This window comes from Xenopus laevis, chromosome 3S (assembly GCF_017654675.1).
Source record: "Xenopus laevis strain J_2021 chromosome 3S, Xenopus_laevis_v10.1, whole genome shotgun sequence".
Classification (NCBI taxonomy): Eukaryota; Metazoa; Chordata; class Amphibia; order Anura; family Pipidae; genus Xenopus; species Xenopus laevis.
In genome coordinates this window covers 62,792,148-62,936,326 of record NC_054376.1, presented here as the reverse complement: position 1 = coordinate 62,936,326, position 144,179 = coordinate 62,792,148, and the positions used below count along the sequence as shown (strand labels likewise).

The following is a 144,179-nucleotide window of genomic DNA, read 5'->3' as shown; positions in this document are numbered from 1 at the left end:
AATCTCCAAATTCCTCTTGTCGCACCACCAAAGAAGAGATCTTTTGAAAGGGCATGAGAGACTGATAGGTTGATCCCAATCTTCCCTCAATCTGTCCCACTGCTGCAGAAACATCCATTGCGTCTGTCTTTTTGTGGAGGCAGAGACACTATTTCCTGAACAGTCTAGAATCAAGCTCCCAGATAGACCAGGGACTGAGAGAGGATTAACTGACTTTTCTCCCTGTTGATGAGCCAACCATGTGCCTCTTGGTACTCCACTGCCCTGTCCTGATGCTTGATTAACAAGCCCGGGTCTCTTGCTGTTATCAGGACATTGTCCAAGTAATGCCAAATTGCCATTCCCTCCTTCCTGAGTTCCGCCACTAAGGCAATCAGGATCTTGGAGAAGGTCCTTGGGGCAGTGGAGAGTCCAAAAGGAAAGCACCTGTATTGAAAATGTCTTCCTGCCACTGTAAATCTTAGAAAACGCTCTAAGCTGGTTACTGGTTGTTACCAGTAACTGCCACTAGATGTCGTATGTGGTAAAAAAAAAACATCAGAAAGTACTAGTTAGGAATCTTCCATCTAAGTGGCAAAGAACAAAGAGTAAAAGTATGTATGCATGTATATTTTTATTTGTATAGCGCTCCTTCAGGGCAAAGCACTGTACAGCAAAACAATAAATTAGAAGTAACAAAAAAGGGGTCATCGAAATTAAAAATAACTAAGTGCATTAATAAAAAATACAATTCACGTAAATATAAGATATAATTACAATACAGATTACGTGCTCAGTGTCAAGGAGACAAAAGGCTGGAGGACCCTACCCCGTAGGGCTTACAGTCTAAATGGGAGGGTAACAGACAGACACAATTTGAAGGGGTATTAAAGTGATGTAGGTTATAGTTTGTTACACTGTCAAATAAGTGCCAGTTCCCAGTTCAAGTGTTATCCAGGTGCTCCCAGAGGTGGCTACAAACACAGCATTGTTAACATTACACCATGTTTTTGGATCATTTCTGTTACTTATAGAGATGGTCTAGTTAATTTAAATATAATTGTATAAAACACAAGAGTCCCTAGGGATGTCATTGCTTAGAATCAGTGCTTAGTGATATCATTTGTGTCACGTTCACTGGAATATGTATATAATAATTACAAATATATCCTTTTGTAAAATATGAGGATTTTAGGTGTCACCTCACAGTTCAATGATCTGTACAAAAGCAGAAATTCTTTGGCTTCATGTTATTATTTTATTTTACAGTAAGAAGAACATTATTCCCTATATATATTTCCTTGCAGTATACAGGGTCGTCTTTACCTTCTTTGTTGCTCATTATATGTATTTAAACACAAAAAATAAAACCCACAATTGCACCTTGCCACTAGTCCTTTCAACCGCTATGCTTTTAACGATTACATTGTACTTAATATAGTGGGAAGGTGTAATTGTGGGTTCTCATTCTCTGCCCTTATTTGGTTTTGTGTTTGTTATTCATAAATTACCCTGCACAGCACTAAATTTAATTTTACCATTAGAGTATGTGGCAGTGCATTCACTGCAACATCTTACCTTTCATTAACCAGAACAGATTTTTGTGCCTCTTCTATTGGGTGTGATTATGCTGAAATTCTGAAAGAATGTTGCATTGAGTTAAAAGAAAATTGTATTTAGAAAACAGCTACCTTCCAGGGATTACTTGTCAGTAGGGATGCACCGAATCCAGGATTTGGTTCGGGATTCGGCCAGGATTCGGCCTTTTTCAGCAGGATTCGGATTCGGCCGAATCTTTGTGCCTGGCCGAACCGAATCCAAATCCTAATTTGCATATGCAAATTAGGGGTATGGAGGGAAATCATGTGACTTTTTGTCACAAAACAAGGAAGTAAAAAATGTTTTCCCCTTCCCACCCCTAATTTGCATATGCAAATTAGGATTCGGATTCGGTATTCAAAAAGCATCAAACGCTGGCGTCTTTTCCTTTTTTCAGAGTGATAGCCTGCAAATTTAACTGGTTCCCCCATATATTTTCTAACATATGGAACATTAACTATACATTGGGCTCATGTGTAGGCATGATATTAACTCTAATGTCTTTATTAAGGTTCCCTGGACATGTGTAATTAACAGTGGAAATGTAATGTATTTGCTGCAACATATTACATAAAGACGTCCATTCAACTTTAAATTTCCCGCCGTATGCAAATTAAACTGAGAGCAAGACCTCTAGCGAATTTGCGCTAGACAGAAATGAACGCTAGCGCATCTTTCGCTTTGAATTGCCTGCATTGCCGATGCAACGCTAGCTAAAAGTCACCAGTGTTCGGCGCCCACAACAAAACTCCACATTTTAGTGAATTAGCGATGTCTGAGCAAATTTTTGCCTGGTGAAGTGTAGCGATGGGTGCGATCAGTCACCGGTTAGGGAATCTTAGTGAAGTTAGTTGGTAATCACTAGATCTAGAAGACACTGTCAACAAACAGGTTGACTAAATTACCCTCCTGTTTCATTCTTTTCATTCAGATATTTGTATTAAAAGTTTACATAAAGATGAACCACCCCTTGCTTAAAATTTGCACAAAAGTGCATAAAGCTCTGAATACAGAAATGTTTCAGAAGCAGCTAAAATTTAAAATGTATATAAATGGCTGAAGTGCTCAGGGATAGAAATTTTGTTTTGCAGGCGTCCATTTCTGATTTCCACGAGTTTTTTGTGAAAATGTTCGAATTGCTCTATTTTAGTGAAAATGTTTGAATTGCTTGATTTTATCGTGAAAACGTGCAAATTGCTCGATTTTTAAGTTAAAACGTTTGAATTTCACGATTTTTTTGTGAAAACATTAGAATCTCCCTATTTTTTTATTAAATTCGCCCATCACTACTCAGGGAAGCTCCCTAGCCATTTTCTGACTTTATATCCTCTGTAAAGAACATATACTGTGTGTGTCCCTGAATTAGCACTAGAAGAACTATAATCATCCTTTATTTACTGTTGAGAGCTCTACTGAGTGGGGCACATTAGGAGGTACGATATTAATCCCCCGAAGTATTTGGGCTGGAATGGGCGTGTCTGAATTATTTGGGTGTGGTCGACAATGCCCGGGTATTGTATATTTAATTGTAAAGCTGTATGCATATGTCACCATGGGGTGTCTTGTCAGTAACGGGCAAAAGAATGTTTGAGTAGACGGGAAACGACTGAAGTAAACACACAAAGTAATGTTCTTGGTACTTTGATAGGAATAAAACGTTACTAGCTGCTACTTTCACACGCCTCTCTCCAGCTGTTAAACGCGGCGCCGCCCCTTAACCGGTAGCCCCGCCCTTTGGCTGAACAGTACCTGTCCAGTTTGCCGACACAGTCAGTGAAGGAGCTGAATTTGGCAAAGTCAGAGTGTGACATTTCTCGCTGTGCTCCGTGGGGAGAGAGTCAGGCTCCATTTCTGCGCTCCGCACACACACCTGCTCCTGTCTCCGGAACCTGCATTGAAGTGTAGCCAAGCTCCGCGGATAAGGGTAAGAAACACATGCTGCATCTTAATTGTATTGGCACAAGTTGTGCCCCGTGTGGAATTATTCAGAGCGGAGCAATCCCTGTTGCTGCCTGTTTCCTTCCCTGTATTTAGTTATACTGCATTTTCCTCTTTGTGCTGCAGAGAAAGAACAAATTAGTGAAATGAGAGAAGGTCATCCTAGTGTTCCAACTAGGCAGTATAATTAGGTGGATGGCACTGGGCATACTGTGAGGTAAGGAGGTAGGAGCAGTTACAGGGGCAGCTTAGCCAACAGTTGACTGTCTGTAATAAAACTTCTGCAAAGTGAAATGACAGTGCAATAAGTTATATCACAGAATACAAAGGTGTCCTATTTTGTATCTATAGTGGGAAAATACTGTATCTATAGTGGGAAAATACTGGCAGACCAAGAGATGTGATAGAACATATATGTGGATAATCCTCTGGAAAATTGTATATTCATTCAATTACTTATGTTTATAATTATATATATCTGTGTAATGATACATGTTGCTTGCTATCCATTACAGTGAGCCACCCTGCTGACACTGCAAGACTGCACATTTGGCACAGCCTCAGGTTCCTGCAATTACATTTATTGCTACTTTCTGTGTCCCCTGCCATTCGCTGCCAGCTCCATCTCTTGCAATGAGGTCTTATATTGCAATGTCACTGAGTTATATCGGCCTCTTGTGTGTTCAGCATCTGCCAGGCTCTGCGCCTCTGCCCTCTGCTCACCTGCTGCTGCTTCCCGCGCCCAGGTAGGTTTTCTAACTCTGTAATTAGCAGTATTGTATACACATTCATTGAACTAGATCTATCATAAGCGACATGTACAGGATATAAACACACAAGGGTATGTATGCAAGTGAGGTTATAATGTTTGTGTCATGCTTTGGGAAAATGTTTTAAGGAACAGTAACACCAAAAAATTAAAGTGTTTTAAAGTAATGAAAATATCAAGCACTGTTGCCCTGCACTGGTAAAACTGTGCTGTTTGCTTCAGAATCACTTCTATAGTTCATATAAAAAAGCTGCTGAGTAGCAATGGCGGAAATTGAAAAAAGGCATATATGGCACAGGATAAATAATGGATAACAGACAACATTATGTTCTACAGAGCTTATCTGCTATCTGCTGTGTAACTTGAGCCTTTTCTCTTTTGAATAGCTGCCCCCATGGCTACACAGTGGCTTATTTATATAAACAATTAGGGATGAACCGAATCCGGATCCTAATTTGCATATGCAAATTAGGGGCAGTGAGGGAAATCGCATTACTTTTTGACACAAAACAAGGGAGTAAAATGTCTTTCCCTTCCCATCCCTAATTTGCATATGCAAATTATACGGTATTCAACCAAATTTTTCACGAAGGATTGGGGGGTTCGGCCGAATCCAAAATTTGGTGCATCCCTACAAACAATAGTAGTGTTTCTGAAGCAAATACAGCAGTTTTACTAGTGCAGGGCAACATTGCATTATATTTTTATTACTTTATAACAATTTAATTTTTTTGATGTTACCGGCCCTTTAACTCTAAACTAAACTAAACTGCTTTTAGAGGTTTATATAATAAAAAACGCTAAGTTTGCCCAGGAGCACTAACCCATAGCTATGGTTTACTACTACTGGGCAAACTTAGTGCCTTTAATTACATATGGGGGTTATTGTCTTATAAATGCACTATAGGGACTATATGCTCTATATGGACTATTATTACTAGAACAATATTTGTGTAATATGAGCCTCTGTTAGTGATGTCCATCTTTATCGTCATATTCTGCTCCTTTTGTAGCCAAAACCTGATGCAATAGTGATAGAAGAGTAAATCTTCAGTCTTACATGGCAGATTTAGTCAAACAGCATGGTCGATTGATAACGGTTAAACTTTCAGCTCAAGATTTCCTAAACAGCTTGTAACATGATAACCAAACAGGTGAGGTGCCTGCTATGTACTGCTTTATTCACAATGTCCAAGAATTTTATTCAGAGGTTGTAACTGAAGCAATTTTTTAAATCTGTCAGCATTAGTCAAAGTTAACTGGAGTCGAGTCAGCTCCACACCCACAAATTATAAGGACCAGCATGGATGCCACTCACATAAATTCTGTATGCAAACACTAGATGTAAGTGGTGTTCTATTAATGACTAATGAGAATGGGTGGAGGAATGGGTGGAGGGGTTAAAATCATATTTTTTATGTGTATGGTTTCAATTAAAAAATTTTTGTTAGAGCATGTTAGTTTGTCTTCCGCTAATTCATATTAGAAGACACAGTTTAAAGTCAGAGGCATTTAAGAGGGTGTTTTTCCGCCAGCGTACTTCTATGCATGACACTATTAAAGGCTTAAATCACTGTATGGAGGGCACCAATGAGAGTCATTTTTGGCTAGATGATTAAATATATTTTTCTGGATACTCCTAAACTATATACAGTATTAGCAAAGGTGGCTGCATTGTTACTTTGTTAGCCAGGACCTGTGACATTAGATTACCACCGGCAGAGACTCCTGTGTAAACCCCTACCTGTCTGAACCCCTATCCCCACTCTTTGTGTCATAACTGCTGGGGCTTGCTAGTACAGAGAGCAATTTTACACTCTCATATACAAAAAGAGCCATGAACTGACATGAAGTGAAGCTGGTGTCATTTTTCAATCCAAAATGAAACTGTACGTTTTAAGTGACATTAACATTTCCTTCTCTAAGATATATGTTAACATACATACATATACATACATAGAATGCCTTATGTCCAAACAGTGGGGCAAATTCACTAAGAATCGAAGTTGCGACAGGCGCAACTTCGCCGCTCTTCGCCGCTCTTCGCCGCTCTTCGCCGCACTTCGCCGCACTTCGCCAGGCGAATTTTCGCCAGCGCTCCGCAAATTCACTAAAATGTGAAGTTGCGCACAGGGGTAGCGTAAGTTTGCGAAGTTGCGCTAGCGTTGTTTCGCTATATAAAGCGAAGTTGCACTAGCGAAGGCTAATTTGCATACGGCGCGAAATTCAAATTTCAATGGAGGAACACGTATCTGCACTACAAATGCCTAGAAAACCTTCAAATCAGCCAATAAAAATTTTATTTTGCCCTACACATGTGCCCACTGTCTAGGTAAGTTGCCATGAGTCAGGAAATGTAGGGGGGAGGAAGGGGAGCCCCAAAAATTTTTCGATCTTTTTCAGCCTATCACCCGTCATGTAGAAAACACGCCAGCGTTTTTTGGGACTTAGAAAATTTTTTGACTTTTTTTGAAACAATCCCTATCTACTCTATTGCGCTTCGCCAGGTCTGAGGTGGCGAAGGAAGTCTAGCGTAAAAGGTAGCGTTCGCTACACTGCGCAAGTTAGTGAATTTGCGTAGTTTTGTCGCTAGCGAAAATTCGCCTGGGGTAAGGTTGCGAAGTAACACTAGCGAAACTACGCCAGCGTTCGTTAGTGAATTTGCGCAGTAGCGAAAATGCCGAACGCTAGCGAAAAAACGCTAGCGTTCGGCGCTTCTCACCTTTGTGAATTTGCCCCAGGGTGTTTTCTACCCCTTGCCAAAGAGCAGACTTATCACGTCAGATTTAAGGTAGCTGGCAGTTACTAACTGTTTTCTATCACTTCATATAAAAATATTATTTATTATCAAACTCTTTTCAAGCAAGTTAAAATAATGGAATGTTTATTGCAGCAAGTTCTTCACTGGCTTCTATGACTGGGTTTTGGCCATGCACATAAAGAAGTAGACCAGTCAGGGATATCTGGCCTGTGGCTATGTACATTTCAGTGAACCGTAAAGCTCCCCATAGACGCGACGATTCTTCTTGCCGAACGACCGATTTTAGGGAAGCCCGACCAATTATCGTGTGGTTAGTGGTATTCAAACGATCGTACATCTTACGATTTTTCGGCCGACATCTGTCGGGAAATTGATCGGCCAGGTCAAAAAATCTTTGTCGGTCCCAGTGCAATCTCTCTATGTTTGCAGGGCCAAGCAGGCAGCTCCCCTTTGTTTTCCTGGTAAATTGGTCTTTTTAGTTGATGGTAAATTCGTACGATCGTACGATCGTTCTGAGAAGATCGTGGTCTCGCGATCAGGATCTGATCTTTTAAAAATCTCAACATCTATGGCCAGCTTAAGAGTGTTAGAAGGATTGTATCAGTGCACAACCATGTATTTCATAAGCAGCCATTCACATTGCAATGTGCGATAAGTGAGGAGTAATGATATGAAGGTGCAGTATTTGGACTCATTAAGGTTTGATACCATATGCAAGTACCATGGTCACATTATATCACCATGTTGCAGGAAACAAATGCCATACAGGACAATAATTGTGCAATGTTTCATATTACAAATGTAAACAAAAAAAGGAGGAAGCCAATTGGAAGTGGGTTACAAGAGCTACAGGAGATAACTGTGGAAGAGAATAAATTTGCTACATTTTGGGCCAGACAGCTTATTTAGCAAAAAGTTAACTTGAGAGCTACAAATAACTTTTTAGTGTAAAATAGTGCTTGAAATCTTACCACTTTGTTGTCCTATTATATATCCTCCCAATGGATGCTATGACACCATTTAAATAAAACAAACTAAAGTATGCTGCGACATGGATTCATGTCGTGCCCATAACAAGTGGTAGATACATTTTTGGTGTTATAGACAATATCATACACAACGTGGATGCTAAAATATTAGAAACCCTCTGTTCCAAATTTCCTACTGTCAACCAAATTGCTTCCACTGACACCTTATTTTCATATTGTTTGGGTCTTCTGCATATTGTCCATTTGCTTCTCCCTACCATCCCTTTGTGTCCTGAGTGAGACTGCTATCTTCTGACTATGCTGCAAATGTTTTCCACCATCAGTTCTACATGGAGTCCCTTATTACCATTATACCTGTAGTGTACTATGTTTGGCCTATGAGTATGATTGGCCTAAACATCTAGGGGTTGAATCCATCATGTTGAACAGTTCTAAGCTTTGATGCTCTTTAATTTTCTCACACCAACAGCATTTAGTTCCTCCCACCCTGTATTGTGAGGGCAACTGAAGCTGGCTGTCCAATTTCCTTGGAAACAGAATATCTTATTCCAAGGTCCATATACTATTAACTAGTAATTCCCTGTTGCCAGATCTTCAGTTCTGTTATATTGCCATTGATATTGGCCAGAATGTGGTTTCAACAAAATTTATTTCACATGCCCATAATGAAGCTAGCTGATTCTGATCTATTTTCTATAACTAATCATTTACCAAATCCTATATTTAAAATGATTATGATGATGAAGTAGAGATGATTTTCAACTTGGTAGGTTTGCTGAAGCTCAATATAAAGTCTTACTCTGCTCTGCAAACAATTATGCTGGTGATATTTCCAATAGATTTGATTCATTGTTTACCTTGGCTGACTTTCCTGGTACTAAGCACATGCTGACATTAAACAGATAAATGATGAAATATGTTTTAAAATAATTTATTTAAAGTATTACTTTTTGATTCATAAAACTACAGCACATTTAACATCCTCAAATTCATATATATGTGCATAAAGTATACTTCAAGGGTTCATTAACCAACTCAAGTGCAACTGCAAATTACTAAAATTAACCAGTAGACCTTTAGATCAGTAGATCGCAAGGCAGCCAAAAAACAGCTTGTCTAAATCACCCTCCTATTTTATGCTTTTCATTCAGATATTTATAATGTTAAGGTCACATAAGAAATAGTCTTTTGTTAAAATATAGCAATATAAATTCTCTCATGAATCATTATAATATTTAATTAGTATTTTCCATGGAACAGAATGCTCACAATACTTTTGTGGATGTAGATCATAATGGGACATCATCACTAAAAGTAGACCTCGCATTAGTAAAGTATGGGCACTCCTGGCCTAAGGGGTCATGTACCTCCTATTGGGTACATTTTGGTGCTTTTTCACTCAAAGAAACAGCATTTTTTTAAATGTTCTGATACTAGTGTACAAATCTAAGCTTCTATATGCAAATGCTCTAATTCAGTTATATTTATATTTTATTAATTTTTGCTTGGCTTTTATAAACAAATAGTCATTATACATGTTTGCCTTCCTTATTTATAGTGGCTTATTGACAAAAAAAATCCTTATCTCTTATCTCAAAACAAAATGTACAACATTTCTGCCCTACTTCTTTAGTTAAGCTTTAGTTCTCCTTTAAACCACATTTTAACGAATACCCATTTGCTTCTACTTTACATTATTGTTGCTGAGTGAGAGAGTCTACTTCACAATAAGGGCAGAGACACATGTGGAGATCCAGGGAGATTTAGTTGCCCGGTGACAAATCGCCTCTTTGTCGGGCGACTAATCTCCCCAAACTGCCTTCTCGCCAGCTAGAATCTAAATAGCTGGCGGGATGGCACTCAGAGAGCTTCATTTTCCGAAGTTTCATCTTGAGACCCCCTAAAAAAAAGGTGATTTGTAGCCGGGCGACTAATCTCCTCGAATCTCCACGTGTGTCTCTGCCCTAAGGTAATAAAATTATGCGGCGGCATGCCGCCCAGCCGCTTTAAAATCAGATGCGCATGAGCATTTACGCATATTCAAGTTATGCGCATATATGCGAACACACAAGGTGAGGGGAGAGACACACGGAGGGGAAAGCAGAAGGGGAGGCGGACGGGGAGGGGATGGGGAGAGAGACGAGGATGCGGAGGGGGAAGCAGAAGGGGGGGAAGATGCGGACGGGGAGGGGAGAGACACGCGGATGCGGAGGGGGAAGCAGACGCTGAGGGGGAAGCAGAAGGGGACAGGGGGAGATGAACAGAGACCGCCTAGGGGCACCCTGTTTGTAAATCCAGGCCTGATTGCTGCTACAGAACTGAGAAAAGGATGTTAAGTGGCCAGAGATGGCGACCACCAACCCTACTGTGCTACTCCAATTTTATTATCAAGAAGAGGCAAATGGGTCAGTATTGGGGAATCCTAGTTTTGCAGGTCTCACTAACTGCAGGCAGTAAGGACAGGATTGTTCTGCGCCCAGCAATTCTGCGTTTGTCCCCACCCAAGCTGGATTTATTATTTGACACTTGGGATACAGAGAGCAGACCCAGTGTAGAGGTGGTGTATACATGAGCATTAAGGGGTGCACTCTTGCACACTGGTGTGGGGTGTTAGTTAATGATCCCTATGATTTCCCGAATAGTAGTTTGTGCATTATAATAAAGAAAAATATATACTAATATAACAGGCCAAAATATTGCAAGTGTTACAGATCATTTTCACATTCCAATATGTTTTATTAGCAAAACAATGTGTACATATACTAAAAAAGGAAATCTGCAATATTTTCCCACTATTCCACGTGAAAGCAGATACATACAGCTTGTGATTCCATTGAGAGTCTGGTACATGAATCACTTGCCTCACTGCAGGTAGTACGTGTGAAACTGCAGGCAGCCTCCCCTCCTCCACAGCCTTTTACTCTGCTGTAATCCTGTCCCTTTCATCTTTTACTTATCCCTCCACCTCCTTTCCCACCCCATTTCCCCTCTCCTTTTCAGTACATGCCTTTTGCCAATTCTTCCTATCAAGCACACATGCTTTTACAAGAAAGTGGATTAAAGGACAAGGAAAATCAGTTTGTTAGACACACAACACTGAATAACATCTCCTAAGTTGGCCATACACCTATGTGCGTGACAAGGTTGACAAACAAACAGATATTTGCCCACTCACACACTGGGCCAAACCAGAGTGATTCGATTTTTGGCCTGCGAACAAAAATCAGATCATACCACAGGCCTACAGAGACCTGCCAGTTAGGGCAGATCTGGGAGTAAAAAGCAGCCCTAGTAAAAAAAAATCAAAGCCCACATATAGAAGTGTGAAAGCAGCCAGTCCCCACAAGTTAAAAAATTTTTGGTGGGCCCCTACAAGTTGAAAAAGAAATGGTGGTCTGGGCCCCCCGTAAAAGAAACAACAAACACTGGTGGTCGTGGAGCCCCCCAGTGGCGGAACTACCGGGGGAGCAGGGGGTGCGAGCGGGACAGGGCCCGCACCCCTCAGGTCCCTCCCGGCAGCCCGCACGCCATTGAAAATGTGGGCAAATGTGGGCCGTACGGAGGGGGGCGGGGCCCGGCTGCGCGTCACGCACCAGGACCCGCCCCCTCTAGGATCGCTACTGGAGGCCCCCCCCACAAGTTAAAAAAAATTGGTGGACAGGGCCCCCCATAAAAGTAAAAAAAGCATTGGTGGTCTGGGCCCCCACACTGTTAAAAAAATGGTGGCCAGGGCCTCCGCCACACAAGTTGGCTAGGGTCCACCCATAAAAGTAAAAAAAATGGTAGTTGCCCCCCCCCATAAAAGGGGGAGCTTCTCTTTGGCTCCCTTCAGTGGCTTTGCTTTGCTTCCCTCAGCAGTAGTGATGTGCGGGCTGGGCCGAAACCCGCGGGTTCGGGGCGGCTCCTACACAAAATCTTCGGGTCGAACCTAGCACTGCCGTCTTCTGGCACCTAATTTTATAGACTCACACCCACCCTGTCCTTTTTGTGACATCACTGTGGGCCAGGGCTGGCGTGCGTCTATAAATAGAGGGGGAGCGCCAGGCCGGGTATGGGTGCCGGATGCAGGTTGAGAATTTCTTGACCCACACACCACTATTCAGCAGCTTCCCGATCGGCCCACTTAAAGGTCACAAATCACCCAAAAAAATATTCAAAATCATATTTTATCATATTAGTAACTTTAATTACATGATATCAAGGCATAGAGGAGGGGCAGATAATATTTGATTGACAGTTAGGATTTTTAAATGAGCTTAAAACAGCTATGAATGCTTTAATAAAAAATACAAATTGGATTTCATGTTTAATTTGAAAAGGACTTTTATTATACAGATTTTTGTATCTGGGTGACAGGTCCACTTTAAGATTCTTTAGAGCTGCCCATTGGGCATTTGTCTGAACGGACAGATTGCAAGTCCAGCCCTGCTGCCAGGCAAAGACCGTATCAGTGCACAGTTGTGATCCTGGTTTGACAGGATTTTGAAACCTGCCCAGTAGATAGCTGATTTCCGTCTTGGGTTCTTTCTATCAGAGCTCCCTGCAATCACTTGTTCTACCAATGATCCCCTGTGCCACCCAGTAGTGTTGCATCAAGCCTTATCCAATCTGACCCTGGCTCAACCACCCCCTTATATATTTCTAACCTTAGGGCAGGGCTACCATCAGAAATGTTGGGGCCCTGTCCAAGTTATTTATATAGTCCATGAACACAAGCATTTAGTACCAGCCCGCACCCCCTGTGTGTGTGTACACAAATGATCATCAAGATGGGACAAAAGGTTGAACTTGATGAATGTATTTTCTTTCAACTACAGCTACTATCGACTCAATTATGTGGAGCGCTCACCTCCCCAAATCACACTTTTGTAGTGTCAGGTGCTGTACTGTGAGACCCACTCCTGTCACTGGGTCAAATCAATATCCAGAAAAAAAGCCAGCAGCACACCGAATCTGGTTGTAGTTGTGTTCAAAGATGAAAATTTATTTAGCCCATATGCAAAAAGGCAACGTTTCGAGCCTACCAGGCCCTTTATCCTTTTTCAACTACTGTTACAGCTACTGTGAAACAAACTTAATAAATAATCAATAAATAATTTTACTGAAAAGCAGGGGTGTAATTATAGAGGCCTAATTATAGAGGCCCTGTAACTGGTCAATACAACCACAGTGGCATGGCATTAGTGTCTTGGGTTTATATAGGGCAAATAAAAAACAGACTTCTTTCTTTTGTTTGACCTTATGCATAGAGCTAATATAATGCTTCCCATGGACAACAGCCCTGTAAGAGAAATGCTCAGACCATTAACTCAACAATGTTTTTCAGGAATCATCAGAGTTTTTACATCTTGTGGAGTGAAGTTAAGTTGTGCGGGGACATGGGATGGCTAGAATGAGGTATGATCTGAGTAAAATGGGACAAAGTCTAGGAATAAGAGGGCCTGGCCAAAAATCACCCAGTTTTATGTCCAGGGAGGTTGATGCCCATTGAAATTCTAAGTGGCACTACTGCATGCAGCACAATGATCAAGGACAAAAACCATGGACATTACAATTAAAGGTGTTTGAAAGGTGTATGAAAGCCAGAATGTGAGCCCCAAATCTAGCAGTGCCACAGTTGACAACCACATTTGTTTCTTTTTGGAGCTACTGCCATTGGGTGTCCTTTAAATTTATTGTGCTCATATTTACTTATCAGTACTTTTGTTTATCACATTGGTATTCTGGTCCGTATGGTAAGAGATAAATATACGTAAGCCAGCTAACGACCTGAAGAAGAACTGACTGCTGGCAACATTCTTTGTAAAGTCAGAACCAGAGAACAAACATGGTTAAACATATACTTTATTTGCTGATACAGGTACCATCAGGACCGCCGTCAGAAATCACAGGGCCCCATACGAATAATCTCCTGGGCCCCCTGGGCTACGCCCACCGCAAGCCCCACCTACATGTCCGCCCTCCCCACCCCACAGGTCCGCCCCCCACCACACAGTAAAAAAACAAAAAAAATATTGGTGGCTAGGGTTCCCACATGTTAATAAAAAATAAAAAGATATTGGTGGTCAGGGCCCCCCATAAAAAAAACATTTGTGGCCAGGGCCCCCCATTAAAAAAATATTGGTGGCTAGGACCATGAGAAAAACAAATTGGTGGCAAAAATTGGTGGCCAGGGCCCCCACCCCCACATTATAAGAAAATTGGTGGCCAGGGCCCCTTAAACGTCCATACCTTCCCGAAGTCAGCAGCTCTCAGAAAGATGGGGGTCCGGCTAATCAAGTAAGTGTGGCGTGGCAGGGCCCCCCTTACCCTCAGGGCCCCCTACAACTCTCCCCCCTGTCACCCCCTGATGGCTGCCCTGGGTACCATGTGTAGCCATTGAACATGTTTAATTAATGTAAAGGTGCTAAGAATTATATTTTACTCACATTTTTGGGTGGTTCGTATAGCCTGCATTTGGGGAGGTGTAGCATGCTCTGGAACTTTCTGTTCTTCCAGGATAAATTGCGTGCCAGTTACTAACATTTACTGGCTCAAGGACTATGGAGTAGTGCTGGGATGTGCTCCTACCCACCTAGTGACCTATAATATCACTGATAGTCACTTAATTTGTTCAGCAGTTGAATATTAGGCCCTATATTTAACTTAAATAAATGTATAAAAGTATGTTAGATCCCTAGAAGTTTATTGGAATCTTCTCTCTAGGGTTTTCCTTCCCTGAAATAAAATGTAACTTTATAAGTTCACAGGTCAGACTTTGATACTTCTAATTGAGGTTAATTCTTTGATGCAAAGATTCGATTGTTTGAATCCTCGATTCGATTGTTGGAATCCTCGAACGTCCCCATCTCCCAACCTGCCACTAACCATTCCAATCAAATAAAGTAGAAAAGAACAGATCAACCGATGTTCTGCCCCTGACAGCAATCGTACGAAAGTTATGTCCAACAAAAGCTAGTGACAGTCTCCCACTGAAAATCGTACGATCAGCAATACACGCATAGATATTACCCGCAGCCGACAGAAATCTTTTAACCTGTCCGATCGACCAAACGACCAATCTCCACTGGACGAAAAATGTCGGGACTCTCCATACACGGTCCGAAAATCGTACGAATACTCGATTCGTACGATCTGATCTTTGCGTCTATGGGCAGCTTTAAAGTAGATGTCCCATTTGCAGATTAGTGCTCATTCTCTACGTGCAATATTGCTGCTCCACAGTGAACTGCCATGGGTCTTCATTCAAACACAGCAAACAAATGAACGTTTGTTTTGAGTCCTCCTTTATTAAACAAGTACACATGGTTATAAAGGCCTTTTGAATGTTATATCAAATTACATAGTTTTTTCTCTCCTTCTCCCCTATTCCAGTTTCTCTCTTCTGCACCATGCTCTTTGCCTCTTTTACTCCTTTACTAATTTGCTGTTCCTGAAGTGTAAAACTGCACGTCCTCCACTAAATGAGGCAAATGTCTTACATTTTTAGAAATTTAACTCTATGGGGTTATTTATTAAGCTCCTAATTTTTCTAGTCAGACTTTTAAAGGGGAAAATACAACTCAATTTTTTTCGGGAATGTCTTAAAAGGCTGATGAAAAAAGTACTCCCACTCATACCTGCTGAGAACATGTAAAAGTCAATGGCACATGTCCCGTTAACAATTTAAAGATTTTCTAGGTTGCGCTGAGTTTCCAAAAAAATAGTAGCTTTCAGGCTATGAAATCGTAGGATTCAGGTGCAAAATCCGAAAAAATCGTAGGATTCTGATTTTTTACGATTTTTTTTTGCGACTTTTTACGCACAAGAAAAATTTGTGAAAATAAATAGATAAATGGGGGGGGGTCTGTGTGGATTTGGTGGGAGCAATTTTCAGAAAATAGTCAGAACTTTTTGGGCTTTGATAAATAACCCCCTGAAAGTTACCATGGACAGCTTTTTTTGAGTAAGCACTTATGTGGATCAGTATATTTTTGATAAGGGACATTTGGTTTTCCATCCAGTTGGGGAATTTCACATTATCCAATTGACTTGGTCATGGGCAGATAAGAAAGACAATCAAAAAAATTTATAAGGAGCAAGGCCCGCTCTGTGTACCCAGCTAACCACACAGAAAAGGATTAAAATTACAATGTGAACCGGGTTCTATGTAGGTGGCTAGCTGCTGCAAATAGAACATATGATACAATTTTTGTGCTGATTTGTAAGTCAGGAGCTGGCTGCAAAGGGGAAGAAATTGTTACTCCCCCTAAATAAATGAATGAGCCTCACTTTTTGTGTTACTTTAGTGAATGAACCAATTGATTTACAGACTCAGCTTTGTAATGTCTATGATTTATGATGGGATTGTAAAGAAGGATTGTGTGCAATGTTCTGTTCAAAAACGTTTCAGTAAGTGGATCAGGGCCAGAGAGTGCAGAGGAGTGTATGAAATGGGAAATTGGAGGAATACGGTTTGGCTTGAGTTGTGCTCCTAAGGGGGGAAGGCTTGGCTGCCATAGTGAGTACGTGTGAGCTTGCACATTATCCCGTGTGCTGCAGGCATGAAAACTGTGACATTCAAATCTAAACATTGTTGGTTTTTTTTCACTTAAATTGTTTTTCTCTTACGAGCACGTCTGTATGAACAGTTTCGTACAAAAACCCACTGTTTCTGCTCAAATATCCAGTTTGTGGTCTGTCTCATTTCTGACACTCCCTGTCTCTTTACATAAAGAAAGTCATACACATCAGATTTCCAATTCATTGAAAATATTCTGCCCTTTGCTGTTCAATGGGATGTTAAAGTTACTGCCTTTAATATTTCAGGAATCCTTCAGCATAGAAATCAGATTGGGCCCCTCCTGCATCATGTAATTGTACTTTCATTCATTTATATTCAACTGAAAAGGAAGAAAGGAATGTTGAAAGTGCAAATCTGAATCAAATTAGTTGCCGTGAGTCCAAACAGAAACAGGAGTTCGTTATTCTGTGACAACTGTAAATATTGTTACAACATTCTGTAACATTGCTGGGCCTTGTAAATCAGACTGTAACTGATAGCACAATTCTGTTCCCGGTGAGCCTCAGTTCTCTAATAGAACTAAAGGCATTTGCATTAACCTATACAGAGGAGGGTGCCCTAACACTGCCTGGAACTTTCATTGTGAATTTCTGAGTAGTGATGCAAGAAGTACACATATTTAACACAAGAGTAGTGAGAAATTGGCCTGATTTCTGAAGAAATCAGTTATCAACTTGTTTTTTCTATTTTATATAAAAGATCTGTCAAATGGCAGTGAAACCAGTGATTTGTTCTGACTGCACACATTTGGGTGGGGTAAGGGTGGTGGAACCTGATGATGAACAGCAGAAGTTAAAAAAAAAAGTAATTAAAAAAGTATCTTCAGTTTCAGCAAACATAGGTCTGTGGGGGGGGGGAGAGTGAGCTTACTATAAAAGACAACTATGAATATATGTTACATGTTTGAATTTGAAGAGCCAATTAAAATATATTTAAATATAAAACAGGATTATTTGTGCATTGTAGAGTAAATGTAATGGTTTTGTTTTCTGTTATTTTACGTATGAAATGTGTAAATGGTTTACATCTTCTGAGTTCAGGTACCTTTAGTGTATTCTCAAAGTAGAACAACTAGGGAAAGGTTGTTGGCCACTGTGCATGCATTGCTGGACTTTTAAAGTTAAATATGAAAAGTCAAAAAGAGATTTATTTTACAATTTTATTGTGACTTTTTACGCACAAGAAAAATTTGTGAAAATGAATAGATAAATGGGGAGGGGAAGTCTGTGTGGATTTGGTGGGAGTAATTTTCAGAAAATAGTCATAACTTTTTTGGCTTTGATAAATAACCCCCTTAAAGTTACCAAGGACAGCTTTTTTTGAATCCGCACTTATTGAGGTCAGTATATTTTTGATTAGGGACATTTGGCTTTCCATCCAGTGGGTGAATTTCACAATATCCAATCAACTTGGTCATGGGCAGATAAGAAACCTTTGGCTGACAATGATGAGAGTCATAGGTTTAGATCCAGTGGGAAGAAGGTTTAACATCTCTGAGGATAGTTATGAGATATTCTAGATATACACTGGCAATGGAGCACCCATGTCAGTGTCAGTTACCCATTATCTTAAAGGTTTACTTACAATTTCTGCACTTAAGACCTATCACAGATTTAACAAGGAGAGAGGAAGAAATAAGAAAGTCTTGGCAGAGACAGGACAAAATAGAAACAAATCAATTGTATCCAACCCTATAATATAACATAAAACAACACAGCACTATTTAAACTAAAATATAAATGGAAACTGTATATAGAAGATGTCATACAAGGAAGCAGGAAGGGTTATTAAATTGAGAAATATAGTTGATTGGTGTCTATTAAGCAATTTCGGTGTTCTAGGTTGGAGTAGGTAGCCGGAAATTGGCTGAAATGCGTCCTACTTACTGTGTGGATGAGCAGCTCAGTTCTGCTGACTGGATAACATTAGAGATGAACCTTGGACCTGCAGTCATGCGAAAATCAGAAGTGGCTTTTTCTGCTCTCAGTCACACACTTGCTTAATGCTCATCTGCTTACACATACACAGTTTGGCAGGTGAATTTCCTAATAATACATTTGCAGAGACATACATGGGGAAACAAAGGACAGCAGCATAAAATACTTTAATAGAAATGGACAAACATAACTTAAAATATATTTCTACCACTTTTTCTTCTCCAGGGAACCCCCTGACAGGGAAAAACGACCAAAGGAAGGGCCCCTGATAGAGTTGTCACTCTTCACTCCATCTTTAACTGAGACAAAGCTTGATCTTAAGACCCTGAAGAGGAAGAAGAGGCACATTCGTCGTTCTCATGGATCTCGTCTCATGCGTGTGGGCTGTTCCCTGGGGACTTGCCAGGTACAGATCCTTAATCATCGACTTTGGCAGTTGATGGGACAATCAGGAAAAGAGGATTCACCAATTCAACTCAGCAACCCACACAGTTACGGCTAAAGCACCAGATATCACACAATACCTGATACAAGAACATCCAGTGCTTGTTCACCAGATAGTGTGAAAAACTCAGAAGTTATAGTAAATAGACAGCATTAAAATCTCAGTGTCTGTCTCATTCCTCTCCATATTTCTGCATTACTTTAATTCTGCCTTTATAAATTGCCTTTATGTCTATTGTGACTTTTATCCTTGCTGTGTCCTGACTGTTGTTTACCCAATTCTCAACATTTTGCATTAGATACAAAACATTTTGGTTCTGCAGATCATCCTGTTTTACATCTATCATTGCATCTACCCAATGTACACACAATACTGCATCAATATTGGTTAGCTATAGCCACCCTGGATAGCTGCTAAGTTTTCTGGCTAGTTTAGCAGCCTTAGGCCTACTATATTTTATGCATCTTACAATAATGAACCTTGCTTGACAAGCTCACATTGAACTCATGTATTAAACTGCAATTATACTGATCAATGGTCAGGATTACTTGTCGAATTTTTGTCTGGACTTTCCTATTGGGTAAAAAAAATACCCTGTTGTAAGAGAGAGAGTCCCAAGTTGATGTTTGATAAAGTTAAGCATATGTTCTGCTAATTCCATGATGTTTTGGCCACTTTGGGGAGGATGTGTTTCACTGTAAAAAATAATACAGTTCCTTTAGCGTTCACCATAGACACTAATAAGAATTTACAGCGAAGCTTAGTTGATGGACCAAGATATACTGAGACTTTCTAAGGCAACCACACAATTCAGTGAATTGTATCCATGTCTAACAATGCCTACTATTTACAGGAGATGCTTTAATCAAATGTTATTCTATGTCAAATACCTGAATCACAAATGTGCAATTGGTTAAAGTCTTTGAAAAATTCAACCTTTGGCCTATCAGATAAGAAGCAAGGAAGTATACTAAATAGGAACAAGAGCAGATAGAGATTTAATTAGTATAATTTGTAATAATTGTATATCAAAAAAAAAATTACAGAGGCAATGCAGAGACAATTAATGGACTAAATTATTTTCCTATATAACTTAGCAACACATGTACAGTATGGATACTTGGTTGTGGTAGTACACAAACATGGTGTCTGTTTCTGGCACATGACATGGTTCTTTATCATTCTAGACAGAATGGAATAGTTGGTAAAACTAGAAAAAGAAAATGGCACATAAGCATTAACAAATATTAATCATTTCTACACTTTCAACAATTACGCACTATTTCTAGAGAGTACAATATTTTTATTGAAAATACCAATTCTTATAGTGTTTTTTAGGTCCAGTTATTAAATTTGTATACTCTTCTTAGATAGTACACTTGATTCCTAAAAATAGAAGAATTCATTTTTATTTATTATTATTTATTACCTGGTATTTATATAGTTCCTAAATATTTATGCATCACTTTGCAGAGATTATACTTCATTCACCTGACATAACAAACATATTGTAAACAGGACTTCTATGTGAAAGAAAATATTTTTTTATGTAAATTATATTAATAAACAAGTTTGTGAAGCCAAATAACTAATTTTATTTTTGCTGCTGTTGTTTCACTGACATCATCAAATCACCAGAGCAAGATGCAGGATGCCATAAAGGCCATTGATTATAATTTATTTCATACTCTTACACTAATGACATACCAGGCTTGTGTTTTTTTAAGACAGCATCCACCTACCTGTACTCTCAGTGAGAGGTGCTCACCATTGAAGTAAATTGCAGGCAGCACTGGCACTTTATTTCTTTACTGACTTATTTCTGCCTGGTGTGCCATAAGCCTTAAAGGGGTATGGGATTGGTTTTCATTTTTTATTATTTGTGGTTTTTGAGCTTTTTATTTAGCTTTTTATTCAGCAGCTCTCCAGTTTACAAGTCCAGCAATCTGGTAGCTGGGGTTCTTATGCAATGATTTGAATAAAGGATTGGAATATGAATAGGAGAGGGTCTGAATGGAAATAGTAATAAAAAGTAGCAATAACAATACATTGTAGCCTTACAGATCATTTGTAACTTAGACAGGGTCAGTGACCCCATCTGAAAGATGGAAGAGTCAGGAGAAGAAAGCAAATAATTCAAAAATGTTAAAAAGAAACAACTCAAAGCCAATTGAAACGTTGCTTAGTTTCATCCATTCTATAACATACTAAAAGTTAAAGGTGAACCACCCCTTTAAAGAAGAACATAAGGTATAATCGCTGGGGGGTGGTGGCAAAATTGATACCTTGATATCTTGGCCACGGTGGTATGGTTACCATCTGCCCGGTATTTTTCTAGCCTATCCGGTAAAACACCTGCCAAGGCAGGTAAATTTGTTATACCTTTAAGTTGAGCCCCTGCTCCACCCATGATCCAATCCGATCTTACCTTTTTCTTCCATGATTCACTCTGCCTCCTTCCGTCCTTGCATGAGTGTTCCCACTTTTGTACTTGCTCTACTTATTTACATCACTACCCACACTCCCGACATCACAGTCCACCCCCTTCTGTCTTAGCTCAGTAAAATCCCGCACAACTGGCCGCTGTTCCGGACTTCAAAGAGAGGCATATATTTATCTTGAAAAACGGCTTTATTCAAGCACGCTCGGTGGTACACGTATTATACAGTGGGTGCTTCCGGACTTACGCGTTTCTTGCCTAAAGAAATGGCACTTTCTCATACTCCAAGGACTGATCACAAATAGGTTCTTCTTGCTACTGTATACCAAACAATGGGCCAGCAAAATGTCATGTCATGAGCTTCCTTGTGCATTCACCATGCCAAAACACAGCCAAATGTGCATTTGCATGTATGTGCATATATAAAAGTATAGTGCCGCATGGGGCTGCTTCTCTGGCTGAGTATAAATGCAGTGTGACAAATAGGAGTGACATTTACTACATTTTCAGTTAAAATCAGGTCCATTGCTTATGAGAAGCAATCAGGAAAAATTCTACACTTCTGGTGTCAAACAAAATGACAAATTCTAAATTACTTTTTGTTTCTCTACAACAAAGGATTTTAGAGCACTTTGCTGAAGAGCACATTCTTTATACTCTTCTTATTACAGGGAAAAAGTAAATCATTTTTAAACATTTATTATTTGAATTTGAATTATTTGGGGGATGGCCTTCTGGATAATGGGTTTCTGAATAATGAATCCCATACCTGTAACTTTTTTCCATACCCTTCAGCTTAGTTGCACTTCTCTACTATAGTAAAATCCCTATTTACTAGAGAGCCTAATTTCCTAGAGGTTTTTGGTTATGACTCCCTGACTACAGCCAGTTATGCTCCCACCAGGACCCCACCTCTACCTCACCTATTGTATAAATCGAGTGAGCCCTGAAAGACTGATGGGTGTTCAGTCTTAAATGTGATTAATCTAGGAAGAGACACCCACCATCATACAGTCATCATGAATTACAGTATATACCTGTACCTCCCTGACTACTTTTGCTAAATGGCTACTAAACAGTAAACATTTAAGGTCACAGGTGATTAAAGCTACCAGACTGGTTCTTCCAGGCTGGTCATCAGCTTATTGGTCTGTGCATTGGATCCTCAGATGGGCCTGTCCAAACTGTGTATGATACTTGCAACAATATTGAATAAAATGATGATAGAGTTGCCCTTTTATTTACTAAGCAACGAAAATTAGATCAGACAACGCTAACTTACTAAAATGCGCCGAACGCTGGCGAATTTTTGCTAGCGTTACTTTGGCAATCGAAGCGAAGATGCGCTAGCATTCAATTATGCCTATCGCAACTTCGTTAGAGGTCTTCGCTCAGGCTAATTTGCATACTGTGAGAAATTATAAAGTGGAATGGACATATATGTTGCAGCAAATACATTACATTACACAAGTCCAGGGAACGTGATAAAGAAAATAGATTTGTTATAATGCCCTACGCATGAGCCCACTGTATAGTTTATGTGCCATATGTTAGAAAATATGGGGGAACCTGGTTACTCAAAAAAAATGTAGGACTTTTGCAGGCTATCACTCTGAAAAAAGGAAAAGACGTCAGTGTTTTTTGGACTTAGAAGCTTTTTCCACTAAAAAATATGATGTAAGAAAAAGAAGATTGAGGAAGATCTATGCACTCCATCGCCTGGTCTGAGCTGGCGAAGGCAAGTCTGGCGAAAGAGGTAACGTTCAGTAAAATCCGCATTTTAGTAATTTTTGCGGAGTAACGTCCATTCGCCAGAGTCAAAATTGCCTGGCAATAGAGTGTGAATGACTAGTTCGCTAGTGAAGTTGCACCTGCGCCTGTTAGTAAATCTGCAAAGTGCCTGAAATCGGTAACGCTGGCGAATCGTCACCAACGTTACTCACTTTGCCCTTCAGTAAATATGCCCCTTGGAATCACTGGTTTCTTGGGTTTATTGTATCTAACCCGGGTTCTTTCTTTTATGAACTTTGTATATCAATTACAGATGGTGGTATAATGAAAAATAAAGCATAAAAATTAACAGGACTGAAAAATAGCATGGAATGGTTAACCTGTGAGCCACTCAGCAACCTGATATGAAAGACTCAGCAGAAATATTCCTGGTTAAAGGGTGACTTAATGTGCTCTGGCTCTGACCCTTATACAACCTTATTTTCCTATCAGGGGACACTACAGAGCTATTGCACCCTCTGTTCTTTTTCCCAATTTGCTTCTTCATACACTTCTAAGGATGAAGATAATTCAGCTGGTAAGTAGTAACTGTATTTCTTGCCAATTGCTTTCATTTCAAGTTCATCTTTAGTTTTGCTTTTCAAAGCATGCAAATGAAGATTCAACTAATAATACACATACAAATCTTCTGGGAGTCACAGAGATCTCCTTCAAGACTGCACCAGGCACACTGTAATACACTATCATACTAACTTTTATACTGTTTAAAGGGATATAAAAAGATAATTTAGTTTTCATAATACTGCTTCCTTAGAAATACAAATGTCCAGTAGAAATCCATAAAGGTTAATCCTCCAGATAATGGGTTTTCTTTTCTACGTTGAAAAGTTTGTCAAATGTTATGGAAAAAAAAGTGTTAGGCTACCAAAGAAATATTTACATTATATTTTTGTGACGTAAAAAAGTAATCTTATTGGAAAATATTGCATTGCATAAGCAAGATCTACACTGAAAAGCACTGTGTTCAGGGGTGAATTAAAGCACAGGCTATCCTAGGCTGTAGCCTAGTGCCCAGTGTGATCAGGGGCCTAGCTTATTTGTTTTTCAATTATTATTTCTATTTTCTTTTTTTAGGAAATACTGCCCTTCTGTATTTATGTGGGTTTTGGTTTCTGTTGTGCAATCTCTTTTAGGGGTGGTGGAGCCCCAGTGGAAGGCTATGGGAGAGAGAAAGCAGAGGGCTCTAGTACGGGAATATATTTTGACCACGATTTTACAAATGTATACTACAAAATCAAAGCACATTTCCCTATGTTGAATGCAGTGAGCCTAATAAAGTAGTTGAGCCCTGACTTTGAATTAAAAGTAGTAGTTATATTATCACCAATCTGTGTACATGCAAATAGTATTTGTTAGTAGAGACTGGTATATAGTAAGTAGGTTATACAGTGACCAGACATATCCAGATTTGATTAAGCAGTATGGCCGATTTTGATCTTGCTGGCAGATCATATCAAGTATAGCACTGACAGGGGGCAGTTTTCATGGACCATTCACTGATCTGATAGGGCAGTTGGTTTGTCCAAACTAGAAGTTTAAAGGAGAACTAAAGTAAAAAATTTTAACCATTAAAAAAAATCTCTAAATGCCAAAAAAAACAGCTTTGTAAAATCAATCTACTGAAATATTGGCTTTCAGGTACAAGCAAATATTTATGCAATTCTGTATTTTCTCCTTCACTGTGTCTCCTGCTCATGATCCCCTTCCAAGTTAGAGGGACAACCAGCTCTGAAGCATTGGGTCCCTTATTTGGATGCCAAACTTTGTGTGGGAAATTGTCAGATACAGAAATGAGAGGAGCTGCCGTTCTAACTAATTTCCTGCCAGATCTGCTCTGTGAACCACGGGCAAGGGTACAAGGTACAAGGCTATTTAAGTCTCAGTGTATGGCTACATTCACTCCAACAGTATGATGCCCTGCAGCTGCATAGAGCTCAGTCTTGTATCGGTGATTACAAAAGCTGACTCATGCCTTTCTAAATGTTGCTAAAACAGTATTATACTATCTGTCAGATCTTATATACATTTATTATTTTCAAGTAAATATACCAGTATTACTAATCAATACTGAGCAGTATTTACTGTAGAACCCCCATGTTCCATTTTTCAGGAGACCAGGAAAAAATTATGTAAAATCTGGGAAAATGTAAAATTAGGGAAATGTGTTAAAGTACTGAAAGGATTTAAGAACAGGAGTCCGTTTTACTTTGAGATACAATATTTACTGTGTTAATAACAAGGGTTAAGCATTGCAGCATTAATGTTACACTATGGGGGACACGTGCAAGCAGGGCCGGAACTAGGGGTAGGCAGAGTAGGCACGTGCCTAGGGCACAAAGCTGAGGGGGCGCCAGGCACGTACCTGCTCTGTCGCCTACTCCGTGTCCGGTCCCGACTCTCCCCGACTGCCGCTGGTGTCTCTGACGTAAATGCGATTCTGCGCATGCGCACACACATTTCGCACATGCTTGCTGGAGGGAAGTTTTGCGCGTGCGTGCTGGTTCTGTCTATACTACAGAATGCTCACAAGGCGTCTGGCCGAATTGGCCCGGCTCTGCGTGCAAGGTCTCTCTGTCATAGTCACATACTCAACCTAAAGCAATAAGTGGTTGGTGCAGAACTGTATAAGGGGCAGACCAATTGGAATTGACTATTTACAGGCAGAACCATGGCAAAATATACATCTGTTTAGTAATTTAAACCTCTGTATTTCACAAATAATGATATTCATAGAGGAAAAAAAGCAATTTTTGGGCACATCAGGACAAAATTTTTATTAAGAAAATTCACCCATTGAAATGCATTATAAATTGGTGGGACCACAAATAAAAAATGTAATATGCGGGAAAATCAGGGTACTTAAAATCAGGTTTTCACTGTATTAATCATTTCTATGCCTTGTATTTTTAATACATCTCTGCCTTCCTATACATTCACCAGCATTAAAAGATTGCTTCTCTGCCTTTTGGATAAGATCAAGTGTAGTATCTGTTCTTATCAGCTGGTAGGATATCTCTTAGCTAAAGGAGGTGTGGTAGTCCCCATCCACTGGTGAGGCAGAGAACCACTTGGTCCTCTGGCCAAAGGACCGCATATGATTTTGAGCTTGAGTCTTTTACACCTTTTTCATATGCATTTATTCTCTTAAACCCTGGCCTTTAGGCTGAGGCACTTTTATCACTTTTGTAAGCACTTTTATGGATTAGGAGCAATAACTCTGGGTCTGCACTATTTTAGAGGGAGATGTGTGGCCATTAAGCTCCTTTTTCCCCTTAACTCTGGCCCTATGAGAGTCCAATCATGGGACCTATTCAGAGGTTCATTGGTTCTGGACCCCTTGCACATCTTCGGACTGGAAAGGGAAGGATAAAGATAAAGAAGTTCCCCTAGCTTTGTTGCGAAAGGAACCTGAAGACCCTTGCTGATGTCAGGGATAAAGGATCCATCTTAGCCTTCGGGTGGATCTAAAGGACTCTTTTTTTCCCCCTGAGCTTTTTGGCCAGATAATTCATTTTGGGGCACCCAGTCTTTCTTAAGACTTGGTCCTATTACCACCCTCACACTTGTCTGTGCACTCTGTGTGACACTTGTACTTAGGTGACTGAAGTATGACTCGGAATACACAGCCTTGTACTGGGAATACACTGTGGCTTTGGCTAGATAGGTGGTAAAAAGGGAAAACAAAAACACTATAAACAAGAATTACAATAATACTGGACTGTTACACTTCTCTGCAGGATCCATCTCTCACATACCGTCCGGAGCCCGAGAATCACCAGTATCGCAATTATAAGGTGAGTGTGGTAAAAGACAAAGGCTGTGGGGGTTGGACTGTTTACTAAGTGGATGTTTTTTTTATCATGGTAATGAAATTGGTGAAATTGCCATTGCCCCTGAGCAATTTACATTTCCAGCAGTAGTCCCACCATTTTCCATTCAGCTGTAGTTTAAAGGAGCAATATACACCTGTGTCCAACATAAGCCAAAACAATAGGGTTTGTATAAGAAATCTGTTTAGCCTATAAGCAGTTGTGTAACTAACTACAGAGGAAATAGTCTTTTTGTGTAGGGCCTTCAAAGTTATGCCACTGCTTATAATCTTTCATTTTAATAATTCTACATTTCCTTTATTATAAATTGCCAATGGATAAGTGTTTTTTTACCCTTACTACTTCTTCACATCTCCCTCTGTAATCTGTTTAGTTTAAGTACAGAAATGAGTTCTTTCTGAAATTCACAAATATCAAAAAACTCATTATACAAGAGAGTTTAGGGCTTTGGTCTGCTCAGAATTTTGATTGACAGAACTTTCCTCAAAAACAACTCTACTAGCCCAACATCCCTTAGTAAGTGCACTTTCAAGTGCCAATAGTGAGTTTGGGTTCCATGGTGCAACATGTTTTTTGTGTCATAGCTGTTACAGTGAAGGGTAATTTTATTAGACGTCTTCTACTCTGCCTAGCACAGCTTGTCTGAAAAACCATGGACTTGGGAAGTGCAAACTGAAAGTTTCGCTTTCTGCACTATTTTGCTTTTCTGAACTATTGCTAGAAATAAGAGAATAATATATAAATAATTTTTTTAAACCAGAGACAGACTATTCAAAACAAGCTGAATTGATTGAACACAAATAAATATTGCCTCTTTAAAAAATATATTCCTAGTTAGTCTAAGACTACACATTTTTCACATTTCCTCTTCAATAAAGTGGCATGTTCACCAACATAAGAGCTAAGGATCTGTGCAGAATAATGCTGTTTTCTGACAATTTCACATGGAAACGTCCTCCATATGCCAAACAAGTCACACAACTCTTCCTTATTACATTGCCACAAACATACATTACACATATATTATTCAAAAAAATATTGTATTTCCTGCGCATCCCAGTGTTTCTGAACCAATGTGAATATGGTTGGACAGCCTGCCGCCCCCCTAAAATCTTGCCACCCCGGGCCTTGGTGGCCTTTCCACAAATGCGGGCCTGGCTATGGGTTACTGCTCCTGGGCAAACTTAGTGCCTTTTGTTACATATGGGGGTTTGACTGTTAATACAAGTGTCAGTGACCCTCTCTCTGCAGTTCAAGCATACAGTTAATCTCAAATTGCTGACTCTAAGTTGAACCAAATGCTTGGTATTAGCAGTCTGAATCCTAGAGTGCCTGAGAGAGGGTACTAAGAATAGGCTGTAAGCTACATTGTCTAAACCTGAGTCTGTCACAGGATGGCCCTCTACTGGACAGAGTGAAAAACACATACACCTTGATGCACACATATCAGACGGTACAGTTTGTTAAAGAGAAGGTAAGAAAGCGCTGCATGACTTACTGGCACTGTATAAATAAATCTTTACCTTATTATCAGTTTTTGTTTTTTTATGTAGTCTATATATTTATTGTATGCACCAATTTACTGTACAGCACTGTGGAATATGTTAGCCCTTTATAAATACATATTATTATTATCAGCATTATTATTATTAGTAATAATAATAATAATAATAATAAAATTGTACAAGTACAATTATCAATTTTAATCATGTACTACACATTAGAAGATGAAAGCAAAGATCTGGTCAATATCTCCATAGATTAGTAATGTATTCCATTTAAGGTATATGTGACCTTAATATTATGTTCCTCTAATTAAAGTTGTTTGCAAAAAACACCCTGAAAGTATATAGTCCAGCAGAAGCTGATAAACTCTCAGTGGCACAAACTTCTGCAAATGATGATAAAAATTCAGCATTCACTGATGATATTAACATATTGATAATGTTAGGAAATAAGGTAGGCTGAAGCGCCTATAAAGTGGGTATAAAGTGCAATCTCTAATGTTTTTTGCACATCTGCAGTCTGCACTGGGCGTTGCACCTTGAATGGCGGTCTTTGCAATCCTGAATGAAGCACAAAAACTGGGTCCCAAGTTTCTCACCACCCTCTACTTCATACATACATTTAGAACCATATTCTCTCTTTAAAAAAATTGTGCAGAGACAGATGGTTGACGTTGTAGGCATCTCAATTTGTCGATATGGCCATGTGACTTTGAGTTGACTTATAATATCCTTATATTTTTACATTAGGGGTACGTCATTCTCTGTATATTTTATAAACTAGATGACTCCTATACCGTACTGTGTCATAACAGATATTGTCTGTTTTGCTATAGCCAGTATATTTAATAACCTGTAGGTCTTGTTTTTAGCATACACAATGGGGTTCATGCACACACAGGAAGATGAGTGTGATGGAGGCACTTAATTTGCTGGATAATTTGGTTGATGAATCTGATCCTGATGTGGATTTTCCAAACTCTTTCCACGCATATCAAACAGCAGAAGGCATCCGTCGTAGTCATCCAGATAAAGGTATTAAGTAAATTCTGCTGTACTCTCACTAAAGTATCTAGGAATCATCATCATCATATAGTTAGATCTAAGGCACACTAAAATATGAATATATCAATTGTAAAGAAATATATTCATATACCAAATATAAATATATAATCATCTGCACATTCCAGCTGCAACTGACTCTACCACCTAGTTCAGACTAATTCACAGTACTTTCAAATGAGGTTACAATACAAATCTAAAGTGTATATTTGATGACAATGTGCCTGTGCTGATGGGACTCAACAGAATGACCTCCATGGGAAACCTACATGTGGCCAACTGTGAGCTCAGCCTGCACCGTAATCTTGACTTTATGCAAATACCTTCATATTTACCAAAGGCACACATCAATGGGTCTTAAAGTTTACTAAAGGCACACATAATGCACCTTGCTATATGCTTTTCATAAATATTTTAATCATATCTGCCACCACGCAGAGCTGTGCTCAGATAGTTCTTTTAAATATGCCTAAAAACCCCAAAATATTAGTCTTACCGAGGTAGCAGCACACCAACCAGAAGCTGTGGCTTGTTAGATATCCTATATTTACTCCTAGGACTTCAAATATTATGTTGAAAGCTACTTCTTAGCACATAGGCTATCTGATTATGACTAGAGACCTGTGTTACAGATGGAGCCATACTGGCCTGTGATCATGTACTATACTGCCTATTAGTTCCATTACACTGGTAAAAAGATACCAGCTTTAATGTTTTCTTGTTCTCTAGACTGGTTCCAGCTGGTTGGCTTGCTACATGATATTGGAAAAATTATGGCCCTGGATAATGAACCTCAGGTTAGTTTTGCTTTTAAATGTATGAATAGTTTTCAAAGCAATAATTAGGCAACATATATGGATGCCAGTGATGTACTCAGCTGCTTGCAAAACCTATTACCTACTACATCCAGCTGTCTACTGGGAATCTTTGTCTTACCTAAACAGTAGACACGAGGCACAGATGCATAATGTCAGATCTGCACAATGCAGTAATAAAATGTAGCAATATTCTAATAAAAAAAAGAATATACTGTATAACCTTCTGCTCTTGAGATCGTGTAAGGCAGCTTTTGATGTTTTATACATCAAGCAAGGAAAAAGATATAGGGAAATGTAGTTCTATACAAGCTGGAATGCAAATATTACCAATCCAGAAGAAACCCAGCATTAAAGCTTTGATGAATCTTTTTACTAGCTGGGCTTTTAGACCTATGTGCTGAACCCGACATGATTGCTGCTCACATGCTAATCTTTGTGTATTGTATATATTGTGGACTGTTTATATTGGATTGATTGCTTGTTCCATCTAAAAAAATAAAAATAGATGAATGGCAATTACTAAAAAGACTGTTGCTAAAACTATCTTTCTCCTGTGTTATCCCAGGATACACAGTAACTACAAGATGCATCAGACACCTCTGTCTATTAACATTCTGTTATTAATAAGCATTTCTGAATATGTGGTGTTTCTTTCTTTGTTTAATTTAGGTATTATCCATGCCTTATCCTCTGTTTCATGACTATATTTTGCTGATTTAATGCCCCCTCAAGCATGGCATCTCTTATGGTTTGTTTTTATGCAGTGGTCAGTGGTTGGAGACACCTTCCCAGTAGGCTGCAAGTTCCAACAATCCATTGTGTTCAGTGACACCACTTTTAAAGACAATCCAGACACAAAGCACCCAATATACAGGTATGAAGATACACATGTTTATGTAATTCCAACTTGTCTTTAAGATATGTTTAAGAGTTAATATAACCAATACCAATTACTCAATGTGGGGGGAAATACTGACCTAGCATTGTGCTGAGTTGTGTAATATTCTCCAAAGAATTTTGGAGAAAAATTTAAATGAGTATTGATGATTAAAGGAACTGTAACACCAGAAAATGAACATGTTTTAAAGGAATGACACTATAATAATAATATTCCCTGCACTAGGGAAATCTATTGTGTTTGCTTCAGAAACACTACTGTAGTTTATATTAACAAGTCTTCAGTGGTAGCCATGGGGGCAGCCATTCAAGCACAGGATGCACAGTAGATAAGAGATAAGTTCTGAAGAATCCTATTGAATACCACCGAGCTTATCTGTTATCTGCTGTGTATTCTGTGCCTTTTCTCCTTTTCCAGCCTGAATGGCTGCCCCCATATTTACACAATAGCTTGTTTATATAAACTATAGTAGTGTTTCTAAAGCCAACACACCAGTTTTCATATTCATATATATATATATTTCATATATTCATATTTTCATTACTTTAAAACAGTTTTTGGTGTTACTATTCCTTTAAGAATATGCACATTGACATTTTAAAAAATATTTATTATCTCAAGCTTTTCAAGCCTGTTGCAAAGTCAACAGAAAAGGTACATTTCGTAATTAAAAAGTCATTATTTCACATTATTACATTATTCCCCTGAATGAACTCATTAAGTTTGCAAAACTACTGAAAACTTCACAAAAGTGTGGAAAATTTGTGGTGTGCAGTTTTGCAGAAATGCATTGGATTCAATGGGGAGGAACAGTTGTTCCATATTTTTATACTACAAGGAAGGTAATGTCATATGTTGAATATATTTATTGAGTCCAAAGGCACGTCTTTGTAATTATGAAACATATGATAAATAATGAAAAAAAGCAATAGGATAAACAGAAAAATGCTGAGACAGGCTCAGTTGCGTAACTAGATGTTTCTGGGCCCCACAGCAAATGCAATTTAGGGCCCAAAACAGTAGTAAATCAGGTGATTCCAAGAAAACATAATATATTTATTTTTAGTGGGCCTCCTGTGCCCCCCACAACAGCAGCGTCTGCTTCCTCTGTAATTACACCACTGGACAGGCTACTCACCTTACTGCAAACTGACAGCATTAACCCGGTTCATTTTCTCTTGTTCATCTTTTGTACAGCACAAAATATGGAATTTACAAACCCAACTGTGGTCTAGAGAATGTGCTTATGTCATGGGGCCATGATGGTAAGTCAACTTTTATGTAGGAGAAAGGCATGTTTTAGGAGAGCAAATTGTGATTTATTTTCCATTATAACCATATCTAATTGTTTCACTGAATTTACCTACTCCACCCACCTATTCTTATTAGGGATGCAGCAAATCCTCAAAATCCTTATTAGGGATGCACCAAATCCTTGCGGGAACAGGGTGATGACATTGGGAGCGGGGTGGTAACATTGAAGGGATGGTTTAGGGGATGTTGAGGGTGGGGGTATGACATGACACAGTGTGGTATAAAGTAATTTTTCTGGTTTTTAAAACCATAAAAACCTGAACAGGAGGTTTTAAAACCCCAACAGTTATACCACTAATGCAATGTGTAAATGTTATGAATGTAACAATGCAGTTCATATTGTTTGCTAAGGAGGTTACATGGGACTTTAAAGCTTATAATGATGCATCACTTCTTGCAGACTCATATGAGAAATATGCCACTGCTCTGCTCACATCTCTATATTAGAATGTGCACCTGAGTGTGGGATAACAATTCAGCTTGGATTGTTTGATCAGATTCACAGTGTGCTGTGTCTCTGCCAGCAGTGTGATCAGATTTCAGAATTACATATGACCTTATTACGAGTCATTAGTAATGTGCACTGTGTTCATTGAACGTTTGACTGAACCAATATGACAACAGTATAAATATTCAGATCCCAGATGTTCCCCTGTTGGATGCATTTGATTCCCTATTACTTAGTTTGTTTCTGATTTTGCAGAGTACCTGTATAAAGTACTTCAGTTGAATAAGTGTTCCATCCCTGAAGAGGTAAGAGAGTCACCTGGATAACCCTGCTTGATTGATGCCAGTGACTAATTAATGCACTGTTCTGTATTATTAGTCACTGTATTGTTTTAAATGCCTTATAATGTAGTGTTAAAATTGTTTACCCTCATGTTTCTCTTTATACTGTATAACTTGTTACAAATGTATTGGGCCATGAACCTTATGTTCTCCTACATCTTTGTTTTTCAAATGCATTTTCACTTTAAATGCTTTACCTGGCATACACTGACATTTACCTTTGTTTTTATTATTTATATAGGTTCACCATATATTCCAGCACTTTACAGAGTAAATAGATACATATAGAGTTACATGGGTAGTTCACCTTTGCATTAACGTTTAGCAGAACCCGGACAATCATATTCTAAGACAATTTGCATTTGGTCTTCATGCAGTTGTGCATTTCAGCAACTGTCTGGTTACTAGGGTCCAATTTATCTTAGCAACCAGGCATTACCCATCCAGATAATTCATATCATCATACACCACTACAACATCCACACATTCCTCTAGTAGGGGACTTCTGTTATCATATATGCTTGGAGAAAGGCTCTTGTAGCCTGGCACGTCAATTGAATAACTATAAGCAGCAGAGTCTGCATTAGGTGGGCTTCTTTCTGCATTTATATTCTTTGTGTTTTGGGACAGACCCTGAAGAGAGCTGAAGACTAGCACTGTGCTAGACCTCTGTTATCATTAATACTACAAATATAAAGAGCTGTTATACCTAAACTGATTGCATTCCCTATAGATGTGTGTAATTGAAATATGTTATTTTTATTTGCATCCGCTCTGCCTCATCCTAGAGTTTTTGTTGTAGCTGAAAGGCTGGCTATAGACTTCCTTATCACCTATCATAGGCCTCCTATTGTGTTATAATTTCATTAAAAGAGGATAGAAGGGGCATAGCTTAGCAGTTCAAGGCTGTGACATGGACTATGTTATAGATTTTATCATAACCTGGGAAAAATTGCACTGTAAATGGGGATACAGTTTAGTCACTAAGCCAGTTTTGCAAATGAGCACCATGTTGTTATGACTTAACTGATATGTAAATCCTTTAAAGAAATACTTTGCTTTCAGGGTCTTAATATGATTCGGTTCCATTCATTTTACCCATGGCACACAGGGGGAGATTACCAACACCTCTGCAATGAGAAGGACCATAGAATGTTGCACTGGGTGAAGGAATTCAAGTATGTTTTTGGCTTGTTATACATTATTAAGTAGTAATTATGCCCTGTTAAAATACATATAAACACAGAAAGGCATACTTTAACATGGTTGAATGTACATGGGGCAGCCCCTGGAAATTAAGGATAGTTGCCAAATTTCCAAACTACTGCTAGTATAGTCAATTCTACAGAATTGGGGTATTTTCAGCAATATTTGGTGAAGTTTAAGGTCAAATAAATAGTGTGCTTTCATCCATAGTTTTGTTAAACATATAGTTTTGTTTTTTTACTATATTTTTAAACAAAATATTTAAAATATTACATTTTTAAACATTAAAAAATATTTTTAAACATTTTAAAGTACCATATGCATACGGCATCAATTTGCAAACAGAGTAGATGAAAGAAAAGAAAGAGAGAGACAGGAGAATCCTCCAGGGAACAGAAAAAAGAAACAACTGGGGAAATCATGTGTTTAGTATATAATGGCCCATACAGAATGTCCTTAGATCTGGCCATAATGTCATCTCATCCATGGTAATTTACAGCATTTTAGTTAAACAAAGCTGAAAATGAAGGTTGTCCTAAGCCAAAGTGAGTCAAAAGTGGATTTGGGAGCAGAAAAAAACATGTCTGCAAATGATAGCTTAGCACCCTGGAGTCTTTGCTTGCACCAAAAATATTAGTATATCTTTCTGCTAATACATTGCTAGACATAGTTAGCAGTTGGAGAACAAGGGTTGCTTACTATTTTTAGCATCTCTATTGATTTTCTTTGTTTTGGGGCTTATTGAGGATTAAGCTTTACCTGTAACATTTATTTTCATGTAACTTTTTTTTAACAGACCTTCAATGCAGGATTTTGGATTTTAGGGTCCCACCTTTGATCTATCAGCCAATGTAGGGCAATCATTACACGTGCTTTATAGTACAAGGAAAGACAAATCAAGTTAATAAAATTGCTTATGTTCCTCCCTGGCCCACACGTACTGACCTGGGGTTCTTTCTATTAGAGCATTGGGCCACCATTGTAGGGCATGCCAGGGATTATTTTTGACTCCCAGTCCAGACCTGGAACCCTGGGATAACGAGCTGAAATGGTGATACAGGGGTGATTTATTATAGAAGAACAGTGCATGCATGAATCAAATTCACCAATATGATTGCACACTTAATACAGGGCTTTCTTACAAACATTCATTTCTATATAAAGGCAATGGTTTCTTAAACACTAGAATTATCACTTGGCAATTTTTTTAAAATCCCATTCTAGTGAATGTATTCAAGTTCAGTAATTGCAATTTTATGTTTTCCACAGTAAATTTGACTTGTATACAAAAACGGAGGACATCCCAGATGTAAAGCTTCTACAACCATATTACCAGGAATTAATAGACAAGTACTGCCCTGGTGTGCTGAGCTGGTGATTCTCTTCAGGAGCCCAGAGCAACATGAATACATCTATGCACTACAGGACATTTTCCATTCTACCACTTGACTTGCCAGTTCCCCACATAATTCAGAATCTCTGATAGAAAAAGTTAGGATTTCATTTACAGCAATACATGTTTGCTGTTCATTTAAAACTACAAGCTATAATTAATATTACTGGTACGGGTACAGGATCTACTTTTTGAGGTCACCATAAAGCGTTCATCTTCTTTCGCCAACCAGTGTCACTCTACCATCATATAAATCTGTAAATCAGAAAAATTAAAAGTGCAAAACAAGAAATCATCACAAAGCTATGAAATGTAAAAGGGTACATAAACCAAAAATAAGTATATATATATATATATATATATATATATATATATATATATATATATATATATATATATCAACCAATTTCCATCAACACTACAGTATGTAACATTTAGTACTATCTACATATGATTCTTGTGGGAGAGGGCCCTGGATGTGAAGTTCTGAGTGAAAGCCAGATTTCAGCCATTGTCAATGACTCTACTCTCCCACAACCTTCTCACATGGCACAGCCTTTGACACAGAAGGGCAGAGAGCCCCAAGGCTACAAGTAATAAGACAAACATTCCTTCCCCAGTGAAGCAAGGCTCCTAACAGATGAATTAGCAAATGTAGACTAATCTCACTACCAGAAAACAATACACCAACAAGAAAAAAAAACCTCTGTAATTCCTATTGCAAACAAGTCAATGCTTTTGCATATACACCAATACCAATACCATGACAATTAGCCAAGTCTTGCTACATAACTTATAGCAACAAACCCTACACCCAGTTTGAACTACACACCTACAAATGCCGTTTCTATTTTTAGCATTGTTGTACCACTGTATTAAAATGCTACTATTTTTATGGTCTACTATGTTTAATTTATAATTGTAGTCTCATATTACTATTCCTTGCACTGCACACGATTTCCAGTGTACTACAACTAATGGAATCAATGGCAATACGCCTGACATGATACCATGATATGAGCTGGAAAAGGCTAGCTTTATTTTTATAGATTAACGTGTCACAACTAGAGGAATTTGTTTAAAATGTATCTATAATATTTTGAAGAATGTAAACATATTGCTTTAAAAACAAAAAGATACATAGAAACAAGATGTGTTTGTTACACTCCCAGAGGAAAGATGTGCAATTTCCTTTATTTCAAAATATTTTACCTACTTACATGGCACGTCATGGTTGTCTCGTCTCCCCATATCCATTCAGCTTATTTATAGAATTGTTGCTAGCCATAGCTTGCTCACATCCCAATCTCCATGACAGAAATTGGTCTAAACTAATATAAAATATATTTTTGCTTTACCAATATATTCATCCTGACTAAACACTAAACGAATTCCTCCCAAAACAGTTTAAGAAGATTCTACTCAATCACTGGGTTTTTACCGAGAAAGTTAAATCCAGAAGCCACACCCTGCACACTTCTCCCTTATGAGAGTTCTCAGCCGATAACCGAACATAAAATACACTCTAATCTATCCTCTGTTTGCTATATGATTTCAGTAAAAAAGTATAAAAGGAATGAAAATACAATGCACATGGTGTATATTATACTCCAAAGACTAATGAGATAGCTAATATGAAGCACAATTAGGGGCACATTTACAAAGCTCGAGTGAAGGATTCGAATTAAAAAAACTTCGAATTTCGAAGTGTTTTTTTGGCTACTTCGACCATCGAATGGGCTACTTCGACCTTCGACTTCGACTACGAATCGAACGATTCAAACTAAAAATCGTTCGACTATTCGACCATTCGATAATCGAAGTACTGTCTCTTTAAGAAAAACTTCGACCCCCTAGTTCGGCAGCTAAAAGCTACCGAACTCAATGTTAGCCTATGGGGAAGGTCCCCATAGGCTTGCCTGTGTTTTTTTGATCGAAGGATATTCCTTCGATCGTTGGATTTAATCCTTCGATCGTACGATCGTACGATTAGCGCTAAATCGTTCGACTTCGATATTCGAAGTCGAACGATTTTAGTTCCTAGTCGAATATCGTGGGTTAATTAACCCTCGATATTCGACCCTTAGTAAATCTGCCCCTTAATCTTTACACTGGTTTTTCTACCCAGTGTTTATAAATTTTCTCTAGCCATTAACCTCACAGCACTTAAGATCTTACATTGCTCAATTGGCCGAGCCAGCAGGCAATATCTTTAGAGATATGGCTACTTTAGACCACATAACCAAGTTCTGCATCCATGGAAATCCACGGTATAGGTTTTCACAGTATAGGATTTCTTCTTTGTTTTTTTCAGCAAATCTCTAATATCATGGAATTGGCCAATCTCATTGGTAAAATAGGCAAGCTGTAAATGAATTGCAGATTTAAGCTGCTTTGAAAACAGTTTTTTAAATGTTTTGTTTTTTGGCACAAAGTTCTGCTAAGTAGAACTCCAATGGAATGGAGTTGTGCACTCTCATTGGTCAGATAAATAGGCAGTTATACTGAAGGTGGAAGATTAAAAAAACAAAATAAAAATGTGTGTTTAACCTCCTCCTGGATAGTTCACTGGTATCTGAAACATTATGTTGCATTTCTTCATACTCTATAGAATGCAGATATCTGATTGGACCACCGTAGACAGGGGTCCAAGTTACATGGAACCATTGCATGTGGTACACAAATCGAAAGATAATCAACCATTCATACTTGTATATAAAATGAATAGCTTTACACACAATCCATGGTTATATACACAGAATTACAGACTTCAGCAAATCAAATTAATCCTTAGGTTGCATTTTTATTGGTCTATCTGGTCCAAACAACAAAAAAAGTGGTTGCAACTCCTGTCTTTTCACTGTAATTGTTTTGTAATAGACTAAGAATTAGACTTAGAATTTTCTAAGAAGACACTAAGCAATATGTATTTCCAATAAAAGCCCTTTCTTGAACTGTTGTTGAACACAACAATATTGCCCTTATTGATCCTCTGGAAAAAGACTCCCAAATCAGAGATGCAAACAAATATTTATTACAAAATCATTGTATTGAGCGGTGCATAATCTTGTATGTAACCAGAGGCTGTTGCGTGAACAAGCACTGCAGGCATGTGTAATAGTTATTTTAATTTTTAAGAGATGGATAAGATATTAGCCAGTAAATATCTGGCATAGCCCACAAAAGAGCGATAAGGCAACTGTGGATTCAGGCAGGAGGAATACATCTCCAACCCTCTAACAAGGCACATTCTGATAGTCTGCTATAAAGAAGTGGCATAAGCAAGACACAGGACAATTCATAATTAAAAAATGTAAATAAAAAAAAAACCCTTATATAAGACCTTACTTTACAGGGGACAAGCATTTTTCATTTCATTATTAAACATATACATCTTAGCAATACATAGTTCAATGTTTCTTTCATTTAGCCCTAAGTTTATAGTACACAGGGGCTCTGGGATAACTTATTACTTCACCGCAAAAGGGGACCTGCTCTTTCAAAGTGAAGAGACTGAAAGCTTTTAGGGACATGGATTATTAAAACATCAAGTAGGTGATAATTGCAACATATTCAAAACATAATTAAATGTAACCTGCTTCTTATCCCGATGATTTTTGGACGGAGGAAAGGGCTTTAATTTTGTTGTCAAAACATTAACTTTTTTTATTTCTGCGTGCTGTGTCTGTCCCGTGACCCGAAGGTTTTGTAGATGCAGATTCTCCTTTGCCACTGTTTGACTTCTGCTTTTTCCTCTCATTCTGTGGCTTGCTGTGTCTTTGTTTGGCAATGCCTGGGCTTGAGACACAACCAAGCATAGCCTGTAGAAAGTAAATGGTAAAAATCCCAAAAACAAAACTGTGCATCAGCAGAGGAGCAGGTAAAGGATGCAGAAAATCACCAATCAGCCGCAAGGCAGATGGAATTGGAGCATCCAGTGAACGACGAGCTGGGGGCTTGTCCTAGAAAGAGAAGTGTTCACTTTAAGGTAATTGTTCTATCACATTTTTGAAAGATAGAGTTTTAATGTTTATCTACAGCAGGCACATTCTACTTTATGGCAGAGCTCTCAGCCAACCCATTTATATTTAGAACACACTTAGGAATATGAAATTTAGAGTTTCAAAACAGATGCCAGTTAGTCCCTGTGAACCACTTAATATGGCACACAGGTTAATAGGGCAGTATAAAATGTTGGACACAAAGTTAATAGACATGGCCTGTGCTGAAATTACTTTTTGACTGTTTAAATTACAAAATAACAATAGTTTTTGTTTTTTCTGCTATACAGGGAAACTGAAATTCCTGCATCTTTGGTTCTTGCGAGGTAGAAAGTTATATTATACAGAAAAACAGGTGTCCATAAAGCAGGAGAATCATCTGTGTTGTGGTAATCTAATTTTCCCTCTGCCAAGGACATGGATTAGCTTCAATATATGTTTGCCATGTTTAGTGCAAGAAACAACTATTTATTTTGTGAATAAAACTTACGAAAAAGTAAGTTTATCACAAGCCCTGTTCATTGAATGTTAAAAAGGGAGAATATCGCCCTTTTAAATTCAGAACCAGGTTTGGATGAGCACTAATGAGCGTTACCTCGGACAACAGACGTGAGGTGAGGTTACTTTATCCCCCAGGTGGTAAATCCATCTGTGCTAAATACATACAGGTATGGGACCCGTTATCCAGAATGCTCGGGACCTGGGGTTTTCCCAGATAACAGAACTTTGCGTAATTTGGATCTTCATACCTTAAGTCTAGTAGAAAATCATATAATTAAATAAACCAATAGGCTGGTTTTACTTTCATTAAGGATTAATTATATCTTCGTTTGGATCAAGTACAAGGTATTGTTTTATTATTACAGAGAAAGGAAAGGAAAAGTCTTTTTTTTTTAATTTGGATTTTTTGTATAAAATAGAGTCTATGGGAGATGGCCTTGCTTTCTGGACAACGGGTTTCCGGATAACGAATTCCATACCTGTATAAAATTTACTTACTGGTCAAAACTTTGCATGATCAGGACTCACTCTTAATACATAAGATACCATTGTATTGCTTGCACTTAGAACACGCTGCATTTAGGGATGAACTGAATTCTGGATTTGGTTTGGGATTCAGTTTTGCTGTGAGTGAATCCAAGAGCTTCCCAAACTTAATGTGAACCTTATATATTGGAAAAAACTGCTGTTCTGAGTTTGGTGCAACTGAGTTTGGTGCATCCCTATTTGCATTGTAATTTACTATACATATAACATTCAGATACTTAATATCCAATTATACATAGAACAAAAGTGGGCACCAACCTTGAGCCCATGCTGGGATAATAGATTGTCCAGAAAAGGGTCGCCTAGAAACACAGCAGGAAAAAATTCCTCAACATGGTGCCGGCGCCACCAGCTCTTGGGCGTGTGCCTGAAACCAGGTGAAGCAGATGCAAGAATATTTAATAAAAAAAAAACATTAATATACACAACCACAAATGAGAAGTTTCTAGAATACAGCACAAAAGCATCACACAGGGGAGATATTAAGGGAATGCCTCAGAAATGAATAGAAAGCGGTTATTCAACAGAGGCAAAAGTACACAAGAGACAAGGATACATAAGAATAAAAAAAGAAAGCAAGCAAATATAAAAGGTACTTCAGAAACTACAAAAAACCCTCTATGGAGCCCTAGAGTTGGCTGGGTCCATTCAAATTTAAAGGATTAGAACTGGCCTCTAGTTGGACAGCCATGATCTAGATACACAACACACATACAGTACAACATGATGAAAATTTTCCTTTTTAAATTGGCACTCAAACTTACCCTGACTGATCAATCTCAGTGAACTGGTATTTATAAAGCTGGGCTCTGATGTACAATGGTGGGTATGCATGGAAGGGATAGAGAGACTCATCATTTTGCACCAGGTGTATCACTGCAAACAATAGAAAACATCTGTAAATACCAACCAAAAATGTATAGATGTGAACAGTGTGGATGAGAGAATGAGAGAGAGAAAAGAGCAAATCTTAAACAAAGTGTTATTATGGCTTTTGCGGAGCTGTGTTTGACTCTATCATCACTCACATGGCATATCTAACTTAAATTCACTTAGCCAGCAAGCAAGCAAAGTGACTTAAAGGATACCTAAACCATAAAAATAAGTAAATATAAAATTGACAAGGGTGCTATTCTAAGCACGTTTGCAATGTACATTCATTATTTATGTATTTTTAATTCCAAGATATTAAAGGATACATGAACCGTTAACATGAATTCATTTGGTTACAAAAGCGTCACCAACCACCAGGTAGTCAAGGAAGTTGTCAGGAGAATGAAAGAGGCTGCTCTGAAGTTTTTCTGCTTTCTGAAAAAAATTAAGAAACTTTTCTGAAATCTTTCCGAAGCAGTAGAACATAAGAGCAGCCTCTTTCTTTCTCCTGACAACAAGCAGCCATATAATCAGTTTAATATACTTAATATAAGCTACAGACAAAAGCAATTCTCAGTGTAAAAAACATATGGCCATCCATATTCTCGCCAACTTGTTATCTGACCATTTACTCTACAGGCCGTACGACAGAAACACTAATTTCTATTAGTTAAATACAAAGCAAAAAAAGGCGCTTTGGTAATGGCTTTAAAAAAATTTTCTCTTTAAAAAACAGTAACATCTAAAAATCAAAGTGTTTTAAAGAAATGACAATATAATTTACGGTTGTCCTGCACTGGTACAACTAAGCTTTAGAAAGACTACTATAGTTTTTATAAACAAGCTGCTGTGTAACTAAGGGGACAGCCATTCAAATCTTAAAATGTTTCTTTAGGGTACCACAAACTGTATTCGTATAACAAAATTAATTGGGTTTGCTTACCATCCTTATTGCCCTGTAAGAGCCTGTAAACAAAGCTGGCAAACCATGGACTATTGGAATGGTGTGAAAGGGCAGCAAACCACATCTGCCAATCAAGACGGGGCTGATGAGGAATGATAACTGGAGGTGTTGTGCTGATATTTCCAGGCTTATACATAAACTCGATCTCCTATGGTTTTAGGACAGAAAAAAGGAGGATGTTAACAGACAAGAAGATATTTTCTGAATACTTGTTGTAAATAGGGCAATGTCAGATCACCATCATGACCCAATATAACAATACAGGCACTTCCAGATATGGCAGAGTTGTTTTGAGCTGGGAGCAGCTGCTTCCAGCTCAGACACCATTTATTGCAGATTTAAACAAAATCCTCCTAAGAAACACCTAAGGCCTCCACAAAACTACATCTATTTTGCAATAATATAGCTGAAGGTGGATTCCCATTATTTTTTTTTAAATATTATCTCAGCACACCAAATAACTGGACAGCCAAGCAAAGCATGCTTTCGACTTAAAGGGGAAGGAAACCTAGTCGGCGCAAACCCCCCACCCGTTTGTTGCCCACCCTCCCTCCTCCCCCCTGGCCTACCTGTCCCGCTGGGCAAATGCCCCTAACTTGTTACTTACCCTTCTGCGCAGGTCCAGTCCAGGGAGTTCACAGACGACATCTTCTTCCACGCGATCTTCTTCCTGCTTTGAACGGCGCATGCGCAGTAGGATCATTTCGCCGGTACGATCTACTGCGCATGCCTTTTGGCGCATGCGCAGTAGATCCGTACCGGCGAAATGATCCTACTGCGCATGCGCCAAAACGCCGTTCAAAGCAGGAAGAAGAACGCATGGAAGAAGATGTCGTCTGTGAACTCCCTGGACTGGACCTGCGCAGAAGGGTAAGTAACAAGTTAGGGGCATTTGCCCAGCGGAACGGGTAGGCCAGGGGGGAGGAGCGAGGGTGGGCAACAAACGGATGGGGGGTTTGCGCCGACTAGGTTTCCTTCCCCTTTCAACACCTTAAAACCTGAGCCACTGACCCTGCAGTGATCTTTGATACCTAAAGGAGCTGTCATGGAGCATACCTAAGGAACTGAAAACAGCTGAATGAAAAATAAACTACAGATATGCTCAAGAGAGCACACTGTCCCCAGTGTGCCCCTTTTTAGCCTTTCCTATATTTGAATACTTTTAACATTATTTGAGGAGGTCCTATTGGTGATTCATCACATCATTTCCTTAGTGTTCAAGTTCCTCAGAAATTGTGGTTAAAATTTGTCCCTTCTCAATTAATTTCTGTAGCTTCTATTATCACAACTAACCACTTGCTGTTTCTGTTAACCATTGTCCTACATTTCAGGGAGAAATTGTGGCTAAAACAGGTTTAGTTCAACAGTATTTGCAGACTTGGATCAATCAACTCTTGCATTGCTGAGACATGAAAATCATCTGCACATTCAAAAGTAATTTGTATAAAACCTAAAGTAATTGAAAATTACATTGACAGGACTAGCTAAAATAAGGCCTGATTAACATTAGGGGCAATTACTTATTTCTTGCCTGTGCACATTTCATTATCTTCAACTAAAGGTGGCCATACACGGAGAGATCCGCTGGGCAATATCAGGCTGATCCGATAGCGGGCCCTAGGGCCCAACGTTCGGATCCTAACGATGGGTAACGGGCGGTCAGATAGCGGGACCGCATCAACGAACAGATGCGGCCGCGATCAGACAGGATTTTTAGTCCCGTCCGATCGACATCTGGCTGACTTTCAGAGGGCCCCATATATGGGCCAATAAGCTGCCGACTCCGTCTGTCGGCAGCTTTTATCGGCCCGTGTATGGCCACCTTAAAGGGGTTGTTCACCTTTGTAACAAATTGACAAATCTAACAGTTCACATAAATAGAACAAACTTTTCCATAGAAATAGTTAACAGGAAAAGTACAGTTCAAGAGATATTCACCTCAAAAGTGTCCCTGTACTAATCCTTCAGTTCCACACAGACCCTGTGCTGGGAGGGGGTCACTGACCCCCAAAAACACTACAGTGTTCACTTCCTCTTCCTTATATGACATCACACATTGTACTGGCAGCTAACTTAACTCCTATTGGCTATGTCTGCTGTCAGTCTGCCACTGCTTCCTGTGCTGGGGAATTTGAGCAGCATTCAGGTACTGAAGAGAAACTGTTACAAGTTTGTGAGAGGGAGGGGGAGTGTGGGCTGTGTGCTGCAGAGACTTCAACTGTGCAGATGGGGGGATCAAGGTGCTTGGGACCAGGAGTTTTCTGGATAATGGATCTTTCCATAATTTGGATCTTCATACCTTAAGTCTACTAGAAAATCATGTAAACATTAAATAAACCCAATAGGCTGGTTTTGCTTCCAATAAGGATTAATTATATCTTAGTTGGGATCAAGTACAAGGTACAGGTGTGGCATCTGTTATACAGAATGCTTGCGACCTGGGGTCTTCCGGATAGCAGATCTTTCTGTAATTTGGATCTTAGTACTAGAAAATAGTGTAAACACGAAATAAAGCCAATAGGCTGGTTTTGCTTCCAATAAGGATTAATTATAGCTTAGTTGGGATCAAGTACAAGCTACTGTTTTATTATTACACAGGAAAAAGAAATCATTTTTAAAAATTTGAATTATTGGATTATAATGGCTACTATGGGAGATGACACTTGTACTTTCCAGAAATATATATATATTTTTTTTTGGGGGGGGGGGTCCCATGTATTATTTTGTGTATTTACCTCATAAAAAAGGTAAAATATTTTTCTGGTATAGATCCCTATATCATGAAAAATATAACTTTTTAATTTTTTGGTATTTAGAGCTCTAAATCTTGTTCCAGAAGTGGAACACTTAAAAAAGGTATCGTTTTCCTAGGTAAATTACCCCCCCCCCCGGAGAGCGCACAAAATGTTCAAAAAACGTACCTGCCCTCATCACTGCTCTGCCTGTCACTTAGGGCTGCCACCTCACCCTTTTAAAACCAAACACATATGAAATCCACAGCCTGCATGGCTAATTAGCAATTCATTTAGATGCATGATACATGGCTGCACAGAAATCAGTTCAGTCTGCAGCATCTAAATGAGTTGATAATTAGCCATGCAGGCTGTGGATTTCATATGTGTTTGGTTTTAAAAGGGTGAGGTGGCAGCCCTACTGTCCCTGCTAGATGTGTAAGTTACATACGTTTCTAAGCAAGTCAGTGCTGGTTTTGTTGCAATTTTGTAAATAACTGACATTATGCTTAATGCCAAAGGTTGCCAAACAATGTTGCTCCTTCCTTTTCTGCAGTATTTGTCTGCATGGCTGTGTGATTGTTTGTTGCAAGGCAGGTTTGTTTATATGCTGCGTCTGTTAACCTCTGCCATTACAATTGAGTAATCAACCAATGACCATTCAAATTATGTGACTGGTTACAGTTCACAAGCAACCAATAAATTACTAGGAGGAGGGCAGTATCAACATCCAATAGGAAACAAGTAAGGGCAAAGCCTGGGCATGATGATGTCATCATATAGGAAGTTCTTGGTGTGACAGGTTCAAAATAGGCCACTCCCATCACTTCAGAAAACTGGTCAGAGAGACAGGAGAAGGACTGAGTTAATAGGTATAAAAATTAGCTTTTACAATGGCATTTTTTCTTTTCGTTATGGAAAATGGTTTTTCTAACACATTGAGAGCATTGTTAGTGGTTTCATAAGATTTGTACATTGAAGGTGAACAACCCCTTTAAGTCAAATGCAGAAAGGTAGCACAGGTGTTATTTGTGTTTCTCATAGGTTCCATTCTTATACTGCACAGACAGACAAAGATCCAATGAAACTTGATGCCTTAAATCTTTAAACATATTGCAACTATGAAATAGGAGAATACTTTCTGAGCTACTCACAGTCCAGGTTTCTCTGTCAAAACTTCCTTCAATCACAACCTCAGGACGCCCTCCAACTCCAGTCATTCTTCGGAAGAGACCATAAGAATTGACCAACTGGTAGCGATCCACTTTATTAAACATATGGTGTACCTCTGGCCACAGTTCACCATTTGACTCAAAATCAATGTATGTGTAGGGTACCTAACAAACACATAAATGAACAAATGGGACAAAGAGAGACATATTAGACCTGTGACACAAAACAGGGCGAAAAAATCATTTAAATAACAAATATGGCAGCCTACAGTTAGACAGGTCCTGGAAGTGCATTTTATAAATCAGGAATGTTCAACCTAAAATATCTATCTTACCAAAATAACTTATTACACAATATATACTCTTCAACCCTAGAGACATCTCTAATTGTTTGGGCCTCAAAGCAAATACCCCTTTTGTTACGTCCTAAAACATCCATTGAAGTCAAATGGAGAAAGAATAAAAACAGCTGAAGAAGAAGGAAATTAAAAGAATATGATTTTTCTTACCAGACTGACTGTAAACATGGCAGCTGCAGCACAGGAGAAAATCACCCACTGCAAGGTAGACCATAGCTTCCATAAGAAACCTCTCACCGAGACACTTCTAAAAGACAAAGGGGTGTTTTTAAATAACCAAATGCATAATGCATAAATGCATAAATTGGGCAAAGATAAGAAACACGTAGCTGCTGAATTCATTTTTGAGGTTTTTAACAGAAGAATCCTCACCTGTACATGCCTTTAAGAATCTCCCATCCCAATGATGCTGCAGCAATCCAAATAGAGGGAAAAGTGATTGTACGTAGCCAATGTTGAAAGTCATGGTATGTAAATGCTAAAAGAGAGAAAAAAAAAAGTGTCAGGTTAATAGTGGACAGACTAGTGACTATCTTAGGTCTGACCAGGGCACTATTAGCCAGCGTTTTGCAACCTGCGCTTGTTTCAACATGCATTTGTATTTCTCAGCAATACTAACATAAATAATGAAAAATTACCACAAAAATGTCAAATTACTGTTCACTTACCTGTTCTGGATTCTAAAGAATGCTTATCCCAATTGATCTGAAGATCAAAATATTTGACTGTCCAGAAAACAAGCAACCCAAATATAGGTATATCCAGAAGAGAGATGAGAGAGCGTAGGGAGAAAGGCGAGATTACTTTCCCTAAAGACACAGGGATAGTAAATAGTAAAATTACTATTAATGACATAAAGGAAAAAACATGAGCAAAATGTTCTAGAATTAGCATGAGCTACAAAAAAAACAGAACAAAAATTGTTGTTAATGTATTAACACGCAGTACAGGCACAAAAAAAAGTCATATATAGGCACAAGAAAAGGTCATATATAAAGTGAATGTCATATCACCTAAAAATACCCAAAACCAAGTATTAGGATTTTGTCTCCCATTTAGACACAACATTATAGGAGCAGTTAACAGTTACAATAATTATATAGTTTACCACAAATGGTGACTTTTGAAAGTCAAAATGAATATAGTTGTTGGCCATGCTGTTTGCTCAGTCTATTGGGAGCCAAGTTTTTTACGTCACACACACTTAATTAGAATTAACACTAAGAACTGGTTGATGGCAAAAGATAAATCAAAAGATTACCTCCTTTTTGCTGTTTTTTTTTGTTTTGTTGGAAGAATGCAATGTGTTGATCATCAAGCAGAGAACAGCAGAGAACCACAGTCAGTAGATTAAAGAAATTGTAATTTCCTGTGATTATAATAAGGACCTGAAGGAGAACCTAAGGCAAAAATGAACAAGCCTTTGGGTTAATAAGCAAAATGGATGGCACCAAAAAACATATAGGGCAGAGCATAAATTCCAGTCCCTAATTTCATGCAATTCTAAACATTTGCTAGGGCAGATCCTGAGAGCATATTATATACACACATCGCTCCCGAACACGCCAGGCGATGTTGTTCTGTGATCTATTGCAATGAACCATCATCTTAAATCCGGAGTGCCGCCTTTCCTTTGCTCTAGTACGACTTATTACAGTGGGAACGCTGCTGGCAGAGCACCCGGAACTAATACTGGAGATGTATTATGGTGAACATATGAGGGGTGAGTCTGAAGCGGCCTTAATCTCTTATTATATATACACACACTCCAAAGTATGGCAACCCCCAAAAATTATGATTTCTTCAGAAATGTGTGAACATCGACCAAGAGGCTAAATAAAGATAATAAAATGCAACAGAAAAGAAAACAGTAATATATAAGAATGCAATCAAGGATAGATACTATCATACACATAGCTAGAATACTTTCATAAATTCAGGGCCTGCAATTTTTAAATCACTGATGCTTCAAGGAAAATTAGAAGCTTGTGCATTACCTGAGAGTAAAATGAGAAGAGGCGAAGTCTGCGAAAAGGCAAGAAAAAGAGCCATGGAACACCAATTTCAATGAAATACGTAGCTACTACTGAAAACTTCTGGAACCAAACAGGAAGCTGATGAGCATACCACGCAACTGAATTTGGAATGCATTGAGTTTCGTAATGGTATGTGAGAGCTGGTAGAAAACAAAATCCGGAAAGGTACAGGTAGGTATACCAGATATACATGGATGGGATAAAACTGGCAACAGTTGCTGTTTAGACTAAAAACCCAAAAGGGGACATTTTTAGGCTGAAATATGCTTGTAACCGTTCATTTAACACTATGGGTTTTATGCCCTTTGTGCTTTAGATCCAAGTAGCAAAAAAAATGATCCTACTCAACTTACAAAACTTGCCACTCGATTGCAAGTAAAGCACTGCATATTGCAGCAACCACATACTAGTACATCGAAAACATGTGTGTTTTCATTGCCACACCAATGAGCTGTGTTCATTTCAATGAGCTGCCTTCATTTAGGGGAATAGTAATGTACATTCAGTTTCTGAAATTCTTGACATACAGACACACTAAAATAGTATATGCACAGACTTGTTCTTACCTGTGAGCCCCCACCACGTAGGACAACGGCTAGTTAATTTCACAACTCCTGAAGCAAACATTAGCCTGAAAAGGAGCCACCGGGTGAGCCAGAAAGTGACACCATCATGAGAGCTCCAGACTGATGTCTTAAAGCGCAGTGCATGCAGAGGTGCCACCAGAACTGCCAGGAAACCAGTCTCCAGGAGTAGGCTGTCCCTGTGCCAAATGTATTGTCAGTTACTATCAATACTGCAATCTTATTTTAATTCCTAAATCTGCATTCACATACAGAACAGGTTTATTGAAAAGTAAGATATTTCAGATATTTTCAGATTTTTAGCAATGGATTCCATTATCCACAGCTCAGTTACACATGGTAAACATATGACAGGTGCTACACAAGGCATGCCAACCCCACATCCCTAAAGCTACTGCTTTGCAATTGCCATTATCTACAAAATACCTATAAAAGAACTGGGTGGAGTAAAGAAGGTAGACCAAAATGGAAGAACGTGAAAGATAATAATTTGCACAGATATTTAGACACAGTTTATGTTTTTAATGTAAAGGTTACCAATCTATACTACAGGGAAGATGATCTACCAATACATAGACCTTTTATTGGATGTTGCAACGTATGTAATATTACTTTTGGTTGTGTTCATTTGTATCATGTTTTTTACAATATAACAAAAGGATGTCACTATTGTATCAAATGGTAAAACTTAGCAGCCTGACAAAAGGGCATGTGGTTACTGATTTGAAATGTTGCTATTATGTTGTGATATGTGCAACATATAAACTTTAATAACTAATGCAGATTTAACAGATCTGCTGTCTGTTTCTAAACTGGTCTTTCGAACAGCCATCCGTCTATTAAGGCGCTACTAAGGAAATCAGATAAATAATGAAAAAAAGAGGAAGAATGACAAAGAAACTACAGGAAATGGTATGAGCCTGCACACACACATATATAAAATATATTGTCACTCTGTATATATTTTATACACATTACATATATATATATATATATATATATATATATATATATATATATATATATATATATATATATAGTCCCACAGTGCCTGCACTCAATCCAAAGAATGAAGCCAGAGGTGCACGATCCAAAATAGAATAATATATGAACAGAAGATCAGCACTCTCTGATGCTTCTGAAAATCACTCTGAGCTGCTAAGTGTAATATAATCAATAAACTTAATTATATATATTAATCAAGTGTAATAAAACTACATTGGCATGTGTGCTATCTACCATAAACTCCATTGACCTCTGCATAAATATAATTTTCTTATTAATGGAAAATAATCCATCATAAATATACCAAAAGGTATATTTAAAAAGGTAGGTGTTTCTTCAGTGAGGACAGTGAGGTTGTGCAATGTCCTGCTGGATGATGATGTGATGGTGGATTCTGTTAATTGGCTTGGATAATTTATTGGACAAGCATAATATCATAGGTTATTGTGATACTAACATTTATAATTAGTATAGCTATATAGATATATGTTGGTATATGAAGGTTATGTGAGTGTATGGAGGGTCAGTGTGAGTGTGTATATGCATGGTCACTGGGTTTCATTTGGAGGGGTTGAACTTGATGGTCTTTTTTCAACCCAACTTAACTATGAAACTATGAAAATAACTACTAATATCAAGTTAGAAACACAGATACAACCAACACATTTGTATACATGACAAAAATGCATAATTGTACAAATATGTAAAACAAATACACAGTAACAATTTAACATATAAAGATGGTTTAAAGAGGCAGTGTTTGAGTTAACTTTTAGTATTTTATAGAATGACCCATTATTAGCAATTTTTCAATTGGTCTTTGGGTTTTTGTTGCATTTTTATTTAAAATGGGTGTAATTGACTCTGATTCTGTGAGGCTACTGTTGTATTGTTATCTTTTATTATTAATAATCTTTTTGCCACACTATTACTATTTCTCTTCTAACCTTTCAATCAAACCCTTGACTGGTTGCTAGGGTAAACTGAACCCTAGCAACCAGATAGCCTCTGAAATTCCAATGCAATGGGATTCAGAATTACAAGCTAAATAAACAAATATCAATAGCAAATTGTCTTGAAATATTGCTGTCTACATAATACAAAATAATACAAAAACACTAATTTAAAGATGAACATTCCACAATAAAACAAATAACAGTGACTAACAGTGCCACAAACTTAAGACGTGTACAGTCAACACACTCAAGACATGCAAGTACATGTACTAATTAAATCACCCATCTTAGGGTCCACAAAGTAATTCACAGGTCAAGATGTGTAGATAGTGTAGAATGACATAATGACAACATCCATATAAATGCAAGTTCTTACGTCACATGCAAAATGTATCACCACTCCTACAGTTATCAGTCATTCCTGCACCTTTTCTATTGTTGATCAACCTAAGCTCAGAGCCGGGCCAGGCTGGCCAGGTGCCCGAAGCAACCCAGTCGGCTGTGCCATTGCCTACCACCATGTCCGCACTTAAGAGCACGTGCATGCATGCATCAAGCGCACAGGCACACATTCATGCACTTTGATATTGTAAAGCAGGACTTGTCCAGCCAGACTAGGGGTGGGCAGCAGGGAATGTATATTCCTGGTCCTCCCCCCAAGCTTTGCGCCCTAGGCACATGCCTCTTCTGCCTACCCCTAGGCCCTGCCTAAACTGCTATGTCAGCTTTCTATAGGCTGAAGGGATTACATGAAACACCAGAATAATGCTAATTAAACAGAACAGACACTGAATACAAAAGGACTGATTATTTCTTAGCTATATCATTCATGCATAAATGGAAGACCTTACCACTGAAAGTAGAGAAAAACTTGTCCAACCTGCAAATTTTAAAAAAATAGCATTACTGGGCAGTCATTACACCTGTAGCTGTATGTCCTATGCTCAGTATTTTGCCATCTCACTACAATTGAATAGGTCAAAACCACAAAAAGGGTACAATGACTTATCATAACCAAACCATCATTTGGATTTAGCTGTGTCGACAGAAAATACTGGAATTGAGTCAATTCCGACTGAGTTGAAGATATGTAAAAATGAAATGTCTTAATTGTTTCAGAAATACAAATAGTTATAAAATATATTTATCTGTTGGACCCAAAGCAACCAAACAGTAATTAGTTCAGGCATGCCTACTGAGATATAGTCCTGCAAGTGCTAAGCTTCTGTCTTTTGAAAGTTTTCAGGTCACTTGCAGTTGTCTGGGGAAAACAGTATAATTGAAAAAAATAATATATATATATATATATATATATATATATATATATATATATATATATATATATATATATATATATATATATATATATATATATATATATATATATATATATATATATATATGTATTTACTGAGCATGGTGCCAAAAGCTGCAAGGTACCACTAGGAATTCAAAGATGATGGTGTGACACTGGCAGGACTATACATTGGGCCAGTGCGTTTTTCGTTGAAGAGGAGCAAGATCCAAGTTTAGCAATCAGAATAAATGGGGGTGTTTAACTCTCACTAATGCTCTCAGTGTAATAAAAAGGCAACTTTTCAATTGGTCTTGATTTTTTTTAAATTTCTTTATAGTTTTTATATTATATACTTTCATGTTCTGCCTCTTTGCAGCTTTCAGAAAGGGGTCACTAACCCCAGTAGCCAAAAAGCTACTGCTCTGTAAGGGTTCAGTTTTATTGTTACTTTTTACTCATTTTTACTAATCTTTTTATTCAGACCCTCCTCCTTTTTATCTTCAAGTCTTTTATTCACACCACTGCCTAGTTGCTAGGGTAAATTGGACCCCTACAATGAAATAGTTGCTGGAATCCCAAACAGGAGAGCAGCTGAAGAAATGCTTAATTAAAATAACTGTCTATTCTACATGCAGCCTGTGGGCTACTCCCCCATGGCAACCTTTAAGGATGGTGTCAGACGGGGAGATTAGTCGCCCAGCGAAAAATATTCTGTACTTTGGTGTAATCTACTAATTCGCATGTTGAGGCAACTTCAGGCGACTTCGGAAATCCAAAACGATTCATATGCCATTCCGCCAGCAATTTGTATTCTTGCCGGCGAGAAGGTATTTTGGGGAAATTTGTTGCCCGCATAGAGATTTGTTGCTGGGGAACTAATCTCCCTGTCTGCCACCACCCTAACTGGTTTCAAAACTGGCTAAAAATAAGTGTGACTTATTTAACTTATTTAAAAACAGTGTTGCAGTGTGTTCTGTAACATATGTAACATGTAACATGAATTGAGTGCAGAAAAACATCACTAGCTGCCCTTAAATTGTATTAAGAATGTGCATGTACCTGATACAAGGAGAGGTAGAATACCCAGAGTAGCAGGAAGACCAGGCTGTCCCGTAAGCATCTTAAAAGTAGTGCCCCTAGAGACAGAAGGGCCCCAAGCAAGCAGATCAGTTCCATGGTCATTTCTGTATCCAGTCCTAGGCGAGGGCCAAACCAGAGTAATGACGGAGAATCTTTCATCTGTTCCCAAAACCCTTTACCAGTCAACCGCAACATCTTCCTGGCAGGAAGGATGCCTTCACGTCCATACAGACCTAAGAATCAAGAAAAAAAAGGAGCAATATGTTAGGAAACGCCCAGTGACTAGTAACAAAAAAAGTCAGTGATATTTAAATTATTTAAATTATTTAATTACTTGCTTTTTCCGCACTGTTTCAAAATACAGAACCAAAAGTGCAGAAAATAGTTAAGAAATAGAAAGATACTGTTTTACATTGCAACTACATTTACAAATAACTAAGACATAATTAAAAATGTCATTAATGTATATTAGAAGTTTACTTAAATTTGATTTCATTAGGAAAAAAAAAAATTGTGTGTATATATATATATATATATATTTTTTTTTTTAGGTTTAAATAAATATACAAGAAATAATTGTACAAAGTTGGGGATTTTATTTGCTTGATATAACACAGATACCCTGCACTACTGATTAGAGGACACAACTGCAAGCAAAAGAACATTACAAAAGAAAGGGGAGAGTAGGGCCACACATAAAAATAAAACCACATATATACATTGCACCAAGGCTAAGCAACATTCCCCACTGCAGCCTTTCCGGCAGAACTTTCCACTCTTATCTACTTGGGAACGAAAACTTCTGCAGAACTTGGAGGGAATAATGAGAGAAGCGTGTCTGCAGCTCACTGAGAAAGAGAGGACATACTGTATGTGTATACCTGGAATCTGGACATAGAGAGATACAAACGCAAACAGGTAGATTCCACTCAGACCCCACAAAAAGGCGGACCGTGCCAAACGTTGCTCCCCCATTTTTTTTCTTTCCGCCGGTGTGTTGCAGCTGTCTGGATGAGTCACAACGTGGACAGTCCGAGCATGCGCACTAGCATCTGCCTCTCGCTTCTGTCACGGCGCACGCGCGGGTAATGGAATTCATTAACCCTTCACTGCCACAAAAAAAAACAAAGGAAGCGATCGCATGAAATAAATTCGGTCATATGTATGGAAGAACTTGCCCAAAACAAAGATGGCAGCGTGAGCCTCAAACTGTCGCGGAAATAGGACATCTTTCTCCTCTCACACGGCCATGTTCAAGCTCTTACGTATAGACAGCCTACTGCTGCGATTGATTGGAGGAATTCGAAGAGGGCACTGTTCGAGTCACTGACTTCGGCGGGAAAAACAAAAATGGCTCCATAGGTTTCACGGCAAGAGGAAAGGAGACCTCCAAAAAAACCCGGAATATTTTAATCATATATTAAGAAAAGCGATCTATTTTCAGCCGTAAACTCAATACCTACATTCAATAAGGTGAGTCCATCTGGTATTGTTTGCGGGTTCGGGCTGCTCCAGCTACATATACATATACATAGGACGTTTTACCTCAAGTCTCCGCGTTTAGACAAGATGACCTGATAATGGGATCATTACACTTACTTTGAGAATAGGGAAAATCATATCATACTTACCGAGATTTTCCTTTCCTGGACTGGAACATGGCAGTGGGCACTCAAAGGGTTAATCCCCCCTGCCGTGAGGAAGGCACAGGATATGACGAAATAAAAGGACTTCCCCCAAACATGGCGCCCATTCTATCTGACTGAGTGAAAATACCCCTGGGAGGGAAGCCCCTGCCCACTGCCATGTTCCAGTCCAGGAAAGGAAAATCTCGGTAAGTATGATATGATTTTCCCTATTCCTGTTCCTTACACATGGCAGTGGGCACTCAAAGGGACTTAACAAGCTTTCAAAGGGAGGGACAATATGAATAAATACCAATACAACATTTCAATGCAATTATTTAATACTGGTAGCTGCGGTAAGTACTGATTGACCAAAGTTGGCCAAGCTATTGGAGTAAGTATCAAACATGTAATGTTTGGAAAAAGTGCAGAGAGAAGACCACGTGGCCGCTCTGCAAATTTCTTCTGATGACACCTGGGCTCGGTATGCCCAGGATGCTGCAATCCCTCTGGTGGAGTGCGCTTTTATTGTTGGCTCTGGTGCTGACTGTAATGAGTAAGCTGTGTGTATACATTGCTTTATCCATCTTGCGATAGTGCTTTTTGATGCTCTTTTTCCACCATTGTTTCCTATTGTTACCAAAAGGTAATCCGTTTTTCTGAAGGTAGCCACTTTGTTGAGATAAAATTGGAGACATCTTACAACATCCAATCTATGAAGTTTTTCTTCCTCTTTATCTTTTGGATCGGGATAAAAAGTTGGAAGAATCAGTTCTTGACATTGATGAAACCTGGAAGTTGCTTTCGGAAGGAATCCATCCTCCGTTCTGAGGATAACTTTATCTGTGAAAAATGACATTTTAGAAGGTTTAATGGACAAAGCGTGGAGCTCTCCTACACGTCTAGCTGATGTTATAGCTAGTAGGAATACAGTCTTAAGACATAAGTGCTTTAAGGATGCTTCCTCCAGAGGCTCGAAGGGAGGCTCCATTAAGGTTTTCAAAACAAGAGATAAGTCCCAAGGTGGCACTGTAGACCTTACAATCGGGTTTAACTTTTTTAACCCCTGGAAATATTTCCTGATTAGATGACTTGTGGCCCATTGGACACCCGTATGGGACGAAATTGCCGTCACTTGCCCCTTTAAGGTAGATATGTTTAATTTTCGGTCTGCTCCTGTTTGTAGGAATTCGATAACTGAGATGTCTGAAGTTTTGCATGGATCCAGGTGTTTCTCCTTACACCATTTTGAAAAGACTTCCCAAGTTCTTTCGTATTTGATATGGGTCGAAATCTTTTTCGAGGCCAGTACTGTGGTGATAGTAGATTTGGACAATCCCAATTTACCTAGTCTGATCCTTTCACTTTCCATGCCACCAAAGACCAATTTTCTGGGTCTGGGTGTAGTCTGTCCCTCTGATGAAGCATTGTCTGAGAGACCGGAAGATGAAACGGCTCCTCCTGTTTCATCTGCATCAGGAGAGGGAACCAAGGTCTTCTGGGCCACCATGGAGTGACTATCACCACATTTGATTTGTCTGCTCTGATCTTTTTGATCACTTTGGGTATTACTGCCACCGGAGGAAATATATATGCCATCTGGAATTTCCATGGGAACGAAAACGCATCCCAGAATGTTGTCCTTCTGTCTTTCCCCCAAGAACAGAATGTCTGTACTTTTTTGTTTTGGAATGTCGCCATTAGATCTATGGAGAAGGGACCCCATTTGTTGGCAATCAACTCGAAGGTCTTTTGGTCGAGTTCCCATTCTCCCACTGCTGGGAATTTCCTGCTTAAATGATCCGCTAGCGTGTTCTGAACCCCCGGGATGTAACAAGCCGATAGGTCTTCCAAGTTCTTTTCTGCCCATGCAAATATAGTTATGGTCGTGTTTAACAAAGTTCTCGACTTGGTTCCCCCTTGCTTGTTGATGTAGTTGACCACTGTGTTGTTGTCTGATTTTATCTGGACTTGTTTCCCTCTGAGTGCCTGCTGAAATCTCACTAGACTCTGTAAGACTGCATTCAGTTCCCTCCAGTTGGAGCTCCTCCTGCTGTCCTCTCTGGACCACTTGCCTTGGCATGTCAAGTTTCTGTAGTGTGCTCCCCAGCCCAGTTTGCTGGCATCTGTGGTGACAATCTCCCACACTTGTGGCAAAATTGATACTGGATTCTTCAAGTTCTGCTCCTCCAGCCACCATGCTAAAGACAGTAGGGTCTGTTCTGAAATTTTTATTACCTGCAGGTTGTTCGTATGATCTCTGTCCCACTGTTTCAGGAATTCTATCTGGAGCATTCTTGTGTGAATTCTGCTCCATTTCACTGCATCTATTGTAGAAGTGAGTTTCCCCAGGATGCGTTGGCAGTTCTTTGCCGTTGTAATGGGTTTCGAAATTATTTGTCTCACTTGTTTCTGGAGATCTGGGATTTTCTCTTGAGGGAGCATCAGATGACTTTCTTTTGTATTGATGATCGTCCCTAGGAAGGTAATCTCTTGCGTTGGAATCAGGAGAGTTTTGTCCCAATTGATCAGCCATCCCCATTTTTCCAACGTGGTCACCACTATTTGGATATGATTGGAGAGGATTTGCCTGGAGGGAGCTTTGATGAAAAGATCGTCCAGATAACCGAATATTTGGATCCCCTGAACTCTTAGGTGAGCTAATAGTGGTGCCAATATCTTCGTGAATATTCTTGGTCCTGTGGATAGACCGAAGGGGATAGCCCGATACTGGAAATGTCTTCCTAAAATGAAAAACCTGAGGAACTTCTTGTGTTGTTTCCAAATGGGGATATGGAGGTACGCATCGAACAAATCTATTTTTGCCATCCAATCTCCAGGGCAAATGTGCATAGTGTTCTGATAGATTCCATCTTGAAGGTTTGGATATGCAGGTGCTGGTTGAGACTTTTCAAGTTGAGGATTACACGAAGGGTGCCGTTTTGTTTCCTTCTTAGAAATAAATGGGAGTAAATGCCTGCAAACCACTCGCGTTTTGGGACTTCTTCTATTACTTTCTTGTTCAGGAGGTCTGAGAGGATAGAATGAAGAATTTTCCAGTTCTGTCCTGATCTCTGCTTGTCCGAAGACACGAATTTTCTTTTTGGTGTAGATCTTAGTTCTAGTGCGTAACCCCTCGATATTGATCTGATGACCCAGAGGTCTGTAATGTGTTGAGCCCACACTGCCCGAAAGTTCTTCAGTCTCCCACCTACCTGGGCCAGCGGGGCTCGCGCACCTTCATGCTGTTTTCTTTTGTTGTCCTGCAGCTTGTTCATTTTTTGGACGGTTTTGGAATCTAGATCTCCAAGGTTGACGACCAAACGGTTTTCCTGGTTTATATTGTCTGGAGTCTCGAAAGGAAGACCTCTGGTTTTTAAAAGGCTGTACTGCCGTTCTTCTGTCTTTTTTATCTTGAGGGAGAAATGCTGATTTCCCCGCTGATGCTTTTGAAATTATTTGGTCTAATCTTTCGCCAAATAGGAACTTTCCCTTGAAGGGTAGTGAACATAAATTGTGTTTAGACTGTGCATCCGCATGCCAGTGTCTGAGCCAAAGTGCCCTCCTGGCTGTTACCGCTAGTCCCATGGATTTGGCTGCTATTCTGGCACCTTCCAATGAAGCTTCTGCTGTGAAATTATTGGCTGTTTTCATGTCTTGGATCATTTCCAAGATTTTTTCTTTGTCAGCTCCTTCTTCTACTGCTTTTTCTATATCAGAGATCCATATGTTGTTGGCTCTTGCTAGAGAAGTGGTGGCTACTGAAATTTTGCAAGATTTTCCACCTATCAAATACAATTTCTTTAGACTGGCATCCTGTCTCCTCTCCATTGCGTCCTTGAGGGATACCCCTTCATCTACTGGCAATGTAGTACGCCTAGCTACCCTAGTAATGGCGGCGTCCACCTTGGGTACGGAGATCCAATTTTCCACCTCTTTATCATCGAATGGATACATCCTGTTAAATCGCTTGGATTCTCCTATTTTTTTATCTGGAGTTCCCCATTCTGTTTCGATCATATTTGTGATCACTTCGTGTACTGGGAACACTTGGTTTCTCTTAGTTTTTGACCTAAACATTTTATCTTGCTTGGGATGAGGTATGCCTTCGTCTAAGTCCAGTGTGGATCTCATTTGTTTGATTAATGGTTCAATAAACTCGATATTAAATAAAGTGTCTGCATCTTCAATATCTTCTGAATCCGAATCTGGAATCTCTCCTTCTGAATTACTAGAATAAACCCAGTTCTGACATTCTCTAGTTGGTGTGCTTGAACTGGAGCTAGCTCGGTAGGAGAGAGCTTGACTATGCTCCTTCAAATTGTGCATAACTTTTCCAGTAACTTCTTTTACCATGGAGTCCATGGATTGTTTGATAGTTGACTGCATCCAGTCCATCATATTTGTCATTTGATCAGCAGCCGGTTTATCCACATCTGCTAGGCAATCTCTACACAGCCTCTTATCTTTTATGGCCGGTTCTCCACATGCTACACATTCATGCCTGCAGCTTTTGGTACTCTCTGTAGGGGCTCTGAGTTCGGAGCTTCCTCTTGCTCCATGTTCATGTGAAGAGCTCCTGTGATACAAGAAGAAGTAGTTACTTACTTACTTTCTCTTTTCCAATATGCAGATAGTCCCAGCTCTCTTTTCCATGCTTACCCCCTGGAGCCTGAGTGTGATCGTCTGTGATTCATTACAGACAGCCTATAAGACATATACACATAACAGGTTAATCTTTTTAACAACCTGGGCTCAAGCGTATAAAGGATTCCCATAGGCAACTACTTACACCTGGGACCAAGCTGTGCACCTGATCGCACAATTCTGCTTCTTTCTCACAGCAGAGAAGCTGCATACAGCTTTAAAATATCAGCTTTTAAGTTTTTTCGCCTGCGCTTAAATGCGCTTACCCGAATTTTCGCCGCGAAAACACGCATCCGGTTTCGGCGCTACGAAAGGGCGCTTCAGCGTCTTATCGCGCATGCGCCGCCGCGAATGGACGGCATTGCGACTTATCGCACTGGTGGCAACGGATGGCCATAAGCCCGCCGGCTTCTCCTGCAGCACACACAAGATAGGATCTCGGCTCAGGAGCTTCAACAGAGGAGAGCAGTTCTGCTGGTACACAAGGGGGGTATTTCACGACAGGAAGAAAAAGAATGGGCGCCATGTTTGGGGGAAGTCCTTTTATTTCGTCATATCCTGTGCCTTCCTCACGGCAGGGGGGATTAACCCTTTGAGTGCCCACTGCCATGTGTAAGGAACAGGAAAGTGCACTTTCCTGACTGGTCCGTTTTGCTACAAGACGAGAACACGAGGGGTTTCAAGCCACAATACCTTGTCAGGAATGTGCACAGCGATGGACTAAAATATAGCATCATTATATACACCTTTTAAGGAAGGACAAACAAATCTGATTATTCAGATGTTATTAGTAATATAACCAATTGCAATTAATTTTCAATTATGTTAAGAATTATTAGGCAGCGTATGGAAGGACAGTAGAAAAGAGTGTGTATTCTTTAATCTTGTTTTTGTTAAATTTCAGCCTTCTGTGCTGATCATAGATGTCAGGAAGATCATAGATGTCAGGTCTGCGAAACGCCTCACATGCATTAATGTCACTCAGCAGCAACTGTCATGTCACCTTTGGATAACTTTGCATGTCATGTAATATTTTGGTATAACTTTGCACATGTCATAAAAAGGGCTATGTGTGGAAATATGGAATATATTTGTCACTTGGATATATATGGGTAGTATAGATGTACTACTAGTAGTAAAATGCACATGCTATTTGTCACATTCTGATCATATGGATCATATTGTGTAAATATTGAGGTAAAAGAGGCATGGTTGTAACTGACTAATCGTGTAAGGCACGAGTAAGGTTCATGTGACTTGGTTGCTTTTTTAGGTATTTATTAAAGTAAAAGCTTTAGGAGTTAGGAGGGATGGTTTTAGAGAAATGTATCTTGTTTGGCTGGAAGGAATGTTGTAGTGGAACATAATAATGTAAACTCCTTTTTCAAAATAGCGCAGTTTTTATTATGTAATTCTAATTTATTTTATGTCTGCACTTGGGGGGGGCATGGGTGAAATGGAAATTTCAACATACTGTAACAAGTATATTACAAAAAAGGATTTTTATTGATTGACAAAGTATATATGATAAGAGCCAGGGAAGTGCTTTTTGGGATCACTCCACCAAGTGTCAGATCTACAGGGGGTGCGATTGCAACGGGGCCTCCCGGAAGTTTGTGCATGCGCAAATCCACCATGACGTTTGTTGTACCCGGCCCCGCGTCAGTTCTAGTACTGCTCCCACCTTCAGCCACCTAAAACGACAGTTGCAAAAGTGGCGCACCTTTAGGTCTCTGAGGAAGTGCAGTGACACGAAACGCGTCAGACCTTGGACGCTGTTCTTAATACCAAGATTTATCTAATAAAGTAATGTTTTTTAACTAAAGAAAAAACTTTGAATGGAGCGATTCTTGTGAACTTTGAGTGCGCCGCTGCGTGAATAGAGGTGTGCAGTGGCGCACCATTATAACTGCTATGCACAGTTGCAGCAATGTTGGGGAAACTGACAGAAGGTATTCCTTCAGTACATTGTTTTAAGAATAAAATTTGAATTCACCTAGTGCACTAAGGGTACTGTCAGGCAAGGAGATTAGTCTCCTGCAATTAGTCTTCGCTACCACTGGGGAAGATGACTAAAGCAAAGCTAAATGGTGTCTAGTTTTGCTCAGCACAGCTGTAGCCTTGGTTCTGCAGCCTGCCCTCATTCCCTCCCTGAACAAACAGTCAGACAGTCCTGGACCCATAGAATGATTTCGTAGCCAAAGGAGATAATAAAAGAGAAGTAGAAACTGTTTTGCTCAGCCCAGCTGCAGCCTTGGACTTGCAGTCTACCCTCACTTCCTCCAAGACCCAATCAGATGGTCCTGGATCCGTGCAATTCCGATCAAGTCAAGTTCAAGCCAGAACCGCAGCAGGATCCCCCAAGTCAATCTCAAGCATGATCATGGTGCCCGGGACTGGGTCAAGCGATGTGATTGAATACATGATCTATTTGCATTCACACCACAATGAATTTTAACTTCCAGCCAACAAGAGGACTGGGTCCCTAAAACTAGGCAAGTACCTTGCTTACGTGCCCTAAGCACTTGCCTAGTTTTAGGGGCCAGGTCCTCCTTCTGACTGAAAACTTAAAATAAGCATGGTGTGGGTGTGAATGCAATTGGATCATGTATCAGATCACATTGCATGAATCGTATCACCCGGTCCTGGCATCCCAGTCATGAGTGAGATTGACTTGGTGAATCCTGCTGCTGTTCTGGCTTCCCTTTCCTCCACTGATGCAAGCCTTTGCACACGACAAGCACACATGATTGCACTGAAACTGTACAGAGTAGTCTAATCAGGGTGTGCTGTAACATGTACACTTGTACTAAAGTTGTAACACAGTTCAATTTTCACAGCTTACAGTTAGTGTGCCGAAAGCCAATAATTTTGACTGCTTACTTTTAATGATCATTAACTGTAAGCAAAGTAATAGTAGTAATTAAGGATAATTTTAAACCTGCCCTAGGATAATATTGATATTTGCATAACTAAACTGAATACTGCCCTTTCTATCAACCAATACTACTTAACAAAGACTAATGCTGCATTGTAATTTGTTTGACTATGTTTGTACTTTTAGGTAAACGTGAAAAATGGATGATGCAGAGACCCGGTTCACCCACCTCTTGCAACCAGTCAGGGACCTGACGAAGAATTGGGAGGTGGATGTAGCAGCTCAGTTGGGTGAATACTTGGAGGAGGTAGGGGATGTTTGTGAGCTGTCCACAGCCTTTATACAATAAGCAGTTCACCCATACACACAAAAAAAATAAATCTGCAGGACATTTAAATAGATAAATATAAAGGACTACAAGCTGCTTTGAATGAATTGTTTGGAAAATCCATTAGAAAACAGTAGATATGTAAATTTTCATACATTGGTACAGTTTTTATTACTTTGACTGCCCCTATTATCTACTATGTTCTGGCAGTTCTTGCATGAGGTCAGTGGGTTGCATTGGCACCGCAGCATTAATTTAGCATTGTCATTTTGCTCATTCATAGTTTGTTAGAAATACTGCAGCCAAAATTCCAACTATTCAGTGTTTTCAGACCAAAGTAAACATTTGTAAAGTAGTGTGTAGTTTTGGCTGGTGGGGAAAAAGTATTCCTTTACTTATAGAAAACTTTGTGCCACATAACATTATAAACTTGCATGGAGGAATAGTACTCGTATAATAATTCTACCACGCAACATAAGCCCTGTCTTGCTTTATGGCAGGTTTGATTAACAGACCCAGAACTATTCTAGCACAAGATTTATATGAATTTATCGTAGTGTCACATGTAGCATCTTTCATATGGTCTGAAATCCACCCTGTGTGTGCACTGATTCCATGCTTGTTGAAAGCAGCTGAATTCCTTTGCTGGCTACTAATTAGGATACTTATCTGAGGCACAACCATACTAATGTGAGATCTAAAGAAAAAAAGATGGGAGTTATTTTTTGATGACTGTATCCATTTAATTTTCTATGCTGAGTGAACCCATGTTTTTTCCTCATTTTTTATAACTAATAGTTGGACCAAATCTACATTTCCTTTGATGATGGGAAAACTACAATGAACTTTGCAGAAGCTGCTCTTCTCATTCAGGGGTCAGCATGTATTTACAGTAAAAAGGTAAGCGTTAACAACTTGGCAAAAGAGCCTTGCACTGCAGATAGTAGAGAAACAAAGATGGATGGTTGTGCAAATAAGAATAATGCAAGGTCAGAACTGTTGTGAATAACACTAACATAAAGTTGTACATGATGCACAGCTAGAGTTTTTTATACTGCATGCCACTTATGCACATACACAAGGGTAGCGAACTTAATAGAAATGACATGCAAGGAAAGAAATCTGCAAAAACAATTGCCAGATGCCATAGGTGTAATAATCATATTTATCTCGTATAAATATTCTGTTTATCAAATCATCCTCCATTTGCAGTGGATGGCTATTTACAAGTTACAGCATCCACTTGTAGTTGGCATAAGCTGAACATCATTTGCAGGAGAACTTTAGGTTAGGCAATACTGTATCAAAGCAAGCACTGTGGGGTTGCCTAGGCATCTATGCATTTGTGACATGCTGCAGCCTCAGGTTCTTCAATTCTTATTTTGCATGCTGATTTACTTGCGTGACGTTCACCCTATTCCCCTTTTTTGAAAGCCGTCATTGAGAGTCACTTCCGACCTTGAGTTGACTCTGTCTATGCGTTATTGTGCACACTTTTATAAATTAAAAAAATATGCAGAATCTGTACTCTATAAACGATATCCTCATACCTTATCAATAATATATGAATATAAATTATTCTTTAGACTGGATAATTCTAGCTACATTTTATTGTGTTGCCATAACCAAGGTTTGGAACCAGCAGACATGGCATTGCTTCCAAAATTGGTCGGTGTCTGTTATAATGTGATAATGAGTTGTTTTCATCAGGTGGAATACCTCTACTCATTGGTGTACCAGGCACTGGATTTTATTTCCAATAAAAAGTAAGTCTTTTATCCTCCGTTTCAACATTTACAATAGAACACAGGTTTTAGAACAAATGATAGTCTGATTCAGTTTGAAGTTTGTAGTGGAAATGTCAAAAGACTACCATTAGCTAAACTGTTGACCTGTGCCCAAACCCTATCCCACACTTTCCCAGTCCTACCTGCCATGTGACCATGCCTTAATAAAAGAAAGCATCAGGTCCGTGTTAGAGCTGGGCTGGGCAGTGGTATTCATGGTGGTGGAAGGCTCTGGAAAGAATTTTGCCCTTCTGTGATTAGCCGAATGAGAAATTGGTACCCAGGTACTGAGGTTGTCCCGCACACCACTAGAGACTGATGTATATTCATACATAAATTCACTGATGGAAAGTCCTATATTGGTAGCTGCCCTTCCCAAAATTTTTCCTTCTCGTTTGGGCAGTTAAGTGTATTGTAAAAATGTTTTGTAAGAAGTTGGAATATTTTTTAACATGTTCAATAGATGGGTATGTTCTTTTATTTGAGAAAAATGTTGATAAAATGACAAACTTCATTTACAAAGAGGCTTAACTGTATGACACACACAGTTCTATATACAGGGAGTTTAAGTGCTGTGCTAGTTTTTAGAGTTGTACCTTTCCAGTGTTATTCAGTTGGGCCTCTTTGTAAATAAACATTCCCTTTTTTTGTTGTTGGATGTGGCTGATTGGAAAGGGGGTACTTTGATATACTTCCCACTATTGAAATCACTTTTATTTGCGCATACAGTTCATAAGGAAAAAAACATGATTTGACTTAATGTTTTTTTTGTCCCCTGTCTCTTTAATGAAGGTCTCTTCATATAGGCTGTGGATTTATTAAGGTGGGGTATGTTTAGTACCAGGATATGCATACCCGTTAAAGAATTTTTAGTTGATGAAAGAAAACCATGTCAATTTTTATAGTTATACTTTTGATGTAGCTCAATACATGGAATGTTCGCTTTAAACCTGTACTGATGTAGTTGTTTGTATGACTGTTATCACATAAAGCATAGGAAGGCTTCAAGCTGAGAACAGAACTTGTAAAAAAATATTTTACTTTACTATATGTTATCTTGTGCATCTATTGCTCTTTAGGAGGGACCAGCAGCAAGCTTCTGTAGGAGCAGATGGGGTGGATAAGGATGCGACTTTTGCACATCGCAATGATGAAGAGGAAGTAAGTCTTTCTTGTGCTGAAATCCTAATTCATCTAGAAAATGGTAAAAAATTGCTAACTAAAGATATGGCAGGAGTGTCTATACTTTACTAATGCGAGGTCTACTTTTAGTGATGTTGTCCCATTATGATCTACAGCCATAACAGTATTGTTAGCATTCTGTTCCAAAGAAAATATTACTAAAATATTACATTGATTCATGAGAGAATTTATATTGCTATATTTTAACAAACAATTATTTCTTATGTAACCTTAACATAATAAATATCTGAATGAAAAGCATAAAATATGATGATCCCGATCTTCCTTTTGGGCACTCCTGATATATCGGATCTGTTATCCAGGAATCTCCGTATTACTGAAGGGCAATCTCACCTAAACTCCATTTTATCCAAATAATCCAGATTTTTAAAAATTATTTCATTTTTCTCTGTAGAATAGAACGGTGCCTTGTACTTGATCCAAACTAAGATATAATGAATCCTTATTGGAAGCAAAACCAGCCTATTGGGTTAATTTAATGTTTACATGATTTTCTCGTAAACTTATGGTGTGAAGATCCAGATGACGGGTTCCTTAATTACTAGGAATCCTGTCAGATAATATTCCTAAGAAAGTAACACTTTTAATAAAACAATGGTTATGACAAGACAAAAACACACTTTTATAAGCAATAATAATTATGGAACAAGTGAAATAATACTGAATGAAGTGGGAATTTAGCATTGAAACAGCAAAAATAAAGAAAAAGTCAAATCCTGATTTTTTTTTTGCTTGTTTTTTTTATAATTCAGGAATTTCAATAATGGTTTCTTTTCTGATAAAAAATTATACTAACCAGTGTTGATAATCAGATGAATAACATCCCATGTTCATACACATATATATAATTTTTTTATGACACCTGATGATAGGAAACATTGCCAGCAGGGTAACATTAGAATTAAAGGGATAATGCATGTAACCGTCAGCTGCTAATATCTGAATCTTTTTTCGATTCCTTATACATGTATAGGACCTGTTATCCAGAATGCTCGGGACCTGGGGTTTTCCAGATAATGTATTTTTTTCTGTAATTTGGATCTTCATACTTTAATTCTACTTGAAAATTGTTATCAATATTGTATTGATATGTTTTGTTTTTTTAATAGTTTCTAAGTCTAGATGATATAAGAGACCCCAAGAAAACAAATGTGGACATTAAAAAGGAACAAGTCCTCAATGTAAGTCTATACTTGTAGCATGACCTGTTTATTCATATTATGTGTTTAAATTAGCAACTTATTTTCTTGTTGGAAATTCAGTCCCTATTCATGTTTATTTTCTGTCCTCTGCATGTGCCTCGTGGGTTTGTGGCCTTGCTTCTGTTTGGTTTTACACTGGATTTCTGACTTTGCGAATCTATTTAACCATCTTAACTTTTGTTTGGCTCACTTCATCCCCCTAACTGATATTTTTTTAAATGTGATCTTGTTTATTTGTTTACCTTTAAAGGTAGTTAACATTGTTCCACTTACTCCAATGGCACTTGTCCCTCCTGAGGAGTTTGAGAAGAAAAATAACCCTTTGTGTAGGTAAGAGCAGATCTGTGGGTATTGGCTAGAGATTGGCTGAGCCTCTGAATCTTATTCTTTGAGTAAACATTTTTGCATCCTTTCTCGACACTCTGATTAGATGGACTGAAACGCACAGCATTGGTCTGATGCAAGCTCTCAGTTGCTATTATTAATATTGGGTGGACAAAATCATTGTCCTTCTCTTTTATGATAATCACTGCACCAGTGTCTGTTAGTCCGCGTTTCCAAGTGACAATTGGCTGAAAAGTAATTGCACGGGGAAATGCAAAATAAAAACTGGTTTTGTTTTTCTTTAATTTGAATCTATGCCTATTTTTTATATATCAATATATATGTACAAGTTTGCAGGTAGGACCAGCACACACTAGTGAAAAATGTTTATTCACATACCATTTGTGTCCAACATTTTCATTAGGACTTCATTAGAGATACCTAAAACAGAGATCATTCTGTGACTTAAATACACTCTAAAAATTCTCTCCATGTTTGAATTCAAACATTCATTATGGTATTTCTCTGCTCATGTTAAACTGGTTCTGCATTACAGAGTCTAATAGCACTATGGTGCTATTATAAACATTTTCTGTATGGTCTACTCTAGTCTGGAAATTACTTTTTCTCATCTATACAGCCGTAAAGGGGAGGTCTTAGCCAGCAGGAAGGATTTCCGAATGAACACTTGCACGCCTCACCCCAGTGGAGCATTTATGCTGGAACTAGCTGGAAAGTCCCCTATGCAGCTCCTACAACATATCCAACATCAGGGAGAGGTCAGCCTTGCACAAGGTACAAAGTGAAGGCTTTTTGTTTCAGATCAGTAATGTTTGTTGGAATCATGTTGCTTAAGGCAGTGGGGAAATAACTATGAATGTAAACTACCAAAGAAAAGTTTAATTCTTGTATTCTGTAACATTTTTATACTAGGCCAGGGCAATTAGAAAGCTAGAAGGGTGTTTCCTAAAGTGCTGTGCAGAGTCAGAGTATAGCTACATTTTCCCTGATAGCACACTAGTGCTGACCAAAAGCATTTTAACCCTGAAGTCATTTTGCTGCCTTGGCATGCACCCAAGAAGTGAAGCGCAGTCTGCCATAAAGAGCAACTTATATATGTGAGACTTCCCTGGGAAACAATTGATATCACAGTGTATTTTACCTTCAGGTCCAAAGATGCTAGAAAACTGCATGGCTTTAAAGCCCATATTTAATAGCAGATAAGCTAAGCACTAAATCCATTGTAGTCTTTATGCCTTTGTCTAAGTGCTGATGAACAAGGATCACATGCCAGTCATGTTTTAGATTATGCTATGAAGCGAACCCCTTTTGAATTGTTACATAGTTAAATCGGGTTGCAAAAAAATACAACGTCCATCAAGTTCAACCCCTCCAAATGAAACCAGCATCCCTACACAGACCCCTCCACACCTTCACATAACGTATATATATATATATATATATATATATATATACTAACTATAGAGTTTAGTATCACAATAGCCTTTGATAGTATGTCTGTCCAAGAAATCATCCAAGCCATTCTTAAAGGCATTAACAGAATCAGCCATCACAACATCACCCGGCAGTGCATTCCACAACCTCACTGTGTAAAGAACCACCTACGCTGCATCTAATTAAAGTTCTTTTCCTCTAGTCTGAAGTGGTGACCTCTGGTACGGTGATCCTCTTTATGGGTAAAAAGGTCCCCTGCTATTTGTCTATAATGTCCTCTAATGTACTTGTAAAGTGTAATCATGTCCCCTCACAAGCACCTTTTTTCCAGAGAAAACAACCCCCAACCTTGACAGTCTACCCTCATAATTTGTCTCCATCCACAAGTATACACTTAGTCTCTGCACTCTCTCCAGCTCATTTATATCTCTCTTAAGGACTGGAGTAGAAAACTGCACTGCATACTTCAGATGAGGCCTTACCAGGGACCTATAAAGAGGGATTAATTATGTTTTTATCCCTTGAGTTAATGCCCTTTTTTTGCTTTAGTAGCCACCGAATGACACTGCCCAGAATTAGACAACTTGTTATCTACAAAAAACCCTAGATCCTTCTCATTTAAGGAAACTCCCAACATACGGCCATTTAGTGTATAACATGCATTTTTATTATTTTTGCAAAGTTACATAACCTTGCATCTATAGTATCGAACAATTAGAATCTACCTCAAAATTAATCTGTTAATCATTGCTGCCTCTAAGTGTGTCGCATAAACGTAAATGCAAGTGTGGGCATAATTAGTGTGGGTACTATGATATGTGATTTTTGTATCTATCCACATGGAATCTAACTCTCACTTAGGAAGAATTCTTGAGTGGTAAATCTATTGTGAATGAACAAGACACCAGAAATGTGTGAGGCTGAGTATTTTATCAATCTGTGGATTGGTCGAGAACATATAACTCTGTGTGGTGGTTAGCTTGGACGTACTCTTGTAGATTACAAGGAGAATTTCTACAGATGCTCGCTTGTAATAAAGTGAGCTATGAAGGTGAGAGTGTAAGAAGTACACTATAATTATCCTCTGTGTGGTAGTGTTATAAGGAAAGCTCTGTGTCACCTAGGCAATAATTCATTAGTTACTAATATTGTCAATAGAGCTGCGCCAATTATAGCGTTGTCAACAATATAGTATATCACCAGATGTATGCCATCAATACCAGGTTGTTTGTTTGCTGCTATGGGAAGTATGGGTCACTATATACTTACAGAAAATTGATGCTCTATTGGGTGGAAGATTGATGTCCTTTCAGATATGAATATATTTGCCTGAAATTTGTGTTGTAACACTTTATTAAGCTTAACAAATGTCATATTTTTAATTTCAATAATTAAAACGTATAATTATCATAAGTGCTTTTAAAGTCTTAATTTAAGTATGCATATAAATGGCTACTTGTCTAAGCCAGTGCTGTCCAACTGGTGGCCCGCACCCACCATTGTGTGACCCCCCCCCAATTCAAAGACTGGTTGCTGTATAAGAATTAGAAGGTATCCGTACTGAGATTAACTGGCCCCTGCACTGTTTGCATCCCAGACTCAGGCTGTAAAGTCCTGCATTATTTACATCTGTAATCACCCCTACATTGTTTTCACTTAAGACCCTGATAGTTGTTCACACTTCAGACTCAGAATGTGAGTGTCTGCGTTGTTTATCTGTTGTTTATCCCTCTCTATCCTTCCTGCCCTGTGTTGCTTGTGTGTGCCATACTCTGCCTTTCTAATCAGCCTGTGTGTGTGCGATACTCTGCCTGCCCTACTCTGACTGTGTGTGTGCCATACTGTGAGAGATAACCCTGGTGGGGGTTGCTCTTGTGGTCTGTTAGCATTTGGAAGTAGTTATTATTGGGCCCCTAAGGTGTTTAATTATGTGCTGGATGTTGCTGTGCTATTCACAGGGGGGGAACACCACATATAAATTAAAGGGCATGTCTTATTATGATCAACCATTTGTTTTTTTTGGTGTGTTACCACCATTAATATGGATATAGTCTTAAAAGTTCTTGTGATAACATGGTTGTGGTTTAAAAAATGGTAGTGGTCAACACAGGCTTCCATTATTGGCCCTCCACCATGTCGCCCAGAAAAATTCCAGCCCTTAGTACCACAGAAGTTGGACAGCACTGTTCTAAGCAATTTAAGAAATCTGTTTAAGGTTACTGTGATTTTCCTTACTAATGACGTATTTATGAAGGTAGGAATGCAGTTTTGCAGGAGGAGTTGTGTAATATCATTTGACGTAGAATTATGGACTACATTCTTTTCTTAGGCTCTGGGGGAAAAAAGTTGAGGGACTGTACTCCACTTTGCAGTGATTTTCTGAGACAATTTGCAGTTATTCTTCATATTATATTTTCTGAACTATTACATTTTTTGTTTACACCTCTCTCCAGTTTAATATCAGCAGATATCTGGTTGCAAGGGTCCAGTATATCCAAGCAACCAGGCTGTGGTTTGAATAAACAGAATATTCATTTTTGGGCTGTTGGGGGGTAAGTATCCCCCATTTAAATGCCTGACAACATAAAAGAATCACCACATGAAAAGTTGTGATACATAGGAGATTCAAGTAACATTTTAAAACAGTTGCCACATTGCCATTTCAAGCTTTTCCCAATAAATCAGTGGTTATGTCATTTATTCAAAAAACACCTTTAATATTGCAATTTCCCAAGTCACCCATGGCAGACCATTCACCAACATGGGTTAATCCCGCCTATCAGGTCACTGGACAGGAAAGTGTTAACGATCGGTTTAAATACCTTGCTCCTCCCAGCAATCCTCGTCTTTTTTCCTGTCCAGGTCACGACAGGCTGCTACAGACTGCTACAGGCTGCTACAGATGGCTAAAAGGCTGCTAAGCTTACCATACCAGAGTGGGTCTCTCCTCTCTCTCTCTCTCTCTCCCCCTCTGATGCCTCCAAGTGCACCCTATACGGGTTGTGGTGAGAAGAACCCGTTGGGCAGGGTTATGTGCTGGAGCTGCTGTAAGAATTCCCTCCTAAGGGTAGAGAGGAGGACGAAGCAGTCCAGAGGATCAGCCGTTTCAGATAGATTCGAGGCTGGGTAAAGTGTTTTGTTCCATGGAAGAGCACACGCGCCAATACTGACGCGGACGCGCGTCGAGTACGGACGCGGAAGCGCGTGTAAGACGCGCGCCTGAGTTGACGCGAACGGAGTGACGCGTGCCGGAAGTGACGCACGCGGAAGACGCGCGCTCAAAGAAGTCGCGCGCCCGGAAATGGCGCACACGAAAGACGCGCGCCCGGAAGTGACGCGCGACCGGACTGACGCGCGGGAAAACGGCGTCAGGAAGTGACGCAATAAGAAGACGCTGGCAATGTGTGCAAGGCTGGCGTTTTGGCTGGATGTGATAGTACACTTCGCCGGAAGTTGGAGAGCGTTGGTTCACTCGGCTACAGATTGTGAGTGCCTTTCCAGTGGAATCTTGCTTTTGTAATTGAATTTATGCTTATGGAATAATGTATTACAGGTTACTATGGATCAGCCTGGCTCTGGAAAAGGATCTCAGCCCAAAGGTCCTAGGTAAGCTGGCTGTGGATATATGGATGTAATGAGAGAGAACGATAATTAGTGGCTGATGGTTGTCTTTTCCATTTTCAGCCTACATGTGTCAACTGAATTGCAGAAAGGGGAGCCTACTCTCTCAAAGAAAGCGGCTTCAGCTACGGACCCAGTAGCGTCTGCAGACCCTCAGCCTTTAGGAGCCCCACAATTGGATGCTCTGGTCTCCATCATCAAGCAAGCTGTAGTACAAGGCATGCAAGAGGCTACTGCTTCTACCTCTGGGGTACAGAGGAAAGCTAAGAGGGTCAGAGATTTACCATATGAGTCTCTATCGGATGTGTCAGATGAAGAATTGTATTCTCCTGGGGACGCACATTCAGAACTCTCAGAGGAGGGAGAAGTGTTTTCTGAGGAAGAGATTGCATTTGATCCTACAGCGATAGAGAATCTGGTAAAGGCAGTAAGGAAGACGCTGTGTCTTTCGGAAGAGCTACCTAGGACTAGTTCAGCAGATAAATTCTTCCCATCGGTCAGGAAAAGACAGGTGACTTTCCCGGTGCATGATTCAATTAAGGAAATCATCAGCTCTGAATGGAAGAGAACAGAGAAAAAGTTTGTTATCCAGGGGAAGTTTGCAAAAAAGTATCCGGTGGAGGAGTCTCTAAATTGTGGGACAATCCGCCTAAAGTCGACGCTGCGGTGGTAAGGTTGGCAAGAAAGACGACGCTGCCAGTGGATGATGCAGCAGCTTTCCGTGATCCAATGGAGAAACGGATCGAAACCAATCTCAAGAAGACGTTTATAGCGGCAGGAGCAACTTGTAGACCGGCAGTAGCTATGACCTCCACATCAAGAGCTATGAAGGTGTGGTTGAATAACCTGGAAGATGCCATTTCTTCTAATGTCAAAAGGTCTGGGTTACGTGAAATGTTGTCTGAATTGAAGCTAGCGGTGGATTTCATGACAGATACCTCTCTAGATTTGGTACATCTAGCCTCAAGAACTATGGCACTTTCGGTGTCCTCAAGAAGGGCTTTGTGGCTGAAGCCATGGCTGGCGGATTCAGCCTCTAAGGGGAACTTATGTCAGTTACCGTTTGAGGGAGAGATGCTCTTCGGTGAGAAACTCGATTCCATCATTAAGAAGGCTTCCGGGGGCAAGAGTGTATTTTTGCCGCAGGAGAAGAGATTCAGGCGTCAAGGGGGAGGCCTAGTTCCCCCATTAACAGGTCCTTTCGGGGTTCAAGACAGCCTAGATATGGAAGGACTGCCGGAAGACAGACGAATTGGAAGCCCACAAGGGGGGAAAGTAGGCCTCCCAATAGGAGAAGTTCTACTTTCAGCTCAAGCCATACAGAGAAGAAGCAATGAGATCAGGCCGGCTCAGACCAGCAGAGTGGGGGCACGTCTAACATCCTTTTATGCGGTCTGGGCCTCAAAAATCAGAGACCAATGGGTCCTGAGGGTGATTCAGGAAGGATATCAGTTGGAATTCCACAGGGTGCCGTCTCGCAATGTGTTCAAGATGTCTTCAGTCCCGCAGGTACCAGGTTCGGACCAAGTGTTACAGGAGTATGTAGATCAACTCCTGAACTCAGGGGCAGTGGAATGGGTTCCGAAGTCCCAACAGGGCTTAGGGTTCTATTCGAAGCTCTTTCTAGTCCGGAAGGCCTCGGGGGCATTCAGACCGGTACTGGATTTACGCCCTCTGAATCAGTTTGTCAACTGCAGGCGCTTCAAAATGGAATCACTGACGTCCATCCTACAAGCAGTTCCGCCACAGTCATGGCTAATAAATCTGGACTTGAAGGACGCATATTTCCATGTACCAGTGCACAAGACACACCGGAAGTATCTTCGATTTGCTTTCAGAGGTCAACATGTCCAGTTTACCTGCCTTCCCTTTGGCCTCTCAACGTCCCCAAGAACATTTACGAAGGTCCTGGTCACGGTCGTGGCTTTTCTAAGAGTAGAAGGTGTGCCTATATTTCATTACCTGGACGACATTCTGTTGGTGGCTTCATCAAGAGAGGAAGCTCTGAAATTCAGGGACAGAACAATCCTGGTACTCCAACAGTTCGGTTGGGTAATAAACTGGGAGAAGAGCAGCTTACTTCCGTCACAAAGGATGGTCTTCTTGGGTGCACACCTGGATACGCAGGAAGGAATAGTTTCACTTCCTCAAGAAAAGATACAGCATATATTGAGACAAATAAGACAGTTCAAAGAACAACAAAGAGTCTCAGTAAGGTCATGCATGTTGGTCCTAGGTCTCATGGCATCTACGATCCAGATGGTGAAGTGGGCCAGGTGGCACATGAGGCCTCTCCAACAATTCTTCCTGAGGGAGAATGCTTCAAGACAATTGAAACTAAATTCACGAATTGTAGTTTCAGAGGACGCCAAAGACAGTTTAAGTTGGTGGCTGGTTGTAGGAAACTTGACTCAGGGGATGGTCCTTGCAAACCCCCCGTATGTGGTGATCACGACAGACGCTTCAGAGAGAGGCTGGGGTGCAGTACTGGAAGGCCGCAGTGTTCAAGGTCATTGGAACCTGCAGGGTGTCTCCTCAAACATTCTGGAACTACGGGCCGTGAAAGAGGCGTTGCTGGCCTTTTCAGAAAAGATTCTACATGCCTGGGTAAAGATTCAGTCAGACAATGTTACAACTGTGTCTTATGTGCAGAAGCAAGGTGGCACCAGAAGCGCCCGACTGCTAAAAGAACTGGCCCCAATAATGACGTGGGCAGAGGAAAATCTAGAAGGGCTGACAGCCTTAGATATTCCAGGCAGTCAGAATACGGAGGCAGACTTTCTCAGTCGCAACACCTTGCAACCAGGAGAATGGAGTTTATGTCTGCTTACCTTTCAAGGCGTAGTACAAAGGTTCGGAAGGCCAGAAATGGATGAACTCCTCCAGGATTGGAGCAGGATATTTGGTTATGTCTTTCCGCCCTTTCCAATGATTTGGAGGGTGTTGAAAAAGGTGGATGTCGAAAAAGCATTGGTCATAGCCATAATTCCGTATTGGCCGAGACGCCCTTGGTTTCCGCTCCTGCAGAGTTTGGCAGTAGAGCCACCTCTGAGACTGCCTCTTCAGCCGGATTTGTTATTCCAGGGCCCAGTGGTCTACGAGGGAGTGGATTCCCTGTCACTGACGGCATGGAAATTGAAAGGCAGAGGCTAGCAGAATATGGTTTCCAGGACGATCTGGTAAATTTCTTATTGAAGGCTCGGAGGGCTTCTACCTCGGCTCAATATTATAGGGTCTGGAAGTGTTTCGCAGAATTTGCAGTACAACACAAGTTTGACCCAAAAGATCCTACTGTCCAACAGGTGATTCAGTTCTTGTTTGGGGGTTTCCAGAGAAAACTTAGCACAAGCACTCTGCGAGGTCAAGTCTCCGCATTATCTGCATTGTGTGGTCATTCCTGGGCGGAGGAGCCTCTGGTTAACCGGTTCTTCAACGCAATGAGAAGGGTGTGTCCTTTCAAGAAATCCAGAGTTCCACCTTGGGACCTTACGATTGTCTTACGAGCCTTAATGTCTTCACCTTTTGAGCCTTTGCGGAAAGCCTCGGACTGGCATGCGACGTTGAAAGTCCTGTTTCTGGTCGCTATTACCTCAGCTTGCAGGGTTGGAGAGATTTCTGCTTTGTCAGCAAAAGAGCCAGACACAGTTGTCTATCCGGACAAAGTGGTTATGAGACCATCTTTTGAGTTTCTTCCAAAAGTAATTTCCCAATTTCATGCCGATTTGGAAGTTACACTACCTTCCTTCTGCCCATCTCCAAAGTCTAACAAGGAGCGAGAATGGCATACTTTGGACCTGGTGAGGGCCGTTTCGCATTATCTGACGCGAACGAAGGATTGGCGAAAATCTGACAAGTTATTCCTGATTCCGAGGGGCCCTAGAAAGGGTATGGCACCAGCTAAATCTACGATTGGCCGCTGGATTGTCTCCTGCATTGCTCTAGCTTATCGGTTGACAGGCAATGAGATTCCTAAGGACCTGAGGGCTCACTCTACAAGAGCCATGGCTACTTCCTGGGCGGCGGAAGCCAGGGTCCCGCCAGACCTCATCTGCAAGGCTGCTAGGTGGACATCTTCTTGTACCTTCATTCGTCATTACAGACTGAATGTGATGTTGTCTCAAGATGCAAAGTTTGGAAGAAAGATTTTGCAATCTGTTGTTCATGCTAAATAAAGTTTTTTGGTTGATCGATAATGGTCCCTCCCATCTTTAAGCTTGGGGAAATCCCATGTTGGTGAATTGTCTGCCATGGGTGACTTGGGAAATATAGAAATTTTTTCATACTCACCGTAATTTCTATTTCCAAGTCACTTCCATGGCAGCATTCACCAACTTCCCTCCCTTCTTCTGGAGCTTGTTACTAGACGAGGATTGCTGGGAGGAGCAAGGTATTTAAACCGATCGTTAACACTTTCCTGTCCAGTGACCTGATAGGCGGGATTAACCCATGTTGGTGAATGCTGCCATGGAAGTGACTTGGAAATAGAAATTACGGTGAGTATGAAAAAATTTCTATATTTCTTTATGATACATAGCTTAATAAAAGTATTTAGAAGGGATATATTTAAAGTGAAATATTTGTTACTGATTCTTAAACTATCTAAACTGAAACCGCAAGAAAACCACGGAGGCTTCACTCATAAGATGAAGGCAACATAAGTTTGAAAATTCTCATACATTTGCATCATGTTCCTAACACACATACTTTGACTCTTTGTAAATTATTTGTGAAATGAGCCCAAATTTATGTTACCCATTAGGAAGAGGTGTTTTTTTTTTTGTTTTGTTTTTTTCAAATTCTGTTGAAAACTTGATTTCCTGACAGATATCACAGTTACTTTTCTTAGATTTTGAATGAGTCTTTGTTGAACAATTTTCAAAAGGAAGTTTTCCTCTTTTTGAAGTTTGAAAAGGAGGAAGACATTTTTTTGCCAATTAAAGGTTGAATTAATATGTAGAAAAAGATTAATGTGTATGCATTGCAGATGTTGCAAACTAGAATATGGTTTTACATGAAAAACAGGATATTATGTTTTTGTAAAGGTTTTATCTTGTATTAGTTTTGATTATACAGACTATTATTTACGCTCTGAGCTGAAGTAGCCCAGTCTTTTCCGCTCAGTGTTATTAGGTATATTGTCACTTATTTTTTTAGCACCAGCAGTAGAGAATGGCGACGGGGCTGGATTTCTTCCACTTGATGATCACGATGAAGAAATGGAGCATGCAGAGCACTTGGAGCGACAAAAGGTGTGTGGAATTATGTTTATCATTTTCTAAATGATTTTGCTGTGGGTGCAGGTAGCTGTTAATTAAATCTGCTGCTACAATCTGATGTGCAAATTATTCCATCTCCTCATTTAACATCACCAATTTATCATTTAATTTATCTGTCTCTCCACCCCACAAATCAATCTTCTAAAATGAGTGCAGGCTTTCCCTGTACTGCATATTATTTGAAATTCACTTTGCAATACATATATGGAAATATATATATATTTTTGTCAATCCTATCTACCCTATTTTCAAATGGAAAGCCACTTGTTAACGTTAGAGTTGCCACCTCTGGAAAAAAATACCAGCCTTCCTATATATTTATCTTTTTGCCTATTAATAACATTGGGATCAACCATAATTTTTACCGTCCAGGCCAGGAAAATACCAGCCAGTTACCCTAGTTAACGTGCATGCCTAGTTTCCATTGGTAGGTTTAATTACGTGCTTTGTTTATATACATGTACACAGCAAAATACAGAACTTGTTTTTCTTTGTGTTGTTACAATTTAAATAATTTAGTTTAATAAGATGTATTTTATTCTGTGCTTTCCACAGATGCAGACAGAGGAGAGAGGTTACGTTCTTCGGGACAGAGTTGCTGAGCAAAAACCTGCTCCACCAAAGGTACAGCTTTCCCTGTGCTTTTCCTATGCATCGGGATTTATCCTGATTATGGAAATTTAATCTAAACTTCATCTCATGGAAACCTCTCCTCTTATGCAGGAGTCTAACACTTCAGTGGGGGGGATCACATTGCCCCCAGCTCCTGCTTGAAGAGAGAATACAAAGACCGATTGCTTAGAGGGGGAAGTGAAGAGTTACTTAATTATATTTAGAAAGTTTATTTACATGAGATGAAGCTTGTATTCAATTTTGTTTTCACAATAGTTCCCTTTTCAGTATGCAGTGATAGACTTGTGGCATTAATTTGTTGTGCTTCACTGTTATTTTAGAATGAAACTCCTGACCCCTGGTGTGAGCTGGATCCTTTTGAGTCTTGTGAAGAGAAGCCATTTAAGAAAGGTATTCTCATTGAGATTTTCTTACCTGTCTCTCCGGCATTTTAAATGTTATTTGTAGATACTGTGTACCCTGTTTTCTGGCTGCTTTTAACCCCCCTCCCCTTTTTGTCAGGTAAACACTATACACTTCCTAGAGGGATTGCAGAAGACCTCACTTCAAACAAGAGAAAGCGAAAGCTACCTTGCAAGTTGCAGGACTTCATGAAATGGTTCTCTTCTACACGTGAGTTTTTATGTTTTTACGTGTGAGGATGACTAGGAAAAAATGTGGCCCTAACCTTTTTTTTTTTAATCAAAGAAGCTTTATTAAACAATCACATAGAATAACAGAGAAAACAGACTTTCAAGGTCTCAGATACAGTTGCTTTGCTCAAAAGGGCGTACATTCCATTACACTTTAAAGTGACAATGTAATCCAGTACCAACTCAGAATACGTGTATCATAACAGCATATATCAGCCTAAACATTGGGTTCATTACCCTCGGCCCTAACCTTTTCAAGGTTAGCTTATTATCGATAATTTTATATAGGCACCCTTGGGCTAGACTAAGGCTAAGATGCTTGAAAGGAGATGCACAAGTGCCTATAAAGAACATGCCCATCCAGCACTAGGTGACAAACCGTGGCAAGCTTAATATGTCTGTGCCTATTATGCCATACACACAGATGTGGTAATGTTACCTTTTCTAGTATTGGCTAATTTATATACAGTGTATCAAGTGATCATCCCTTGGTTTGCTCAGTTGACTTGTGTGATGTGATAATGAACTGATTTAAAAAAAATTATATATATTTACATGCATTCTGCTGAATCCTTTATGAAAGATTTGTGATTCGGCCAAATCCCTAAATAGTGTATTCAGTACATCCCTTCTTATTGCAGGTTGTAGGCTATTGAATGAATAATCTTAGATCAGGACCAGACTGGGAGCCAGACGGTCTGCTGTTAAGATATGTTAGACAGTCACTATTTAGTGGGATGGTGAGGGGGGGCTGTTTGGGCCTCTGTGCTTAAAATACCAGAGCCTATTTTTTTTTTTTTTTTTTTAAATCCCAGTCTGGACCTGTTTTATCTGAACTATGCTGTTTCATATAACTGTGCCTCCATCTCCTTGGGTCAGAGAATTATTCCACTGATCCCATTCTTATCTTGTGTGTATTTTACAGATTGGGATGGTTCAGAAGCCATAAAATCAAGAAGAAAAGGACCAACATTTGCAGGTAAATAAATGCATATTTGGATTCTATTCCTGTTTTAATGCTCCTGTTAAATTTTTACCCAGAAATTGAATTATGTAGGCATGGAATTTCTTTAACTGGAAACCAGCTATCCAGAATGCTCCAAATTATGGGAAGGTTATCTCCTATATGAGTGTTCTTGATCCTAACTAAGCTTGCTATTGACAGCACTATGACTATAAAGAAACACCTTTTAAATGCCCTCACTATGGCAGGCTTACTGTTACATTGTCACTAGGGATGGGCGAATTTTTTCGCCTCGTTTCGCCGAAAAAATGACGCCCATAGACTTGTATAGAGACGTGCGTCAAAAAAAAAAGACGTGCGACAAAATAATTTCTCTTGCCTAGATTGGGGGACACAGGCACCATGGGGATGACGATCCTGTTGCTTGGAGGATGGACACTAAACAGTTAACGAAGCTCCTCCTCCTGCACTGGGTTTCATCCCCTGCCTACTTCCTGTACCCTCAGTTTTACTTTAGTGTCCTCAGAAGGAGGACGGATACTACTGGCTGGGAGCAGTGGTGCTGATTGATTCTTGTACCATGCCAGCAGTGGGGGCCCTTTCCTGAGCCCCCCCAGCCTAATACAGTGTGCCCTCTATGCCTTCCCGCTCCATGGAGGTCTGCAGGCAGATGCTCCCTCACCACCCCGGGGCTACTGGTTCCCACTCTACGGAGGCTGCACCAGTAACCCTAAACGGGGTATGCACCAACATTGGAGCACGAATGGCTGACAACAAAGGGGTAAGTGATTTAATTCTCCCTTTTCACCTCCTTATCCCCTCTTGATAGTTCAGAGCCCGGGGGATGCCTAAATGTAACCAACCCGCATGTGGGAACTGAGTTCCCACAAGTGTACCTGTTTTCTGTAAGCGCCAGCCTAGGGCCCCAATCTTGGAAGTGGGCGCCTTCCCTCCCTGCGGCGGCCATTTTCTTCTGGGACGTTGCGTCCTAGCTTACCACCTTCGCGTCTCTTCTAGCAGCAAGAGTGGATAGGACCGCACACTCGGTCACTGCAGACTTCACGCTCACTAGTGCGGCCGCCATGTTTAAAGTGGGCGGTTTTCACCTGTAGGGAATAGCGGCGGCCATTTTTCTTTTGGGCCACTTGCGACTATCCTTGCATCACTTCCAGCCGCCATCTTAGAACCACAGTGAGACGCAGCTGCAGCCACTTTTCTGCCTCCCTGTCGTGAGACCCGAAGGAAGCATTTGTCTCAGTGAGTACCTGTTTCCTCCCCTCTACATTAAGCACCCGCATGTGTTAATATGCCTTAAGCATATTCTCTTCTCGCCCACGCAGGTCGCCTCTTAAGGGGAAGTCCCTGTGAGCTTCTTCACATTACTTACCCTGCATTCCCCCCTGCCTACCTGCCTTAAGGGGAAAGACAGTTCTATCACCATGGCTGACAAAACAGAAGGGGTACCCTCCACTAAGCGGCAGAATAAGTCCCGCCCCCCAACCAAAATTTCCTTCCTTGCATGCTCTTCATGCAAAACAAAATTTGACACTGCCTCTGCTGACCCAGTGTATCTTGTAGACCTGGCACTACCCCTGCACCTAGTTTGCAGAGTGAAACCCTACAATCCAGCTCAGTGGTAGCCTCGGCTCCTCAATTGAGTTCGGATTCCGAATTGGTGCGAGCGCTCTCCCTCTCACTAGCAGGACTCCAGAACCTAGCCAGAATTCCTGAAACCTTAGACAAGGTTTTAGAGCATCTTTCCAATCAACCACAAAGGATGAGCGCACAGGCGACTGTTACCAAGCGACCTCACCCCCCATCATCTGAATCCCCAGACAAGGAAGATTCAGGAGAAGAGGGGCAAGTAATGTCAGGCGAAGAGTCAGATCAGGAGCAAGATACTCCTAGATCTCAAAGGGAGGTAGAATCGCTGATTCAGATGGTTCTACAAACCTTAAATATTGAAGACACGGCGGCTACTGCTGAACCAAGTAAAAACATTTTTAAGAAGCAGAAGAAGACTTCATATGTATTCCCAGCCTATGAACACCTTGATGATATAGTTAAGGCACAATGGAAAATTCCAGACCGCAAGGTTCAACTGTCTAAGCGTTTTTCACAGACTTATCCCTTCCCTCAGGAAACTACCGGGGGAATACATGACAGTGATCGACATCAAGGACGCCTATCTTCACGTGCCAATACATCCCAACCACTACAGATTCCTTCGTTTCTATGCCGCAGGAGAGCATTGGCAATTTGTGGCACTTCCCTTCGGGCTATCCTCGGCACCGCAAGTCTTCACGAAGGTCATGGCAGCAGCCTTAGTAGACCTGAGACTCCAAGGCATTGGAGTCATACCATATCTAGACGACCTACTGGTAAAGACTCAGTCCCACTCCTTAACCACGAGCCACCTACAAACAGTAGTAGAAAGACTGACTCAACTGGGTTGGATCATCAACTACCAGAAGTCAACATTCACACCTGCACAGCGGATAGAATACTTAGGTCTTCTAATGGATACATCGCTGGGGAAAGCTTTTCTCCCACCTGCCAAGGTAGCCGCCTTTCACACAAGACTGATGATCATTCAGAAGGAGAAATATATACCGCTACGAGTAGCCATGAGAGTGCTGGGGACAATGGTAGAGTCCATTCCAGCGGTACCGTACGCCCAGTCACATACAAGACCACTACAGAGATTGATCTTATGGCATCAGAGACAGATGCGTACAGAACTAGACCACAAGATACACGTAACAGATCCAGTTCAAGCATCAATAAAATGGTGGCGCCAGCCGTCCACACTACAGTCAGGAAAGCTGTTTCCCAACCATGCATGGACGATAGTAACAACAGATGCCAGCCTACAAGGATGGGGTGGAGTCCTGGAACAGCACACTGTTCAGGGAAAATGGAGTCCGGGGGAAAGGTCTCTTCCCATCAACATACTGGAACGAAGGGCAATTTGGCACTCCTTGTTCCATTGGACCCACATTCTGAAGGGTCGACCGGTGAGAATCCAGTCAGACAACATGACTGCAGTAGCCTACATAAACCACCAGGGAGGCACAAGAAGCCAAACGGCCTTGGCCGAAGCACAAAGGATAATGCTATGGGCAGAAAAGAATGTACCAGCCATCTCAGCAGTGCACATTCCAGGAGTGGACAACTGGGTGGCAGACTTTCTCAGTCTAGAGACTGCGGATCAGGGCGAGTCTTCCAAGAGATAGTAACACGGTGGGATATGCCAGAGGTGGACCTCATGGCGTCAAGATACAACAACAAACTAGCATGCTTTATGGCAAGAAGCAAAGACCCGTTAGCGATAGCAGTAGACACTTTAGTACCACCGTGGCCTTTTCACAGGGTATACGTATTCCCACCTCTCGCCCTGCTTCCAAGAATCATAAGAAGGATAAAGGAAGAAAAAGTGGAGGCAATACTGGTGGCTCCATTCTGGCCTCGCAGACCCTGGTTCGCAGAGATCATGCAGCTAACAGCAGACACTCCATTCCGACTTCCAATCAGGGAAGATCTCCTAACACAAGGACCGATTGTCCGCCCGAATTCTCCACGGCTGGATTTAACGGCGTGGCTCTTGAGGCCTTGATACTTTCCAGATCCGGGGTCCCACGAGAGGCCTTACCTACCTTGTTGAAGGCAAGAAAACCTGTGTCAGCCCGTATCTACCATAGAGTATGGAAAACATTCATAGCATGGTGCGAGGCTAACTCCAAGGATCCACAAATATTGGATGATGCAAACATTCTACGTTTTCTTCAGGAGGGACTGGATAAAGGGCTAGCCCTTAGCTCATTAAAGGTCCAAGTGTCGGCACTATCCATTTTCTTCCAACACCAGTTGGCTCTACGCACAAACATCAAGACATTCATACAGGGTGCTCTTCGACAAGCACCACCATACCGTCAGCCTATTCCTCCATGGGACCTTAACCTAGTACTATCGGCAATCCAGGAACAGCCGTTTGAACCTATCACGGACATTCCCTTCCTTACACTGACGGTTAAGACCGTATTTTTACTAGCCATCACATCAGCTAGAAGAGTGTCTGAGTTGGCAGCCTTATCCTGCAAACCTCCGTTTACAGTTTTCCATATGGACAAGGTGGTACTGAGACCGACACCGGAAATTCCTTCCCAAGGTGGTGTCGGAATTCCACCTTAATCAAGACATTATCGTGCCTTCTTTCTGCCCACATCCCAAGACACAGATGGAGGAAAAGTTTCACACTCTGGATGTGGTCCGCACTCTACGGACATATATTTCGGTTACCAAGAGTATAAGAAGAACTGACAGTCTCTTCATCATTCCGGAGGGACCAAGGAAGGGTCTCAGGGCATCAAAGGCAACAATCTCTACATGGATCAGATCTGCCATCTCAAAGGCTTATGCAGCTAAAGGCAGACCTCCACCCTTCGGGATTCGAGCTCACTCAACCAGGTCACTTAGCACTTCCTGGGCGGTACGCCACCAGGCTTCCGCTGATCAGGTTTGTAGAGCTGCAGTGTGGACGTCTCTACACACTTTTTCCAGGTTCTACAGGATACACACCTTCTCCTCAGCTGAAGCAAGCTTTGGGAGAAAGGTGCTACAGACCGTTGTTAACTGAGCACTTGGGTGCAAGTCCCGCCCTCATGGGTAGCTTTGGGACGTCCCCATGGTGCCTGTGTTCCCCAATCTAGGCAAGAGAAAAATAGATTTTTGTACTTACCGTTAAATCCTTTTCTCTTGTCCTACATTGGGGGACACAGGCCTTCCCTCCCTGATTAAAAATTCTAGTTAAAAAATTCAAGCACAGTTGAAGTGTGACATTATAATGTATATAGTTTATAGGGGGTGAGAGTTCTTCTGTTTGCACTTGGTTTTAGTAGGGTTGTCCTTCCTTCTTCGGCCTGAAAACTGAGGGTACAGGAAGTAGGCAGGGGATGAAACCCAGTGCAGGAGGAGGAGCTTTGTTAACTGTTTAGTGTCCATCCTCCAAGCAACAGGATCTTCATCCCCATGGTGCCTGTGTCCCCCAATGTAGGACAAGAAAAAAGGATTTAACGGTAAGTACAAAAATCTATTTTTCGGCCGCGCGACAATTTTTTTTTTGACGCCCATAGACTTTAATGGGCGTCTGCAACATTTCGCCTGTGTGAATTTTTGACGAAACGGGTCAAATTCGCCCAACCCTGATTGTCACTGTTGGGTGATTGAAAAGTCTGATTAGGTATAGAAATTGTCATTCATAACCATCCTCTTCAAAAGTCTTTCTACTTTTTTCATTGTGTTAAATATGCTTATGAATTATAACTGTAAATATACCCGCTTTTTTTTCTTTCTTTCCAGACATGGAAATGTTGTATTGGAAGCACATAAATGAGCGCATGACTGCACAAAGGCAGCTTCATAGGAAAATGGTAAAGAGGGAGGGGTATTGGGCAGATTTCAGTGAATTGACTTCACCCCTTTGAACTTGATAACTTCCTTATGCTGTTTTGCTGATTCTGTTATGGTGTCCTAACAGAATCAAATATACCACACAAAGGAGCACTATTTTGTACATATCTAAGCTGACTCCCTAGGCTACTTTTGTTGGTTTAAAGCCAAACTCTCTTAGCCCTTCCAACAGGTCATGGCTGTATAATGGGACTAGGTGGTTAGTGCTTGCACCATTCTTCCATATTTTGCTATTTTGCAAGTGCATACATTTCCAAAAAATAGGGTTATTTAGTTACAAGTTGATGATCATGAAGTTGCTGTGTCAACTTGCCTTGTTATTGTGCCACCATATGGTGGTCTTGACTAAATACCTCTGTTTATATTTTGCCTTCTCTTTTCTTGGGCAAAGTGTCTCCTGACCAGAGTATTGGTCACCTGATACTTTCATATAATGAACAGGCCAACCTCATTTTCTGCTTGATAATTTGCAATGACCCCTAAGCTTAACTTCTCAACATCTGGGGTAAAGCTTCTTCTTCTAGTGTCCTACCTACTAGTGCTGGTTTTTGTGTCTGACAGTTGATTAAAGAGAGAGAGATTTAATGGAGAGTAATAAAATCTCCTTTTCAGGGAAATAATACTTCAGTCATGACAAATACTATACAAGGAGCCATAAAAAGTAAATGGGATCTGTGGCCTTTATCTACCGAAGCACCAGACATTGGCCGATAAAGTGTATTGGCAGAATCGATTTTGATAGATGCCTGTCCCTGAGCCTACTAATATCCATATTATCCATATACGGAATTGGCTTTTTTTGTTAATATTTTATCTGTAAATGTATGACCAGCTGTTCACTTGGTTCTGTTGTACTGGAGTCTTTTTTATTTTTTTGAATTTCATGCAGGGTGCACAGTTTGTAAAAGAGGTCACATTGTTGAATGAAGAGGAGGAGATAATTAGTCCATTGGAAGAGCCTCGTGATGCAGACGACTTGGATTATGATGACCCTGCAGGTGGGTATTTTTGTATTGGTCTAAAAAGCGCTTTTATTTAAAGGACAGTAACACCAACAAATGGAAGCATTTAAAGTAATGAGAAGTTAATGTACTGTTGCCCTGCACTGACACACATTGTGTATTTGCTTCAGAACCTCTACTATAGTCTATATAAACAAGCTGCTTTGTAGCCATTGGGGCAGCCATTCAAAGCTGAAAAAAGGAGAAAAGGCACAGGATACACAGCTGATAGCTCTGTAGTTTACAATGGGATCCTTCAGAACTTCTCTTATGTACTGCATATTCTGTGCTTGGATAGCTGCCCCCAATTGTTTATACAAACTATAGTTGTGTTTCTGAAGCAAACACATCATTTTACCAGTGCAGCACAACACTACATTATATTACCTTTCCGTTAAGGCACTTTCATTGTTGTGGTGTAACTGTTCCTTTAATAGATTACAGATCCAAGAAACACACAATGCTTTCCTAATAAAACAGAAGTTTGGAAAGGGTCAGTTTGGGTGTGTTAAAACTTTTTCCTACAGGTTTTTGGGGAAAATGTATATTTTGAAAAGGGAGTATCAAATCAAACTGTAATAGGTAAGAGTTAATAGTAAATAACTGAAATTTGCTGTCTGGTTTTGGGTCACTAACCATTTTAACATTAATGATTATGACTTGGTGCCAGAGAGTTAGCTGCAATGTACATGTGTCTTCACTAGGACTGCTGAAAATGCTTCTCTGCATATACAATAAATTACTATTTTGATTGTAATATTTGTTTAGATGATGCTTCAGACCACAACGATTTGGGAGAGAATATTCCAGCTTGTTTACGTGAGGAGCCAGCCCTTGGGGATATAGGTAGTAAATCCATTCTCTTTGCCTGTTACGAAATCATATTGGGGCTACAGTTGACCAGGTTGTTGTAATGTCATATCAAATTACCAAATATTTTCTATGTGAGATTACCCTGTATCTATATATGTTTAAATTAATATGCAAATGTAGACTTATATATTGGTACCTGTAAATATGCTGTATGACTGTACTGAGTTACTGTATACAGAGCTCCTTTCCTGACCATGACCATGTGTTTGTGTTAGAGCCCATAACTCTCCATGATGAGTTAAGTTACGAGGAGCTGGTGAGAAGAAATGTGGTGAGTAGCATTCTATTTTCTATAACATTAAATTTTCTTTGTTCAATATTTCCCAGTTTGGCTAGGTAAGTCACTTGCCTTTTTTTGCTAAGACTAAGTGAAAATGTGTGAATGATGTATACATATTTTCTCCCATGGGGCTGAAAAGCCTTATACAGCTACCTAGGCAGAAAAAGGCAAATCGAAAGGCCTATCAGTACAGCTTTAAAGGATACGTGAATGTAAAATTGACGAGGGTGCTATTACAATCCATTATTTTTTTAATTTTTTTTGAAATTCCAAGATATTAAAGGATGCATGTACTGTTAACATCAGGTCATTTTCTGACCACCAAGTAGTCAAGGAAGTTGTCAGGAGGAAGAAAAAGGCTGCTTTGATGTTCTTCTGCTCAGGAAAAAAAATAGAAACCGTTCACAAATCCTTCCTAACCAGAAAAACATCAGAGCAGTCCTGACAACTTCCTTGACTACTTGGTGGTCAGACTGGTCAAAAAATATCCAGCAGGTGGCACTGTTGTAACAAAATTTATTGATGTTCACAGTACAGTAACAATATTAAAGGGATTCTGTCATGATTTTTATGATGTGTTTTTCATTTCTAAATTATACTGTTTACACATAAATAAACAAATAATTCACTCTACAATATAAAATTTCATTCCTGAGTTGTAATATTGTTGTTTAGGTAGCTATCTCAGGTCATTTTGCCTGGACATGTACTTTCAGAAAGAGCCAGCACTTTCTGGCAGGCTGTTGTTTCTCCTACTCAATGTAACTGAATGTTCGCAGTGGGACCTTTACTATTGAGTGCTCTTCTTAGATCTACCAGGCAGCTGTTATCTTGTGTTAGGGAGCTGTAATCTGGTTACCTTCCCATTGTTCTGCTGATGGGGAGGAGGGGGGGGGTAGGGGGTGATATCACTCCAACTTGCAGTAAAGAGTGACTTAAGTTTATCAGAGCACAAGTCACATGACTGGGGGCAGCTGGAAAACACAATATGTCTAGCCCCATGTCAGATTTCAAAATTAAATATAAAAAAAAAAATCTGTTTGCTCTTTTGAGAAATGGATTTCAGTGCAGTGCTGGAGCAGCAGTATTAACTGATACATTTTGAAAAAATCATGGCAGTATCCCTTTAATATCTTGGAATTAAAAAAAAAAATTGTACATTGCAAAAGTGCTTAGAATAGCACCCTCATCAATTTTACATTTTTAAGGTTTACTTATCCTTTAATGGTTTACTGGCTTGTATCACAGCCCTTCAAGTAGTTATTCATCATTTATGAAGCACATTGGATTGGCTTCTGCGTTGTTAGATAGTGATATAATCTTTTAGGGTGTTATTTGTTGTGGTGTTTGAGTTATCTTTATTCAGCAGCCCTGTTTGAAATTGTAGCCTTTATCTGGTTGCTATGGTAATTTAACCTACACATCTGGAACTGGTTTGCATGACAGATTGGAAAATTAAAAGGAGAGGGCCTGAACAGAAAGTTAAAGGGATCCTGTCATCGGAAAACATGTTTTTTTCAAAACGCATCAGTTAATAGTGCTACTCCAGCAGAATTCTACACTGAAATCCATTTCTCAAAAGAGCAAACAGATTTTTTTATATTCAATTTTGAAATCTGACATGGGGCTAGACATTTTGTCAATTTCCCAGCTGCCCCTGGTCATGTGACTTGTGCCTGCACTTTAGGAGAGAAATGCTTTCTGGCAGGCTGCTGTTTTTCCTTCTCAATGTAACTGAATGTGTCTCAGTGGGACATGGGTTTTTACTATTGAGTGTTAATTTGAGTAAATTACTTTTAGATCTATCAGGCAGCTGTTATCTTGTGTTAGGGAGCTGCTATCATCTGGTTACCTTTCCATTGTTCTTTTGTTTGGCTGCTGGGGGGAAAAGGGAGGGGGGTGATATGACTCCAACTTGCAGTACAGCAGTAAAGAGTGATTGAAGTTTATCAGAGCACAAGTCACATAACTTGGGGCAGCTGGGAAATTGACAAAATGTCTAGCCCCGTGTCAGATTTCAAAATTGAATATAAAAAAATCTGTTTGCTCTTTTGAGAAACGGATTTCAGTGCAGAATTCTACTGGAGCAGCACTTTTAACTGATGCATTTTGAAAAAAAAAATTTTCCCATGACAGTATCCCTTTAAGTAATTGAAAGTAACAAATCACAATAAAACTGTAACTTCACGGGGCTACAGACAAAAAAAACCTTTATTTTCTGGAAGCTGGATAGAGGCAATATAGGAAGATTACATTAAACTATTAAATTATTGTGTTCAGAATAATAGCTCAAAATCCTTATAATAGATTTTATTTTTATACACACAAATGCATTGAAAACACTGCACATTCTATTCCAAATCTAAACATTTATGAAATTGGTGTTATTCCTTTACAGAAAGTCAATAAAAGGGAATATTAGTCTGTTACAAATATTGCAGTATCTCTATTCTACTTTACAAACTCAACATCACTGAACTAATATTTAGTTGTAAAAGGAGTGTTTCTGAGAACTGCTGCACATCTGTGTTACATGGAGTCCACCAACTTCTGGCACCTGTTACATTCCACAATTCTACTGCATTTCTTGGTTTTGCCTCAGAAACAACATTTTTTTTTTACTCCACAAGTTTTCTATTGGATTAAGGTCTGAGGATTAGGCTGGTCACTTCATAATGTCAATTGTGTTGGTCTGGAACCAAGATGTTGCTCATTTACTGGTTTGTTTGGGGTCATTGTCATGTTGAAACACCCATTTCAAGGGCATTTCCTTTTATTGAAACTGATCCACGATCCCTGGTATGTGATAAATAGACCCAACACCATAGTATGAGAAGCATCCCCATATCATGATGCTTGTGCCACCAGGCTTCACTGTCTTCACACTGTACTGTGGCTTCAATTCAGTTTTTGGGGGTCGTAGACACAAAAATAACAATCTTGCTTTCATCAGTCCACAAAATGTTTAGCCATTTCTCTTTAGGTCAGTCAATGTGTTCTTTGGCAAATTGTAACCTCTTCAGCATGTTTTTTTTTTTTTTTTTTCCAACAATGGGACTTTGTGGGGGCTTCTTGCCGATAGCTTGGCTTCATATAGGCGTCTCCTTATTGTAAAAGTACTCACAGGTAACTTTAGACCTTCTTTGGTTGATTCAATTACACAGAATCATCAGCATACATGTCATGACTGTTGGGTTTCTATTACTTTACTACACCTACTAGAAATTTTTTTGCCATGTAGAAATACAATCCAAAACCAGTGGTTGATCAGGTTAGTGATGTTGGACTGTTATTATTCTAAACACAACTGTGACTAATTTGCTAATAGCAAAAGATTCTGCAACATACTTAAACTGAACATTAAGAAAAACTAACTTTTTAAAAACATGTTTCCCTCCGTTCAGGTGCAGTTTGGGTGCTGTTTGGGGAAAAAAAGCTTTAGTATATTCTTTTTTTTTTTTTTTAATGTACTTATTCAATTCATAATCTTATTTGAATATAACTTTTATTTCAGGAGCTCTTCATTGCAAATTCTCAAAAGTATGCCCAGGAAACTGTACTTTCCTTGCGGGTGCGTGAGTGGGAGGATAAAATGGGCCCACAGTTGCAAGAACAGGTGAGTCAGACTTTCCATTTTGTGAATTTAAAAAAAAAATGTATATATTTTTTACAAGGTATCACATTATGGCATCAGGTTTCCTGGAAGAGTTTTGCAGCTGCAGGCTTGACCGTTGCATAGTTCCCAGCAGCATGATATATAAAAAAAATCTACACTCTTCCTCTCCTGTAGGAAGAACGTGGAGCTTTCGACATCCATGATTATGGTGACCGATTAACTGCGCAATTCAGTCGAGTAGGAGAATGGCGTTCATTTGCCAGTCTTATGTCAGATAAAGATCCCTACGAGGTGTGCAGATACATGCTGGCATCCCTTCAGTTGGTGAGTAGACAGAGTAATATCTTGCATATTTAAGTCATCATTATCTTAAATATTCATCTTTAAGGTACCTTAAATATTCATCATTACCTTGGTTTTGTAAAACGGTTATAGACTGTTAACTGGTGCTGTTTATTAAAATAAAAACAGGTTGGGAAAATACAAAAGTCAATAAATATGCATTCATCTCGATATCTACATTTGGCAACTTAGTAGAGAAAATAAAAATGCAAGCATAGTGGCCCTAAATGAGTCCTCCTGTCCTCCTTCAGTGCTATGAGTGAGCAGGGTGACTCAGGCAGGATGTGATGTCATACCAAGCTAATATGGCAACTGCTATACTACTCAGATATGGTAAAGCATTCTACAGAATAAATATAGTGCTCTAGTTTGCACTATTGTGGCTAATCTATTGGCAATAAACTGCCTCGGTAGCTTTCCTTCTTTAAATTGGTCATAATAATTGTGGCTATTGAAGGAGAGCAAGTAATGTTTCATGAACACATGTAGTTGATCTCCTACCAAATTATTAGACAGTCACTTAAAAGTTTCGGTGCATTCAATGTCCAAATAAATATGTATGTATGTTTGATAAACAGCCTCGTGTTCATCCAGAATTCCTCCTCATTTTATAACATTTGTCTTCTCTACAGGCTAATGATTACACAGTTGAAGTTTTGCAGAAACCCGGCCTACATGATGGATTGGATACTATGACACTGCGTCTATTAAGTCAGCAAAGAGCACACGAGAGGTTCAAAACCTACACGGCGCCGTCCATCTCGCAGCAGTGACGGACTCTTCGTAGCCTTTTGCTTGCTGTGTTAGCTGATAAATTACTCCTGCCCTACACTGCTCAGCTGTAAACAGCCAGAGGACATTGTGTGATCTAGTCATAGTCATGTGGCTGCAGTATTTTTCAAGCACAGGGTTCTGGAAGGCACTGCAGAGTTCTCAGATGTACACAGCCATGCTGTAATCACCAGCCTGTACAGTCCTTCAACTCTTATGGCGATCATGACTGGGAAACACTTTATTGTGCAGAGCGCAACATATTCAGACAATGCATTATGTTGGTATAATTATAATGCTCACCTGCATTCATTTCATTTACTGATTTTCTAAATCCTACTTTACCATTTTAATTTATGCACGTTCACATACAGAGCCCCATTAGCTAACAATTTTTTATTGAATAAAATACTGTACATATGTTATTTTATCCAATATTCTATAGAGCATTCCTGTTTGTCTTTGGGTTTTATGTCTATATAAACCACTTCATTATTATATATCAGTGGATTGAAGATTATTTTTAAAGTGTTTGTCTGTATAAATGTAAGAAAAAAAGAGCAGAAAAAAATCTTCCATATAGAACCCAACGTTTATTATAGTGAGAATGAGGATGGTTGTGTGTACAAAGTGTGTATTCAAGATATAAAAAGTGACAAATGTCTGGATATTGTATTAACCACATTGCATATAATGTGTCACTTTTTATATATAAATTTTGCAAAGTGACACAATTGTATTGCTTGGTGTTGAAAACAACATGCATTTTTTTTTATTATTACAGGGTTTAGCAGGACATAGTAAATGTGATATGAATATAAAGCACGTGCTTGTGAAGGTATGGAGGCAGCAATAGCTGAGTTATTTAAAAAAAATAGAAGAAAAGTCCATAGAACGAAAGATAACCGGTAGCATATCTATTGAAGGTGCAGACCCTATGATCACAGTGGGGCCCAGGGAAGTAAGTGGCCTGGAAGGAGGGGGAAGGAAGAACTATCAAGGCCTGGCAACTTCACTAATCCTGGCAGGAACATGGCAATGTCGTTTTATGGACAATTAAACCATGTAATCAGGTGTGATCCATTTCTCATAGTTAGAAAGGAAGTTTCTTGGCTCTTCGTATCTTGGCAATGTATCTTCGTATTTAAGATAATCGAGCGATATTAGGTAATATCAGCCCTTTTTGTAAAATATCTCCTGTCCTTGTCTTACTTTGGAATTAACAGTTACTGTACTGTTAAAGGGGTTGTTCACCTTCAATCACGTTTTTACGTTCAGTTCAGTTTTAGATTACCAGAAATAAAGAATTTTTCCACTTATTTTCTATTTGTGACTGTTTTTGGAAAAACAGTAAAAAATAAATAGTGGGGGTAAAAAGTCTTTGTTTATGGTGAACAATCTGAAAACAGCTTCACTGAATAAAAGTGTTTGGAAGGTGAACAACCCCTTTAACAGATGCATTAGAACCTGTGAGTTCAAGTCACTGTGAGCCACATTTCAGATTAGAATTTCCTATGATGAGTAATCTGTTCTAAGTGGGTGTTGATCTGCTGTGTCTGATAAACCTAATACTACTGCATGAATACCAGATTTCTTCACAAAGTGAAAATGATTGAACATTTGTTAAACCGGAACAGATTGTGTAATTAAATAAAATCAACTGTAGTGGATGTTTAATATATATGTTTCACAAATGGTTTTGTCCCTCCCTCCCCCCTTACAGTTGTTTATATATTTAGTAATATATTTGAGTCCTTCAACCTAACATTTTGTCCTTGATGCACCTATAATTTATTCATTTTATTACAATTTCTCAAAATCAGAAATTGACCAGGATATTCAGAATTGCAGAATATGAAGGAATCACAAGCCAAGAATTTACACTGGAGAAAAATGGGTGGCATGCATGGGAACAAGGAAGATAAACATGGACTAGGACATAGCCATAAGCCTCAAAGTATCATGTGATTCACCATTGTCAGATGGACTGCCCCCTCCCATATATATTTTTCTCTCACCTAATTGGGGGACACAGGCACCATGGGGGTGAAGATCCTGCAGCTTGGAGAGTGGACACTAAGATGTTAAAGGTGACTCCTCCTCCTGCTCGGGGCTTCATCCCCTGCCTCCTCCTACCATCTCTAGTTTCTTTAGTGTCCTCAGAAGGAGGACCACATGGACCACAAAGTACAGAAGTTCATAGCTAGAATTGTAGACCCTCCAGCATGGGCGGTAGACGCCCTGGTGATTCCATGGGCCTACAAGACTAGTTCCCCCATATAAGTATCTGGTTCCCCCTTGGGACCTCAATTTCATGTCATGTAATCTAGTGTTCAGCTTTCTATTCTCCCTCTTTGTAGAGCTACTCGTTAAGGATAAAGCTCCATATCATGTATTCTTTATGCCACTGTGAGAATGTTAGGAAAGTGGTACACCCAGTTCGTCCATTCTTTATCGTACATAGGCATTTTGTTGTCATGTATTGCTGACATATACTTCATTCTCCGCACCTCTTCCACTTTGTCTTCATATGGTAGGGTCACTGAGAAACTCTCTTCCCAGTATTGCATATAAAACATTCAATATATGGTAAATGTTAGTTATCAATTTTCCTTGTGCGGGGCCAGCTTTAGCAATCTTTTCAAAGGGTTGAAGTATCAAATTATTCTGTCCATTAGTTGGAGATTTGTACATATTGATAATATGGTATTGTTTTAGTTTCTATCTTTTCTTGTAGCTGTGAGATGGTTTTGCCTGTTTCAGGGGTCATAATGTCCGATATATATATATATATATATATAATGTCCGGGTTATGCCTTATGCGGTGAAGAGATAATGATTTCCCTTGTGGGAATTGGGGGTTGCCAGTGATGGATTGGAGCATGCTTGGTTTAGATAGAAGAGGGTATTGTTTAGTAGCTTTCTTCCAGATTGCTATAGTAAACTTAAGAGAATGGAGTGGGCATTCGTTTTGGATCGTTAAGTAGTTTTGACCCCATATCACATTGTTCAGATGCACTGGGTGTACCACTAATGATTCAAGCAATGCCCATTTGCTGTAAGGATTGCAAGTAGTCCAGTACGCTATATGTTGCAGCTGAGCTGCCAAATAATATTTCTTGATGTCTGGTACTGATAGGCCTCCTTGCGTCGCTTTTATCATTAGTATTCCTTTTGCTATTCATGGTTTGTTGTTTGCCCAGATAAACTGGAAAAGTTTGGATTGAATAGAAATGAGAACTTTGTTAGGTACTGGGATAGGTAGTGTTTCAAAGAGATATAATAATCGTGGGAGAATGTTCATTTTTACTGCATTTATTCTGCTGAACCATGACAGGGTGCCTGTAAGGGGCATGAGGTTACCTTTCGGGGACGCCCGCCGCATGGTCCATGAGCCGACGCCATCTTTGATTCTGCGGCGTGACTGCGCGCCCCTTAAAGGCGCAGGCACGTTTTTTGCGCCCGTTTGGCGCGAAATTTGAATCTATATAAGGCCCATTCTGTCTCCCAGCCAGTGCCCGTGATAGAACTTGTTTCTAGTGGTTTCCAGAGCCTTGTGCATCCGATCTGTTCCGTATCTTGTCTGTTTGATTACCCGTGTTTGACCCAGCCTGTTCCTGACTATTCTGCATTCTGTATCCTGACCCTTGCCTGCCGACGACAACTCTTCCTGCTTAACCCCTTGATTGACAACCCGGTTTGACCCTTGCCTGCCTGACGATTCTTGATATCTGCCTGCCTCGACCCAGCCTGTCTGACGATTCTCTTGCCTGCTCCATTTGTACCATGACCTTCGGCCCAAAAGACTCTGTTAACAGCCGAGCCCCTTTGCTAGCCAGAACATCTCACCTTGCACCTCTCGTTAAGTCCAGGTGGCACCCAAGTAAGCTGAGGGCTCCTCCCGAAGCCCAACGGTGGTCACACTACTGGTGAAGCCGAGCCGAGACCAGGGTGCTTGGCATTTGTTCTGGTATCGGGTGCCGGCCGTGACAGTGCCTTGATGTTTCCATTTCAGTACAAATTTTTTGGTATGTTCAGGTAGTTATGTTCATATAGAAGTTTGTATTCTTTTGTTAGTGATATTCCCAAATAACGGATGGAATGTGTTTGCCAGCTATAAGTAAAGTTACGTTTTAGGAGTTTAAGCATATGTGAAGAGATATGTAGTGGGAGTGCTTCTGTTTTGTGGTCATTGATTTTATATCCAGAAAGAAGCCCATATTCTTGTATCACCTTGTGTAGGTTGGGTAAGGAGACTGCAGGTTTGGTCAGGGTCAATAAGACGTTGTCGGCAAATCGTGAAATTTTGAATTCAGTATGGCTACATTTGACTCCTGTAAATATCTACATTGCTACGGATGGCGATAGCCAGTGGTGCATTGCACAATATGTAGAGAAGAGGAGAAAGTGGACATCCTTGGCTGGTGCCGTTGTGTATATGAAAATGTGGAGATAGAGCACCATTATGGCGTACTGCTGCTGTAGGGGAGGAGTATAAGCCTCCGACCGCTTGTAGAAACTGGTCTCAAAATCCCATTAATTCTAGGAGTGCTGACATGTAACTCCAATACAAGCATTCAATGGCCTTTTCTGCGTCTAGGCTCAAGATCAACTCAGGTGTCTTCTTGGCATTAATAAGGTATATCAGGTCTACAGTCCTCCTTGTGTTATCACCTGCTTGCCTAGTGTTTACGAAGCAAACTTGGTCATTGTCTACCAAGGATGGGATAATAGCTGACAGTCTGTCCGCCAGTATCTTACTGAAATATTTTAAATCGGAATTAATCAATGATATTGGCCTATAATTGGCACACTCAAGAGGATCTTTCCCTGGTTTTGGGTTAACTGTGATATGAGACGTGTTCATGTCTCTAGGTACTGGTTCACCCTTCAGAAAGTCATTGAATATTGTCACCAGATGTGGTATGAGCAGGTTGTTGGGAGGTTTTTCAACATCCATTGTATGTCCAGATCTGTTATGTCCTTATTAAGAGCTTCTAGTTGAGAGGTTGTTAGGGTTGGGAGAGTCCCTGGTGGTAGCCACTTATTCAATTTGTTTTTCACTGCATCAATAAGAGCTCTACCCCCTTGTGGAGTTGTATTTGTGTTGTTTAGATTGTATTATGATAGTATTGATGAAAGATGTCCATGATTTTATTTGTTGTGTATTCTGTATGTCCTTGCTTATTTCTGATCGCTGGAATGCTTCTAGCCACTTGTTGGTTCTTAAGCTTTTTGACTAATAGAGTATGTGCTTTATCTCCATATTCAAAGTGTCGTTGTCGTGTCCGTCATTCGTTTTTGAACATGGTATATCACCAGGTCTTTGAGTTGGTTTCTATAGCCTACCACTTTAGCTAGTTGTGTCACCGTCGGTTTTGTATATAGCCGCTTGTTCCAAGTGCCAAGTGCTTGTTCCAAGTCTTTGGACTTTGCTTGGAAGTTTTTTTTCTTGGATGAGGCTATGGAGATAAATTGTCCTCTTATCAACCGTTTTTGTGTGCCTCCCAGAGTGCTATGTTCGAGGGTACTGTATTTACATTCAGTTCGAAATATTATTTGATGGAGTCTCCTATTTGTTTAACTGTGTCAGGTTCCGTAAGTAATGTCTCATTTAATCTCCATGTGTAGAGGGGGGGGGGCAGTGCAGATTGATATTGTTAGTTCTATAGGAGCATGATCTGACCATGTTATTTGGTGTATATTCATTTTTGTAAGGTATGTGAGGGCCAGTTGGTTTACAAAAAAATAGTTGATCCACATGTGTAGTTCATGTACTGGGAAGTAAAAAGTATACCCTCTTTCCGTGGGGTGTTAAATTCTCCAAGTGTCATATATTCTAGTATTTTGCATTAGTTGTCTAAAGGCTCTGGTTAACTGTTCTGGTTGTGCTGATTGGGTTGGCTTCGATCTATCCTTCAAGGTGGACTGCGTCATATTAAAGTCTCCGTCCATTATGATTGGTAGGTGGGTAAATGGCATTAGCTTTGAATGATCTTAGATAGATATGTGATACATTGAGTAACACTACTTCGATTCCATCTAAAATACCTGATGAGTAAAAATCTACCTAGTGGATCTTTAGTAATTGAAATTAGTGAGAATGAGAGAGTCTTGTGGAACATTATAGCTACTCCTGCTTTTCTGGATGGGCCTGTGGCGTAGTATACCGTAGGGTATAGGTGAGATTTAATGACATTGTCCTTTTTGTTACAGAAGTGTGTTTCTTGTATGAAGAGCATCTCTGCCTGCAGTTTTTTAGCTTCTCGGAGTATAATGTATCTCTTTCGGTGGTGTTCAAACCCTTCACATTAAAGGATATTAACTTAGCCATGGGATTTACTATATGTTGTTATTGAGGGGTGTTGTCCCCCATTTGGGTATTGTTATTTTTTGTAAGTAGGCTCTGCATCTCTGTGTAACCATTTCACGAGTACATATATGAATAAACGAATGAAAAGAACAATACCGAGTTTAACAAAAAAACAGATGTAAGCAAAGACTTTAAACAAACCGGTTGTCTTGATCTCTAAGGACTATATGTCCTTAAAAAGAGATCTACTTTGTATTGAAAAATGTAACCAAAGCTTGTCAGGTTATCCTTTTCAGGAAGTGCCCATTTTGTAAATGGTGGTCAGAGTGGGGGGCTATAGATGACATGGCGGTCTAGAGAGGCCTATTTCCCAGGAATATATATATACATTTTTTTTTTTATAAATTTACTTCATTTTTTTATATGTGTTGGTTTAACATCTATAGAAAAAATAGGTGTGGTGGCAGTAGTGATTATAGCAATTTTAGACATGTCTATATTACAATTGTGGCTAATAATCTCCTATAGACTGTCAATAACTCTGAATGCGCTTATGAAAAGCAATAACTCCAGCAGCACTCCGATATATGAATCAAAGGTTATTTATTCATGCCATTAGCAGAGCGACGTTTCGGGCTATTCCAGCCCTTTATCAAGGGTCTGAATGCGCTTATGGTATCGTTTAAACTAGCATTATTAAATTTCAGGCATTTTTGTTATCACAAACATATTACATTCTTCAATAAACTTTGAGTAGAGTTGTATCTATGGTATCCTTTAAACTAGCATTTCTGTAGTTCAAAAACTGTTGTTATCATAATCGCAAGCCAGTCTAAGATACACTTTTAGCAGATCTAGGAGCGGGTATATTAACATTCAAACTAATATTTGTAAATTTCCAAAAACTTTTGTTTTTATAAACATATGGCAATTGCAGAAAAAACGTTTAATTTATATTATCATATTTACGTGTTAGTGTCCATTCTTGGGCAAAGTTGTCCTTCCTGTGGTATTGACATCCTTTGGCCAAGCCTCTTGTATGTGAATCTTGTACTCTACTTTCAGGTAGGTGCTTCAAGTGTTAGTACTTCCAGTCAGTGTTGGCGGTTGTCTACTTCTATTACGGCTAACTTCTTGCTCATGTGGTAGTTGTTCTCTTTGTTGGGGGTCTTGCCAGTCTGGTATTGTCAGTTCCAGGATATCCCAGGTGCATAGAAAGACCCTGAGGTCTCCTAACGATTTTAGCATAGCTGTTTTTCCTTGAGCCTTGGCTATTAACTGGAAAGGGTATCCCCACCGATAGGCTATTTTCCTTTTTTGCAGTTTTTCAAGGAGGGGTTTAAGTATTCGCCTCTTTTGTAAGATTTCGCGGGCTAAGTCTGGATAAAGCTGTTTCTGTGTTCCTTCATATATGATTGGTGCTGTAGATCTCGACTTAATCTCGGCCATAATCTCCTCTTTGATAGCGTAGTCATGGACTCTACATACAGTGGTGTGAAAAACTATTTGCCCCCTTCCTGATTTCTTATTCTTTTGCATGTTTGTCACACAAAATGTTTCTGATCATCAAACACATTTAACTATTAGTCAAAGATAACACAAGTAAACACAAAATGCAGTTTTTAAATGAGGGTTTTTATTATTTAGGGAGAAAAATCCAAACCTGTGTGAAAAAGTAATTGCCCCCTGAACTTATAACTGGTTGGGCCACCCTTAGCAGCAATAACTGCAATCAAGCGTTTGCGATAACTTGCAACGAGTCTTTTACAGCGCTCTGGAGGAATTTTGGCCCACTCGTCTTTGCAGAATTGTTGTAATTCAGCTTTATTTGAGGGTTTTCTAGCATGAACCGCCTTTTTAAGGTCATGCCACACCATCTCAATAGGATTCAGGTCAGGACTTTGACTAGGCCACTCCAAAGTCTTCATTTTGTTTTTCTTCAGCCATTCAGAGGTGGATTTGCTGGTGTGTTTTGGGTCATTGTCCTGCTGCAGCACCCAAGATCGCTTCAGCTTGAGTTGACGAACAGATGGCCGGACATTCTCCTTCAGGATTTTTTGGTAGACAGTAGAATTCATGGTTCCATCTATCACAGCAAGTCTTCCAGGTCCTGAAGCAGCAAAACAACCCCAGACCATCACACTACCACCACCATATTTTACTGTTGGTATGATGTTCTTTTTCTGAAATGCTGTGTTACTTTTACGCCAGATGTAACGGGACGCGCACCTTCCAAAAAGTTCAACTTTTGTCTCGTCGGTCCACAAGGTATTTTCCCAAAAGTCTTGGCAATCATTGAGATGTTTTTTAGCAAAATTGAGACGAGCCTTAATGTTCTTTTTGCTTAAAAGTGGTTTGCTCCTTGGAAATCTGCCATGCAGGCCGTTTTTGCCCAGTCTCTTTCTTATGGTGGAGTCGTGAACACTGACCTTAATTGAGGCAAGTGAGGCCTGCAGTTCTTTAGATGTTGTCCTGGGGTCTTTTGTGGCCTCTCGGATGAGTTGTCTCTGCGCTCTTGGGGTAATTTTGGTCGGCCGGCCACTCCTGGGAAGGTTCACCGCTGTTCCATGTTTTTGCCATTTGTGGATAATGGCTCTCACTGTGGTTCGCTGGAGTCCCAAAGCTTTAGAAATGGCTTTATAACCTTTGAAATTGAACTCAGGTGTGATAAACCACAGTTAAGTTATTTTTTAACAAGGGGGGCAATCACTTTTTCACACAGGCCCATGTAGATTTGGAGTTTTTTTTCTCCCTTAATAACGTAAACCTTCATTTAAAAACTGCATTTTGTGTTCAATTATGTTATCTTTGACTAATAGTTAACGGTTTTTGATGAGCAGAAACATTTAAGTGTGACAAACATGCAAAAGAATAAGAAATCAGGAAGGGGGCAAATAGTTTTTCACACCACTGTATTACATCTCTCGGTATATCGTTGTGTAGATTTTTTGGCTTTAATGCCCTATGTGCCCGATCCAGTTTTATTTGGTTTTCAGGTGTCTTGCTTAGAATGTTGTTAAAAATTGTTTGTAGGAGTACTTTTAGATCTTCCTGCTGTTTAGCTTCAGGGAGGCCTCTTATTCTTATATTGTTACATCTTTGACGGTTCTCTAGGTTTTCCAGATGTGAAGATAAGTCTTGAATTCGTAAATTCTGTTGTATGGTATCTTGTAGATTTTTCACTGCCTCAGTCGTGGTAGCTTCTGTTTCTTCTAGTTCCGTGATTTGTATTGCCATATGCTGTAAATAACCCTTTACTTCTTCAATAGCCATTGTATGGACTTCCTCCATTTTGGCAATCATTTGTTCCAGATCTCTTTTAATAGGGAGAGATCTTATGTGTGCGCGCCAGTCCCATTCTTTGTCAGATACAGGGGAACAGGGTGCTGCGCCATAATGGCTGTGTTCGATGTAATGCGTTCTATCCTGCGTTTCATCGCTTGTCTGGAGCTGTAAACAAGCAGCGTCTTCCCCTGATGCTTCCCTTGGTGGCATTTGTGATGGGTCCCTGTCATCTGAGTATTGTTCTGTCTTCTCGTGAGAGGGGACGAACTCGGGGACCAGGACTCGCCCGCGGTGTCACACTCCGTTCTGGAAGATGCAGGCGCCATTTTGGGCCTCTTCGGTGAGTCTGGGTCAGGTTGGGATTTTTGAAAATACTGGTCTAATGCGCCACAATCTCCAGGAGTCTGTACTGTAGACGAGGGCTTTGTCTTTTTTTTTTTTTGCTTGCCCATGGTAGGTTCTGCGATGTTAATTAATTCTACTGCCGATATTAGTTATTATTCCCGGGAGCTCAGCAGAGTTGCGTCTCTACTCCTCCATGTCCAGGCCACGTCCCCACAATTTCATCTTAACCAAGATATAGTGGTTCCATCTCTCTGCTCTGAGCCAAAGAATCCACTTGAGAACAGCCTCAACAAGTTGGATGTGGTACGTGTAATCAAGGGGTACTTGGAATCTACTAAAATGATCAGGAAGACAAAATCACTATCCTCCCTGAAGGCGGCCAAAGAAGAGGTACAAGAGCCTCTAAGTCTACCATAGCCAAGTGAATTGGGTCCACAGTCATTAGAGCCTATGCAGTGAAAGGTAGACCGCCTCCATTTAGAGTCCAAGCTCACTCTACACGTTCAATCAGTACTTCCTGGCAGTACTACACCAGGCGTCGGCCAAGCAGGTATGTCGAGCCGCAACCTGGTCCTCCCTACACACCTTCACATGCTTCTACAGTCTACACACTCAGGCCTCAGCAGAAGCAATATTTGGGAGGAAGGTGTTACAGACCGTATTAGACTGAGCACCTCTTAAGGGATACAGGTCCCGCCCTCAGGGGTTGCTTTGGGACATCCCCATGGTGCCTGTGTCCCCCAATTAAGTGAGAGAAAGGGATTTAAAGGTAAGTACAAAAATCTCCCTATTTGACTTTTCTATTTCCTTTTCTTGCCTATATTTCACCAATTGCATATATTAAGTTTACAAGAATACCTTATGTATGGGTGCATGTAAAAACACCCATTGTTTTAAATTTGGTGCTAGAATTCAGTTATATGAAAGAAAGACAGATTCTTTAGTTATTAGGAAAGTGAATAGAGTAAGGCCTGTGTGTTGCTAGGGTTGTACATGGTGGAGTGATTGGGCAGATTATTGAAGACCGAACAGTCGTACACATTGGTACCAATGGCAGTTAGTGAAAGTTCTTGAAAATTATTTGAAAATACTAGGAGGACTTCTATGCAACTTATACAGATATTACATGTGCCATATGCTACATTAGGGCAGAGACACAAGCCAAGACTCTTGAGAGGTTTAGTCGCCCGGCGACAAATCATCTCTTCCTTGGGTGACTAATCTCCCTGAAAAGCCTTCTCCCTGGCTAGAATCTAAATTGCTGGCGGGACGGCACTTTGAGTGCTTTGTTTACCGAAGTTGCCTCATGAGGAAACTTCAGAAAAACAAAGTACTCAAAGTGCCGTCCCAACAGCGATTTACATTTTAGCCGGCATGAAGGCTTTTCAGGGAGATCAGTCGCCCGAAGAAGAGGCAATTGGTTTTGTATACTATTGTTTCAGAGATGGCTGCAGAACATTTATCATGGCAATCCCAAATAAACCGTGTGCTTCAGCTGGCTGTACAGTGGTGGATTGTTTGTATAATTTGTTGACTGAAGTAAAAACACCAACAGACTTCAATGTACTCTGCGTGGAGTCACCACGAAAACCATTTCTCAGACCAACTCTCATAAAGTCATTCATCCACTTCCTCACCTTTTCCCAAGAGATTTCTATAGTGGGTGATATACAGATTTTCTGGAAAGCAGAGGGACTTCAAGTCTCAGAATTCCTCTCCTCACAATGGGAATAAGTGAGGTTGGGGTTGAATGACTCTGTGAGCCTAAGGCTAGGGCCACACGGAAAGATTCAGGGAGATTGGTCGCCTGGCGACTAATCTCCCTGAATGGCTCGCTGGTATCTCGCACCCGCTAGCGCTAAAGTCGCCTGCGCCTATTCACGCGCGGCGATACGTTTTTCAAAGTCGATCGTAATTGCCTCACGAGGCAATTTCGATCGACTTTGAAAAACGTATCGCCGCATGCGCGAAATTACACGGAAATTGCCGATCTCCCAGTCAGCTTACCAAGGAGCCAGAAGATGGATGTGTGGAACTCCGCTGGAAGAATCTGCACAGAGGGGTAAGTATGGAGTATGGGGCATTTCCCCAGGGGGTAATTAGCCAGGAGGGAGGGGGGGTCTACCTGGGGTGGGGGGTATGGGTTTTTTTTGCAAAAGGGTTTCCTTTAATGGCTCTCACACACATGGGCGTTTTTTGCTGCGCTCCCCTGTGTTCCGCTTTCTTCCGTTCAGCCACAGGAGTGCAGAAGTAAACACACTTAATTACTGTCTAGGGGGCTGTACTCACACAGACACATGTAAGCGCCAAACGCAGGTGGGACGCAGCATGTTGCATTCCACCTGCGTTTGGCACTTACATGTGTCTGTGTGAGTACAGCCCCCTAGACAGTAATTGTGTTTACTCCTTTACGCCCGTGTGTAAGAGCCCCAATAATTACCTTCTAAACAAGCAGAGCTATGGAGCTACAGAACAAAAAGCTTTAGGTCAGTATCTTTTGGCGCTGTATGGGTTAATATTGCTAGGGAATCAAAGTTTGGTGTGCTAGAGATAGTTCTGTTGGGGTGCATGGAGAACTGTCTGGCTGGAGGCCTTATTGTTGGGGGCTGAGAGAAAAAGCAAAAGAAGTGCGGGGACTGAAAAAATGACATAATGGGAGCTGAGTGTAAAACTGGCCATAGATGCAAAGATCCGATCGGACGAATCATCGTACGATCGGACTTTCCCATCAGATCAGCAATGTTCTGCCCCTGACAGCAATCGTACGATATCTATGTCCAACCAAAGCTAGTGTCAGTCTCCCTCTGAAAATCGTACGATCAGCAATACATGCAGAGATATTATCGGCAGCCGACAGAAATTTTGTAACCTGTCCGATCGACCAAACGACCGATCTCCGCCGGACGAAAAATGTCGGGACTCTCCACACACGGTTTCGAAAATCGTACGAATCCTCGATTCGTACGATCAGATCTTTGCGTCTATGGCAAGCTTTAGGTAGCTGTTGGTATGGAATTCCTCTAACATTAGGTGCTTATTGAGAGGGAGAGCTATAGGGTTGAATGGAGTTGAAAAAACAACAGCTTTAAAGGACCAACATCACTAAAAGATGATTGGGATTTCTGTTACCCTGCACTGCTACAAACAGCATTTTTGCTTTAGTACATTAGAGTTATCAATGTGTGTGTGTGACAACATTTTTTTGGTAAATCTAGGATGTTGACTGTCATTGAAGTCAGATACTTCACACTTTTTTAGCCTCCTCAAAAAAAAAAAAAATCACCATCCACCATGACCAAAATCCATAAATTTAATCAACATTATTTTGTCCGTCATCAAAATCAAAAAAGTGAAAAACTTGTTTTCCAACATGGTAGTCCTGTCTGAATTAGTGGGAGCTGACATTCAAGCCTGATTACATTTCTCTGGCACATCTTCTTTCTTGCATTGGGAAGAGATAATTTCTCTGATGAGTGGCAGAGGAATGAAACAAGGCATCTCTGCAATGCAAATTGCCTCTTGGAGATATTTCCACTGGATCAGCAAATACAGGTATTGGATCTGTTGACCGGAAACCCATTATCCAGAAAGCTCAGAATTATGGAATAGCTGTCTCCCATAGACTCCATTATAATAAAATAATCCAAATTTGTAAAAATGATTTCCCTTTTTCTCTGTAATCATAAAACAGTACCTTGTACTTGATCCAAACTAAGATATAATTAATCCTTATTGGGTACAAAACCAGACTATTTGGTTTAGTCAATGTTACATGATCTCCTAAGGTATGAAGATACAAATTACAGAAGGATCTGTTATCCGGAAAAACCCCAGGTCCCGAGCATTCTGGATAAAGGGTCCCATACCTGTAATGTATATCTGTAAAATAATTTAATAAAATCCTAGACACAATTGCTTTCAGAACAATTAGCCACTTACATGCAAAACCTGCCACGTCATTAAACACAGTGACCCATGGCAACCAATCATATATTTGTTTTCCTTGTTCTACCTGCCAGAAGCTGAAAATGCTAATCACTGATTGGTTATTCTGAATTACTGCCCGGTGCAAATTTGCCTAGCAATGATAAATGAGCCCCAGATTTCTATGGGTCAGTCCACACGAGTAGATTCGGGGAGATTAGTCACCCCAGCGACAAATCGCCTCTTCTTCAGGGCGACAATCTCCCTGAACTGCCTTCCCCCTGCCGTCCGCCGGCTAAAATGAAAATCGCCACGGCAATGCACATGCGGCGCTTCGTTTTTCGAAGTCGCCTAAAGTTTCTTCAGGCGACTTCGGAAAACAAAACGCTGCGTATGCATTGCCGCAGGCGATTTTCATTTTAGCCGGCGGAGGGCAGGGGGAAGGCAGTTCAGGGAGATTGTCGCCCCGAAGAAGAGGCAATTTGTATAGCTGCTGTAATAATAGGAGTTTTTTCAATAATGGCTCATGGTAATACTTTGATTAAATCCAATAGCCAATTGCAATTCTTTGATAAAGAACTATATAAAAATATAACACAAGGAACTGTTCTACTGTTGAGCCCGATGTCGTATACAAGCAGGGTCAGACTGGGGGGCCCACCGGGACGGCTATCTAGGGCCCCCCCTCTGGCCTCCCCGTCCGGCCCCTACTTTGAAGTGCGCCGGCGCACACGCATTCAGACGCGCTCATCGCGCACGCACGATGCAGTACTCGCCACATCGCACATGCGCAGGCTGCGCGGCGCCGTTTTTTTTTTTTCCGATTTCAGAATGGAGAGAGGGGGTCTGGCCCGGCGGGGGCCCACTGGGTTGGGCCAGTCCGACACTGTATACAAGACAGCTTTATAATCAATAATCCTGTATAATGAAGCTTTGTGCAAAAGAAATCTAAATGAGCATATATAAACTGCGGCTCACCATTTGGTCAGTTGAGATCTCGCCTGTGGGGTTTACGCATATAGCCACAGGACCTCCGTGCACCGTTGCTGGTGTGTTTCAATTATTTACAAAGTAGTGGGGGACCTTTTAATGGAGTACAATGAACGCTAAGGCTATGGGCACACAGGTTGTTGGCTCCAGCTGTTGTCGGCCTTAAAGAAATGTATCTTTAAATATATATATATATATATATATATATATGTATATATATAGATATATATATATATATATAGTTCGTACTGTAGAGCTAAACATTATAGGAACACACACCATCTATTATACAAAGTTAATTAAATGTATAGTCTTTCTGTGTATAAAGTGGTTTTATATTATATGAACCCATTGTATGATGCTATATTTGCAATACAACACCCAATTTGGTGATTTGAATGATAAAATAAATATTAAAAAGTGAATTTTAAACAGAAGTCTGTGTTGGTATTGTGAGAAAATGCTGACCCTATTAGTTAAATACAGTAGAACCTCCAATTTTAAATTTTTCAGGGGTCCAGAAAATAATTGTTTAAATTCTGGGAAAATATAAAATCAGGGAACCACAAAAAATGGTGTCAAATGAGAGTATATAATATAAAAGTTTTGCTGTATCCTAACAATGAATGCCAGTTGTCTATTTATAGTTAGATGCCCACTATGCTTACTATGCCAATGTATGTGGCAGCATCTAGAGAAAACCCATATCAAGAGTCACTGTCTGAAAGTGGCAGCTAATAACTAATTACTGAAAAGGTTGACAGCTGAAAAAACGTGGCATCATAAGTATTCCCAATAACAATCAGTGGAGGAACTACCGGGGGAGCAGGGGGTGCGAGCGGGCCAGGGCCCGCACCCCTTCAGGGCCCCCCGGCAGCCCGTGCGCCACTGACAAATGCGGCCGTACAGAGGAGGGCGGGACCCGGCTGCGCGTCACGCACCAGGGCCCGCCCCCTCTAGTGAAGCTACTGATAACAATCCTAAGGTAGTAAATCAGGTCTTAAACATATGGTGCCCTGCTGATCCTGCTACATCTGTCTGATTTAGTTGCAAAAGGTGTTCCAGAATACACAGGGGTAAATTTACTAACCCCGGAAAATTAGCCAGCGTTGGCTTTGCACCCATCGCTACACTTCACCAGGTGAAAATTTGCTCAGACAACGCTAATTGACTAAAATGCAAAGTTGCGTCCAGGGCCCTGAACGCTGGTGATTTTTCACTAGCGTTACTTCGGCAATCAAAGCGAAGATGCGCTATAGTTCAATTATGCCTAGCGAAACTTCGTTAGAGGTCTTCGCTCAGGCTAATTTGCATACGGTGGTAAATTTAAAGTTGAATGGACATATATGTTGCAGCAAATACATTACATTAATAAAGAAAATAAAGTCGTTATAATGCCCTACACATGAGCCTACTGTATAATGTATGTTCCATATGTTAGAAAATGTATGGGGGAACCTGGTTACAAAAATTTTTAAGGACTTTTGCAGGCTATTGTGCGTTTTTTGGGACTTTTTCCACTAACAAAATATGATGAAGTAACAGAAGATTGAGGAAGATCTATGCACTCCAGTGCACTTCGCCTGGTCTGAGCTGGCGAAGGCAAGTCTGGCGAAAGAGGTAATGTTCAGTAAAATCCCCTTTTTAGTGAATTTGGGGAGCAATGTATATTTGCCTGGCGATAGAGTGCGAATGATCGCTAGCATCTGTCTCATTCGCTAGAGAAGTTACGCCTGCGCCCGTTAATTAATCGGCAAAGTGCCTAAAAGTGGTAACGATGGCAAATTGTCGTCAGCGTTAGTCACTTCACCCTTTAGCAGTGGCGTAACAAGATATTACTGGGCCCCACAGCAAATTATTTTTCAGGCCCCCAAAATGTTTTGAGGTTGACTTGTTTCTCCAATATTTATTGAAATTGTATATGAATTAGGGCCTCGTGGGGCCCCTATACCTCCTGGGCCCCCCTGCAGCCGCAGGGTCTGCTTCCTCTATAGTTACGCCCCTGCCCTTTAGTCAATGTGCCCCACAGAGAGCCAACCGCCAGTCAAACAGAAGGCACAGCATCCAGTTATTAAATAGCTGCTCTACGACCATGGTAAAAACAATGCATCAATTTAGCTCAAGAAGTCTCATGCTCCATGCCTCTGGGCAGCAAGCCATGCTGTTACTAAGACAGCAGTTACTGAGCGGCTGGTTGCTAGGGAATACCAAACAAGGCTGCTGAGTAAATCACTGACACAGGGTTTCAGCTGGCAGAGTGACAGTCGCTTTGAAGGAATTAGGAGTGCGGTCGGCTTACACTTTCAGAGGTCAGAAACTCTTATAACCATCTAGACAAATGTGCTGCATATATGTGTAAATGTGTTTGGCTTATTACCGCTTTAACTGTCTTCCCAAAAGTGAGAGGAGTAAGCGATTTATTTTGTTAGTTTGTGTATTTGTGTATTTTGCGACTCTCTCTATTGGGAGCTCTTACTTGGTGATAAGAAGTCAGAAGGGCCGTTGTGTTTGGAGTATAGAGAGAAGCTAGCTCCTGTACACACTGCCAAAGAAAGCAGTCAGCAGCTGAGATTCATCAGTTCCATGGCTACAGTGCAGTCAGTTGTATTGGAAGAACAAGCAGCAGCACACAATACTGTGTCACACTAAAACTTGCTTTAGTACAACTATGGGATCACTTATGCAGAGACCCGTTATCCAGTAAGCTCTGAAGTACAAGAAGCCAGTCTCCCATAGACTCAGTTTTAATCAAATAATTAAGGTTTTTTGTTAAATAAAGTTCCCTTTCTCTGCAATAACAAACCAGTACCTTGTACCTGATCCCAACTAAGATACAGGTATAGGACCTATTATCCAGAATGCTCGAGGCCTGGTGTTCTGGATAACGAATCTTTCCGTAATTTGGATCCTCGTACTGTAAATCTACTAGATTTTTGATCAAGTACAAGGTACAGTTTTATTATTACAGAGAAAAAGGAAATATTTTTTAAAAATCTGGATTATTTGGATAACATGGAGTCTATAATTCAGAGCTTTCTGGATAATGGGTTTCCAGATAACAGATCCCATACTTGTAAAAGGAATCCATATTAGAGGGAAAAAGAATCCTATCAGATTTAGTTAATGTTTCAAATAATTTTAAGTACACTTAATTCATGGAGATCCAAAATACGAAAGATCCCTTATGCAGAAAACCTCCAGGCACTGTAATAAGCACAGCCTCTGTATTTGCCTCAATTAATGAATATGCCTATGGAGGCATCATAATCTGCAAAACCATAAACTGCCATGACTGGTAATTTGCAAGTAAGTACCCCAAGCCATTGTGATTATTATTAACAAACTTAATTTTTGTATTTTAAATTGCCAATGCCTTTTCTGGCCAAAATTAGGGTATTTACCCAACAGCAAATTTATAAATCTAATGCTAGTGCTAGAGACTGGATCCAACATGCAACATTATACATGGAACTGGGTTCCATAGCACTGTAGTTCTTCAGCAAATTCAGAAACCAATTTACTACCAGTTTGTTTATTTTTGCTCCTATTTTCACACTGCTTTTTCATCTTCTGCCACCTAATAATAATCACAGCAACACATTCTTATAATGCTACCAGAGTCCAGGGACATTTATATTAATGTTGACATTAAGTAATTACATTCATTACCACAGACCTCCAATTTTGTTTGTAAACTGTTTTCTAATACACATAGATACATATACCCTCATACATTCTACATAAAGAGATGAAGTCTAGCTCCAATTTTACAGGACAAAGTTTTGGTTGGCTATATAACCTCACTTATAATATACAGGTATGGGATCTGTTATGCAGAAACCCAGTTCTCCCCTACTTAGGACAGAGACACGCTGCGATTCGGGGAGATTAGTCGCCCGGCGACAAATCTCCTCTTCTTTGGGGCGACTAATCTCCCCGACTCCCCTGCCTTCCCTACCGGCTAGAATGGAAATGGATGGCGGGATGGCACTTGGAGCACTTTGTTTTCTGAAGTCGCCTGAAGTTTCCTTGCAAGATAACTTTGGGTGACTTTGGAAAACTAAGCACTCCGAGTGCCATCCCGCCGGGGATTTCCATTCTAGCCAGCGGGGAGGCAGGGGAGGCAGTTCGGGGAGATTAGTTGCCCCAAAGAAGAGGAGATTTGTTGCCAGGCGACTAATCTTCCCGAATCGCAGTGTATGTCTCTGCCCTAAGTAGGGGAGAAAAGTCTCTCCTGTTTTGCTCAACTGCTGTCCTTACAGCCAGTTCTGCCCCATTAGTTGTGTTGGGATGGTGTTGCTATGTATATGGAGCTGTGCTGAAGGCAGTCATGTTGTTCGAATTTTGTTTTAGCAACTACAATATATGGTTACGAAGCATGCAGTGTATCTACTGAAATACTTGAAGCTAGGCCTATGCACTGGCTTTTGCTAGTCAGGGTTTACACATTCTGTAATTATATTAAGTTCATGGACAGCACGACCTTCCATTGAGCTACCTTGTAGCTGTACATACTATGTATTCATAATTTTTTTGACACTACAAGACCCTTGGTGCTGGTGTTCGATATATATATATATATATATATATATACAAAGTCCCAAACTGTTGCACAACGAATACTGCTTGGGTGCCTATTCCAATTATTTCATATTTTTTGCAAACCAATAACCGCACTCACAGGTCTTTCTCAGGGGCACTTCGCCAATGAGGTGAGTTGAGGCTGTTGTCTCAGGCGGCAGCGCCCGACTAGGTACGGGGGGTGGCAAAAATGCCACTCCTGGTACTTTAAGAGCCGAATTTCCAGTTTTCAAACCGGAAATTCGGCTCTTCTAGCGCAGAGAGCGCAGTTAGGATCTCTGTGATATCATACTGGCCCTCTCTGCTGCCCTCGTGGACCCCCCAGGTAAGCACACAGGGGAGGGGGGGCTGCCTTAGGCGGTGGATGGGCCAGGATCGCCCCTGGTCTTTCTCAATGTATGAAAAAAAGGTTATTAGATATATTATATATATAAGGCTCAATAATGTTTGGTAATTTAGATATTTTCTCTTTTTCAGTCCTGTGTATACTCTGACTTGTCAGCAGTAGTTTATCATGGGCACCGATGTGTGGGTTGGAACCTGGAGACCCCACAGACCACGGGGTCCCATTGCAGCTCTCTACAGCAGCCCAGGACCCAAGTATTCACTACCAGGAAATACAGGTGAGTGCACTACTTGATTTATGGGTTTTCTAAAAACTACAGCTTGTTTTTAATTTTCTTATGAGGCCATGGTTAATTTAATTGTGGAAAAATCTAAATTAAGGGGAAAATTAAGAGATTAGGATCCCATTATAATGCAAGAAAATGCTGTGAAACTGTAATTATTTATTTATTTTGAAGTAGATAGTTGTTAGTTTTCATGTCATGTTTATGTTAGGAGGGTGTGGACACAAATTCGTTTACTCTTCGATTTAAATTGCAGTCAGTGCCCTTCAGTGGACTTAGTATTGAAGAGCATAGGTCTGTTCTAAGAAAAATAATTCCTTCATATTCAAAGCATTGCACAGTTAAGTATAAGATCCTGAAGGCTTATATATACAACAGTGGATTTTATTTGTGGCTGAAATATACCAAATGAATTGATGTTCTCTGTAATTTTATGTGAATTACATGTTTTTTTGAATTTAAACATACATAAATCAGAAAATGTTGGGGTCCACCTATGACTAGTGCAACCGGCCCCTTTTTAGTACCACAAGACATTTTTTTTGCCTGGGACAACACCCCCCCCCCCAAAAACAAACAAAACATTTCTCTTAAAACCCTTCAAGGCCTGAAATTCACATGCACTTTTGATTAAGTGCCTTGCAGCACAAAAAGTGTAAGGCTTTTATGGATATGTAGACTTTAATATAAAGATAAACTTTTTACTTTAATTGAACTGTCAACAATGGAATTTTGAGTGCCTGCTTAATTTTTGCTAATATGCTGAAATTTATTAGGCTCCAGTAGTCCCGAATGTGCCCTTTGGTCATGGGTGCTGCTGCCATGAGGCAAGTTGAGAAACTTGCCTCAGGCTGCAGCAGCCCACAAGTTAGCAGCAAAAAAGTGGCTCCTGTTAACTTTAGGAGCCGAAATTCCAATTTGGAAATCAGAATTTCAGCTCTAGTGCAGAGAGTACAATGGCGCTCTCCACACTAGCGATGCACCCCCCCCTCCACACACACACACCTGCTCTGGAAACGGTATGCTCTGGGTGCAAGGTGGGACAGCATCAGTAAAGCCACCTCAGGGCAGCAAGGACCCCCGAAATAGTCTTTGAGTCGTGGTAATCTGTTAATCTTTATTATAGGTTTTGTCAATCATGATTCCAGTCGACATCGTGCTCCGGCTTATAGTATGGGGAATCGCAGTTTTAAGTTTGTTGATGACTGTTCACCAGGACCAGGATATCTGGTGCCATATAATATCACTGTAAAGGGAAAGGATGGAACCCCTGCTTATTCCATCTATGGCAGACCAAAAGACATCTCCTCCTTTAGGACCCCAGGACCAGGTAAGAGAGCTGCATTTGTGTCTCCTATCCAATGGATAATTATTTTCAGTCAGTTACAGAGGCATATACTCAATCTCTGGCATGTTTGTGAACATTATTCAGTGCATTTCTTTTACTTTGACTTTTGTGCCATTGTATTGTACAAATCCTCATCACTTCTGGAAACCTGCCACGGGGGACAAATATAATAAGGATGAATGTATCTGTCCATGTCAAACAGCAAAAAGTCCACTGGTCACAGTTCACTTTGTGTATCTTTAAAGGGGAACTCCACACAAACATAATATAAGCTTTTTGAAAAGTAAACATAATTTCAAGCAACTTTGCAATATACATCAATTAAAAAATATGCAGACTTTTCATGATTTTTAATGGTTTCTGACAATTCCCTAAGCCTAGACTCCAGCTCTCCTGGTAATCTGTTTGACTACTTTGCTGAGCTAGCTGACTACTGTTACTTTGTATCAACAGTCATCTGTCCTCAGCCTACATCCTCCAAACCCCAAAATTCTCTGCACATATGATTTCAACAAGGAATAGGACATCACAGTGCAATGCATTGTGGGTTAAGTAGTTCCTGCATTCTGTAAGCTGTGGAGTAGTTGTTACAATTTGTCACATCAGTGTTTAGTCCCTCCTTCCCTGCCAGGATTGCAAATGATGCAGAAAGAGAAGAACTGTTAACCAGCTGGATTGCAGCATAGAAAATGGCATTTATTCATACTTTTTGAAGAAACCGGTCACTGTGATGGATATATTAGGGGTTTCTGTGTTATGTGGGTCTCTTTATCAAATTTTGGTTTGGAAGCCGGAGTTCCCCTTTAAATTTACCAACATAAGATTAATAACCTTAGCAGTACTCTTACGAGTAGAGCCCTCTGATCCTAGTTTTAGTCGGTAAGCCTTGTTTGCTAAATTATTATAAGATAAATGAATGTAAAGCGATGTGTAACTTGCTAGCAGTATACAAATAAATAACAATGGTTGGCTGGAATCTTTCCTCTGCGTGTCTCATAATATGAAACTAACGACTGTAGCATCTTTGATTATAAAGTCATAAGTTAATAATTAAATCAATAAATTATCATAAAGGGAGAGCAGTACTTGAAGGGTACTGAGAAATAGTAATACCGATCACAGACAGCTTGAATCGATGATGTTATCTATGTGTGTCATCCAAGGATTGAGGCTGAATGTTTTATTCTTCTGCAGGTAGTTATTCTCCAGAGCGTGCTGGGAGATCTGCATACCACTCAGCTCCAGTATACTCACTTGGTGAAAGAACAAAGACATTCAGCAATGACCAAACACCAGGTACAAAACACTTTGAATTATATGCAACTAATGTTTCTGGTAGCAAAACAGTTAAATCTGACATATGGCAAGTCCTCCATTTAGACATTTTACAGTCTAATCCCAAATGGACCTGTGCTTTCATATGAATCCATAGCTTTCTGTAGCTTTAACAGACCAAACCAACTTTGATAGAACAGAATAAGCATTAGGCATGAAGAATAGATCATTTGAGATAATGATTAATTTTGTTGTGACTCTTTTAAAACGAATCTTCAGTTATATCAAGAATACCAGCCGTAAAGGGTAATAGGACTGCTATGCATTTGTTTATGGAAGCAACTAAATGAAAATACAAGTTTTCACAGCATTGTCCTACATACCACTGTATACAGTTTTGAGGTCTGATTAAATTCCATGAAAAAACCTGATATAAGCAATGAAAATTCAATTGTAATCTATGGAAAATGTGCCTATATTTATTCACCTGGATGTATCATTCCTGATCATTCATTTTCCAACAGTCTATTACTAACAATCACATTTCTATTATTTTTCACGAATCTCTAAAAATTTGTGGGTTTTCTATATTTCTTAAAAGCTCTAAAAATTTGAGATTTATTTATTGTAAAAACCATGAAATGCTAATACGAAAATTTGGAAGGTAAAAGTTGTCGAGGTCCTATAGAAGTCAAAAGGAGCTGCGCTGATCCTATGAGGCCATTCTTAATCAGTTAGGGCTTTTATAGGCTTTCGGATTTTATTGCGAGTAATTATCAGAAAAACGAAGTCGTCCGAAATTTCCTCGGTAGTACAGAGTAGAGCATCATTCAGTAAACATTTTATACCCTATATTTCACCAGGTCCAGCAGCATATGTGCTCCCCTCTGTAATTGGGCCAAGGATAGTGAACCGATCTTCTGCCCCAAACTACTCTATGACAGGACGGAGCAAAATCGGTAGCTTTCATGAAGACCTGCAGAAAGTGAGTATTACTCTACCCTCTTTTTTATATCTGTTCATACTTTGTTTAGTTTATTTCTGGATATATATTGTCGCCAATTTTAAACAGATGTCTCTGCCCTTTTTAGACACCTGGTCCTGGGACATATCGTGTTGTAGATCCTGCTACATATAAACACAGACTTCCTCAATACAGCATGACTGCCCGAAATGTATTGCCTGGTGATACTACAAGAAAACCTGGCCCAGGAGCCTACAGCCCAGAAAAGGTAAGATAAACATCATGATAAAAATCACAAGAGGGCGATAACTATAACAGCATAAGATTTCTATAGGGAAATGAGGGACAAAAAGAACATGCAAGTAGTATAAATAATAAACCACACAAAACCAGCTAAGTAGCAGCAGCATGATTGATAGTTTTGCACAAAGAAACCATTTGTGGTACATGTATGGGACCTGTTATCCAGAATGCTCGTGGCCTGGGGCTTTCCATATAATGGACCTTACTGTAATTTGGAGCTTCATACCTTGTCTACTAGAAAATCATGTAAACATTAAATAAATCCTATTGTGTATTTTGAAGTGCCTTTTTGTGATCTGTACTAGCTGGGGCAATGTCGTCTCGTCTCACTGTATATTCGTATACTGCTGAGATGACAATAAAGTTTACTTTGAATTTGACTTGACTTTGACGATATATTGAATCCTTATTGGAAGCAAAACCAGCCTATTGGGTTTATTTAATATTTACATGATTCTCTAGTAGACTTAAGGTATGAAGATCCGGCAAGATCCGTTATCCGGAAAGCCCCGGGTCCTGAGAATTCTGGATGTCCCATACCTATATATATATATATATATATATATATATATAGCTTCCGTGTAAGTCCGCACTCGTCACTTCATGTATTATTTCGGGTGCAGTGTATAGATTGTAGTAGACAGCGTTCCAGAGTTACACGCACACCGTATTGAAAATTAATAAATTATTTATTAGCACATTAATGCATCCGCGGATGCATTAATGTGCTAATAAATAATTTATTAATTTTCAATACGGTGTGCGTGTAACTCTGGAACGCTATATATATATATATATATATATATATATATATATATATATATATATATATATATATATATATATTTAAATTTATATATCTTACTTGGGATCAAGTACAAGGTACTGTTTTATTATTACAGGGTAAATGGAAATCATTTTTAAAAATTCAGATTCAGAATTCAGATTATTTTGATAAACTGGAGTCTATGGGAGGCGGCCTTTCTGTAATTTGGAGTTTTCTGTATAAAGGGTTTCCCGATAATGGATCTCATACCTGTAGTAATGAAATGTGAACTTTCTCAGACAACAGTTTTCCTCCTGTATGTTTGGTATGCTGCCTTCTGCCTCTGGTTGGACTACAAGCTTAATACATGATACTGGATTTGTTGTAGGGAGTCCAACAACAAATCCAGGACTTTAAATAATCCAATCTTTTTGTCCCACATACAATAGCATGTTAATGCACTGAACATTTGACATATTTGAAATCACAATTGTGGTGATGTTTTATTTTTTTTTAACCCCATAGGTGTTCATGTCAAGGCCTCAGGCTCCTAACTTCTCTTTTGGTATTCGGCACTCAGATTACGTTGCTCCCCTGATCGTGGATGTAGCAGACTAATTGATACAATAAAAAGCAGTATCTGGGCTCTGAACATCTGGTTTTCAGTATGCAGGGAAGGGACAGGGATGAGTTATGTTTATTTCAAAATGCTTCAGCACACCCCAGTTAGATTACAGGTGTCTTTCCATTACATTTTAGATGGAGGGTACAGTATTCCTAATTCTACCTACCTGTTTTTTCTAGTTATGCAGTTGTAGAGCTTTAAGGGGAATTATTAATACCAGATTTGATGCAGTGACATAACATTTATAGGCATCCTCTCTGAGAAACTGGATATGATAAGATTGCTTCTCTCATCTCAAAATATAACTCTGCTGGCGTGTTTACCCAATATATACCTGGAAGGAGCAAGTAGCTTTTCTCTGTAGCTCTGAAAAGAAATTCTGCCAAAATTCCAGGAACGAATTCAATTTTACCCCATCCCTATTGCAAACAAACTGCAATGTGTCATTGCCAAATATTAATGACATACTTCAAAGCAGAAAGATCATTCTAAGTTCACATATCTGAATTGTGTATTTCATATTTTTTTTCTCAACAATTTTACTCATTGCTCTACAAAGAACATGATATATGTTAAATTCATACATATATAACTCACACCCATTTTGGATACTCACTATTCAGATACCTATATAAATATTATGTATATTAAATATAGAGGTGATTGAATATAAGGATACTATACATTACTGCAAAAGGTTATGAGTCACAGACATTTGTGAAGTACAGGTATGGGACGGTTTATTCAGAATGTTTGCGACCTGGGGTTTTCTGGATCTTTCTGTAATTTGGATCTTCATACCTTAAATCTACTAAAAAATAATGTTAACGTTAGGTAAACCCAGTTTGGACCTAGTACAACGTACTGTTTTATTATAACAGACAAAAAAGGAAATCATTTGAAAAAATTGGGATTATTTTATAAACTGGAGTTTATGGGAGACAGCCTTTCTGTAATTCAGAGCTTTCTGGATAATGTATACCATACCTGTACTAGAATAACAACTGCATATTAAATGTCACAAAAATTACTGACCATGCTGTACTAAGGACCACAGTTTTCTGCTGGATACCAGATATAATGTGTTTCTAATACCTGCACAGTTAGTAAGACTGCACAGTTAGTAAAACTCATTGATATTCCCAGTTGCACTGCTTTCACTTGAAAGGCTAATAATTGTCCATGAAATTCTATGCGCCAACTAAATTAAACCTTAATTTGTGCACTTTTGTCTAAATTTGTCCCTGGCAATAACTGTTCACAGGGGTGCTTCGCCAATGAGGCGATTTGAGGCTGTCGCCTCAGGCGGCAGCACCCAACTAGGTACCAGGGGCGGCAAAAATGCTGCTCCTGGTACTTTAAGAGCGAATTTCCGGTGGAGGGCGGCAGCAGCTACTGCTGCTGCCTCAGGCGGCGGAGGGGCCAGAATCGCCCCTGACTGTTCACTACATAACACACAAACTCTGCTGATAACTCCTCTGACTGAAACTTAAAAACAAATACTGGACAGAACAGGAAAAATCAAATACAGTTAAAAACACAATATTTCTCAAAATTCCTTAATAATTATATCTTAGTTAATTATGTAGACCTCTTCCTATTTACATGACCTTATAGGGAGAAGCTCAAGAAAATCTAACCATCTTGTTGAGGTATGGTGGCATCCAATAGGCAGTACAAAATATGAAATCAACAGGATTAAGGGTTGGAGGGGTCATTTTGTTGCTGGTGCAATGACCATTTATTGTCTTTATTACCCTTCCAATGTATGCTGGTGGTGCACAGTTACACCTGGTGTGTTGTCAAAGAAATCCAAAATTCCTAAGGAATCTGAACTAGCACTCAGATCTTGGATCTTTGGCTCTTAGCCTTTATTCAAAGCAATCGATGTGATGAGGTGATTCAGGAATAAAACCTGATGAAGGAAGGTATAGTTTATGCTCAGTGCCACTTGTCCAGGCTTCCCCTCTTTTGATTTGATGCAGAGGAGCCCTGCAGTATTGTCACTTATATGCTGCTGCATAAATGTTTACAGCAGTAACCCTTTCATAATTTTGTCTGGTTTAGAGACAAAGGGGCAAATTTACTAAAGGACGAAGTGGCTAATGCTGTCGAAAATTCGCCAGTGTGACGTCATTTCGGGACTATTTACTAACGGGCGCTTGTGTAACTTTCCTCTCTGGCGAATAGACGTAACTACGCAAATTCACTAAGATGCGAATTTTAATGAACGTTACCTCTTGCGCCAGACTTGCCTTCGCCACCTCAGACCAGGCGAAGTGCAATAGAGTAGATAGGAGTTCCTCAAAAAAAAAGTCCCAAAAAACGCTGGCGACTTTTCAGTTTTTCAGGGTGATAGGCTGCAAAAGATCGTAATTTTTTTTTAGGGTACCCGGCTTCCCCCCTACATTTCCTTACATATGGCAACTAAACGATACACTAGGCACATGTGTAGGGCATTATAACAAATCTATTTTCTTTTATTAAGGTTCCCTGGGCTTGTGTAGTGTAATGTATTTGCTGCAAAATATACGTCCATTAAAATGTAACTTCCCGCTGTATGCAGATTAGCCAATGCTAGTACAAGATCGCTTTGCTTGCCGAATTAACGCTAGCAAACTTCGCCATCGTTCAGCTCCCTGTACGAATTAGCGTTGTCCTGGCGAATTTTCGCCTGGCGAAGTGTGACGATGTGAGCGAAGCCATCGCTGCCAAATTTCCGGAGGTTAGTGAATTTGCCCCAGTCTCTTCATGTTAAAACCACGCTGTAAGGATTAGACACTGAACTTAAATAATCAGAAGGGAGCCTGTATGGTGGTGAACAAGAGGTATAACCAAAAAAATCTGTACCGAGTCTTAGAGACGTGAAGGAAAATAAGGTTTTATGTTTAAACCAAACAGGTGGTTGATGAAAATATTAAATAATATACCAGTCAGTGAAATAAGGAATCGGCAGACAAAAACAGTGTCCAATAAACAGGTCGTGGTCAGATCAGGCAGCAGGCAAACAGAGTCCAGTAATCAGGCCAAGGTCACAACCGGGAAATCCAACAAGACAGGTAAGCAAAATTCAGAAACAGGAACACGGGAGGGTCTTGAGAACAGGAATCCAGGAACAGGTAACAAGGAACAGGAATCAAGGCACAGAACAGCAAGATCAGGGCTAGGGTGCAAAATGACGAAGCAAGGAGCTATGGTCAGGGACAGGTTTATAAGGGGTTCGAATTAGGGGGATGAAGAACACATGAGACTAATGAGGTGGGCGGAAACAAGAGAGTAGACAAAACACAATGAATATGAAAATAGGACTGATCAGAAGCAGCCATGAGATCCTCCAGTGGCTCAACTGGAAAGTGCATAGTTCCTGGAACAAACACCCTAGAGTTTGAAATCCAGCTGATCCTGACACACACACTATTAAATGTGACATGATGCCGCAGACAAAAAATAAAACACAGTTTTCCTTGTACTCCCCTTCACTCCTCTACAAGCCGATGTTCTAATTGTTCTTCATCATAGTATACTGGCCCCGTTCTGTAGCGAGATTCTTGCTTCTCATACCAATTGCTTGTGTTGAAAAAAAGTGATTTCACGTTGTGCCGATTCAACAGAATCTGAAAAAGTAACCGATTATTTAGTGTGTACTGAAATAAATGGCACCAAACAAGAAGTAGGGAAAATATACATACTGTAATTTTCCTTTATATAATATAGTACCCAGGAATAAGCATTATGGGATTGATTCAGTATTTCCATTAATTTAAGCAGTAATTTACTTTATGAGCACAGTCAAAACAACCAAGCAGTCCTCCACTTTTGTCTAAATGCTATGTTAGTTAGTGTTGATTAGTGTAAGAATATCTGGAAGGAGGCAAGTCTCCCATCCTGTGTGCTGCTCCCATAGACTGACGTGCGCATCCTTTTATACTCTGCGTGGCAGATGATATCACAAATGGCATGAAATTCACATTTTTCAAGGAGCCAGACACTACTTGCTGCCAACGCAGGTCTATTCTAGATAGTTCCTGGGTGTGTTTCTAGTTTGAATCTCTATTCCTTGGCCTCTGTCTGATCATGACTACCACTGTATCTGTGCCTTTGCCTTTTATCGACTATTCTTCTGGACCTTGACTCTGTACTGTGCTGATTGATTTTGACCCCGGCACGTTCCTTCGACTACATGTGGCTCTTCCCCATTACTCCAGTCACAAGTTCTGGTTCCCTTGCCTGCCGAGAACTCTCGCCTTTGTTCTATAACTTTTAAGACCTGGTGGCATCCAAGTAGTGAAGGCGGTGGTTATAGGCAGAAGCAGGACCGCCATCAGAAATCACAGGGCCCCATACGACAAAATTTCCTGGGCCCCCTGGGCTGCGCCCACCGCAAGCCCCACCTACAGGTCCGCCCTCCCCACCCCACAGGTCCGCCCCCACCACACAGTAACCACCACACAGTAAAAAAAAACAAAAAAAATATTGGTGGCTACGGTTCCCACATGTTAATAAAAAAATAAAAAGATATTGGTGGCCAGGGCCCCCCATAAAAAAACACTTGTGTCCAGGGCCCCCCCCCCATTCAAAAATATTGGTGGCTAGGACCCCACAAGAGAAAAAAAAATTGATGGCCAAAATTGGTGGCCAGACCCCCCACATTATAAGAAAATTGGTGGCCAGGGCCCCTTAAACGTCCATGCCTTCCCGAAGTCAGCAGCTCTCAGAAAGTTGGGGGGCCCGGCTAATAAAGTAAGTGTTGCGTGGCTGGGTCCCCCTACAACTCTCCCCCCTTGATGGCTGCCCTGGGCAGAAGCATGAATCGTGAACAACACGATTACCGAAAATGACATTACATTGGGCCCAACATGGACGCCAAAGGAGCAGCTGCTTCTCCGGCTACCACAGAAGCAATCCTGGCAAGCCTCCTCCAGAGTACAAGAAACTAAGCAAATCAAATTGTCCAATGTCTCCAAACATTATCTGCAAGGTTGGACATTATTCAGCAACATCTGGTTGATTCCACTCCAGCTCCTGTCCCAAGAAGCAGACCTCCACCAACACCCTGGGTAACATTGCAGTGCAACCTAAGGTCCCCTTCCCAGAAAAGTTCACGAGGGACTATAGTACATTTTTTGCCTTTAGATTACATTTTGGGTTCCTACCCCACTCCTTTCCCACAGAGGCTAGAGTTAACTTTGTTACTGTCCTACTCCAAGGGGATCCTCAGTTATAGGCATTTGGTTTATGCCCTTCTGATCCAGCCCTCTCTCTCTCGAGTCATTTTTCGAAACCATGGCAATTAGCTATGAAAGGGCCAGACTTGGAGTGAAAAGCAGCCCTGGCACAGAAATCAAAACTTTCAGGTGCCCAAAATTAAGGCAGAGTGTTGGTAATTACATTGATTCTTGTCCATTTTTGTCAACATTTAAAACCATTCAGGTCTTACTTCAGGGTCTGCTACCTATTGCTATACCGCTTCCTATTCCCAAGAGGCCATGGACCCATATCTCCATGGATTTCAATAGGGAATTACTGTAATTTGGGTGGTAGTGGACCGATTCAGTAAAATGTATCATTTTATTCCCCTACCCACCGTCCCCTCTGCTAAGTCTCTTGCTGTGTTCCTACTATCCAATATATTTAAGCTTCGTGGGGCTCTATTGAACATTGTTCCATGTTACATTACCCTTAAATGATAAGTTAGCCATTTATTTTAAAATCCCTTAAAAGGCTCTAAACATCCCCCAGAATAACATACCTTTCTCCCTGCATTCAGTCTCCTGTGCAGTTTTTAGCAAGAGCACCAACCCATGGATGAGGTAAGTGATTATAATCATTTGGGGTGCCTAAAAGTGATTAGACCTTTTTGAGGAAACAAAAGGATAAAGTACAAAGTTAGGCTTCTGGAGCACTGTTAAGCAGGTTTCACATGGTGAAAAAGTTCAACTTGATAGATGTGTCTTTTTTTTCCCTCACCTACTATGTAAATATGTAAGGTTATTTCTGGAGCAAGTTTAAAAACCTTTATCGTGTTTGCAAACTGTGATTTTAACATCAGGTATGTGTAAACTATGTTGACTCAATGAATAATGTTCATCTATCAAAGCAATCCAGTTTAAAATAAGTTAGAACATAAAAACCTGCATTTCTGTAAAGTACTGTAGTGGTCAAGGAATTGCAGCAAGCGATTATACTTACCAGACCCATGTGTAGTATTCCGGGTATCAGTCAGTCCCAGATTACCCCGCACAGTTTCAGGAGCCACAATCCGTGCTCTGAACACTTTGGTTGGACCCATTAAGTTCCTCCATAACTGAATGGCATCTTCATGTGCCAGAATATATGCCTGCATGGGTCCACTGCATGGATAGCAAGAATGTTACATCAGTCTTTAACACTAGTTACATTGCCAGAGGTAAGAATATGGCAGGGCCTAGACAGTACTTTGTAAATCAGTTATATATCAAAACTCCTCCTTAAGGATGAGCTGTAATTATGAATAATTTGATTTAATAAGAACTGATTGAAATAAAACAGGTCCCATAAAAACAAAACAAAAAGTCCTGTACGATTTTCTTAACCATGTTAAGTTACAACCACTCATATATACAGTGAAGGTTTTCATTATATTGCTACATAAAAAATGTAATTAGAGTCTAGTTCATGCTGACAATGAACATCTACTCCTCTGGGGTCACGAGGGCATATGTTGATGAAACAAAACAAAACATACCTTGACATAAACTCCACTAGTCGTTGATAGAAAAATCGTCCTGCAGGAAGTGAGTAAAGAGGTTTAAATAAGGTAAAAATCCTATTTAATTTGAAGTAACTATGAAATGTGAATTCAATTTTACGGATGTTTACTATTGGCTCCTACCTGTATGCTCACAATAGAACCTCTGAGAATCTGTAGATCTCCACTGAAGCTCTTTACGTTTAACTATTAGAAAGTTGTTTTCCAAAATCTTTTCATGTACTGCCTATGAGAGAGGAGCAGGAAAGAAGATTGGATAGTGAGAGATCCAGCAAATATGGAAGTGTTGGCAAAAGTGTTAGTAAAGAAAAAAGAGTAAAGGGTCACCTTTACTATTTCAGGACTAATGTCAACCTTGTCATAAACTATATTTTATGGTATCTGCATTAAGTACATTTAGCTCTTAGATATTATAGCCTTATTTGCAGTTCCCTGGCATGTAAGTATTTACTGTAAAGGCCCAAAACAGAGAGACCTTATGAGAATTATGGGAACTAACTAATTCTGTATTTTTTTAAAAAATATACAGCATTAAAAACATATTGTATTGAAAATCTAAAGTTACAAATGAGTTTTGTAGAACAGGAACAAAAATATTTGTGGGAGACTGAATTCTAACTCAGGGTTTTTCTGCCAGCTAGATGTCACTCAAGGCATTTTATGGCCACTAGAATTCGCATTTCCCAGACTTATTTGTATAATATAGACTTTGAGCATGCAGTATGACAAATAATAGGCTCACAACATGTAAAGATGTACTGCCCTTGTACTACGCCCTTTCCACCGAGTCCATTTCATAGCACCAAAAAACTACCTATATCATAGTAAATGGGTGGATTACCTTTAAAGGGGTTGTTCACACTTTTTTCAGTTGAGTTGTTTTCAGATTGTTCTCCATAAACAAAGATGTTTTTCAATTGTTTTACATCTTATATTTTTTACCAGTTTCCCAAAATGTTAGTTAAAAGTTGAATGTTCGTGTATGGTCTCAGGCCCCCGCCCAAACCTGCTTTAGAAAGTGAAAAGCTTTAAACTTCAATATTAGAAAAACTATCACAAATAAAAAAATAGAAAGTAATTGGTAAAAGACTTTATTTCTGGTGATCGATCTGAAACGAACTGAACTGGAAAAAGTATTTGAAGGTTAACTTTTAGTATAGAATAGCCAGACCTTAATTGTTTCCTTTTTATAGTTTTTGAATTATTTGCCTTCTTCTGCTGACTCCATCTTCTGCTGACCCCATCTAAAAACCAATTCTCCCTTGGGCTACACATTTAGTGGGTTATTTCTAAAAATCTGAATTTTTCTAAATAAAAAAGTCAGACGAAACTAGAATCCACAATTTAACCTTATTTATTTTTAAAAAATCATGATTTAATCGGATTGGGTGAAAATTCGATAAAATAATGCCAAAACCCGAATCGTACGATGTTTTTTGGAGGTTTTTCCCAAATCAAGCGATTTTTTCGAATTTTTGCCCAAAATAGTTGGATTTTCGGGCTAATTCCAACACAGACCACAGAAACTTCCAAATATTATAGGGAATTCTCCCATTGACTTATACACAACCTTGGCAGGTCTGTGATGGTGGATTTTCAGATTCAGACTTTTTGCAGCACTGGGGTATAATAAATCTCGAAAAATTCAAGGTTTTTTCCCACGAAAAATTTCAATTTAATAGTAAGAAAGCTTGAATTTTTCGAGTTTTTAGCATTCAGACTTTAATAGATAACCCCCTTATTGTTATTACTCGTCTTTTTAGTCAGGCCCTCTCCAATTCATATTCCAGTCTCTTATTCATATCAATGCGTGGTTACTAGGTTATTTTGGACCCAAGCAAACATGCAATACCCTTGTTTTGGGAATGAGATGTTGGCGAAGCAAGTGTCTGAATACTTTTGGCCATACAGTGTACATTACTGCACCAAGCCGTAAACCAGCTAGCCACTTGAAATTCAAGCCATTATGATTTACACAGGACCATTGTGCTTTACAAAGTCCCAATGGCCATTTAATTTTTAATGCACAATAGTCACCTCAGAAATGACTGGATGGGCTACTGCATCAGGTTTAATCAACGCTAATGTGAGCTGAAGGGGTCGAACCCAGCGACACGACGACATGATTGCACAAGAGATCACATCCTACAAGGCAAAGACACAAATATCAAAATATGATCTGCAGTTTAATAGTAATAACATTTCTCCAGTGCTGCCTCGCAGGAGATAAAATGCAAACGATCACAAAAACCTCTGGAAATCGCCACCTCAGGGACTAAGCAATGCCGAATGCAGTAACATAAATCTGTATAAAATTATTACAAAGTATCTTATTTGCACCTGTTAGGTGTTCTGTGCTCTCTGCTAAAAGCCAATTAAGTTAGAAACTTTGTTTCTTTTTCTGGCTGTTCAGTGCAGAGAAAATAGGGACTTTCCAGTACAAATGAGGGACTGCAGGTTGAGCTGTCAAAAGAGGGACTGTCCCTCCGAAAAAGGGACAGTTGGAAGGTATGAATTAGTGTCCCTATGGACAGACAACTTGGGCTACTGCTTTTAGTTCCTCTGCCCAACCCATTCAAGTTTAATTGGCAACAATCTACAGGACTCTGCCTATGCAGCATTGTTTTTTTTATTTGCGTCTGAGTCCTCAGCACCAGATCTACTCACAGCTGAATGGTTACTAACCGCACGTGGTTCATGTAGCCATAGTAACGCTCACCGCTTTCTGCCTTAATTGACCCCCGACGCTCATTGTTGAGCGCGGTAAGAAGCGCGGAAACAAACTATACGCATGCGCTCTCTACGTCTCACAGGAACTGCCAGGCTGGGGTAGCGAATGATCGCTCCCTATGCCTTAAAAGGGGCCTGACCAGCCCATTTAGAGAACGCATGCGCATTATCTACTTACTGTTGCCAGGCACAGCGAAGCGAGAAGTAGCGGATACGTACTTCGTTCATTGTGAGTTTGTTTTCATACCCATGTTTTTACTTTATTTATTGTAATGCGTGCACAGTTTACTGGAGTCTGAAGGTACAATACATTGAATAGAAAAGGGTTTTCTGTCGGTGTTACGTATTCTGTTGTCAGTTGCTTCTTATCTGCCTATTGTGATATTGTTAATTATATGCTCAGACTCAGGGCAAACCTGGAGCATTTAGGGGGCTTCATCTCCTGCACTCTACAATGTTGTTAATAGACTAAGTGACAAATGCCAGGCACTTGCTGCCAGGGCCGCCATTAGAAATCATGGGGCTCATAAAACAACATTTTTGGGGCCGCCTGGGCCCCGCCCACACTAGCGCCAAGCCCCACCCCATATCCTGCCCACTCCACATCACAGTTAAAAGACCACACAGACATCAGCACTTAAAAAGTAATCCCCCCCCCACAAGTTATATAGTGAATAAAGTACCCCCTCTTGTAAAATATAAGGATATTATAAGTTACCGAGGAGTTTCATGACCATATAAAAACACGAGGCCGAAGGCCGAGTGTTTTTATACAGGTCATGGAACTCCGAGGTAACTTATAATATCCTCATATTTTACAACTGGGGGTACTTTATTAATTATAATACACAAATTTTAGTGAGTCATGTGACAGAAATTACATCACTACTCACCGTTTATAACTGATGACATCACTACTCACCGTTTATAAGGATATAATTTACAGGATATTCATGGCTTTTGTGTATTATAAAAAGCTATTTATGGTCAGGGCCCCTTATAAGTTAAAAAAAAAAAAAAATTGGCCAGGGCCCCCATAAAAGTTTTTTTTTTTTTTTTTTTTTTAAATCATTGGCGCCAGGGCCCCCCTTACAAGTTAAAAAAAATTGGTGCCCCAAAGAATATTTTTTAAAAAAACCATTGACGCCAGGGCCCCCCTTACAAATTAAAAAAAAATTGGGGCCCCAAAGAATATTTTTTTAAAAAACCATTGGTGCCAGGCCCCCCCTTACAAGATACAAAAAAAATTGGGGCCCCAAAAATTTTTTTTAAAAAAAAACGGTGGCAAGTTAAAAAAAAAAAATGGTTCCCTAAAAAAATTTCTTTAAAAAAAATTGGTGCCAGGGTGGTGGCAGGGGCCTATAGAATATTAAAATAATACATTGGTGGCCAGGGGAATAAAAAAAACAAACCACAAATTGATGTTCAGTAGAATTGAACGGGCAGCAGGACTTCAACTTCACCTCCTTTCGTGACTTCGGGTCTTTTCGCAGCTTCGGGACTTTGGCTTCGGCTGTTTTCGTGGCTTCAGCTGTTCGGCTTTTCGGCACTTCCACATTCGGGACTTGAGAAATGGCAGCACGGGTGCTCATAAAGGGCCCCTTCATGCCCGGGACACTTGTCCCCCCCTGATGGTGGCCCTGCTTGCTGCTGCTGTATTCCATAGAGTCATTCATGTTATGCAAGGCACCGCCAGCTGCCAGTATCCTTTGCTAGTTACTGGTGACGCTGGGAGAATGGACAGACTGACAGTTTGTATTCTCATAGTTCCAGAGCCTGTCACATGGAAGCAACCTGGAACCCCCACTGTGACATTTTAGCAGCTTAATTTCCACAGAGCCTTCCTTAACTTCAACGCTGTGCTTGTCCTGGAAAAAATGCCTTTTACAGAAGCAATTTCAATAAATATTGGTAAAACAGCTCAACCTCTAGACATTTTGGTGGCCAGCAGATTTATGCCCCAAAATTGTCTGAAATTGAAGAAAGTCACCAGAAAATGCAAAAATGCTTAAGAGTGATGGGGGACTGGGATGCAGAGCCCAAAATCTGGTAACTCCCGACTTCTACAAAAGCCAGTCCCATTGCATGCTGGGTATTTTAGTCTTACATTAAACGTGGCAGTTGGCAAATTGGTAAACAAAAACTACATTACCCAACAAGCATTGGGAGACACGGGATTGGCACATTAGGGCAAGAAAAAAACTTTTCCAAAGTACAAACTAGCCAAAGGACCATAAAGTAGCCCAAATCCGTACCTTGGCTAGTTTGTACTTTCAAAACCCGCCTGGGCTTTAATTTAGTAGCCCAATTTGGCTGGAAAACCGCCAACCTGTCAACCCTGCTTCCTATCCATGAGGCTGCAGCTTAAAGGAGCATACATATGGCAGTGTGGCATTTTGTTTCAACAAAACAAGCAATTATCTCTAAAAGGCAGATACATCCAGAGAACTGGACTGAGTCATAACTGTCATTAATTCCTCCTGAAAAAGCCAAGTGCATCAAAAAGTGAGGAATCAGAGAAGAGTCCATTTAGGACTCTTGCACCTTTGGTGTTTACCATGTGTCAAATTATCTGTGGTATGAGTCGGTGGTATGAAGAATGTCTACCAATGTGAGGTTTCAAATGAATGCCTATTTTCTCCCTTGGATAAAAAAACAGAAAACAAAAACATATACAGGTATGGAACCTGTTCCCCAGAATGCACAGGACCTGGGACTCTGGTTAACAGATCTTTCTGTAATTTGGATCTTCATACCTCAAGTGTGCTATAATATCATGTTAATATTAAATAAACCCATAGGCTGGTTCTGCTTCCAGTAAGGATTATCTATATCTTACTGGATCATTTACTGTACTGTTTTTTGTTTTTTTCACAGAGAAAAAGGAAATCATTTTTAACCAGCTAGTGCATCACTTTTGTGCATTGCATAATATTTAGAATTTTCTTATTTTGGCTAGGATTTTGGCTGACAGTTACTTGTTTTGGATAATTAATGTAAAGGAAGTGTTGAAACACAGGACTCTCTGCATGGCTGGAGATGGGTGTGAAATCTCTGAGCTTGATCAGGAGAAGTATGATGCTGCTGAAAATGTCAAGATTATCTGTCTTGGAGACAGTGCTGTGGGAAAATCAAAGTGAGTACCTGAGACCATTGCACTTTTGTTCACAAACACATTGTAGAAAACCAATTTTAGAGATAAGGGAAGCCATATTATTTATCGTTTTTAATAGCAGTCCCAGTGTAGGCATATTATAATACATTAATGCTTTCTTGGAGTTTTATATTTAAAGGTTTTCTGTACTCTGAGGCAAAGGAGGTATATTAAGGGTGTTTTTCCTGCTGTGTTCTTACATGTGGCTCAAACGTGCCTAAAATCCTGCTGCCTACCATTTACCTGAATGTAAACACACAAAAGTGTCAGTACAGTACTGGGTATTTGAAAGCATATTCTAGAACTAGAGCATACTCAGCCTGGATCCAAAAAGAAAATAACCTGGGATGCTGTAGTTTGGTTGCGATTTCTTCATAGGAATTACTACAAAGCACACAGTATTTTTTGTAAGCTTGTAGGAATGTGCCACCAGCACAGAGATGGCAGTTGAGGGACCTGACAATCCAGTAGGGCATGCTAGGAAAGTTGTCTGGTATACTTATTATACATTTTTTCTTCTTGTAGGCTAATGGAACGCTTTCTAATGGATGGATTGTATCCTTTCTGAGTCTCTGAATTTTTATGGCCACATCAGTTTCCCTTCCTCTTTGTTTTGGATTCCAGAATACACCATGGGACAAGTGTAGTAAATGGATATGGGGGAATTAACGCAACATTTTACATTGGAGTAGTTATCTACAGCAACCTATGATTGATCAGTTACAGAAAAGATGACCATACGCTATGAGGCCTGCTCATTTAGCAGGAATGGCAAATGAACGGACCAATTTTAGATCATACTGCAGGTCTACAGAAACTTGTCACATTAGGAGAACATTAACCTGCCAATTCAGTTCTTGTCCAATGAGATTTTCATACTTGACCAAATGATTTTTGGTTGGTTTTTCATTGGGCTGACTGGCAGGAGGGTTAGATACATTGGGAGCCGCTGACTTGGTCTGGAGTAGGTTGAGTTGGCCGCTTATTCAAGAGTAAGTGCGCACACGTTGGTGAACTCCTTTGGATAGACATATGAAAGTGACTGTATAAAATATAATTCTTTATTGAAACTCGTTAAAATCACAAAATCCAAAAGTGCAAGGCAGGGGAGTGCAAGGCTCTACGCGTTTCGTGACTGCTAGGTCACTTCATCAGAAGCCAACAGCGCCCCCTGCTGATGACATACTTATGCATATTCATTAATTAAATAAGTAAAAACACCAGATGATGAGTATCAATCTAGTTAAAAGCATGATAGTCACAAATTGCATAAATCTCAGATTATACATATATAATGAAATTTACCCATATATATAGAAATATATCATATAAATAAATTATCAAATAAGTATTATTATGTATAAATATGTATAATCAAATATCAAAAATAGGGTTATTTATAAATATAGAACAGAACAGTCTAGAGCACTCAAAGAGAATAATATCAATGCAATGTCGATATGAATGAATAAGCGAAGAGAAAAAAACGAGAAAAAAAAAAGAGAAAAAAAGGGGAACAAAAATGAAAATAAAAATAAAAATAAACAAGGTAAACAAAATAAACAAAAATGAACAAAAAAGAAATAAACAGGAAATGAACAGGAAATAAACAAAAAGGAATAGCAAAAATAGACAGAAAAGGGGGACGAAACATAAAACTAATGTGAACGAAAAAGAAGCATATAATAAAAAAGAAGAAGAGGGGGAATAAAGGATATGAAATATCTAATCTATAAAACAGTTAAGTTCCCATTCTCTATTGAGACCTCTAGGTGTCACCGTATCAAGAGAAAAAAGTTGGCCGCTTATATCAGCCAGTGTATATGCATGGCTTTAGCACACTGTGATATCCTTCACTGGGCATTATTGACATAAAGTCTGATGGGCATAGAAACACTTTATTTAACTGTAATCACTATTAAGCTATTTTATTTCTGATTTAATGGTAATATAAATTGATTTAAAAACAGTATACCAGACATCCCACTTATTTTAACATTTTCTGACTTTTCTATGTGTAGCTGCTTGTAAAATTATGACCTAAAAATGGTGTGACCACTTTTTTTACCCAGCATTTTTAGATCAGAATTTATTTGCTGCCAATGGAATATGTTCGGTTTGGAGAGCAGAAATATAATGGCATATATTAGTATGTGCCTAGCAAAAAATGTTCAAATAAATAGCTTGATAAGCCCATTGTAATGGTAATTTTGGGATTTATTTGCAATCCTTTATTTAATGTATAAGGCAATAAAAGACGCTTTATAAACAAGCCATTTATTTGATGCTTTTATTACACTGTGTTTTGGTGTAAATAATTTTCTGTAGCTTTATAAATATCTCTCTTTGTGTCTGTTACCTTTTTTCCCTAGTCTAAAAACTCTCTTGTATATCCATGTATCTATCTCCGCTATCTATGGGACTTAATTACTTAACTGTTTATAGTCGTCCACAGCAGCTCTCTACATTTGCGCTGACGTTGTATAAGTATTCCACCTGTATTGATGGAAACACTGTTCTTGTAGGTGAGTTTCAGCACATACACACCAGCTCCGAAAATCATAATGGTTTCCATCAGATTTTTGTGTACAGGCTGATTTAGTAAGGACAAGTTCCATTCTAAAGGAACTGGATCTGTGCGAGCCAATGGTAATAGTAAATGAATCCTGCTAATTAATATTGTAGGACCTTAGAGAGGAACCATCTGCACATTTCTAATGTATGGTCTATATGTAATACCAAACAATTAAGGTGATTGGACATGATAGTTTGAAAGTTAAGTTATTGCTATACTAATTTAGTTGATTATTGGTACCACTTCTTGTTTATTTTGGATGGTTACAGTTCATTGCCATCACACACATTTGTTTTTCCTTTGCATCCCTCGCAGCAGCACCTATGAGATTGATTCCTCCCCTTCAAAAATAGGACAGTTAGACACACCTCCAACAATTAATTATCCAATAAAAACCCCCCTTTGCCCCACACTCCTCATTGTTTTTTTCTGTCCTACCGGACAAGATAGGATGGTTAGAAGAAGAAAGGGGCAGTAGTACCTCCAGGGGGCTTTGGAACCAGGCAAATACCTTGGCTGGCGGATTGAGGAAGGTGCGTATTGGAAGACGTTTTTTCTGTGTAGGAGAGAAGTCTTCTCTTTGTCATCTGGCCCCAGTTTTTTTGCGCAGAATATCCTTCTGGGATTAAGCAACGGGGCGGAATGCGGCCCGTCGTGACGTCAGACGCTGACGTGCGGACGAGCCGACGTAGGAACGGCGGTTGACGTTACTGCGCATGCGCGAAGGCGCAAGTGCGTAAAGATGACGTAAGGACGCTGGAAACGCCGAAATTCGCGCCAAACAATTTTGAATAGGCTATTTATAGCCAGCACTATTGACAACAGGCCTCTTCGTATGAAACGGGTGGCTGTTGTGGTACCTAGGAGGTTCTTTCTGCCTGAAGAATTTTTTTCTGAAGAGCTAAGGTATTTTTTGCAGTGGATTGTAAAAATATGATATAAATATATATGTATATATAAAAGGGGGACAAATAATAAAACATATTATTGTTACCTACCTTAGATGTCAAGTCCTATGGAAGGTCAAGGACCTAAAAAGAGGAAAAGGAAGAGCAAGCATATTATATGCAGGGAGTGTGAAGCACCTCTTCCTGATGATTATCAGAGGGGGCGCTGTGTGGAGTGTTTAGAGAGGGAATCCCAGAGGGGAGACCAACTCTCGGTGTCCTCCATTAATTTAATCAAACAGTTGATTAAAGAGTCCATGCAGGAGTCGGGACATCACAGCGACCCTAAGAGAAGTTTTGCTCAACAGGATTCTGATACAGGTCCAGAAGGGGATCTAGTGATCCTAGATGAGGTCGGTTCATCATCCTCAGAGGAGGAAGTGGAATTGGCTTTGTTCCAAACGGAAAAAGTGCCCAAATTGATAAAAGCGGTAAGAACAGAAATAGAGATTTCTGAGGGAGAGTCTCAGTCAAAGGACCCAGAGGGGGATCTTAGAGGCTGTGTAAGAAATAAAACTTTCCCGGTACACCCGCTTATGAAGGAGCTTATGAAAATGGAATGGAGGAATCCAGAGAAGGCTCCAGTCATAAATAAGAGATTCAAGCTGTTGTATCCAGTAGAACAGAGTGAGGTTGATCAATGGGAGGCACCACCAAAGGTGGATGTAGCTGTCGCCCGCTTCTCCAAAAGAACAGTGATTCCGGTGGAGGATGGGTCGAGCCTCAAGGAGGCTATGGACCGTAAGGCAGAGACATCATTAAGAAGAGTCTACTCGGCGGCGGCAGCACAATGCAAACCTACAGTAGCCTCTACTTCTGTTTCTAGAGCTCTCAGAGCATGGGTTCTGCAGTTAGAGCAGGATGTGGAGAAAAAAGTTTCAAGGGAGAATATCTTAAAATCTCTCCAGGATATTAAGATGGCGACAGATTTTCTCTGTGATGCTTCAATCCAAAATCTTAGGCTTGCAGCAAAGATTATGGGGTTGTCTACTACAGCTCGAAGGGCTATTTGGTTAAAGCCTTGGGAAGCAGATGTGGCCTCTAAGAATAATCTATGCAATATGGAGTTTCAACCTGGACATCTTTTTGGGAAACAATTAGATGATCTCATGGAAAAATTGTCAGATGACAAGGGAAAAAATTTACCACAGAAAAAGAAGGGTAACTGGAAAAAATCTTTTTTCGGGGGCAGAAAAAGTCTCCCCCTAGATATGTCAACAGAGGTGGATATAGGAACCAAGGAGATAGGGCAAAGTTTAGACCCTATAGGAAGAATACTGAGTTTAAGCCCAAGGGTAAATATCCCTACTCATTTAAGCCCTCAGATGCATGACGCCAGAAGGGAAGGGGTAGGAGGAAGGTTGCGCTTTTTTTCACAGCAGTGGGTAGAGGTCATTCGAGAACCTTGGGTACTCCAAGTAATACACCAAGGCTTGAAGATAGAGTTTATAAAGTCACCCAACCCACGCTTCCTTATTACCCCTCAATCAACAAACCAGAGGAAACAGCTTGCGTTACAACTAGCTATTCTGGATTTTGTCCAAAACAAGGTTTTGGAGAGAGTACCTACAAACGAAGTAAAATTGGGAGTTTACTCAGGGGTCTTTTTGGTTCCAAAGGCGGACGGAAGAGTTCGCATGGTCATAGACCTAAGATACTTAAATACCTTTATAAGGAAAAAGACGTTTCGAATGGATTCGATCAAGACGGTTATCAATCTATTGGAGCAGGGGGATTATATGGCAACCTTAGATCTGAAGGATGCCTACCTGCATGTACCAATTTTTCAACCACACAGAAAATATTTGAGAATAGCGGTTCACATTCTGGGAGAAGTCTGGCATCTCCAGTTCACGGCCCTACCGTTTGGTATTTCTTGTGCCCCGAGGGTCTTCACGAAAATTGTAGCTGCGGTGGTGGCTGTATTGAGAACAGAGGGCATCGTCATAGTACCATATCTAGACGACTGGTGGCTCAAGGCGGTGTCGGAGAGTCTGTTGAAAAAACACCTGGACAGAGTCCTGAATCTCCTACAATTTTTAGGTTGGATAGTGAATCTACAAAAGTCATCTCTACAACCAGAGAGGAGGAAACAATTCCTGGGTTTTGTGATAGACTCAAGACAAATGAGTCTAACGATTTCCCAGGACAGGCAGATGAAATTAATAGATCATGTGAAAAAGCTAAGACAGCCTGTACCCATATCTGCCAGGAGAGTAATGAAAGTCCTGGGTTTAATGTCATCAATGATAGAAGCAGTACCCTGGGCTCGTCTCCACATGAGATTGTTGCAACAAGAGTTGCTAACAATGTGGGACAGAAAACTCGACTCTCTGGACAAATGTTGGATATTGTCAGGAGACACCAGATCACAGCTCAGATGGTGGCTCCAGGCTGTCAGATTGGAAAAGGGCAGGTCACTACTTCAGAGGAAGTGGTGTATACTGACAACAGATGCGTCCGGCAAAGGATGGGGAGCCCATCTAGGCAGTCGCTCAATTCAGGGGACATGGTCCATAATAGAGAGGACTCTATCCTCAAACTTCAGAGAATTGAAAGCAGTAAGCCTGGCATTAATACATTTCCAAGAGTTTGTCACGGGGAAATCAGTAAAGGTCCAGACGGACAATGCTACGGTCGTCTCCTATATAAATCGCCAAGGAGGGACCAGATCTCCACTGTTGCTAAGAGAGGCTCTGAGGATGCTTCATTGGGCAGAGACAAATCTGGTGCAGATCATGGCAGTCCACATAAAGGGTGTGGACAATGTGTGGGCAGATCAGCTGAGCAGGGAGGTAATTCTGCCGGGGGAATGGTCCTTGAAAACTCAGATGTTTTGGAAGATAACAAAAAAATTTGGCGTTCCACAAATAGATCTAATGGCATCGAGAAAGAATGCCAAACTCCCCAGATTTCATTCACTGTTTGCTCAAGATGCTCCGGAGCAGCTGGATGCAATGTCAGTGACGTGGGATTACAGCCTGGCCTACATTTTTCCTCCTTTCCCGATGATAGCCAGGGTACTGAAGAAAGTGAGAGAAGACCAAGCGAGAGTAATCGCAATACTTCCTTTTTGGCCCAAGAGAGCATGGTTTGCCCTACTCATGAAAATGAGTCATGGGGAGTTTTGGATTCTCCCACAGGTCAAGGACCTACTATCTCAGGGCAAATATCTTTACAAGGATCTGGAGATACTTTGCTTGACAGCATGGAACTTGACAGGCCCTTACTAACGAAGCATGGACTCTCACATAAGGTAATCGAAACCATGCTGCAATCTAGGAAAGCTTCCACGAATAAAGCCTATGCAAGGATTCAAAAAGTCTTTAGCAAATGGTGTGTGGAGAACAAGGTGGTGCCATTGACCCCGTCTGTGCGTGATGTGTTAAATTTCCTACAACAGGGATTTGACAAAGGGTTAAAGCCTGGTACAATTAGAGCACATGTCTCTGCGATCTCTGCTTTCACTGGGATTGTCTTTTCATCGGATCCTTTGGTGACACGGTTTTTGAAGGCTATTGGGAAGATCCGTCCTTCTTATAAAGAGCCTGTGTCGAGTTGGGACTTGAATGTTGTTCTTAAGGGATTATGTAATGCCCCATTTGAACCTATTGAAGACTCAGACATTAAAATATTATCTATGAAAGTGACGTTTCTCCTAGCAATTACCTCGGCGAGGAGGATCAGTGAATTGGGAGCTCTATCTGCTAAAGAGCCTTATATTCTTTTTTGGAAAACAGAGTGGTATTAAGAACTGTTCCATCCTTCCAACCAAAGGTGGCCACAGCTTCAAACATAAACCAGGAAATAATTCTGCCATCTTTTTTTCCAAATCCCGTGGGAGAAGAGCAAGAGAATCTGCATTCTTTGGATGTAGCGAGAGCATTGAGAAGTTATTTACGGAAATCCAGTCCCATCAGGAAGTCCGAAAGTTTACTGATCACTTTTTCAGGTCGAACAAAAGGCAATAAGGCTTCCAAGTTTACTATTGCTAGGTGGATTAGGGATACTATTCACTTATGTTATGAGTTGGCAAATCTTCCACTTCCAGTGTTTGTCAGAGCACATTCCACCAGAGCTGTAGCCACATCTTGGGCTGAAAGGAGTCAAGTGTCAGCGGAGCAAATTTGCAAGGCAGCTACATGGAGTAGCTTGCATACCTTCTCGAGGCATTATAGGCTTGACATCTGGGCTTCAGAAGAAGCAAGTTTTGGCAGAAACATTCTCCACACGGCGATGTCTGGAAATTCCCTCCCTGTATAAAAGAATTACTTTCTATGTCTCATAGGTGCTGCTGCGAGGGATGCAAAGGAAAAAGGAAATTTGTTCTTACCGTAATTTCGCTTTCCTTTGGATCCAAGCAGCAGCAGTAGTTTCCCACCCCTTGTTTTCTCAATAAATGGTTAAGATGCATTATGGTTTACTTGTTATGACAATGAGGAGTGTGGGGCAAAGGGGGGTTTTTATTGGATAATTAATTGTTGGAGGTGTGTCTAACTGTCCTATTTTTGAAGGGGAGGAATCAATCTCATAGGTGCTGCTGCTTGGATCCAAAGGAAAGAGAAATTACGGTAAGAACAAATTTCCTTTAAATCTGCAGTGCAGAGACCTGCTTTTGACCAATCAGGTTTTGTTAGTATTTATGCGTGTCAGTGCTCACAAAAGTCTCTGAGGGTCTGTTTTATTATTATTATATTTATGAAGTGCCAACATATTCCGATGTACTGTGTAATAAATGGGTGTATACACTGTACATATAGATTTACATGCAAAGCTACTAATAAGAGGTAGAAGTGTGCCCAAATGCAGATAGTAAGAAAAATGACAGGGTTGTTTGTTTTATGACCATCTCTTAGTTTTACAGCATTTAACTCATAACATGAAGACCTTAAAATAAAAAAATGTTTTTATTTCAGATTTCTGGGACACAGCTGGACAAGAAAGATTCCATAGCATGCATGCTTCCTATTACCACAAGGCCCATGCCTGTATAATGGTAATTTGCAAATCTATACATTTTTTTTAAGGGATCACAAAACCCTCCACCCAACCCTAGTCTCCCTTCCTCTATCGCCCTGTCAAAAGTGTCCCAATCTTTGTACCTACAAAAATGCAGAGTTGTGCAGCAGGGTTAATGGCACCCACTCATGCCACTTAGTATCATTGTCAAAGCTTAGAAGATTGAGCAAGCGAAGCTGAAGCTAGTTCTTGATCAACTTCAACTTCCATGCATCTCAATTCTCAGCATCTGCAAACTGACAGATAAGAATCTAAGGCAGCCTTTCATGGCATCTGCCAACCCTGCTGACAACTCTGCATTTTTGTTGCAGGTACATAGAGTGGGACAATATTGACAGTATCAGATGCAAGGAGGGGGGCTGATGGAGGGTTCCTGCGGTTGGAGGAGTGGTTTTGTTTTTCTTTAAGGTATAATCTGTGTGAGTAAATGATTCAGTTCACAGAATGCTTACTGGTACATAAATGGCCCCTTGTGGGTTATATTGCAGATGGCACACAGGTATTATGTTTGGTTTGTGTGTGAAAATGCTGTTCATCAAATTAGGTCTGTGCTTCTAATAGGTATTTGATGTACAACGCAAGATCACATACAAGAATCTTGGCAAATGGTATCAAGAGCTACGGGAATACCGGCCAGAGATCCCATGCATTGTTGTGGCCAATAAGATCGATGGTGAGACATATTCTTTAGTATGCTTATTATTCAACACAAAAAAGCAAAGAACAAGTGCTATGTTCTGGAAACAGATCACTGCTATGCAACTTAAATAGATTTGCCTATTATGTTTTTACAAATGTTGTGTACAAATCTACTCTACTTCTTTTAAATCTAACATTCTGTGATCTTCCAAATGCCTTGGTTTAAAGGAAAAATATTATAAACATACATGTTAAAGTAAAACTAAAAAAGTAAAAGGCTTTGGTTTAATAATCTCTGGGACAAGATTTATCATCAGCTGACTGGTGTGCACATTGAGATGAAACATTTGGTTGCTATGAAAAACTAGTGCACCAGGGTAGAGTCCTGCACGGGTCCTGTATCCAACCCGCAGTTTGCCCCGTTGATCTGCTACCTGGCCCACAATAGGTTAATTTGCCTTCCAACCTGGGACACAAGGGGAGGGTGGAGGGGACCAATCACAACACTTTAGCCACTTACCCAGACAGGTTTTCTACAGACTGCACGCAGTCAGGTAATCTGGAACCATATACTCGAAACCCGACTGCTTTGCAAGTATTCTGTGGGTACCTGACCTGATGCAGGCTTCTACACCAAGTTGTATTTTGGGTTGACAGTTACATTCTATTGATGTAATCAGTTACTTCTGTATCTCTGTGAACTCAAGTCTTGACTAGTTTAAATCATTTGGTGTCTTTTAAGTCAGTTTCAAACATGGAAATTGAATGACTTATTAGTTTTCTGTCTAGGTGGACCAAATGTATTATCATGGCATCACTTGATGACCTGTGAAAATTATTAAAGGCTACATTTTTCTACCTAACAATCCATGTGTGGCCACCTCAGCACACCTCTCAGGGTAGCTTATTTATTTTGCATTACCCCCCCCTTTGGTTTGCCTAATTATAATATTTGCACATTTTGTTTATCTTGAATTAAATCTTTGTTTTATCTTGAATTACTAGCTGCTTTTGATGTGTGTCCGTTGTCTGCAGGAATTCTTTCACATGCCATATTAATTAACTGCCATGTTAAATCTTTCAGCTGATCTCAGAGTGACACAGAAAGGTTTTAATTTTGCCAAGAAACACAATCTGCCATTTTACTTTGTATCAGCTGCTGATGGTACCAATGTGGTTAAGGTAAGGACACACAGAGGAAGTGAAATTATTTGGGGGGGGGGGTCAGTTTGTGTACCAATAGATAGATAACATATTATAATACTTCGTTTTATAAGAAAGTGTGTTTTGCTCCAACTATTTATTCAGCTGTTTAGAGATGCAATAAAGCTTGCTGTATCCTACAAGCAAAATTCTCAAGATTTTTTGGATGAAGTGATGCGGGAACTTGAGGTAAGAAGACTATAACTTTATAAAGTGTTTAAAATTGATTTTCCTGGTGCAACCACAGGTCAAAAGATTATTGCTTGGAAACGCTCACTGCAGGAAAACAAAAAACTGAAAATCCAGCCTGTATGACATTAATAGTTAGGTGCTGTAGGTTAGTTTCTGAGACCTCAAGTATCTGGAACTTGGAACTTGAATTTTCTTTAGTAGTTAGGACCAGGACCTGGTTTTAAATGCTAATTACAGTGTTATCAAACACTATTTAGCAGGTGTTTCCCATTGTTTGCAAGGAATATGGTGAAGGCTTTCGTCTGCTTTGATGGCCATAGTTAGTGAGGAATGTATTTTGAATTTCAATTGATTTTAATGCTTAAGGGGCCATTTATGACTGTACCCACAAATATGGCTGCTTGAAATAAGAGAGAGTAAATTGATTTGAATCATAGTTACATAGTTAAATTGGGTTGAAAAAAGACAAAGTCCATCAAGTTCAACCCCTCCAAATGAAAACCCAGCATCCATACACACACCCCTCTCTACAATATCACAATAGCCTTTGATATTATGTCTGTCCAAAAAGTCATCCAAGCCATTCTTAAAGGCATTAACTAAATCAGCCATCACAACATCACCCGGCAGTGCATTCTACAACCTCACTGTCCTGACTGTGAAGAACCCCTACGTTGCTTCAAATTAGTTATTTTCTTCTAGTCTAAAGGGGTGGCCTCTTTTACGGTGATCCACTTTATGGGTAAAAAAAGCCCCCTGCTATTTATCTATAATGTCCTCTAATCAGACAGCACCATTTTGAACATGCACTCTGGAAGTGATGCAACCCCCACTCTGTAAATTACTCTTGCATTTGTAGTATCTCACTTTTAACAAATATAGCAAATGCAGGGATAGACATTCCAACAGGGCCAGAACTAGGGGTAGGTAGAAGAGGCACAAGCTTAGGGTGCAACGGTGGGTGGGCACTAGGACCCTTTGCAAATACTTCTTCCGCCTACCCTAATTCTGGTTCTGTGCCTCAGGATTGGCCGAAGGGTGATCGGTGAGTTCTGCACGACGGTGAGGGAGGTTGAAGTTTTTTGACTATACAGGAGGGAGGTTGCAGAGCAGATGATGAAGTTGCTGAGTTTAGTGGGGAAAGTTGCAAAGGGGATACAGAGAAGGTGTGGAGCAGGTAGGGGGATGATAGCCGGGGCTTGCCTTGGGTGCCATGCATCTTTGGTCCTGTTCTACCTGCCAGAATTTCCTTACAGGCAGAAAAGTGTTTTTAAATGATAAAATAGCTTGATCTGCTTGGAATCCTTGGTTCCTTCAAGCCAATTTTTAACCAGCCAAATAATTTGGTCCCTAAACTTAATTTCAACCTTTAAAATACATTTTGTACACATGCATCTAAAGATGATTATGTTAGTGTGCAAAGCATTGCTGTATTTATTTTTCAACTGATCGTTTCCTAGAGCTCTATTATACAGTCCTATACCTTCATTTTATTTTTTAATTTCTTATATTGGAAAGGAAATGGATATGTTGTACTTTACTGTTGTTACAGAACTTTGAACTAGAGAAACAAGAGGCAGACGATCTGTCAGAAAAAGACGACTTATCAGAAGATGGAGAGAAACCAAAGGCTGTGTGAATACCATTTATCCAGGGTACAATTTTTGCAACTAGAAGGCTTGGACTAGCTGCTACAACTATAAAATACAGCTAATATTGGTAAAGGTACAGCTGAATGAAGCTGCTGTTTATATTGTTACAAGGCAAGGAGCCAAAGAGCAGTTATCATTACGTCAAGGTCTATATCAAATCTATTTCTTGATCTCTAAGAAATAGCAGATAGTTGATTTGGGTACAAAGTCCCCAGAGATTGTGACAGTAGGTACTAAAATATAATGTATGACTTTTAGTGAGCCTTCTGACAAAAGGTGTTCTAACTGTATTGACATCAGTGATCAGATGTAAAGTTGTTATTTTCTCCAGGACATAGCATTTGTAAATAGTAAATTATTTTATTAATTCTGAAGTCTACTTTCTTTCTTCCATCTTCGACAACAGATACGTTAAAAAATATTTTTACTAAGTGTAGTAAAGGACTAAACTACATGTTTACTAATTAAATACATTGCACACTGTTTTTATTACTGATTCAAGTTCCTTCACTGATTTTATACATCAAGTTGTGGGCTTCATTGCCTGTTTTCTTACCTAATTTAGGAGCATAAACGTCAGTTTATTTGTCATTTATTGACTTAATTTGATCATTATCTGTACTGGGTGGTTATTTTGTAACGTCTCTCCTGTCAGATCAGCTTTGAAATCTTTTGCTTCAAAAGGGACCATTTAAATACCAAATGTGCAATATCAGATATAATTTACCATTTTTTTATCCACAATCCGCAATTGTTGTCAGTGTTTCCTATTGGCACACTTGGGTCATCCATGGCTGCATCCCATCTTGTTCTACTTACTTTACTGATCTGATCAGTTTGGATAGAAACTTTTTTATAAAACAAAACATAGAATATGTATAAATAATTATAAAACAAAATGTAAATATAATTA

The 144,179-nt window shown here is 39.9% G+C and overlaps 7 protein-coding genes and 1 pseudogene across 10 annotated transcripts; 6 read left to right on the top strand and 2 right to left on the bottom strand.

Moving 5' to 3' along the window:
* The first annotated feature begins 3,069 nt into the window (after positions 1-3,069).
* LOC108713020 (protein ADM2) lies at positions 3,070-19,643 on the top strand. The gene is made up of 3 exons (XM_018255675.2): positions 3,070-3,502; positions 4,032-4,262; positions 18,761-19,643. Exons 2-3 carry the CDS (start codon positions 4,150-4,152, stop codon positions 19,035-19,037), a joined length of 390 nt encoding a protein of 129 aa, XP_018111164.1. The 5' UTR covers positions 3,070-3,502; positions 4,032-4,149; the 3' UTR covers positions 19,038-19,643.
* Positions 19,644-23,623: 3,980 nt separating this feature from the next.
* miox.S (myo-inositol oxygenase S homeolog) lies at positions 23,624-36,719 on the top strand. The gene is given in 10 exon segments (NM_001094406.1): positions 23,624-23,728; positions 26,949-27,005; positions 28,435-28,515; positions 29,419-29,581; positions 30,338-30,405; positions 31,191-31,300; positions 32,522-32,589; positions 33,342-33,391; positions 34,493-34,605; positions 35,903-36,719. Coding segments are annotated over 10 exon segments (837 nt in total). The 5' UTR covers positions 23,624-23,710; the 3' UTR covers positions 36,012-36,719.
* LOC121402313 lies at positions 26,161-26,261 on the top strand (annotated as a pseudogene).
* A 2,318-nt stretch (positions 36,720-39,037) lies between the features above and the next one.
* lmf2.S (lipase maturation factor 2 S homeolog) lies at positions 39,038-58,455 on the bottom strand. Of its 3 annotated transcripts, none has more exons than XM_041588405.1 (14): positions 55,764-55,894; positions 54,112-54,365; positions 52,607-52,635; positions 49,777-49,973; positions 49,172-49,350; positions 48,436-48,574; positions 47,843-47,983; positions 47,547-47,652; positions 47,325-47,421; positions 46,798-46,980; positions 42,891-43,059; positions 41,839-41,950; positions 41,333-41,441; positions 39,038-39,988 (listed from the first exon to the last, which is right to left on the bottom strand). In XM_041588405.1, the coding sequence occupies exons 2-14, from the start codon at positions 54,325-54,327 to the stop codon at positions 39,683-39,685; spliced, it is 1,983 nt and encodes a 660-aa protein (XP_041444339.1). In that variant the 5' UTR covers positions 54,328-54,365; positions 55,764-55,894; the 3' UTR covers positions 39,038-39,682. The 3 variants fall into 3 exon arrangements, 2 of the variants coding, with proteins under 2 accessions (XP_041444339.1, XP_041444338.1); XM_041588404.1 differs by lacking the exon at positions 55,764-55,894 and adding an exon at positions 55,014-55,250; XR_005966652.1 differs by lacking the exons at positions 39,038-39,988; positions 41,333-41,441; positions 41,839-41,950; ... (8 more) ...; positions 52,607-52,635; positions 54,112-54,365 and adding an exon at positions 55,105-55,241 and having other exon boundaries at positions 55,764-58,455.
* Positions 55,394-94,738, top strand: ncaph2.S (non-SMC condensin II complex subunit H2 S homeolog). Its single transcript, XM_041588406.1, has 22 exons — positions 55,394-55,605; positions 63,469-63,589; positions 64,409-64,510; positions 65,321-65,376; positions 66,477-66,558; positions 67,710-67,781; positions 68,053-68,132; positions 68,767-68,928; positions 74,292-74,306; positions 75,895-75,974; positions 78,357-78,451; positions 79,034-79,102; positions 79,432-79,501; positions 79,613-79,723; positions 80,669-80,722; positions 86,066-86,136; positions 87,066-87,174; positions 87,946-88,023; positions 88,266-88,321; positions 91,845-91,946; positions 92,121-92,270; positions 92,921-94,738. The coding sequence occupies exons 2-22, from the start codon at positions 63,482-63,484 to the stop codon at positions 93,059-93,061; spliced, it is 1,863 nt and encodes a 620-aa protein (XP_041444340.1). The 5' UTR covers positions 55,394-55,605; positions 63,469-63,481; the 3' UTR covers positions 93,062-94,738.
* A 15,448-nt stretch (positions 94,739-110,186) lies between these two features.
* odf3.S (outer dense fiber of sperm tails 3 S homeolog) lies at positions 110,187-119,552 on the top strand. The gene is made up of 7 exons (NM_001086175.1): positions 110,187-110,225; positions 112,975-113,120; positions 114,253-114,456; positions 115,669-115,770; positions 116,613-116,734; positions 116,841-116,981; positions 118,308-119,552. Exons 2-7 carry the CDS (start codon positions 113,012-113,014, stop codon positions 118,398-118,400), a joined length of 771 nt encoding a protein of 256 aa, NP_001079644.1. The 5' UTR covers positions 110,187-110,225; positions 112,975-113,011; the 3' UTR covers positions 118,401-119,552.
* A 1,720-nt stretch (positions 119,553-121,272) lies between these two features.
* On the bottom strand, positions 121,273-127,933 carry nme6.S (NME/NM23 nucleoside diphosphate kinase 6 S homeolog). Its single transcript, XM_041588403.1, is given in 7 exon segments — positions 121,273-121,986; positions 121,988-122,021; positions 124,597-124,757; positions 125,132-125,171; positions 125,279-125,381; positions 127,193-127,300; positions 127,841-127,933. Coding segments are annotated over 6 exon segments (528 nt in total). The 5' UTR covers positions 127,280-127,300; positions 127,841-127,933; the 3' UTR covers positions 121,273-121,883.
* A 55-nt stretch (positions 127,934-127,988) lies between these two features.
* rabl2b.S (RAB, member of RAS oncogene family like 2B S homeolog) lies at positions 127,989-143,640 on the top strand. 2 transcript variants are annotated; one of them, XM_018254275.2, is made up of 9 exons: positions 127,989-128,114; positions 130,888-131,021; positions 131,565-131,594; positions 133,485-133,564; positions 139,478-139,557; positions 140,142-140,253; positions 141,304-141,401; positions 141,528-141,611; positions 143,167-143,640. In XM_018254275.2, exons 2-9 carry the CDS (start codon positions 130,915-130,917, stop codon positions 143,251-143,253), a joined length of 678 nt encoding a protein of 225 aa, XP_018109764.1. In that variant the 5' UTR covers positions 127,989-128,114; positions 130,888-130,914; the 3' UTR covers positions 143,254-143,640.
* The last annotated feature ends 539 nt before the right edge of the window (positions 143,641-144,179 follow it).

Coding starts and splice junctions, on each gene's coding strand:
- lmf2.S (XM_041588404.1), bottom strand. CDS start 55,107: ATGGGGGAGCAACGTTTGGCACGGTCCGCCTTTTTGTGGGGTCTGAGT. Junction 47,984..48,435: donor AAAAAAACAGCAAAAAGGAG/GTAATCTTTTGA, acceptor CTGTGTCTTTAG/GGAAAGTAATCTCGCCTTTC. Junction 47,653..47,842: donor TTCTTTAGAATCCAGAACAG/GTAAGTGAACAG, acceptor TCTCTCTTTTAG/CATTTACATACCATGACTTT.
- LOC108713020 (XM_018255675.2), top strand. CDS start 4,150: ATGAGGTCTTATATTGCAATGTCACTGAGTTATATCGGCCTCTTGTGT. Junction 4,263..18,760: donor CTGCTGCTTCCCGCGCCCAG/GTAGGTTTTCTA, acceptor TTTCTTCTCCAG/GGAACCCCCTGACAGGGAAA.
- odf3.S (NM_001086175.1), top strand. CDS start 113,012: ATGGGCACCGATGTGTGGGTTGGAACCTGGAGACCCCACAGACCACGG. Junction 114,457..115,668: donor CTTTAGGACCCCAGGACCAG/GTAAGAGAGCTG, acceptor ATTCTTCTGCAG/GTAGTTATTCTCCAGAGCGT. Junction 116,982..118,307: donor GAGCCTACAGCCCAGAAAAG/GTAAGATAAACA, acceptor TTAACCCCATAG/GTGTTCATGTCAAGGCCTCA.
- rabl2b.S (XM_018254275.2), top strand. CDS start 130,915: ATGGCTGGAGATGGGTGTGAAATCTCTGAGCTTGATCAGGAGAAGTAT. Junction 133,565..139,477: donor TGGAAACACTGTTCTTGTAG/GTGAGTTTCAGC, acceptor TTTTTATTTCAG/ATTTCTGGGACACAGCTGGA. Junction 140,254..141,303: donor TGTGGCCAATAAGATCGATG/GTGAGACATATT, acceptor TAAATCTTTCAG/CTGATCTCAGAGTGACACAG.
- ncaph2.S (XM_041588406.1), top strand. CDS start 63,482: ATGGATGATGCAGAGACCCGGTTCACCCACCTCTTGCAACCAGTCAGG. Junction 66,559..67,709: donor ATCGCAATGATGAAGAGGAA/GTAAGTCTTTCT, acceptor TTTTTTTAATAG/TTTCTAAGTCTAGATGATAT. Junction 92,271..92,920: donor TGCTGGCATCCCTTCAGTTG/GTGAGTAGACAG, acceptor TCTTCTCTACAG/GCTAATGATTACACAGTTGA.